Genomic DNA, 106,465 nt, shown 5'->3' with positions numbered 1-106,465 from the left:
TGGTAGGTACAAGCTGGAGGTGTGGTTTGTGGAGGGGATACTGTTGGAGACAGGGCCAAGAGCCTTATGTGATGAGGGGACCTCATCCCATCGAATGCTGCTCTGCTGCTGGTGGGAGATGAGAAGGAAGGAAGTGAGGATATCGTTCTCTAGATGTTCACGGTGTCCTGGAGACCAACTATCCGGTATTCAGGAATTTTACAAGTTGTTAAACCATTGGTAGCATGAAATTGACCACAGTGGGAGTATTTACATCATGGAAATTGGCAAATGCTACAAATCAGAACTCATTATTTTTGGAGAGCTAGTTTAACAGTGGAGCCTGGCAGCGTACGGGTTAAGAGCTTGGCTGCTAACCAAAAGGTTGGCAGTCTGAATTCACCAGCTGCTCCTTGGAAACTCTATGGGGCAATTCTACTCTGTCTTATAGGGTCACTATGAGTTGGAATTGACTTGATGGCAATGGGTTTCTTTTTTTTTTTTTTTTTGCCATTGCCTACACCCCACATATATAAAAGCCATAAACCAAACCTGCTGCTATTGAGTCAGTTCCAACTCATGGTGACCTCGTGTGGTACGGAGTGGAACTGCTCCCTAGGGTTTTCTTTGCTGTAATCTTTATGGGAGCAGATTGCCAGGCCTTTCTTCCACGGAGCTGCTGGGTGAGTTTGATTAGCAGCCTTTATATCAGCAGTTGATCACAAACCACTTGTGCCATACATTCCTGTAATCCACTCCCCTCTTCATCAGTCTAATGGCTAAGATGTGTACGCTCACATGTACTTGTTTCTCCCCTGTAACCTGGCAAGGTGAATTTATTGTTTTCATATTACCTGGGGAAACTGAGACTGCTCAGAGAGGTAAGTGACTTGTCCAAGGTCATGCGGCTGGTGCAGGATGAGGTCTGGAATGTAACTTATGGTCTTCTAGTGTTATATCCTTCCTTCTCCCATAGCACCAGGCTGTTTTGTGCCCCAGGAGCTGAAAACTGGGGCAGCAGCTAAAGGCCATCTCTGCAAAGTCCTCCCAGGGCCTTACTGCCCCTGGTCTTAGCCCCATCTCCTGGCTGCTGAATTACTGAATTCTATCAGTGTTGCCTGAGCCTTGCGAGGTGTGAGGATGGAAATGCTGGTGGTCTCTGCTTCTGCCCTCAGTGAGCCACCTCAGGGCACAGACAAAGGTGGACTCTCTGATGGACAGATGCATTATACTTGAGCCCTGAGCTCTGGGGTGTGCTTTGTTGTTGGGGACTCCACCGGGCAGGGAGAAGGCCGTGGGCCTGTCCCCTATAGTGTTTCTATTTGTGCAGATGGCTTTTCCCTCCAGCCCCCACGAGATAAAAACCAGTTGCTGTCAGAGTAGAACTGTGCTCCATAGGGTTTTCAATGGCTGTGATCTTTCGGAAGTAGTTAGCCAGGCCTTTCTTCTGAGGCATCTCTGGGTGGACTTGAACCTCCAACTTCACAGTTAGCAGCCTAGTGTGTTAATGGTTTGTACCACCCAGGGACTCCTTCTAGAATATAAAGGAGCATTTAAATACCTTTGAAAAAAGTTGCTGTAGAGTTGTTTCTGACTCATAGTGACCCCATGTGTATCAGAGTAGAACTGCACTCCATTGGGTTTTCAATGGTTATCTTTCGAAAGTAGATTGCCAGGCCTTTCCTTTCCTATCCTGCCCCATCCTAGCCTATCCATCTAATTTTTTTTAAAGTTGCTGACTGTAACCCACTAAATTGACTTTAGGACCCAAAAGTGGGTCTGACCCCTCAGTTCTGGAAACTCCGCTCTTGGTGGTACACCCCTGAAAGCCATAGTCATTGGTAATAGATGCCTTGTGCCTGTCTGCCACGATTGGCAGAGGTCAGCATGGTGCCACATTTGGGGAACCTGGGTGCCCCACAGCCAGATGGGGGCAGGTAAGGACAAAGCAATTAGGAGCTTCTGAGAACCTGGTTACCCAGAACCCTGACCCCACAGAGAGGAATACAGGACCAAATTGTATGGTCTTTTGTCCTGGAAATGGCCCCATGTTTGGGGGCTGGGTAGTCCAGAAGACCTCACATGGGCAACATGCCAGAATGTGTGTGGCATTAGTTCGGGCAGGGCTGGGAAGGTAGGCGGGAGAGATTAAGTCCATTCGGGGAAGGAGAAGATCCCAGTTTTGGAAAGGCTCTTCTCCCTCTGTAAGCAATGTCAAGTTCTAGGCTCTGGCTTGCTGCTGAGTGAATTGCCCACCCGTCCCGGTCTGCACTGAGGGATCTTTCCACTTTTGTGCCGGCCCAGGGTCTGCTGCTCTAGAAGGCCTTTCTTTGGGGTAAACAGGAGCGCTCGGATTGTCTTTGATACTAACTTTTTTAGACCTCTGTTGTCTGCAATGTTTGAGAATGGCATTAGCGGCACGACTTTTTAAAAACGTCCTGCTGGTACTGGACACTTTCTGTCTTTGTGGAATCAGCGTTTTGTATTAACACAGTATTTGATAAACGTTTGTATCAAGAAGAATCATCTTTCCAGTAAATATTATTCTTTTCAGTGGAGCAAAAAGGACTCAAATGAATAAAAATTCAAGATGCCTCACTCTGACCTGACTGTCTTTTTAAAAATAACATTTGTCAATGGTTTTTACAAAAGGAGGCGCTGCTAATTGGAAAACGTAGAATATTTAGAAAAGGATAAAGAAAATGTAAGACCCTGTATTAGTTGTCTGTTGTGATGATCTTTTCAGTTGCCTTAAATACGTGCGAAAGTTGGATAATGAAAAAAGAAGACAGAAGAATTGGTGCATTTGGACTCTGGTGGCTGGTGAAGAATATTGAATATACCATGGACTGCCAAAAGAATGAACAAATTAGTCTTAGAAAAATTACAACCAGGATGTTCCTCAGAAGTAAGGATGGGGAGGCTTCACTTTGCTTACTTTGGACGCATCATCAGGAAAGACCGATTGCTAGAAAGGGATATCATGTTTGCCCGGTCCCGTGCCATGTTCGTGCTTGTTGGTGCGTTTAAGCCCATCGTTGTGGCTATCGTGTCGATCCATCTCACTGAGGGGTCCCCTCCCTTCTGTTGTTGCCAAACATGATATCCCCACATACAACAGAGTGAAATGCTCCTCAGTCTCACACTATCTTCATAAGCGCCAGCAAGCTTGGGTCCGTTGTTGTCTTCCAACCTAGGCGGCTCATCTTCCTGCACTATATAGAACATTATTCTGTGGTGATCCATAAGGCTTTCATTGGCCAATTTTCAGAAGTAGATCACCAGGCTTTTCTTCCTAGAATGTCTTTGTCTGGAAGCTCTGCTGAAACCTGTCCACCATGGGTGACCCTGCTAGATTTTGAGATACTGGCGGCATAGCTTCCAGCATCATAGCAACACGCAAGCCACTACTGTTTGACAAACTAATGATCCCTACGTTTATGACTCCCAGGTAAACATTGTTCACTTAAAGATCTTGGCTGAGCTACAAATCCATAGAGCCATCTTCCTACTGGATATCTATATCAGAATATCCATAAACAAATAGAATACTATCAAAATAGGATCTTTTTCTATCCTAAATTTACTTCTGCTCTACGGCCCCTCCATCTGCTCACTTGCAAAGTCAGAGCTCTGGGCACCATCTCTGATTCCTCCCTTTTCATCACCTCCTTCCCAGTAGCTCTGCTTCTTTAACATCACTCCCCATTCGTCCATTTCTCTCCATCACCACTACACCTTAGTCCAGACTGCTGTTATCGTTTTCCAGGTCCCCTGAAATGGCCTCCTGTCCTCCTTGCCCCCATCTTCAGGGTTGGCTCTCTCCAATCTTTCTGAGGAGCCCTGGTGGTACAGTCGTTAAGAGTCTGGCCGCTAACCAAAAGGTCAGCAGTTTGAATCCACTAGCTGCTCCTTGGAAGCCCTATGGTGTAGTTTTACTCTGTCCTATAGGGTCCCTGTGAGTTGGAATCGGTATGACGGCAATGGGTTTGGGTTATTTGGTTTAATCTCTCTGAAGCCCAAATCCAATTATGTCATTCTCCTGCTTAAAACCCTTGCAGACCTCCCTGTTACCCTCCAGGTAAAGTCTAAACCCCTCTGTGTATTACAGTCAGGTCACTTTGATTGCAAGTGATGGAAATCCAGCAGCTTAAGAAGCAAAGTGGGTTAATGGGCTTATGAAGCCCAGAAGGGCAGGGAAAGAGAGGGGCATGAGGCAAGGGGAACCAGGAACTTGAACGCTGCCAGGTCTTGCTTGCTGTTTCCTGGCTTCATTTTTCTCTGAGTGTCAGCTTCATTCTCTCAGACCAGCTTCTCCACTTAGCAGGGGATATGGCCACCACAGCTGGGGAGCACATGTTTGCTGATCCCTGACTTCTTCCTCCCTTTCTCCAAGCTGAAAAATTCCAGGGACATATTCTGATTGGCCTGCCTGAGTCCCATGACTATTTCTGAGCCAATCACTGTGGCTGAGGGGATTGGCCTAGATCAATGTTTTTAAAGAGGCGGCAGGTCCTGTTTGGAATACATGGCTAGAGATGGAAAGTAGCAGAGGGAAGTAGCACAGACCTGGCTACTGGGGAATTTTGAACAGACAGTCGCTCCAATTGCTCTCCACCAAAACGTGGCATACAAGACTATAGTAGAGCCTGGCTACCTGCTCACCAAATTTATTTCCTGTTCCCCCTGGCACCTTGCAATACTCCATTTTCCATACCTTCTTACAGGTGGGTGTAGTCCAGCCATGTTATGTGACCTGTTAAAGCCTCCCCACCTCTCCCTCTATCTTTCTCCACCCACTAGCTGAATGTAGAGGATTTTGAGTTCCTAGAGAAGGGATTGTCGTTGTGTGCTGTTGAGTCAATTCTGACTCATAGCCATTCCATGTGACAGAGCAGAACTGCCCCATAGGGTTTCCTAGGCTGAAATCTTTATGAGAGTAGATCACCAGTCTTTTCTCCCACAGAGTTGCTGGTGGGTTCAAACCACCAACCTTTCGGTTACCGGCCGAGTGCTTAACCATTGTGCCACCAGGGCTATGAGTTGGAATCAACTCGACAGCATACAACAACAGAGAAAGGAAGAGTCACGAGATGGAAGGAGCCTGGAGTTCTCCTTGCCTCATGCCCCTCCCACTAATCAAGAACATGAATTTCGAAATTCATCACAAGAGTGGAGAATCAACTCTTACACTACTAAGCTATGGATACTGTGGGATTTATCTGTGTGTCACTAGCATTACCTCAACTGATACAATGGCTTCCTGTGATCCGTCCCTTGTCTGGAGTTGGAATTCTGGCTTTGCCACTTCCTAGTACTTAAGCAAGTAACTTCATTGCTCTAATTCCAACATCTCTAAAATGGACAGACACAATAATGTTAACCATACAGAGTGGTGGTAAAATGTTTAGTTCTCTGGCAGAAACTTTAGTTCTAAAGAATTATTAGCTCTATGTGGTTGACTGTATTATTTGTTCACATTTCTTCCTTCCTCCCCATTCTTGAGGTCCCTGGGTGGTGCACTGAGTTCATGTGCTCAACTACTAACCTAAAGCTTAGCGGTTTGAACCCACCTGGCAACACTGCGGAAGAAAGGCCTGGCTATCTGCCGCCATAAGGATTATTGTTTTAGTTGCCGTCGAGTCAATTCCAACTCGATGGCAACCCCATATGGGCAGAGTAGAACTGCTCCACGGGGTTTTCAAGGCTGTGACCTTTCGGAAGCAGATCACCAGGTCTGTCTTCTGAGGCAACTCTGGGCGGGCTCAAATCACCAACCTTTCGGTTAGTAGTCGAGTGCTTAACTGTTTGCATCATTCAGGCACTGTCTGTACAGATTACAGCCAAGAAAACCCTATGGAGCTCAGTTCTACTCTGTAACACATGGGGTTGCCGTGAGTTGGAACCGACTTGATGGCAATGGTCTTTTTTTTTTTTTCACCGCATCCTTGACATGGATGCTCACCCCCATGGGAAGCATATACCACCCTGTCCCACTGATGTTGGGCTTAATCACGTGATTTGCTTTGGCCAAAAACTTGGATGTGACATCAGCAGATGCTTTAAACGTGCTAGTGTGCTTTGGCTTAGTGTTTTGCACTTTGGCCATCTCTCATGAGAAGAACACGCCTTTCCCAGAATGAGGAGACACATGGAGCAGATATGAACCCAGCCTGCAGCCTGGAGCAAAAGCCAACCAACTCACTGCAAGCCCAACATGGCCACAGACAACCTGCAAACCCACAAGCAAGAGAAATAAACTCTTCTCATCACAACCCTCTGAGTGTTGGGTATGTTTGTTACATAGCATTAGTTCAGCACTAGCTGACTCATATACAGTTGTTGCATATACAGGTATCATAATTATCTGTTGACTCATTCAACAGTGTAAGTTCCTTGAGGGTGCCTTGTTCATCTCTGTAGCCCCAACATCCCACACATTACCACTGCCAAGAAGCACTAAATTATTGAATGAAAGTTGCTCAGTATACAATGTGGGGAAAAAAATAACAACTGCTGACAAATTTTTGGCTGACAAGTTTACAAGGAATAACTAAACCCAAAGCAATATTTATAGGTGTGGTGCTGAGTTCATAAAGCTAGAAGTAGAAATACCATACGATCCAGCAATCCCACTCCTACGAATATATCCCAGAGAAATAAGAACATCACACAAATAGACACATGCACACCCATGTTCACTGCAGCATTATTTACAATAGCAAAAAGATAGAAACAACCTAAATGTCCATCAACAGATTAATGGATAAATTATGGTACACACACACCATGGAATACTATGCAACGATAAAGAACAATGATGAGTCTGCAAAACGCTTCACAACATGGATGAATCTGGAGGGCATTATGCCGAGTGAAATAAGTCAATCACAAAGGAAAAATATTGTATGAGACCGCTATTAAAAAAGCTCAGGAAAAGGTTTACACATGGAAAAAAGCAATCTTAGATGGTTACTAGGGTGGGAGGGATGGGGAGGAGAAATCACTAAATAGACAGTAGACAAGTGTTAACTTTAGTGAAGGGAAAGACAACCCCAAAGTCACAAAACAACTTGTGTATAAATTTTTGAATGAGAAATTAATATGCACCGCAAACTTTCACCTAACACAATTTAAAAAAAAAAGAAGCTAGGCCTGTGTCTAGTGCTATCATAACAAAAATGCCACAAGTGGGTGGCTTTAACAAACACATTTATTTTCTCCAAGTTTAGCAGGCTAGAAGTCAGGATTCAGGGTGCCAACTCTAGCAGAAGGCTTTCTCTCTCTATCAGTTCTGGAGGAAGGCCCTTGTCTCCGAGCTTCTGTTCTTGGGTGATCTTCATATGACTTGGCATGTGTCTTCCCCCTTCTCTGCTCTGCTAGCTTCTTTAATCTCTTTTATATCTCAAAAGAGATTGATAAAAAATACAGCCTACCTACACTAATCCTGCCTCATTAACATAAAGACAACCCATTCCCAAATGGGATTATAACCACAGGCATAGAGGTTAGGATTTACAACACATAACAACCTGACAGTGTTGCCCCTGTTTTTTCTTCTATGAATTTTATGCTTTGAATTTGCACCGTTAGGTCCTTAATCCATTTTGAATTTTTTTTGTGTATGGTGTGAGGCTTGGATCCTACTTCATTTTTCCACATGTGGAAATCAAATTTTCCCAGCACCATTTATTGAAGAGACTCTTCTTTCCCCACTGAATGGACTTAGCATCCTTGTCAAAAACCAGTTGACCACAGATGTGTGAGTTTATTTCTGGACTATCAATTCTATCCCATTGGTCTGTGTGTCTGTTGTTATACCGGTACCAGGCTGTTTTGATTACTGTAGCTGTATAGTATGTTTTAAAATCAGGAAATGTGAGTCCTCCTCCTTCGTTCTTCTCTTTGAACATTGCTTTAGCTCTTTGAGGCCTCTTGACATCCCGTATAAAGTTGAGGATTGGTTTTTCTATTTCTGTAAAGAAGGCTTTTGGAATTTCGATTGGGATTGAGTTGAATCTATAGATCGCTTTGGGTAGTATTGATGTTTTAACAGTATTAAGTCTTCTAATTCATGAACAGCTCCATAGGGTTTTCATGGCTGTGACCTTTGGAAACAGATCACCAGGCCTTTCTTCCAAGGCACCTACGGGTGCATTTGAACCTCCAACCTTTTGGTTAGCAGTTGAGCGGTTAACTGTCTGTGCCACACAGGGACTCCTCTTTTCACCTTAACCAGATGCTTTTTCTTTGGGCTCAACTTGTCCTTTCCGTGATTAAGTCCCGGGACTCTTTCGCCCTCTGGCGGCCAAGCAGAGCAGCTCAGCACTCCATATTTGTCCTGGTGACTTTTCAAAGGTATTCAACTAAACAGCTCAAAAAACTTTTTGATTGCCTGTCCATGTGCCAGGTGCTGGGATACAAAGATGAATAAAATCTGTACTTGCCCTGCAAAAGCTTCCAGGTAAGGTGGGAGTGAGTGGAAATCTATTCATCCCTTTGTTTATTCATTTAACAAATACAGTAAAACCTATGAGACAACCGGAACCCGTGTAAGTTGGAAACCTGTCAGAGAAGGAAAACTCATATACTTTCCACTAATACAGCACACTAGAAAAGAAGTAGGAATGCACCCTGTCAAAGGTGGAAAACCTGGGACACCTGGAAAAACAAGGCAGTCAAGTTCCGGCTCTCACAGGTTTCACTGTATTTCCTGAGCACCTACTAGGTGCCGAGCACGGCAGTACAGAAGAGAGATGAGGCCCCTGCTTTTATGGAACACAAGCTCTGCTGTGTGTTAAACCCCTAAACAAAGACATTTAAATAGGGGATAAAGGGCTATGAATTAAATGAAACCGGTAATGAGAAAAAGAATGACCGGGGAATGACAGCCAAGAAAATGGTCGGGAGACAATAGCGGAGCTGAGTTTCAGTGACGTGAAGGGACCAGAATGCAAGCTTGATAGGAAGAGCATTTTCAGTACAGGAAACAGCAAGGGCAACGATTCTGGAGGAGGGAATGAGCTTAGCGTGTTGGAAACCTAAGTTGGATGGGGCTGGAACTCCGCCACAGAGGGAGAGAGTAATAGGAGAGCGTATTTGGAGTGACCAGCAGGGGCCAGTTTGAATAGGGTTTTGTAAGCCTCGCTTTATTCTAAATGCAAAAGGAATGTCATTAGAGGATGTCAGACTGAGGAGTGAAAACATCTGGTTTATGTTTAAAGAACACGACCGATTGCCGTCAAGTCGACTCTGACTCATGGGACTCCATGCGTGGCAGAGTAGAACTATGCTCCGTGGGGTTCTCAACGGTTGATTTTTCAGAAGTAGATCACCCTGCTTTTCTTCTGAGGCACCTCTGAATGGACTCAAACCTCCAACCTTTCAGTTAGCAGCCAAGTACATTAACTCTATGGGCCACCCAGGGACTCCATTAAAGAAAGGAGTTGAACTGGTGTATCTTTTGCTGTGTCTATTATTAACAACAACAAAATAAATAAATTTGTAAATAAATAAATGAAAAGAGTTTGAGTTAATGTGGATTTGGTTCAGAGAAAGGCAAGAATAAGAGAGGAGCATGTAGGCTGGACTAAGATGTATTAGTTATCTATTGCTGCATATCAAATTACCCCAACACTTAGTAGCTGAAATAAAAAATAGAGGGAGACTCACACGGTTTCCGTGGATCAGGCATGCAGGAGCAGCTTCACTGAGTGGTTCTGGCTCAGGGTCCCTCACGAGGTTGAGTCTGGATGTTGGTCATCTGAAGGCTTCTGGGACTGGAGGATCCATGTCCAAGATGGGTCACTCCCATGGATGGTGAATTGGTGCTGGCTGTTGGCAGGGGGCCTCAGTTCCTCACCACGTGGACTGCTCCACAGGGCTGCTTGAATGTCCTCACAAGATGGCTGCTGGTTTCCCTCAGAGCCAGTGATGCAAGAGAGAGCAAGGACAGAAGCCACAAAGCCTTTTATTATCTAGCTTCAGAAGTCTCATTTTTGCAGTATCTTATTGGTATGCATGTCAGCCCTATTCTGTATGAGAGGAGACTACACAGGGTGTGAAAACCAGGAGGTGAGAATCCCTAGAGGCCATCTTGGAGGTAACACTGATCAGAGTCTTAAAGAACGAGTAGAAATTAGATACCTGGGAAAGGTGTTTCAAAGCAAAGGGAATAGCCTGAGAAAAGGAATAGAGGTAGAGTTGGTATTATCAGAGCCTGAGGAGCAGGGGTCAGCAGACTTTTTCTGTAAAGGGCCAGGTACTAAATATTTTAGGCTTTTTCTGCTGTTGCACGAAAGTAGGCATAGACAATACGTTAACGAATGGGTGTAGCTGTGATGTTCCAATAAAACTTTATTTACAAAAGTAGAGAGCAGCCCAGATTTGGCCTACAGGCTGTTGCTTGCCAACCCCTGCAGAAGAGGGATGTGGGGAGAGGTAGGAGATAAGCCTGGGTCATGGTGAGGAATACCTTAGGAGGACAACCCATGCCTAAACCCGGGCTCTCCTTCCAGCCCTGAGAGTTGCCTCTTCAAGGTTGTCCTTGTTCATTTGAACATGAACTGAACTATTCAAGCATGTCCACAGAGGTCCCTCCACAGGAGGCTGGGGACGGTGGTGTGTCTGCGGGGAGGCCTGTAAAGGTTCATGAAGATACTTAATCACACAGTCTGGGCTCAATTCTTGGCTCTTCCTCTAAGCTGTCTGACCTCTCTGAGTCTCCGAAAAGCAGAGCTTTGAACCAGTTCATTCCAGTTGGAACCCCTGCTGAGAATTTGCATTTCTAACCAAGCTCCCAATGCTGCTGGTTAGGGACCAGTTCTGAGAACTATTAGAAGAGCAGTAGTTCTCAAAATTTGTTATATGTAAGAATTACCTGGAAAAAAACAATTACCTCAGGATCTTGTTAAAATGTAAATTCTGATTCAGTATATCTGGTGTGGAAATGCAAATTCTCAGAAGGGATTTGAACCAGAACAAACTGGTTTGAAGCCTGTTGAAAAGTGGGAATTAACAACATCAGCCTCAGAAGAGTTGGAGAGTTGATATGAGCATTAAATGAGATGACTTAGGTAAAGCCCCTACTATAAGGCCTGGCATATAGTAAACCAAACCAACCCATTGCCATGGAGTCGATTCTGACTCATGGCAACCCTACAGGACAGAGTAGAACTGCCCCCATAGGGTTCCCAAGGAGCAGCTGGTGGGTTCGAACTGCTGACCTTTTGGTTAGCAGCCAAATGCTTAACCACTGCGCTGCCAGAGCCCCAATAAATGTCTGTTGCCTGCCCCTTCCCATATAATGAATATGGTGTCATTACGATAAAACTGTATACCTCAACAGCTGTTAGCAAAAAGAATCACTCCCAAGGCCAGAATTCTACGCCTTACTAGCTGGCCACTTGAATCTCCAAGTCTAGACTGTGAGTGGTGCAAAAGAATGTCTTTGTCAACATCGGGTAAGTCAGAACAACTTGACCAAGGCAAAGTCATAGAAGCTTCATAGACACATCCAGACTCCCTGAGGGATTGAATTACTGGGCTAAGGGCTGGGGAACATAGTCTTGGGGGACGTCTAGCTCAGTTGGTATAACATAGTTTATAAAGAAAATGCGCTACGTCCTACTTTGGTGAGTAGCGTTTGGGATCTTAAAAGCTTGTGAGCGGCCATCTCAGACACTCCACTGGTCCCATCCCATCTGGAGCAAGGGAGAATGAAGAAAACCAAAGACAAAAGGGAAAGATTAGTCCAAAGGACTAACGGACCACAACTACCACAGCCTCCTACAGACTGAATCCAGCACAACTAGATGGTGCCTGTCTACCACTACCGACTGCTCCGACACGGGTCACAACAGAGGGTCCCAGACAGAGCTGGAGAAAAATGTAGAACAAAATTCAAACTCACAAAAAAAGATGAGACTTACTGATCTAACAGAGACTGGAGAAACCCCAAGAGTATGACCACCGGATACCCTTTTGACTCAGTACTGAAATCACTCCTGAGGTTTATCGTTCAGCCAAAGATTAGACAGGCTCATAAAACAAAACAAGACTGAACGGACACACAAGCCCAGGGACAAGAAGAAAAAGGCAAGAGGGGATAGGAAAGCTGGATAAATGGAAATGAGGAGCCCAAGGTCGAAAAGGGGAGAGTGTTGACATGTCACGGTGTTGGCAACTCATGTCACAAAACAATATGTGTATTGTTTAATGAGAAACTAATTTGCTCTGTAAACCATCTAAAGCACACACACACACAAAAAGATGTGTCTTTGAGAAGTACTTATAGCATTTCAACCTTTTAAGCAGAAGAGTGTCATGATCTGATCTGTCTTTTAAACTCTGGCTGCTGGACGCGGGGCAGATTGTGGAAGAGTCTGGAACCCACCACCCATGTTCCTTTTCAAGGTGTCGTATGCGTGGACATCTAAGATCCCTTCCCCTGAGCGCTCACTTTAGTCTGCTCCACCCCTTCTTGGCCCTGTCATTGGGCAGCTGGAAAGTTGGTGCAGGCATAGCCTGTCTCTGCAAAGCGCCAAGCCGGGCAGGTGGCACCTGGGCATAGTGCTGACCCCGCCTCTCCGCATTGTCCCCACCTCTGCAGGCTCCGCCCCATCTGTTGAGCTCCAGCAGGAGGCGCCAGCGCACAGCCGCCTCTTCTCCCCTCCAGGTCCTGCCCCCACCCCCGCCTGAGACCCCGTCCCATCCTTTGGCAGGAGGCACTGGGCACAGCCGGCTTCTTATCACCACAGGCCCCACCCTCCTCACAGTCCCCGCCCTGTCGGTTGGGCGCCAGCAGGAGGCGCTCTGCACCGCCTACCTCTTCTCCCAAGCCCCACCCTTATCCGTAGGCCTTGCCCCATAAGCCCCGCCCCATCTGTCCGGCGCCAGCAGGAGGTGCTGTGCACAGCCCGCCTCTTCTCCCCTCAAAGCCCCGCCCTTCCCACAGGCCCTGCCCCCTCCTCACCACGCCCCTTTCATTGGGCACCGGCAGGAGGTGCAGAGCAAAGCCCGCCTCCTCTTCTCCTTGCAGGCCCCGCCCCACTCCTCAGGCCTCGCCCCGTTTCTTGGGCACCGGCAGGGGGTGTTGCACACGGCCCCCCTCTTGTCTTTCCTCAGGCCCCGCCCCACGGGCCCTGCCCTGTCCAGTGGACGCCACTTCTCTTCTCCCTTCTAAGCCCCGCCCCATTTATTGGGCGCCGGCAGGAGGCGCTGCGCACAGCACGCCTCTTCTCCCCTCAAAGCTCCGCCTCCCCACAGGCCCCGCCCCCACCCCGCCCCGTCCGTTGGACGCCGGTAGGCGGAGCAGCGCACAGCCCGCCTCTTCTCCTTGCAGGCCCCCCCCACCCTGCAGGCCCCGCCCTGTCCGTTGGATGCCTGCAGGAGGCGCTGCGCACAGCCCGCGTTTTCTCTCCTCTAGGCCTGTTAGCCTGTTCCACAGACTCCAACCCATCAACTGAGCATCGGCAGGAGGTGCCAGCTCACAGTCCGCCTCTTCTCTCCTCCAGGCCCCGCCCCGTCTACTGGACGCCGGCAGGAGGCGCTGTGCATAGCCCGCTTCTCCCCGCAGGCTCCGCTCCCGTAGGGCCCGACTGCTGCAGGCTCCGCCCTCCCGCAGGCCCTGCCCAGTCCGCCGGGCGCCGGCAGGAGGCGCCGCGCGAGGTCCGGGCCAACTGCGCTGAGGAGCCGCGCGGGAACCGGGCGGCGGCGGTGGGGCCGGAGGTGAGAGCGGGGCGGCGCGAGGAGGGCCAGGCACCTCGGGGCGCGGACAGTGGGGAGTACCTGGCGGCCGGCGGGCTCCGGGTCGCGGAGGGGGGCTGCAGAGGGTTGCGGCGGCCGGGCGGGGGCGCGAGGCGCGCGCTCGGGACACTTCCAGCGGCATTTTAGCGGCCGCGAATTGGGGTGCAGAGCCGGGCTTTTGGTTGCCATGGAAACCAGCCGGGGCCGCGGGACAGACTAGGAGCGAGAGGCAGCGGGCGCGGCCCTGGCGGCGGCACCCGATGGCCGCGAGGGTGGGCTGCGGCCACAGCTCCCTGCGACCCTTGGAGCCTGGTCGTCGGTCATGGCCTCCCCTCCCCAGCCCCAGGTGACTTCCCGGGCCTCAGTTTCCCTGGCTGTCCCGTCGGAGGGGGCGGTCTAGCCGCATGGGCCACGGGCGGGGTCTGCACACTTTTTCCCCAGACTCGTGGTACGCCCCCCGCCCACAGTCTGCTCTGGTTTCTCTGTTCCCCACTTCTGCCAGTAGAAAGCATTGTTTCCCAGCTATTTCTGTACCGCCCTCAGCCCCCCAAACACGGTGCATCCAAGGAGATGGATGCTCGCCTGGAGCTTCGGGGATCCCTCCTCCCCGTATCTAAGCCCCTCGGAAGAAAGTGGCTTCTTTCCCATGAAGAAGCTGCTGGCGGGGCGCGCGGGGGGAGGGGGGCTGCAGACCTGCCTGCCAAACCTCTGTCACCCGTCAAGTGTTTGATTAATCTGAATTGCTGAGAAGAATGTTCCAAGTCGCCGGAGCTTACAGGTGTCCCCAGCTATCACAGGCCACCTCTTGTGCGTTCCAGAGGAGCAGAACCTCCTTGGGAGGGAAGCCAGCTTCTAATACCATGAGGGGAGGGGGCAGTCCTCTCTCAAGAGGCTGGCTTATCAGAATTAAAGGCGATTACCCACTCAGTGGCTCTGCGGAAGAAAGACCTGGCCATCTGCTCCGGTAAAGAAAGATTACAGCCTATGAAGGCCCATGGGGCAGTTCTGCACTGTCACCTGTGGTCACCACGAGTCAGTATCGACTCGACTGGTGCCTAACAACAAGGACAGCAAATTATTTGTGTATTTAAAAGCAGCCCTTGGGCTGGAGCTGCAAAGATCAGATGCATAGAAGGTAGGAATAACTGTTCTGTGAGCTGTCTCATGGGAGTCCCGGTGCTTCGTGTCCCTGACCGGTGGAAATTATAATGGCTTTCACATTGCAGTGTTGGAACTATTGTGTCCCTCCACCCATTCTGTCAACCCTGCACTGACCTCTCTCCCTGCACCCGCTGGTGTGACTTGAGCTTGTTTTGCATCAGAAATTGGACTCTTAAGAGAAAAACATTCACTCAGAGCAGCAGCAGCCCGTGTCACACACCCTGATTCTCTGGGCCCCAAGTATTTGTGTGAGAGCAGAGAAGGAGAAGGCAGGTCATGCTTCCAAAAAACAGATCTGGTTACCCAGCCGCTCAGGAGGATTCTCCTGCCCTGCTCTTACCCTTTTAAAAAGTGGATCCATGATATTTTGACACATAGATTGCACCACATGACAGAGAAGTGCTCTATAGTGTTTTCTTGTCTGTAATCCTTATGGAAGCAGATTGCCGGGTCTTTCTTTCATGGTGCCCCTGGGTGGGTTTGACCTGCCAACCTTTAGGTTAGTCAAGTGCAAACCGTTTGCCACACCCAGGGACCAAGGATGCACCAGGCATTCTGTAATTATGAAGGAAGGAGGGTGAGGACAAGTGGCTGCTCTCAGTAGTGACCCTCCTAAATGGCTGCAGTGAGACATGAACTCGAGGAGAAAAAAGCTTTCTGAAAAGTCCAGAATAGAAAAGGGTTTGTGTTGGCAGGGGCTCCTTGGGCTTAAGAAGGAGTTCCTGGGAAGGAGTGAATCCCACTCTACCTTTTTACATGTTCTCCCCTCTCTATGATTTTGCTCACTTGGCTTTAGTCGTGGAACCCAGCACAGGAGACTACTGGGTGGGAGGGGCCTGGTAGAGGAGGCCAGTGCACCCAGGAAGTGGAAGCTCCAGGGCCTTTGCACAGCCTCTTCCAGGGCCTTGGAAGAGGACCTAGCAGTTTTGTATTTGTAGCTTCTATTTCTTTCTGTTAAAGCAGAATTGTGTAAGTCCTAGGTGGCATAGTTAAGTGCTTGGCTACTAATCAAAAGGCTGGAAGTGCAAGTCCACCTGTAGATGCCTCAGAAGAAAGGCCTGGCAGTTTACTTTCAAAAAATTAGCCATGGAAAACCCAATGGAGCACAGTTCTATTCTGACACACATGGGTCTCTGTGAGTTGGAGTTGTATAAGCTTCAAACTGTACAAAACCTGGATCCACCTCTTGGTACAAGATACTGGTTCACCTCACCTTTGTGTGTGTGGTTTTTTTAAGTTCTTGTGCGATGGGGCTTTTCCCCACTGACAGTTTCCTCGGTTTTCAGCAGCATATTTAAATTTACACTCAGACATTTTCTCTAAAGATGGAGGCTGTATCGCTGACCACTTTGGGTTTGGATCCAAAGCCTGGCTCTGACAGACGTGCACATTACGGGTGTGTGAAAACCATGGCCAGCTAAAGGGGGGGGCTTAGGAAGGGCCAGCTCCTCTGAGCATGTCTCGGGGCCACGAGGTTTCTAAGCAAGGAGTGTTGTGAGAGGCACGTGTTGGAAATTTTGGAAGCAGGACCACATGACTTCCAGGGATGGTCAGTAAGTGGCTTGAGAGGCTGCTTGCAGGGGTTTTGTCCTCTGACACCAAGTGCTCCTTTGCTAACTGACCACTGGGCCCAGCCTAGCATTGGTGATGTGGAGCTCTGGGGTGGTACACTGATGCAAAGCCACCTGCTTGTCATGTGAGCACCATGTGGTGAAGCTGTGGGGTGGCACACTGAGGCAAAGCTGCATGTATGTCACGTGAGCATCATATGGTGAAGCTGTGGCGTGGCACATCGAGACAGAGTCTCATGTTTGTCATCTCAATGCCATATGGAGAAGCTGTGGGGTGGCACACCGAGCCAAAGCCACGTGTTTGTCATGTGGTGAAGCTGTGGGGTGGCAAGCTTAGGCAGAGCCATGTGTTGGTCATGTGAGCACCATGTGGAGATGCTCTCGTAAGGTAACTTCAGGTCTATGACAGGTTTGTGAAGGGAGCTAGAGCCAGTGATCAGGCTTCTCAGCATTGGACAGGGACACTTGTTACACATTCCTTAGGAGAGGAGAAACAAGGCCTTTGACTTTACTCCTGTATAGTTTTTACTCACTGACTCCAGAGAAAACCTCATACGTTCATTCTGCTTAGGGCCAGTACTGGAATATCCGTGACTCTAAACTGTTTTCAAGCAAGTCCAAGTCTTCAGAAAGCTGGTACCTTGTGAAGGCTTTGCACTTGTAAACCGTAGCAGTGGGTTATAGGAACAGGAGGCGTGTTCACCTCTCCCCACACCCTTCCCCCATAGGGCAGACGGTAGTGTTCAGAACCGTGGGCCCTGGTACATGCCTGATGAGTTCAAGGTCCTCTGAGCGTGTATGGTGCTGGTATACTGAGACTGGTTCTCGTGGGAGTGAGTGGCGATCTGCATCTCAGCCTTGGGAGTGGGGGCCTGGATGATTGGAGCCTAGGTGGAGAGCTAGGAAGAAAAACACTCACAGCGCCAGCTTTGTGACAGTTTCCCTGTTAGTCCCCTAAAGGTTGGTGTGGCTCCCCTTCTTCTGGGGGTTCTCTCATTACTCTCTCCTTCCCTGGCAGTCACCTCCAGGTGACTTGTCCCTGTCCTTTGCCCATGGAACTATGAGTGAGTCAGGCCTGAGAAATATTAATTTGCTTCAACTGAGTTTAGTGCTGACACCACTCGCAGTGGCAGGTGCCCCGTGCTGTTTTCACTGGGACCTGGGCACTGTTTCCAGAATCTCCTAGAAAGTAGACTGTTCTCTGTCTGCTTTTGTCTGCGATGTGGTCCTCAGGAGATGTGTGCAGTTTCTCAGTATTCCGTAGGTTTGTTGAAAGGCTGTAGGCTTTGTAAGGTGGGGAGCCATCTTCCTTTTCTGTGCCCTCAATTCCCGCAGATTTGTGAGGGAGATTAAGATGTTTCTAGAACTGTGAGCTTATTGGAGCTCTAAGTGCATGGAAGTTGTGATTCTCTGTCACACCAGAGCTCCCCGGGGCTGTTTTCTAATTTCCCCCAGCAAGTTTGCCTCTCTTTGGCCGGAGAGGCCTCCGCGTCAGGCCCGATGGTGGGTGGAGTGCACGCATTCCAGGCGTGCTTCCGGCTCTGGGAGGCCCTTTGTGTCTACTGTGGTCATCCGACATTCTCGTGCTGCCGTCCCAGACAAGCGTCCCCTTCCAGCCAGGGTGGATGTCTTTGTCTTGGTCATCAAGGAGTAGCATTTTGGGATTTGTATCTCCTATGTCTGGTTGCTCATTGCTTAGTGGATGGACTGCCCCTCTGAGGTGTTGCCTGTTTTCTGAGCTCCACTTAAGCTTGTGATAAACATCCACATTCTAGAACGTGGTGTTGAGGCTGGCCCGGAGAAGTTGCATCTGCAGTGAGGGAGAGGACATTACTCCAAGTAGTTCATAACTTTTCTTTGGGTGCGATACCCCCTTTCCATGCTGGGAGGTGAGCTCTCTTCACCTTAAACGGAGCCAGCCTGTGGAAGTTTGGGTGCCTACTATATGTAGCACATTGTGCTGAGCACTTGGTAGGAACCCAAGCTCCACAGCAGAGTGAGTCCTACCTTCGATGACTTCAGATGCTTCTTAGTAATGAATTTCCTTGCAGGGCATTTCTGCCCATTGAAACCTGCCCATCTCCTGCCGTCCTTGCAGGCTTGGATCACATCCTCCACCTGGGTGGTGTGGTCTGCTGTGATTTGGCCCAGGGTGGCATACTGCGGGTCCTTTTGGGGCCCTGGGCCCTAAACGACAGATGGAGTCCACCAGGACCCACTGGGGCCTCATTTGATTTGTGATGCATTATGGCGACTGATACTCACCCTGCTTCCTTTTCCTCCTAGCCTAGGACGTGGCCTCTCCCACCCTTCGGCTGAAGCCCTCGGCCTTGCCCATGAAGACGTCCGCACCATGTTCTATGGGACGCACTTCATCATGTCTCCGCCCACCAAAAGCAAGCTGAAGCGGCAGAGCCAGCTGCTGTCCAGCATGCTTTCACGGACACTGAGCTACAAGTACCGAGACCTGGAACCCCCCCTGTCCAGCCCAGGCGCCAACGATGACCCTGCTGAGCTGTCCACCCAGCTCTCTGCCCCGGGCGTCCTGAAGGTGTTTGGGGACAGTGTCTGCACGGGCACCCACTACAAGAGCGTCTTAGCCACAGCCTCCTCCAGTGCCCGGGAGCTGGTGAAGGAGGCACTGGAGCGCTATGCCTTGAGCCCTGAGTGTGCCAGCCAGTACGTGCTGTGTGACACGGTGGGGCGGGCTGGCGGCACCGGACAGCGGTGGCAGGCTGAGTGTTTCCGGGTCTTTGGGGACAATGAGAAGCCCCTCCTGATCCAGGAGCTCTGGAAACCCCGAGAAGGTCTGTCCCGGAGGTTTGAGCTCAGGAAGAGGTCAGACGTGGAAGAGCTGGCTGCCAGGGATGTGGACACCATCACCGCAGGTGAGGGGTTCGGGGTGGGTGCAGGGATGTGGACACCATCACGGCAAGTAAGGGGCATGGGGTGGGTGCAGGGATGTGGACACCGTCACGGCAGGTAGTGGGAGGGCGCAGTGTGGGTGCAGGATGTAGACACTGTCACGGCAGGTGGTGGGGGTGTGGTGTGGGTGCAGAGTGTGGACACCGTCATGGCAGGTGGGGGGCATGGGGTGGGTGCAGGATGTGCACACCATCACAGCAGGTCGGGGGGCGTGGTGTGGTTGCAGGGTCGTGGACATCATCACAGCAGGTGAGGGTCTGTGGGGGGGCACTGTGGGGCTAATTGGGGGCACAAGTACATGCAAGGGAAATGTATGGAGAGGTGTTTGCTCTGGAGGAGGGGGACCAGAGCCTTTGTTCTATCATCTGAAATCCACTGTTTTCACCCTTGCTGTCTTGGAAATTGCAGGTGCATACCTGCAGCTCGTCCCTGCTCCAGAATGCTTGCAGGTCTGTCTTGGTGGCTACTACTATATTCTTACCAGGTGCTTCCGGTTGGGGATTCTAACTTCCAGTCTTTCAACTGGCAGCCAAGGGTGTTAACCTTTTGCATCACTCAGGGACTTCATTATATCCTTTTGCTCAATCAGGTCATTGTCCAGCTCTTTGGCAGTCCTCTCGTTATGTGTGGAAATGTGGGCACACGAGGTTTCATGTAAGGTGACAGACTCCTGACAGAGCTTCCCTCCCTAGCTGAGACAGCATGGGGGTTTACGGGCAGTGAGGTGAAAAGGCAGTGAAGGAAGCCTGCGGGGGCCGGAACATACACGGCTGTGCAGGGTGGCTTTGCCATGGTCTGCAGAGGAGACTGGGTGCTTTTGGGTGTGCATGAGGGAGGAAAGCCCAGCCTAGGAGAAGTAAGTGTCCCATCTGAGGACACAGCTGTAGGTAGCAGGTCTGAGTTCCTGCCCCTCCAGTTCGAGAATGCTGTGGTTGGCCGCCCCGCTATTTTGTGTGGGTCATTATGGAATCGGTGGAAGAATTATTTTACTGTGTATGCACCGTGACAAATCATTTTGTTGAGTTCCAAAAGATTCTTAAATGTATTTCAGATCGTATTTGACTTCTTCTCAGTTTTCTGCAAAACATGGTTGCTTTACCCAAGAAAACGAACTTGGCCAGTGTTGTCCAGAAGCAACGGGGATGTTCACTGGCCTAATGTGACTGATTGCTTGAGTTGATGAGGCTTCAGGGCTGCAGGGGCCTGCGTCCTCCCTGACCTGTGTGTGTGAACCTGTGAGGTGCTGTAGGTGCGCCTTTTCTCTAGTTTCGTGTCTAGTGCGGTGCCCTCCTGGTACCTTCTGTGAGTGAAGACAAGTGGTATGCAGAGTGGCCGGCCTGATGGGCCAGAGCTGCCTACCTCTGTGACTGGGACCATGGTGTTGCACAGCTCCGGGGGCGCCAGCCTGGGAGTCAAGCAGCATAGTGGTCCCTGTATTACTGTAGGCAAATTATGTCACCTCTTCTGGTCTCAGTTTTCTTATCTGGAGAATGGGGATAATAATGCCTCCCTCACAGAGCCATGTAAGGATTAAATGAAGTTTTGTGTGTGTGTGTGTGTGTGCGCGCGTGTGCGTGTGTGAGAGAGAGAGAGAAAGAGAGAGAAGCATTTAGCCCACTGCTGGGCATACAGGAAGTACTCAGTAAGTTATAGCTATTTATCATTATCATCACCGTTATTACTACGAACATTCTCTTGCACATGGTAGTTTGTTAGTTTGTCCTGCGCACGCACACACAGGCAGTTATGTCAAGGACAGGGTGAGGTGGGCAGTGGGAACAGTCCCCTGGTGGGGAGGAGTCTTTTGTCATTGCCATTATTTAAAGTCACTGGCACGAGCTGATGATAAGCAGACCAACTTGTAGTTGATTTTATTATTGTTTTGGAAGTCTCCTCAGACAAGCACCCCTAACTGCCTCTACCTGGCTGGACTGTGCCCTTCCCCACATGCCCCTGAGCTCAGGGGTTTGCTTCTTCTGCCTATCCCTGCCTGGCCATGATCCTAAGCACTTTTGTTCCTGCTGCACCTCATTCTACAAGAACTCAGAGAGGCCGAGAAAACCTACTAAGGGAAGCATCAGGTGGTTGAATGAAGCCGGTCTTCTTCACGAAGACAAAGCCTCTCTGATGTAAGACGAAGACTGTGGCCTTTCTTCTGCCCAGTTTTTCTTTGCTGCATGGATGGCAAAGGCCCCACCTGTCGGGGCGAGGGGGCTGAGGGGGCTGTCTCTATGGTCTGCAGCCTGGACATAAATCCGCCTCACCTGTCCTGAGGTTGGGGTGCTCTGTTGTCAGGGGAAGCTCTCCGTACCTGGTTGAGGTGGGCCCTGGCAAGCAGGTGCTGTTCCTGCTGTGGGTGATGGCTGGTGTAGGACAGTGGGCAGATATCACGTGGCAGGAAGCTGGACTTGGCTTTGTGTTCCCTGGCCCCTTTTAGAGCTGTACCTGTAGGTTAACTGATGCAAGAGAAGTGCTCCATCGCTACTCTTCCTCTGAAAGGAAGAGTCCACTAACCTGACCAGTCTACTGATATACTTCCTGGCCAGAAGAGGGCTGTGTTACTGCCCAGGGCAGGCACCTGAGCCCCAGGGAGCTGGCCTGCCGTGTTGGCCTTGTCCTCTGGGTATGGTTTAGGGCCCTCCTGTACTCCCACAGCCATAGAGTGACCTCCACTGATGGTAAACCAGCACAAACAGGCTTGTGGAGGGCTGCTGGGTGATTGAGAGCAGACAGGCGGCCCCAGCGTGTGCACGGTGCACATTACAAAGTGCTCTCTGGGCCTCAGCATTGAGTTGGGGCTGTGATAGGCCCTGGAGACACAAAATGGATGAGCTGGACCCTGCTTACAGGCTGGGTTAGCTGAGGAAGATGCTGGAAACATACTCCTTACGCCCCTCAGAGTCTGCTCAGAACTGAGACCCAGCAGGCAGAGGCCCAGTCTGACTTGGAATCCAGAGACTGGGTGAGAGGCTGCATTTGGTTTTTCTGATGATACGCATTCCTTTAATACCCCACTTGTAAGGTTATCTCATGCCTCCTCAGAACGACAGACCTGGAAGGGAGCTGAGTGAGAATTAAGTCCGGCCTCACCAGAACTGTCTCTGAGACCTCAGTGTTCCTCCCTCTTCCCCACCTCTGGTGGGGACACTGAAGGCAGACTGAAGGAGTCTCCAGTCTTCTCTCCGTGTTGTGGGCTGACGAGTCAGAGGGAGTGCTTATGGAGAGGGTTGTAGCTGTGGGCATCGAACTGGAGTGATGGGAAGGCCCTTGATCTTGTGACTCTCCCTGGAGGGAAGCCGTTCTTTACAGCCTTTTTCACATGTGTGCTCACTTCTGGGCCTCACTCACTACAGTAGTGAGGATTCCTCACCTCCCAGTTAACTGACTCTGGGTGTTCACAGGAGCTGCTTGCTGCAGGCCTGTGAGCCCCTGACTGAGCAGCCCAGCACAGGGTGCTGTGGGTCACGCACTGTGGCCTTGGGGCAGCGCTCGCTTCTGTGCATTCCCACTGGAGAGGTGTGGAGCGTGTGCAGGTGGAACGGTCCACCCCCAGTCTACCCCAGCAGGTGGAAATGCTGCAGGGCTATTTTATTGCTTCTGAAACAAGAGAAACTGAAAAGCAGGGAGGAAGATTCCTCTGCATGTGTAGGCACATTCACAAAGGTCCCAAAGGTCACTGCCCAGTGTGAGATGCACCCAAGAACAGATGGACATTTCGTGGAGACACAGTGACCGTGAGGGCGCACAGAGTCCCCTTTGTGACAGAGACATCTGTTAACCATGAGCTTGTTCAAAATTTAGCAAATAATTTAACCTTTGCTCTTTGAGAAATAATTCTAAAGCTTTAGAATTTGCTGAGTACTCAAGATGCTTTTATTATTTTAAAACCTCTAGACTACACCTGAAGATTTATGTAAATGATGGGGGCTGGCCAGGTCGCAGAGCCCATCTAGTAAACCTGATCTCAGGGGGACATGATTTCAGTCAATCATATTAAGACTGTTGCCATTGAGTTGACTTGGACTCACGGCGACCCCACGTGTGCAGAGTAGAACTGGGATTGATAGGGTTTTCAAGGCTGTGATCTTTCAGAAACAGATTAGCCCTGTTTTCCCAGGCGCCTCTGGGTGGGTTTGAACCGCCAACCTTTCAGCTAGTAGTCGAGTGCTTAACCGTTTGCGCCACCCAGGGACTCAATGTTAAGGCTAGCTAATGGTTCATTTTCTACTCGATTTTCTCTTTTCCCCTTAAAATCTCACTGTAACTGCCCCACATCGGGCCCTCCTTGTTTTTTTCTGAAACAGTGAAGTGTCCCTTTGTGCATACAGGTTAACTACTTGAATAAACCCTATATCCTTTAAATTTTTTGTGCTTTGATTATTTTAACACTTCCATTCTTTTCTAGGAGGACAGAAAGTGAGGTTGTCCTTGTGCCCCCAGTGGGAGAAGGGTCTGACCACTTCTAGAAAAGTGGAGGAGCTGGCAATGGATTGTGGTAGGGGCAGGGTGGACAGGGCAGAGTCAGCAAATTAATTCTGGCTTTCCTGGTGCCCAGGTCATCCAACACGCCAGCAATAATTGTCACCATCATTCCCACTGGTTTTACGTTAAGTTGGGCTAACTGATTGGACTGGTTTCAAGTCAAGCACTCAGTCTAAGCCCTGCAGTTCTCTACAGTGAGTCCTGATGCTCCCAGCACACAGTGGGCGTCCTTCCTGTGGCCGACCTGCCCCACAGGCTCTGGCAGGAGAGAGCGGCCAGATGTTTCCCCGCGGGATTTAAATGGAACCCGCCCACCTCTGCTCACTGGGGCCTTTGTTGTGTGCCCTGAGCAGTGAGCTCAGGCAACATGGATCAGTGTTTTCCAGAAAAACTGCTGTTTCCTAGCTGCCGGTCCACCTTCCCACCCCTACTCTCAATTCCCAGAGCATCCAAGTCTCCTGCATCTCTCCTGGGAGAGGGCAGCTGGGGTAGGGGGCTGGCTTTCCCATGTTTCCCCTGAGGCTGGAGCTGAGGACTCCTGCCCTGCTGAGAGAGCTCTGAGCCTGTCACTAAGATAAAGACAGTCATCACTTAAGCTCATTTTGGGGGGTGGGGAGACAAGGCCATGTGGTTTATGTCAGCAGCTTGGGAAAGACTAGAGGAAGAGAGAGATAGAAGGGTTTATTTGTGTTCGCAGGAGGAGTGAGTGTTAAATCAGCACAGCCTAGGGAGGCCTTTCTTTCCTTTCTTCCTTCCTTTACTTGTGGTGGAAAAGTTTATGTAGAGTGGGTTTCTCAACTCGGCCCTACTGACATTTTGAGCCAAATGATTCTCTGCTGTGGGGGCTGTCCTGTGCACTGTGGCGTGTTTAGCAACATCCTTGGCCTCTACCCACTAGATGCTCAGTGTGACAATCACAGATGTTTGCAGACATTGCCAGCTGTCTCCTGGGGGCCGAATTATCCTGTCTGGGGAACCTGCTTAGACCCACTATGTGACTCAGTGTCACTGAGCTCAGTTTGGGTGCTGGCAGCACCTGGCACACTAAAGTTGGGGCCAAGTGGCTAGGTGCCCTCTTGTGGCCATCAGGCCTGACTGGATGTGTTCCAGCTGTTCCTCTTGGTCCCTAGACTGAGGTTCCATGTGATGCCTTGGAAGCCACAGTGTCTTGAGGAGGGTAACACAAAGAGCTTCTTTTTGTGGCTGTGGCTTTTTTGGTCTTCAAGTTCAGCTGAAGATTTTTTAAAGGCAAAAAGAAAGGGCAGATGAACAACAGTTAGCCTGACTGCAGACTTCTCAACTGGAACAAAAGAAACCAGAAAACAGCAGAATAGTATCTTCAAAGCGTGGAGAGAAAATAAATGTCAACCAAAAATTGTGTTGTTAGTTGCCACTGAGTCAATTCCAACTATCATCCAGGAATGAGGGCAAAAGAAAACAAAACTGGAGATATTTTCTGCAAATAGACGCTTGCTATAAAATATATTCTGAAGGATGTACTTTAGGAGAGGGGTCTCTGAAGATCTCAGAAAGGAAGTAGGTCTGAAACCTAAGGAGAAATGGTGAGCAAAGAAATATGCGTAAATATGTAAAACAGGATGTGTAAAAACAGGAAGAGTAACCTCGAACTTGGCAGGTTCAAAATCAAGGCAGACCCCTCCCTACTCACCATTCCGAGAACCCTTCAAGGGCAGTGCCAGGGGAGCGGGTGGCGGGGAAATAGCCCGCCCTCCGGAAGCCTTAAAACTACGACTCCCGTGAGGCCGTGCGCCCAGGCGGCCGGTGCGCAGGCGTGCGCGACCCGTTCTAGAACGCGGCCGCGGCGGGGCCGGGGCGCCATGTTGGGACGAAGGGGAAGGAGGCTACGCGCTTGAAGCGACGGGAGCGGTGCGGGAGCAGTCAGACTGGCCAAGAGCAGGCCGCCCGTCCCGCCTCGGCGGATCATGACCCGGGCGGCCACCGCGGGGGGCGCGGTGGCGGGGGCAGCGCCCCGGCGGGTCCGGCGCCAGTGATGATGCCGTTTGCAGTCAGCACTCAGGGCCCACCACAGACATCGTCGCCCCAGAAGCACTATGGCCTCTCTTCCCCGATCAGTTTAGCAGCCCCCAAGGAGACTGACTGCATACTTACCCAGAAATTAATTGAAACCCTGAAGCCCTTCGGGGTTTTTGAAGAGGAAGAGGAACTGCAGCGCAGGATTTTAATTTTGGAAAAATTAAATAACCTGGTAAAGGAGTGGATACGGGAAATCAGCGAGAGCAAGAACCTTCCACAGCCTGTTATTGAAAGTGTTGGAGGAAAGATTTTCACATTTGGATCATACAGATTAGGAGTCCATACAAAAGGGGCCGATATTGATGCGTTGTGTGTTGCACCAAGACATGTTGACCGAAGTGACTTTTTCACCTCATTCTATGATAAATTGAAACTACATGAAGAAGTAAAAGATTTAAGGGCTGTTGAAGAGGCATTTGTACCAGTTATCAAACTATGTTTTGATGGGATAGAGATTGATATTTTGTTTGCAAGATTAGCACTGCAGACTATTCCAGAAGATTTGGACCTGAGAGATGACAGTCTGCTTAAAAATTTAGATATTAGATGCATAAGAAGTCTTAACGGTTGCCGGGTAACCGATGAAATTTTACACTTAGTACCAAACATTGACAACTTCAGGTTAACTCTGAGAGCTATCAAATTGTGGGCCAAATGCCACAATATCTATTCCAATATATTAGGTTTCCTTGGAGGTGTTTCTTGGGCTATGTTAGTTGCAAGAACTTGCCAGCTTTATCCAAATGCAGTAGCATCAACTCTTGTCCGTAAATTTTTCTTGGTATTTTCTGAATGGGAATGGCCAAATCCAGTGCTATTGAAAGAGCCTGAAGAACGGAATCTTAATTTGCCTGTATGGGACCCAAGGGTCAACCCCAGTGATAGGTACCATCTTATGCCTATAATTACACCAGCATATCCACAGCAGAACTCCACTTACAACGTGTCTGTTTCAACACGGATGGTCATGATTGAGGAGTTTAAACAAGGGCTTGCTATCACACATGAAATTTTGCTGAGTAAGGCAGAGTGGTCCAAGCTTTTTGAAGCTCCGAACTTCTTTCAAAAGTACAAGCATTATATTGTACTTCTAGCAAGTGCGCCAACAGAAAAACAACATCTAGAATGGGTGGGCTTGGTGGAATCAAAAATCCGAATTCTGGTTGGAAGCTTGGAGAAGAATGAATTCATTACCCTGGCACATGTGAACCCCCAGTCATTTCCATCACCCAAGGAAAATCCTGACAAGGATGAATTTCGTACAATGTGGGTGATCGGGTTAGTGTTGAAAAAACCAGAAAATTCTGAAACTCTCAGTATTGATCTCACCTATGATATTCAGTCTTTCACTGATACAGTTTATAGGCAAGCGATAAACAGCAAGATGTTTGAGATGGATATGAAAATTGATGCAGTGCACTTAAGGAGAAGGGAACTTTATCAGCTCCTACCTAATCATGTGCTTCAGAAAAAGAAAACACGTTCAGCAGAAGGCATCAAATTGACAGCCCTGAATGACAGCAGCCTTGAATTGTCTGTGGACAGTGATGACAGCTTGTCTGTGTCTTCATCTACCAGCAGTGTGAAGACCAGTCGATTGACAGGCAGCTCTCAGGGCAGGGGCAGTCCTGGCCCAGTTGTAATGGCAGCATCTGTGACCAACATTCAGGCTACTGAGGTTTCCATGCCACAAGGCAATTCCAGTGAAAGCTCGGGGAGTTTTTTAAGTGAAAGCATTCTTCAAAATACTGCACAACCAGCCATCTCTCCGCCACCAAGGGCCACAGTTGCCAGAGTTGTTTCTTCAACACGTCTGATAACCCATCCCCCGAGACCTTCAGGAAACGCAGCGACAAAAATACCTAATCCTATCATAGGAGTCTAGAGAATCTTCTCCCCTCGAAAAGAAGAAAAGACCAAGAAAACCAAAACAGAAGAACAGCTTAACAAAAGGACAGGTGCAGCCCAATTAGAAACTACCGACAGTGGCTTGGCTGTTGGCATCTCAGAAAGCATCCGGTATAGACCTTCCTGATATCCCTGCTCTCCCTGCTAATCCTGTCTCTGTTATCAAGAATTCAATAAAGCTGAAATAGAACTGATAACAACCTCAAGGTCCATAACTAACATCTGCCAACTCATTCTGTTGTCTTCAAATGCTAAGAAAGTAGGGTGGAGGGTGTCAGACTAGGCATGACTCAAAATGGGTTCAGGTTCATTTGGTAACTTCCTTTTTGGGCTAGTCTTGATCTGAAGTCCAGGTTGGTATGTGCAGCTATGATTACTGTTATTAATGTGTCCGATTATTAACGTGTCAACAGGAGGTTCCTTAACTATTTGAAAGGACTACTGCCCTTACAAGAGAAGAGAGAAAACCCCTCCAGCTATATTTGTACACATGACTGACATCTGGACTGGATTTATCTTTGATGCATTGTTTGGAAAATTCGCAATACAGGCTTGTATAAGAATTCCTTATATCGATGATGCACTTCTATGTACGTTTTTTATTAGAAAGTAGAACTAGTTTTGGATTTTTCAGCTTGATGAACTTTATTTTTTTTTTCCTGAAGACTTTTCTTCACTATTAACCTTCAAATTGGATACCATTGTGCAGTGGTGTGTTATACTTCAGAGAAAGCGTAAAAGAACACCTAGTTCAGTCCCAGTGAGGTGGCTTAACCTTGAAATGTCAGCTCCTAGTGTATTTATTTGACATGGAAAGAATAATTAGGGGTTGGTTTCAATGGGACATGATTAAGACATGATACATTGGCTTCATTTATAGAATTGTTTCTGAGGTATACAATCAGGGATCAAACAGTGAATGTTTCTTTGAGCTAACAGAACTCTAAGTTCTCTTGTCCTTCATTCATCTTAAATCATTCATCTTAAAACAAAAAAGCTTTTTGCCTCCCCTTTCTCTCCTTGCCTGTATGCAAAAGGTATGCCTGTGTATTGTTTCATAAAAAGGAAAAACGAGAATGCTAGTATTTTCCTAACTGATTTGAAACCAACAATCGTGTGGCCACGTGGCACACAGCGGTACATTTTGACTGCATGGCTAATACTTTCCTAAACCTTTACTAAAAGTGATGCCCATGAAACATGTTGTGCATCTTGAGTGGCCATTTTTATCTCTGCATATAGAAGTTTTGTACCCTCCACAGAACTGCTTGTAATAAAGTTAATTTCCAATTTTAAACATGTAGGCAAAAAGGTAATCTAAGAATTTTAAACCAATTTTTATTTTTACATGGCTTACCGTAATTAGTCAATTTTATGTGTAGAATCATATAAAAAAAATTTTCTGGCAAGCGCTTGTCGCGTGTTAGCTTTCTACGCCATTGTTTTAGCCTATCAGAAGGTTAGAAATTAGCTTTTTAAAAATGAAAGATCGTAAGTAGGCAGCAGAACGTCCATCTTTAGGAAATGTAGGTGAATGCAGATGACTGAAAACTTCATTTTTCTTAATGTGTACCCAGCTGTCTTCACACAGTTTTCTAACTAACCTGGTTCTAACCCCCTGTCCTCCACTGTGTTTCTTTCTGCCGCTCGTGTGTCTTTCATAGTAAACTGCAGTTACTTAAACTCTTCCCCTGTCCTTCTAGATGAATTTCCCAAAGTTGGAAAATCGCCTTTTTCCTTTTAGGTTCCGCAGTAATTGAGGCTTGCTTTCTACCATTACTTTCTGATGTCTAGTATATGCTACTTCCATTCCCTTCATCTCTGCCCTGTGCGGTGCCTCTGCCCTTCTGCCTCGATAAGATCAGGTGAAGTGTGCAAAGTATCTGTGCATTTTGAGTAGTAGCTGTGGTGTCAGATTGAAATTGCCATGCACAAATCTAGCTTTGTCATTTGGTTTCACATGGAGGGGAGGGGGGATTTAGTTTATAAACTTTTCATGTAACTGAACCTGTTTTTCCAAGCTGGAAACTCGGAACTTTTTAATTCTATTTTTCATTACCTAAGTATTGGGCTTTCTTTCTTTTGATGTACGTAGTGTCTCATGACTGGAGTTTGCTTTGTTTTATAGTATTTGTACTCAGTTGTGTTTTTCAGGTACTATTTTGAAAACAGGTGGCGTATTTCTCCTTCAAAAACACAATAAAAATAAACACCGCACAAACAAAGCAGAACTAAAATACTGGACAAGAACAAATCAGGAGGGTGGGCGATAGAGTTTACACATCCGTAAAAAAAAAAAAAGAAAATTTACATTGTTCAGGAGGAGGGTGGAGACGCTGGTGTGCTTTTTGATTTTCTGAAGTCGAGAATGCATGCTGTAATATTAAAAGAAAACACTGAAAGGACTATGACTTCAATAAAAGTAAAAAATGGAATTAATAAATCTTAACCCAAAAGAAGGCAAGAAAGAAGCGGGGGGTGCATAGAAAGAATAGGATAGAAAATACAATCTAAGGCAGTAGAAATGAAACCAAATATATTCGTCACCACAGTAAATGAACCAAACTTCCTGATTAAAAGACAGATTGTCCAACTCCATGGAAAAACAATGTTCAGCTGTATGCTGTTTTATTTACGAGACACACCCAAAATGAAAGGACAGAAAAGTAAAAGCATGGAAAAAGATATGCTAATGAAAAGAAAGCCAGTATAGTAACATCATTTACACAGATTTCAAGGTTAAAACAATGACCAGGGATGAAAAGTGCTACTGCATTCATGATAGAAGAAAGAATGCACCAGAAAAATAGGACAATTTAAAGCTTGTTTACACTCAATAAATTACCTTCAATGTAAAATAACAAAGGACAAATGTACAGAAATGCCAAATTGATCATTATTATAGGAGATTTTAAAACAGCTCTTTAATTGGTATCAAGGAGACAAAACATAGGGAAACAGAATTTTTTAAAATTATTTATTGTGCTGTAAGTGAAAGCTTACAAATCGAGTCGGTTTCTCATACAAAAAGTTATACACACCTTGCTGTGTACTTCTAGCTGCTGTCCACATAATGAGACAGCACACTCCTCCTCTTCACCTTTATTCCCCCAGTCCATTCCACCAGCTCCTGCCTTCTCATCTTGCCTCCAGAGAGGAGCTGCCCACATAGTCTCATGTGTCTACTTGAGCCAAGAGGCTCACTCCTCACCAGTATCATTATCTATCTTGTAGTCCGGTCCAGTCCAGTCCAGTCCAGTCCAGTTTCTGCCTGGAGAGTTGGCTTCGGGAATGGTTCCAATCTTGGGCTAACAAAGGGTCAGGCAACCATGTCCTCCAGGGTCCCTCTAGTCTTAGTCAGACCATTAAGCCTGGTCTTTTTACGAGAATCTGAGGTCTGCATCCCACTGTTCCCCTGCCCCATCAGGGATTCTCTGTTGTTTTCCCTGTCAGGGCAGTGATTGGTGGTAGCCAGGCACCATCTATCTAGTTCTTCTGATCTCAGGCTGATGGAGTATCTGGTTTATGTGGCTCTTTCAGGGAAATAATTTTTGAACACCATAACCAAGTGCAGGGGTTGGCAAACTTTTTCTGTAAAGGGCCAAGTAGTGAATATTTTCAGTGTTGCAAGGGCACATTGTCTGTGTTGCAGAGACTCAGCTTTGCCTTTGTAGGTTGAAAGCAGCCACAGACAATATGTAAACATTTCTCCCTCCCTAGCCATGGTTTGGCGTCCCTGATCTAGTGGGCGTTATTATAGAACCCTCCACCCAACAATTGTTAGAAATTAATAAGAAATAGCATAGGGAAGAATTTCCCAACTAGGCACAAAACAGTTTATAAAGGAAGAGATTGACACAATTAAGAGATTGTATTTGTCAAATGACAACATAAAGTGAAAAATGGCCCACAAGCTGGGAGAAGAGATTTGTAATACATAAAATTGACAGAGGATTACTATCCAAAGTATATTAAGACTGGAAAAAAAAAATCTGTTAAAAAGTATTAAAAAAAATTTTTTTTTAAGCGACCCAATAAAAGATGAGCCAAAAAAAATTGCAGACATTTCACAGAGGAGGATTTAGAAATGGCCTTATTACACAGAAAGATGCTCAATCTCATTAGTCATAAGATAAATACAAATTAAGACCACAGAGAGAGAGAGATTTTTTTTTTTTACAAAAATTTAAAAGTCCAACAATACTTAGGTTTGGTGAGAAGGAGCAGTGAGAACTCTACCATTGAGACTGCAAATTGTTTTGACCGCTTGGGTAAATAGTGTGGTGTTATCTAGTAAAGTTGGAAGGAACCTTGTGGCGCAATGGTTAAGTGCTTGGCTGCTTACCGAAAGGTCTGTGGTTCAGATCCACCAGCTAACTGCATGGGAGAAAAGACCTGTTGATTACACAGCCTAGGAAACCCTATGGAGCAGTTCTACTCTGTCCTGTAGGGTTGCTATGAGTCGGAATTGACTCAACAGCATACAACAACAAGTAAAGTTGGCATGCCCATACTGTATGATCAAGTTCCCTCATTGGTATGTTCCCTAGAGCAGGGCTTCTCTGCCATCATGCTGTGTGGCACTGATGTGCTTCAACTTACTGACCCCCCTTAGCCCTCAGGGTGGCCACAGTTTCTGGGCTCGTAGCCTTGTCCAGAATGCCGAACTCGTTGTTGGGAGAATTCAGTTCCTTGCTGGCTGTCAACTGGGGGCTGTTCTCAGCAACTAGAGGTTGCTTTCATATCCTTTCCACGGGACTTCCTGCATCTTGAGCCAGCAATGGTATGTCAAATCCCCTTGTGCTTTGAACATTTGACTTCCTGTCTGCTTTTAAAGGGCTCATGGGATTAGGTTAGGCCCACTTGGATAATTTCCATTTTGATTACCCTCAACTTAATTACATTTACAAAATTAATTATTAATTTTGTAACTTAATTACATTTAGTAAACTTAATTACATTTACAAAAATCTCTTTGCCATATAGTAAGACATAATCATGGGAGTGATATCTCATTCATCATGTTCACAGGTTCCACCCACACTCAAGAAGAAGAGCTTATACGAGAGAGTGTCATTGGGAGTTGTCCTGGAATTCTGTCTACCACAGTCTTCTGGGCTCCAACAATCTACATCTGCCCCACATGCAAAATACATTTACCTCATCCCACAGTTCCCCAAGGTCTCATCCTGTTACAGTCTTCACTCAAATTCAAAATCTCATCATCTTACGTGTGGATGAGGCATCAGTGAATAATCTATTAAATACAACTCTTGGGGCACAATTTCTCTCCTTTTCTGGACTTATGAAACTAAAGAGAAAAGCGTGTGCTCCCAGCACTCCCAGCATACAGTGGTGAGACAGGAGTAGGGTGGCAGTTATAGGCATTCTGTTCAAAAAGGGGAAAAAATGCAGGATAAAAAGGAGTTACTAGTCCTAAGCAGTTTTGAAACCTAGCATTCTATATGCATTCTGCCACCACATAGCAAGGATTTCAAGGTCTAGGAGTAATCTGTCAGCTCTGCCCTCTGGGCTCTTGATTCTGTTCTCTGGGGCTCTTGATTCCGCCCTCTGAGTCATCCTTCCGCGCTCGTGAAAGGTATCATGTGTTTGCAGTTGAGTAGTTTTATCAGTCTGCTGCCCATAGTAGCCTCCTTTCACTTTGTACTCTGTCTTTCCGTCTAAGCTGGCAGTGTTTCTACTGATGTAATTTTCTCAAGAACCTTGTGGGTCTTGCATGACTTCACAGAAGTTCATTCCACCAGATAAAAGCTACATTACAGATCTTTCAGAGATAATGCCTTCTATGTTTGGCTTTTGCTGAGATGGCTGAAGAACAGTATTCTTAACCTTTCTAGAGGTCCTCTGATTTGATCAAGAAAATCTAGGAGAGACACTGTAATCTTTTGTGTGGCTGAGGACTTGACCTTTTGATCTTCCCAAGATTTCCACAAAGGCAGTCACACACTCAGCCTTCCTCCAGGCCACACTTTCAGCAGCCGTCTCTGACTTTCAGCATCTTTTGTCATCTGGAGAGGCTGAGAATTTTCAGTCATCCAGCCCTGTTCGTTTTTGTTTAACAGTTCTCCCTTCAATTTATTTCTCTACTCTTGCATCTTACTGTAAACAGCAAGAAGAAACCAGAAAGCACCTTCATCATTTTTCTTGGAAATCTCTTTAGTTTTATATTTAGTTTAATTCCTTATAAGTTCTGCTTTCTACATAGCTACAGAACACGTTTTCTATATGCATTCTGCCAACATCACTTAATAAGGATCCTCCTTTGTCCAGTTTCCAACATGTTCCTTACTTCCTTGTGAGCCTTCACTGGCAGCATGGTTAAAATCTAGATTTGTACTAACAGTCTGTTCATATCAAATTAGGCTTTCACTAAGATGATTTAAAATTTCTTTTTAACGCTCCTCACTTCCTTCTGAGCCCTCACCGGCAGCATCTTTACCGTTCACATTTCTAACTAACACTAACACTCTGTTCAAGGCAGTCTAGTCTTTTTCTACCATGCTCCTTTTTTTTTTTTTACCACTACTCACTGTCCGAGTCTAAAACAAATTCCACAGTTTATGTGTTTGTTACAGCAGCACCCCATTTCCAGGTTGTAAAGCCTGTATTAGTGTATACTACAGTGAAACAAATTACCACAAATTTAGCAGCTTAAAACAATACCCTTTTGTTATCTCACAGTTTCCACGGGTCTGATAGATTCTTTGCACAGGTCTCACATGGCTACAGTCAAGATGTCAACCAGGGCTACAGCCCTTTCAAGTGCTTGGGTGGTTGATGGCAAAATTCAGTTTCTTGGAGTTGTACGAATGAAGTTTCCATTTTTTGGTTTTTTTGCTTTGTTTCGTTTTTGCTGACTCCTGACCAGGGACGACTCTCAGCTCCTAGAGCTTGCTCTCAGGTCTTTGTCCTGTGGTCCTGTGGTCCCCTCCCAACTCAGCAAAGGAGAACTTCCTTCACATCAAACCCTCTCAAACTTCTAATCACTCTTTCTTGTCTGTGACCAGCTGGAGGAAATTTTCTTCTTCTGAGGACCTTGTGTGACTATGTTAGGCTCACCTGGATAATCTCCCTGTCTTAAGGGCAACTGACTGATAACCTTAATTACATCTGCAAAGTTTATTTTTTCATGTGACACAATCATGAGAGTGGTACCATGGGGCAGAGATCATAGTGGCCCTCTTAGAATTCTGCCTACCACAGTGGCCTTCTGTATTTTTCCTGTGTTTATATAATACTCACAGAACTCCTTAAACATATACACAGACATATGTACAGATTTGTGGGGTTTTTTTTGTCAAAGTTTATGTTTAAAAAAATGGAATCACATACTTAGTTTTTGGTAATTTGCTTTTCTTGCCAGTCCCTCTTCAGAAGTTTCTCTATGCCATTGACTGTAGTTCTCATTCATACTTTTTAGTAGTTATATAATATTCCATGGTGTGGATTAGGCAGTGCATGTTTTGAAAGCACTAGGAAACCTTGGTGGCATAGTAGTTAAGAGCTATGGCTGCTAATCAAAAGGTTGACAGTTTGAAACCACCAGGTGCTCCTTGGAAACCCTATGGTGGAGCTCTACTCTGTCCTTCAGGGTAGCTATGAGTCGAAATCAACTTGACAGCATTGGGTTTGGTTTTAGGAACTATTTTGCAATACACATTCCTGTATAACTGTATTTTACCAAATAAAAGATGTCATTGATCATAAGGTTAGTAATATTTACTTACCACTAATATGAAACAACAACAACAAAACACTATGTTTTTAATGACAGGGTGCTTTCTTTTTACCTTAGATTTCTATTTTTGTACTTACTGAAAGACCTCTAATAAATTTAAAGATACATTTAGACATGGATTTTAGCTGGTATTAGTTTTGTGCATATATATAAAGAAAAATATGAGTAAAGTAAATCCAGAGTCTAACTCTTCATGTTATCGCACTTTTCAGCTCTGAGCCGCCAGCGTCCATATTTTCCACACAGTGGCATCTTCTGTGCTCTCAAAAGTATTGCAGATGCAGCATTTCTTTTTTTTTTTCTTTCATTTTTTTAAATTGTACTTTAGATCAAGGTTTACAGAGCAAATTAGTTTCTCATTAAACAATTAATACACATATTGTTTTGTGACATTGGTTGTCAACCACATGATATGTCAACAGTCTCCCCTTCTCAGTTTTGGGTTCCTCATTACCTGCTTTCCTGTCCCCTCCTGCCTTCTCATCCTTGCCCCTGGGCTGCCGTGTCCATTTAATCTCATTTTATTTTATGGGCCTGTCTAATATTTGGCTGAAGGGTGAACCTCATGAGTGACTTCATTAATGAGCTATAATGGTCTCTGGGGGCCATACTCTACAGTCTCTATCAGACCAGTAAGTCTGGTCTTTTTCTGTGATTTAGAATTTTGTTCTACATTTTTCTCCAGCTCTGTCCAGGACTCTCTATTATGATCCCTGTCAGAGCAGTCGGTGGTGGTAGCTGGGCACTGTCTAGTTGTGCTGGACTCAGTCTGGTGGAGGCTTGTGGTAGTTGTGGCCCCTTAGTCCTTTGGACTAATCTTTCCCTTGTGTCTTTGGTTTTCTTCATTCTCCCTTGCTGCAGACAGGGTGGGACCAGTGAAGTATCTTAGATGGCTACTCACAAGCTTTTAAGACCCCAGGTGCTACTCACCAAAGTAGAGTGTAAAACATTAACATTTTCTTTATAAACTATGTTATGCCCATTAAGCTGGATGTCCTCCAAGACCATGGTCCCTAGCCCTCAGCCTAGTAATTTGGTACCTCAGGGAGTTTGGATGTACCTATGAAGCTTCTATGGCCTTGTGTTGGTGAAGTTGTGGTGGCATCCCCAGTGTTGTGTACTGTCTTATCCATCACCAAAGTTACTGCTTACCTATTGTCTAGTTAGTGTTTTTCCCTCCCCACCCCTCCTCTCCCTGGTAACCATCAAAGATTGTTTCTTTTTGTGTGTAAACCTTTTCATGAGTTTTTATAATAGTGGACTCATACAGTATTTGTCCTTTTGTGATTGACTTACTTCACTCAGCATGAGGCCCTCCAGATTCATCCATGTTGTGTGAGGTGTTTTGCAGATTGATCATTGTTCTTTATCATTGCATAGTGTTCCATTGTATATATGTACCATAGTTTGTTTATCCATTCATTTTTTGTTGGGCACTTAGGTGGTTTCCATCTTTTTGCTACTGTGGATAATGTTGCAGTGAACATGGGTGTGTATGTGTCTATTTGTGTGATGGCTCTTATTTCTGTAGGGTATATTCCTAGGAGTGGGATAGCTCAATCGTATGGTATTTCTATTTCTAGCTTTTTAAGGAAGCGCCATATCATTTTCCAAAATGGTTGTACAATTTTACATTCCCACCAGTAGTCCATAAGAGTTCCTTCCAGTCTCCCCACAGCCTCTTCAACATTTGTTATTTTCTTTTTTTTTTTGATTAGTGCCAGTAATGTTGGGGTGAGATGGTATCTCATTGTAGTTTTGATTTGCATTTCTCTAATGGCAAGTGATTGCGAGCATTTCCTCGTGTCTTTTAGCTGCCTGAATGTTTTCTTTGGTGAAGTGTCTGTTTGTATCCTTTGCCCATTTTTTTAATTGGATTATTTGTCTTTTTGGTTGTAGAGGTGTTGGATTTTCCTGTAGATTTTAGAGATTAGACCTTTGTTGGATTTGTCACAGCCAAAAATTTTTTCCCAGTCCGTAGATTCTGTTTTCACTCTTTTGGTGAAGTCTTTTGATGAGCATAAGTGTTTAATTGTTAGAAGATCCCAGTTATCTAACTTCTCTTCTGGTGTTTTTGTATTGTTAAATATGGTTTGTATCCTACTTATGCCGTGTATTAAGGCTTTAGCGTTGACCTATTTTTTCTTTTATAATCTTTATAGCTTGTGGTTTTATATTAAGGTCTTTGATTCATTTTGAGTTAGCTTTTGGGTATGGTGTGAGGTATGAGTCCTGTTTTATTGTTTTACAGATGGACATCCTGTTTTGCCAGCACTGTTTGTTAAAAAGACTCCCTTTTCCCCATTTAATGGACTTTGGACCTTTGTCAAAGATCAGGTGACTGTAGATGGATGGATTTATATCTGAGTTCTCGATTCTGCTCCAATGGTCATGTATCTGTCACTGTATGAGTACTGTGCTCTTTCAGTGACCTTAGCTGTACAGTGGGTTCTGAGGTTAGGTAATGCAGGTCCTCCTACTTTATTCTTCTTCTTCAGTAGTGCTTTAACTTATTCGAGGCCTCTTCCCCTTCCATATAAAGTTGGTGATTAGTTTTTCCATCTCTTTAAAGAATGCTGTTGGTATTTGGGTCGGGATTGCATTGTATTTGTAGATTGCTTTGGGTAGAATTGACATTTTCACAATGTTGAGTCCACCTATCCATGAGCATGGTATGTTTTTCCATTTATGTAGTTCTCTTTTGGAATCTTGCTGTAGTGTTTTGTGGTTTTCTTTGTGTAGGTCTTTTATGTCCCTGGTTAGATTTACTCCTGAGTATTTTATTTTTTGGGGGGGGAAGGGGGCTATTATAAATGGTATTGGTTTCCTGATTTTCTTTTTGTAGTTCTCTTTATTGTTGTATAGAAATTGAACTGATTTTCGTATGTGTATTTTGTATCCTGCTCCTCTGCTGAATCTATTATTAGTTCCAGTAGTTTTCTTGTGGAGTCCTTTGAGTTCTTTATGTATCGTATCATATCATTCACAAATAGTGATAGTTTTACTTCTTTCTTACCAATTTGGATGCCCTTTATTTCTTTTTCTTGCCTTACTGCTCTAGCTAGGACTTCAAGCACAGTGTTAAATAGGAGTGGTGGTAAAGGGCATCCTTGTCTTTTTCCTCTTCTCAGGCTCTTTCTATTCAGATGATGTTGGTTGTTGGTTTTGTATAGATGCCCTTTGTTATGTTGAGGAATTTCCCTTCTATACCTATTTTATTGAGAGTTTTCAGGAGGAATGGGTGTTGGACACTATTGAATGCCTCTTCTGCATTGATTGAGGTGATCATATGATTTTTTTCTCTGTTTTATTTATGTGGTGGATTATGTTGATTTTTTTTTTAATATTTAACCATCCTTGCATAGCTAGTGTGAATGCCACTTGTCGTGGTGTATTTTTTTTTTTTCGATGATGCCGAATTCTATTGGCTAGAATTTTATTGAGAATTTTTGCATGTATATTCATGGGAGATATTTGTCTGTAATTTTCTTTTTTTGTGGTGTCTTTACCTGGCTTGGTATCAGGGTTATGCTGGCTTAAGAGAATGAATTTGGAAGTATCCCTTCCTTATCTATGTTCTGAACTAGTTTTAGTAGTACTGGTGCAAGCTCTCTGAATGTTTGGTAGAAGTCTCCAAAGAAGCCACCTGGGCCAGGGCTTTTTTTGTTGATGTTGTTCGGAGTTTTTTAAATTACCTTTTCAATCTCTTCTCTGCTCAGATTTTTGACCTCAGTTTGTGTTAGTTTAGGTGGTTAGTGTGTTTCTAGAAATTTGTCCATTTCCTCTAGGTTTTTAAATTTGTTGAAGTATAGTTTTTTGTAGTACTCTGTTTTGATCCTTTTTATGTCATTTGGGTCTGTTGTAATATCCCCCATTTCATTTTCTTATTTGGGTTATTTGCATCCTCTCCTGTTTTTCTTTTGTCAGTTTGGCCAGTGGGTTGTTGATTTTGTTGATCCTTTCAAAGAACCAACTTTTGGTTTTGTTGATTCTTTCTATTGTTTTTCTGTTCTCTATTTCATTTATTTCTGCTCTGATCTTTACTATTTCTTTTATTCTGATGGCTGTGGGCTTCTCTTGCTATTTTCCTTCTATTCACATTGTATAGCTAATGTTTTGATTTTTGTCCCTTCTTTTTTGATGTGTGCATTTATTGCTGTAATTTGACCTCTGAGCACTGTCTTTGCTGTGTTCCACAGGTTTCGGTTTGATGTGTTTTCATTCTTGGAATTTTTGGAGTTCATCTTTGATTTCTTCTATACCTAGTGGTTTTTAAACAAGGTATTATTCAGTTTCATGTATTTGATTTTTCCCTTGGTTGTCCTGTTATTAATTTCTAGTTTTATGGCATTGTGATCAGGGAAGATGCTCAGGGTTTTGGATTTTGTTGAGGGTTGCTTTGTAGCCTAAGATGTGGTCTATTCTGGAGAAAGTTCCATATGCATTGGAAAAGAATGTGTACTTTGCTGTTGTTGGGTGGAGCGTTCTGTGTGTGTCTATGAAGTCAAGCTGGTTGATTGTAGCCTTTAGATCTTCTGTATTTTTGTTGAGTTTCTTTCTAGATGTTCTGTCCTTTACTGAGAGTGGTGTGTTGCAGTCTCCTACTATTACTGTCAATTTCTCTTTTCCGTGCTGTTAGAGTTTGTTTATGTATTTTGAAGCCATGTTATTGGGTGTGTAGATATTTATTATTGTTATGTCTTGTCCCTTTAATCTTTATATGATGTCCTTCCTTGTCTTTTAGGGTGATTTTGTTTTAAAGTCTATCTGAGATTAGTATTGCCACTTGGTTGGAAAGCGGCGAAGGCTGGGTAGAGGGAAGAAGGATGGGGGTGGGAAAGTGTGTATCCCTGGTTACTGGGTCCTCTATCTCCTGTTGGGAGCTCCTTGATGTTGCCTTCTTGTACTTCCTGTCCACAGTCTTTGGTGGCTGAGGTCCAAGATGGCAAATCCAGCGGCAGTGAGCTGGTGTTTCTCCAGCTGAGCGACACTGTGGCTTGTTGGAAAGTGGTGGAGGCCTTGTACAAAGAAGAAGGGTGGTGATTGGGAAAGTGTATATCCCTGGTTACCGGGTGCTTTGTTTCCTGTTGGGAGCTTAGCGAAGTTGCCTTCGCATACTCCCTTTCTGTGTTCCTTGGTGGCTGTAGTCCAAGATGGTGAATCCGTGCCACATTAGCTGCAAGGGGACCTCCACTCCATAGCTCTCCGTGTTCTCTGTCAGTTTCTTCTTCCATTCGGTGCTTGATTGAGTTCTTTGTTCCTTCATTCAATACTCAGGTTCTGGGATTGATGTTTTTATCTGTTTTACTTAGTTTTTTCGGGTCTTTGCTGCAGAGGGATGGCATGGTGCTTCTGTCCAGAACGCCATGTTGGCTCCTCCTCTGATGCAGCATTCCTTAAAAGAGTGCTTCACATTGTCCCTGGGATTTCCTTCCAAGCCTTGGCACTCATTCTGCAGGTTTACAGATAACAACCAGAATGCATATTCATTCCTTAAATGGTCCTTACTTGACAGAAAGGCTGCAGTTGTAGAACTTTGGCTCACAGGAACAACACCAAGGGTCTCACATCACAGCTGCTGCTTGGCTGACATTCTACATGAATGTAGACTGCTTCCCAGTTTCAAAGACGTTAAAAAGTGCGTCTGGGAATTGATGACATCTACATCATGCGTGCGTGTTCATTCACTCATTCATTCGGTGAATTGGAAAGTATTTACATTTAAAAACTTTTACTTATTTTTGCCAAATTTATATATGTATACGGTTAAAGCAATACATTCTCATTGCTAATTAAAAACAAAAACTAACAGAAAACCATAGCAGTTCCCTGCACCGGCCTTCTCTTCTCTCCAGTTTTCCTTGCCTCAGAGGCAACTACTCCCAACTGCAAACTATTTCATTTTGGTATTTAATTCCATATTTTTAAATAACAAATTTATTCTACTACATCCTGATTTCTTAAATTTAAGGCATTATGTAATGACTGCTCACCATGGAGGATGACAGTTTAACTCTTTTCACTCTGCCTCCTTCAAAATCTCCAGTTCCCATCCCCCATTCTCCCACTATAAAAACCAGAAACCCATTGCCACCAAGTTGACTCGGACTCAGGGCAACCCCGTGTGAGAGAGCAGAACTGCTCCATAGGGTTTTCTTGGCTGTAATCTTTATGGAAGCAGATTGCCAGGCCTTTCTTCTGTGGCACCCCTGGGTGGGTTTGAGCCACCAATCTTTAGGTTAGTAGCTGAGAGCAAACCACTTGTGCCACCCAGGGACCTTCCTCCCGATATAGTCCTATCATAATTTTGGTTAGATTAATAATCAATATTTACATTTTTATGACAGCGTTCAACTTTTCACAACTGAGGATTCATATCAATGAACATCACTTTCCTTTCTTGTTCTACTTTCAATCACTGTTGGTTTTGTTTGTTCACTCTGCTTCTTGGTTCTTTTAAGTAAATGAGTATTCCGAAACTCTGTCAGTTAACTCTTTTCAAGACGTTCAGATATATTGGACATTTTAACAATTTCAGCTTCTTAGAGCCTTCTGCCTCACTTAAGCCTGGGTAACTGTTCCCAAAGCCTACTGTTCAGAGGATCCCTCTGTTCTGTTCTTCTTCGCCTTTTTCTTGTTTCAACTTCTTCTTTGTGCTAGAATTACTCCCTCGTTTCAGTAGCACATCTCAGGTAGCTTTCTGCAAAAGCGTAGGTGAGAGGTAAAATTGTTTCAAACGTTATAAGTCTAAAAAGATCTTTATTCTACATTCATGCTTGATTACAAGTTTAGCTGAGTATAGAGTTCTGGAATAAAAATAAATTTCTTTCCTAGAATTTTGAAACCATTGGTTTATTTTCTTCCAATTTCCAACGGCTCTGTGAGTAGTTGGAACACATTCTAATTATTGATACTTTGTCCTTAACCTGTCCTTTTTCCTCCCTCTAGAAATGTATAAAATCTCTTTACCCTTCCCAACACCTAGTTATGTTCTGAAAATTCACAATATTTATCTTGGTGGGATATGTTTTCATCCTCTGTGTTAGGCTTTTGTTAGGCCCTTTAGTTAAAAACTTACGTCCTTCGGTTCTAAGAAATTGGTTATATTCCCTCCATGATTTCTTTTGATACTGTATCATTCAGGTTCAGGATCTCCCAGACTGACATATTATTTTTGTATCTTTTCTTTCCTAGTCTCTCTCCTTTGTCTTTTTGCTCTAATTTCCAGGCAGTTTCCTCATCTTCCAGCCCTTAGATTGAGTTTATAACTTGTGCTATTGTCATTTTATTTTCCAAGAGCTTTTTTTTTTCCCTTGTTGTTTTTCTGAATGTTTCTTTTTAACATCTTGTTCTTGTCTAATGTATACAATATCTTTTTTTTTTTTTAATCTCTCAAAGAATATTCGTGACAGTGGTATTTTTCACTTTGAAATTTTGATCTTCCCAACTAGTCTGTTTCCTCTAAGCTGCTTTTTTTATTTGTGAATTTTGTTTCCTTGGCTTCGTGTTGGAGACTTTCTCCAGATGTCTGGTGATCTTTGGTGACAAAAATGCTGATTAGAAGTTCTAAAGGTGAGTGGGGCTTATCAACGGCGGGCCTCTCTGTAGGTGGCATGGTGGGGCTGTTTTGATGGTGGACCACTGATGTCGCTACCTTTAGGTTGTTTTTCTGTGGATTTCACAGAGAGGATTCTTCCAGCATCCTGTTTGGCTGCCAGCAAACAGCTGAATGGAAGAAGAGGGCTAGGAAGTTTACGTCATCCAGTTTGTAACCTTTTATTTAATACCCTTGTTTTCATACGTACTCCACTCTTACCTGAGCCTGGTGTGATGTCCTCCAGTCCAGAACCCCTTGTTTTACCCTCTCCAGCCTTCACAGCTTGACTGAGTGGAGAAGCGGAGAGCTCCTGGTGGTTCAACCATGGCCTCTTGAACAGGTTTTAAACAGGCTTTCAGTTTTTCATTCCCACTTCCAGGCATACCTGGTGCCACCTATTTCTTATGCCTCTGGAGCTTCTGAGTCCCTGGGTGGCACAGATGGCTAAGTGCTCAGCTACTTACTGAAAGGTTGGGTGTTTGAATCCATCCAAAGGCACCTTGGAAGAATGGCCTGGAGATCTACTTCCAAAAGGTCATAGTAATTGAAACCCTATGGAGCACAGTTCTACTCTGACACATGTGGGGTCGTCATGCATGGCAATTAACTCCATGGCAACTGGTTTGATTTTTTTTTTTTTTTGAGTTTCTTTCATGCAAATCAGATTGCTCTACAGCTCTCCCAATGCGAACTTTCTCAGCGCTGCTAAGCCAGATGCTGCTCTTCCTTATGCTTTCCAAATTCCAAAAAGTCACCGTCATTTCCTCTCCCATTTGCCTTGTCCCTGGGGGGTATGACTTTAAAACAATTTATCTACTGTGTTTTTTTAAAAACGGTTTTATTTAGGTATAATTTACATACTGTAAAATTGACCTGTTTTAAGCATACAATTCAATAATTTAAAAAAATTTTATTGTGCTTTAGATGAAAGTTTACAGTGCAAATTAGTTTCTCATTCAAAAATTTATACACAAATTGTTTTGTGACATTGGTTGCAATCCTGGCAATGTGTCAGCACTCTCCCCCTTTCCACCCTGGGTTACCTGTGTCCATTCGTCCAGTTTTTCTGTCCCTTCCTGCCTTCTCATCTTTGCCTTTGGGCAGGTATTGCTCATTTGGTCTTGTATACTTGATCTAAGAAGCACAATCCTCATGTATGTTATTGTTTGATTTATAGGCCTGTCTAAACTTTGGCTAAAAGGTAGACTTCAGAAGTGGCTTCAGTCCTGAGTTACCAGGGTGTCTGGGGGCCATAGTCTCAGGGGTTCCTCCAGTCTTTGTCAGACTAGTGAGTCTGGTCTCTTTTTGTGAATTTTGTTCTACATTTTTCTTCTGTCTGTCAGGGACCCTCTGTTGTGATCCCTATCAGAGCAGTCGGTGATGGTAGACGGGTACCATCTAGTTCTTCTGGGCTCAGGCTGGGGGAGGCTGTGGTTCATGTGGTCCATTAGTCCTTTGGACTAATATTTTCCTTGTGTCTTTGGTTTTCTTCATTCTCCTTTGCCCTGGATGGGATGGAACTAATAGATGTGTCTTAGATGGCTGCTCACAAGCTTTTAAAACCCCAGATGGTACTCACCAAAGTAGGATGTAGAACATTTTCTTTATGAACTATGTTATGTCAGTTGACCTAGATGTCCTCTGAGACCATGGTCCCCAGCCCTCAGCCCGAGTACCTCAGACCCTCAAGGTATTTAGATGTGTCTAGGAAGCATCTGTGTCTTTGCCTTGGTCAAGTCGTGCTGACTTCCCCAATATTGTGTGTTGTCTTTCCCTTCACCAGAGTTAATAGTTGTCTACTGTCTTGTTAGTGATTTCTCTTCCCCACCCCTCCCTGTCCTTGTGACCATTTTTTCTGTGTATAAACCTTCTCTTGGGTTTTTATAGTAGTGGTTTCATACAATATTTGGCCTTTTGTGATTGACTTATTTCATTCAGCATAATGCTGTCCAGATTCATCCACATTGTGAGATGTTTCACGGATTCATTGTTGTTCTTTATTGTTGAATAGTATTCCATTGTATTTATATACCATAATTTGTTTATCCATTTGTGTGTTGATGGGTGCTTAGGTTGTTTCTGTCTTTTTGCTACTGTGAATAATGGGCATGCGTATGGGTATGCATATGTCTATTCGTGTGACGGCTCTTATCTCTCTGGGATATATTCCTAGGAGTGGGATTGCTGGATTATATGATATTTCTATTTCTAGCTTTTTAAGGATGCCTCATATTGTTTTCCATAGTGGTTGTACTACCAGCAGTGCGTAAGAGTTCCAGTCTCCTCGCAGCCTCTCCAACATTTGTTATTTTCTGTTTTTTTGATTCGTGCCAGTAGTGTTGGGATGAGATGATATCTCATTGTAGTTTTGATTTGCATTTCTCTAATGGCTAGTGATCTCGAGCATTTCCTCATGTGTCTGTTAGATGCCTGAATGTCTTCTTTGGAGAAGTGTTTATTCATGTTCTTTGCCCATTTTTTAAATTGGATTATTTGTCTTTTTCTTGTTGAGGTTTTGAGGTATTCTATAGGCTTTAGAGATTAGACTCTTGTCAGATGTGTTGTAGCCACAATTTTTTTTTGCCAGTCTGTTAGTTCTCTTTTTACTCTTTTGAAGAAGTCTTTTGATGAGCATAAGTGTTTGTTAGAATATCCCATTTGTCTAGTTTACCTTCTGGTGTTTGTGCATCATTCAGTTATGGTTGGAAGGCACTCGAAATACGTATGGGGAAGAGCTGCCTCCTCAAAGTAGAGTGAACTTTAATGATGTGGATAGAGCCAAGCTTTGGAAACCTTCATTTGCTGATGTGACACAACTCAAAATAAGAACAGCTGCAAACATCCATTAATATCCAGAATGTGAAATGTATGAAGTATGAATCTAGGAAAATTGGAAGTTGTCAAAAATGAAATGGAACTCATAAAGAACAATATTCTAGGCATAAGTGCGCTGAAATGGACTGGCATTGGTCATTTTGAATCACATAATCATATAGTTTATTGTGCAAGAAATGACAAATTGAAGAGTAATGGTGTCACATTCATCATCAAAAAAAAAAAAAATTTTCAAGGTCTATCCTGAAGTAAAATGCTGTCAGTGATAAGATAATATCCATGCATCTACAAGGGTGACCAGTTAATACAACTATTAATTCAAATTTTCGCACCAACCACTATTACCAAAGATGAGGAAATTGAAGATTTTTACCATCTTCTGCAGTCCTAACTTGATCAAACATGCAACTGAGATGCATTGATAAGTATTGGTGATTGGAACGTGAAAGCTGGATGTAAAGAAGAAGGATCGGTAGTTGGAAAATACAGCCTTGGTCATAGAAACAACGCTGAAGATTGCTTGATAGAATTTTGCAAGACCAATGACTTGTATGTTGCAAATACCTTTTTAAACAACATGAGAGCAGTGACTATACACATGGACCTCACCAAATGGAAAGCACAGGAGTCAAGTAGATTATATCTGTGGAAAGAATGGATGGAAAAGCTCCATGTCATCAGTCAGAACAAGGCCCGGGGCCGACTGTGGAACAGACCATCAATTGCTCATATGCAAGCTCAAGCTGAAGCTGAAGAAAATTAAAACAAGTGCGTGAAAGCAAAAATATGACCCTTGAGTATATCCCACCTGAATTTGAAGATCATTTTAAGAATAGATTTGGTGCATTGAACACTAATGCCCGAAGACCAGAATTGTGGGATGACATCAAGAATATCATACATGAAGAAAACAAAAGGTCAGTAAAAAGACAGAAAAGAAAAAGAAGACAAAAATGGATGTCAGAAGAGACTCTGAAACTTGCTTTTAAAAGCAGAGAATCTAAAGCAAAAATGAAGAAATGATAAGTAAAAGAGCTGAATAGAAGATTTCAAAGGGTGGCTCGAGAAGACAAAGTAAAGTACTGTAATGAAACGTGCAAAGACCTGAAGTTAGAAGACCAAAAGGGAGAAAATGCTTGGCATTTCCTGAGTTGAAAGAACTGAACAAAAGATTCAAGCCTCGAGTTGCAATTTTGAAGCATTCTGTGGGCAAAATATTGAATGACACAGGAAGCATCAAAAGAAGATGGAATGGATACACAGAGTCACTGTACCAAAAGGAATTAGTTGACATTCGGCCATTTCAGGAGGTAACATATGATCATGAACCAATGGTATTTAAGGAAGAAGTCCAAGCTGCACTGAAGGCATTGGCAAAAAACAAGGCTTCAGGAATTGATGGAATACCAATTGAAATGTTTCAACAAAGGAATGCAGCGCTGGAGGTGCTTACTCGTCTATGCCAAGAAATTTGAAAGACAGCTTACTTGGCCAACCAACTGGAAGAGATCCATATTTGTGTCCATTCCAAAGAAAAGTGATCCAACTGAATGCGGAAATTATTGAACGATATTATTAATATCACACACAAGTAAAATTTTGCTGAAGAAAATTAAAAAACAGTTGCAGCAGTACACAGGGAACTGCCAGAAATTCAGGCTGGATTCAGAAAAGGATGTGGAATGAGGGATATCATTGGTGGTGTCAGATGGATCTTGGCTGAGAGCAGAGAATACCAGAAAGATGTTTACCTGTGTTTTATTGACTATGAAAAAGCATTCGATTGTGTGGGTCATGACAAATTATGGATAACATTGCGAAGAATGAGAATTCCAGAACACTTAATTGTGCTCATGCAGAACCTGTACATAGATCAAGAGGCAGTCTTTCGAACAGAACAAGGGGATACTGTGTGGTTTAAAATCAGGAAAAGTGTGTGTCACGATTGTATCCATTTACCATACTTATTCAGTCTGTGTGCAGAGCAAATAATCTGGGAAGCTGGACTATATGAAGAAGAATGGGGCATCAGGATTGGAGGAAGACTCATTAACAACTTGCGTTATGCAGATGATACAACCTTACTCGCTGAAAATTAAGAGGACTTGAAGCATTTACTGGTGGATTACACCTCAACATAAAGAAAACAAAAACCCTCAGCATTAGACCAATAAGCGACGTCATGATAAAACCAGAAAACCAAACCCAGTGCCGTTGAGTCGATTCCGACTCATAGTGACCCTATAGGACAGGGTAGAACTGCCCCACAGAGTTTCCAAGGAGCACCTGGCAGATTCGAACTGCTGACCTTTTGGTTAGCAGTGGTAGTACTTAACCACTACACCACAAGGGTTTCCAACATCATGATAAATGGAGAAAATACTGAAGTTGTCAAGGATTTCATTTTACTTGGATCCACAATCAACGCTCACGGAAGTAGCAGTCAAGAAATGAAACAACGGCTGAGGGCTATGGGTATCATGGTCTTGGGGAACATCTAGCTCAATTGACATAACATTATTTTTAAAGACAATGTTCTACATTCTACTTTGGTAAGTAGCATCTGGGTTCTTAAAAGCTTGTGAGTGGCTATCTAAAATACTCCACTGGTCTCACTCCATCGGGAGCAAGGGAAAATGAAGAAAACCAAAGACACGAGGGAAAGATTAGTCCAAAGGACTAATGTACCACAGCTACCACAGCCTCTACCAGACTTGAGTCCAGCACAGCTAGATGGTGCCCAGCTACCACCACTGACTGCTTTGACAGGGATCACAATACAGAGTCCTGTACAGAGCTGGAGAAAAATGTATAACAAAATTCTAACTCACACACACACACAAAAAAACCAGACTTTCTGGCCTGACAGACTGGAGAAATCCCAAGAGCATGGCCCCCGGACACCCTTTTAGCTCAGTGGTGAAGTCACTTCTGAGGTTCACCGTTCATCCAAAGATTAGACAGGCGCATAAAAGAAAAAAAAAGAAAGAAATGAAAGGACGTATTGCATTGGGCACATCTCCTGCAAAAGACTTTAAAGTGTTGAAAACCACAGATGTCACTTTGAGAACTGAGGTGCATCTGACCCAAGCCATGATGTTTTCAGTCACTACATATGCATGTGAAAGTCGGACAGTGAATGAGAAGACTGAAGAAGAATTGACACATTTGAATTACAGTGTTGGCGAAGAATATTGAATATACCATGGACATCAGAAGAATGAACAAGTCTGTCTTGGAAGAAGTACAGCCAGAGTGCTCCTTGGAAGTGAGGATGGTGAGACTTTGTCTCACATACTTTGGACATGTTACTAGGAGAGACCGATCCCTGGAGAAGGACATCATGCTTGGTAAGATAGAGGGTCAGCAAAAAAGAGGAAGACTCTCAATGAGATGGATTGACATAGTGGCTGCAACAATGTGCTCAAACATAACAATGATTGTGAGACTGGCGCAGGACCGGGCAGTTTTTTGTTATGTTGTATGTATAGTCTCTGAGTGGGAACCAACTCGACGACAGATAACAACAATAACGTCTGCATTTATTGAGATGTTCATGTGGTTTTTGTCCCTTACTCTATTACTGTATTACATTAATTGGTTTTCAGAAGTTACCCCAACCTTGCATTCTTAAGATAAATCTCACTTGGTCTTGATATATATTCCTTTTTTATAGGCTGCTGGATTTAATTTGCTAAAAATCACTCACTGACCACTAAGCTATGCTAATCTAAGTGCAACCCCTAGAAAGCAAAGCTTAAAAATTAAAACAATAATTAAAAAAAGTTGAGTAGAGAGGTGAACACATATGCAGACATGCACACACACAACTAGATAAAGATTCTGAGGTTATAAATTTGTTCTTCTTAGGTGCTGTCAAGTTGGTTCTGACTTAGAGCGACCGTATGTACAACAGAACAAAATGCTGCCCGAGGACCGAGGTTATAAATATGGATGTTTAAAGGACTAATATATAAAATCCATAACAAAGGTTGAAGACAATGGGCATATAAAATATATGCAGAGATATTTGTGTTCTGTTGGTGTAGACTTTCAAACGTGAAGACACGATCCCGTCCTCAGGCACTCACTGAGGAGTAAGAAGGAGTAAGGAGATAATTTCAGAACAGTGGGATGAGGATGCAGCAAAGGGAAGGAAGCGAATAATTCCCTAGGTGTCAAGGGAAGCCTTCCCCCATTGCTGAGAGCTGAGATACTTAATGAGAATAGAAGATTGTTAAGCTCTGGGACAGAAGACCTGGTTCTCTGACTAGATCCAAAGAAAGAATATCGAGTGCTGTTGAAGTTAAACACGGATCCTGCCACAGGGTGGTTGACATCTGTGAAGTGCTTAACACAGTGTCTGAGCCTGAATTAGCACAGTATATGGTAGTCGGCATTGTCATTTCTCATTCTCATCTCAAGGGAAGGGTTTAACATCATTTCAGGGTACTCAGCTATGGCCTTTGTTTCAGCTCAAGAAATTCTCGCTTATGCCACTGCACTTTTTTGGCATGGTCTTAGGAGGCTCTTGTTTCCATTTGTGACTAACAAATGGCTTAAGCATTTTATCTACTCAGTTATCTATTATCTTAATTAGGTTGTTACTTGCTTCTCAGAGAGGGGCTGTTATTCCCTGTTTAAGATTCTAATTAGTATGAGAAGATCCAAGTTTTACCATGTGTCATGGATTGAATTGTGTCCCCCCCAAAATATCTGTCAGCTTGGCCAGGTCATGATTTCCAGTATTGTGTGATTGTCTACCATTTTGTCATCTGATGTGATTTCTCTATGTGTTGTAAATCCTATCACTATGATGTAATGAGTTGGATTAAAAAAAAAAAATGAGTTGGATTAGTGGCAGTTATATTGATGAGATCTATAAGATTAGAGAGTGTCTTAAGCCAGTCTCTTTTGAGATTTAAAAAAGAAGTGAGCAGAGAGACACGGGGGACCTCATACCATCAAGAAAGCAGTTCCAGGAGCAGAGCATGTCCTTTGGACCTGAGGTTCCTGCGCTGAGATGCTCCCAGACCAAGGGAAGACTGATGACAAGGACCTTCCTCCAGTGCTGACACAGAGAGAAAGCCTTCTGGAGCCGGGGCTCTGAGTTTGGACTTCTAGCCTACTGGACTGTGAGAGAATAAACTTTTCTTTGTTAAAACCATCCACTTGTGGTATTTCTGTTATAGCAGTACTAGATAACCAAGATACCATGGAAATAATACTCTTCAGTGCTTTAAAAAAATAATTTCTCCCTGCTTTTGAAAATAAGACATTGGTGAAAATTTGGAAAATAAGGGAAAGTATAAAGAAGAGAGTAAAATCACCTGTAATGTCACCTCCTAGAGAGACCTGCTTTTGGCATCTTGATACTTTTCCTTCCAACCTTAGTCTTATCATTCATTTTTTTATGGTATTTAAATCAAGCTAGGTACATAGTTGTATGCTCCCCTCTTTTTTTTTTTTTTTTTACTTAGTATATTCACTTCCTCATCTTGAACATTGTTTTTAATGCTAGTGAATGAGTACCTATGCATTTTTCTATTGGAATTTTAGAATGTGTCCCATTTTTCTCTATTTACAGATAAATGCTTATGTAAACATCTTTGTACAGAAGTGTTTGACTCCTTTCTGATTATTTCTGTAGGGAAAGCCACTTAAGAGTGGAATTCCTTCGTGGAAGGATGGTGTGGTGCTAAAGGATGGAGACATCTTGAAATCTCTTAATACTGTTGTTGCTGTTGGGTGCCATTGAGTCAATTTTGACTCATAGCGACCCCATGTGACACAGTAGAACTGCCCCATAGGGTTTTCTAGGCTATAATCTCAACGGGAGGAAACTGCTAGATCTTTCTCTCGTGGAGCCACTAGAAATTTCTTGATAAATGCTTGCAGAAATTGTTGGGGCAGGGGTGGCAATAAGAGCCAGTTTTTATTTCCACCAGTAGTTTATGAGAATGTCCATCTCTCCTGTCCTCACTAACATTTGACTGTATTATTTAAGTGGCTTTATTAATTTGATGGGGGAAAATCGTGCCTCATTGTTTTAGTTTGCATTTTCTTTACCATAAGCGAGGTTGCACAGTTTGTAGAACGTTTATCAGCCATTTATACTTCTCATTCTGTGATTTTCTCTCCTTCCTTTCTTCTTTATGTTGACATACTTCACACATACCAAAAGTATAGCAGAATAATGCAATGAACTGCTGTGTGCCCATGGCCCAGCTTAAAAAATAAAATATCACAGATGTAGTACCCCCACTGTTGCCCCAGAACAATGTTATACTGGGGTGCCCTCCAGAGTAAGTGAAGAGAAGGCTTGGAGCGCTCAGGAAATTTGCGTTTTGTTGGAGAATCCAAAGTCCCTAGGTCCCAGGTGGGCAGTCGGCTATTTGGTCCAGCACAGGCAGAGAGAGAACTCAGTGGTGGGAAATAAGGAGACTCTGCTGTAAAGAAATGGGTGGGGGCTGGACATTGAAGCTGCGAGGGGCTGCTGCGGGGCAGGCTGTGCATGCATGTTTGTACGGCGTCCACCCTCGACTGGGGGAAACTGCGGGGACCCGGGCACTCTGTGGGCAGCTGCCAGACCCACTGCCTCATCTTGGTAGCACCTGTCCGTGTCTACAGGTAACCATTCAGCAAGTCCTCGCCCTCTTCCTCGGCCTCCCAGCTCCCGGTGTGCGGTTTAGGAGCCGTTAACAGATTGTTCTCAGTTTACTCGGTAGAGGTAGTGAAAATACAAGCTATGTTCTCTCTGCCCTAGAAAGATAACACAAAGTGGCCAGGGAGGCTGAGGACCAGTGAGCGTGAGCGCACGTGTGCGTCGTGTGTGTGTGTGTGTGTGTGTGTGTGTGTGTGTGTAATGGTGAAACAAACTGCATGCAGAAAAGAGCACAAATCCTAATGGTGCCGTTTAATACATAATTACAAAGTGAGTACTACCCGACTTGGGTTTTGCTTCTAGGGCAGGTAGAATCCAGCTTGCTCCTCTGCTTGGGTCAGGAAATGGCATTATCAACACCCTGTGTCTGCCCTGCGCTCAGCCCTCCCTACCCTGCCCTTAGAAATAAGCACTGCCTTGATTTTGCAATGATTATTTTCTCTGTAGTGTTATCACATCCTGTATATGTTTTAAAAGTAAAAAGTTTTGTTTTGCCTGTTTTTGAGCATTATGTGAATGGATTTGTTTTCTTTTGTGTCTTGCTATCATTCAACATAAGGTTGGTGAGATTCGTCCATAGCGTTGCTCAAAAGTTTATTTCATTCCTTTTCTTTGCTAGATTGTATTGTGTTGTGTGAATATGCCAGTACTTACCCATTCTGTCCCACATGTTGCCATGATGCTGGAAGCTGTGCCACTGTGATTTCAAATACCAGCAGAGTCACCCATGGTGGACAGGTTTCAGCAGAGCTCCCAGAGTAAGACAGACTAAGAAGAAAGGCCTGGAGATCCACTCGTAAAGATCAACCAGTGAAAACCTATGGATCACAGCAGAACATTTTCTGACGCACTTGATTTGCATAGGGCACTGGGAGGGGGTCAGTCACTGGAGGAGGACATCATTTTTGGTGAAGGAGAGGGCCAGCAAGGGCAAAGGAAACCCTTGGTAAGATCAATCGGCACAGCAGCCACGAGCTGGCCATGTCGTAGATAGGTGCTCGCCAAATTCTCCTTAGGTAGTTCCCTTTTGTACATATTCAGTCTATTTTATTTCTAGAATTGCCTGATTAACTTAGAGCTCCATGTTCTTTCTAACCTAGAAAAAGGTATACCAGTTAAAAGAAAATGTGTTTAAGGTACATCTAACCTCTGTATTTTGCAGCAGCTCCTGCCGAATTTATTGTAGCAGCGTATACCTAACTGCTACGAGGGATAACTTCACTCTCATTTTCCCTAATTTTAATGATGTTCCCTAAAGCAGGGTCAGGAGAAGGTCAGCGAAAAAGAGGAAGACCCTCAATGAGATGGACTGACACAGCGGCTGCAGAAAGGGGCTCAAGCATAACAACAATTGTGAGGATGGTGCAGGACTGGGCAGTGTTTCGTCCTGTTGTACACAGGGTCGCTATGAGTCCAGACCAACTCAACGGCACCTAACAACAACAACAACAAAGCAGGAACATCTTGTTGCCCCACCAACTGTCCATAATCACCTCATCTCTGAGACCATGTCTAACCCTGGCAGTGAGTGTAAGCAACAGAAACTGTCCAAGTTGTATCTGTTGTTTCAAACCTTCATATTTTAGGAAAAGAAGAGATAATAGGATGAGGAGGTAAAGCGTACAGGCTGAATTTATAGAGGAGCTTCATGGTGTTCAGGAGAAGAGCTTGTTTTTCTTTCCAGTACTTTCTGAAGCCAGACTAGAGCCTGGATGGGAGCTCTGGCTGTTTTCACAATCAGTGTTGCCATCCCTGTATATACAGAGTCCTTTCCTCTCTGCCTGTGGAGGGTATGTTTCAACCCAAATTCTTTTTTTTTTTTTAATTGTTCTTTAGATGAAGGTTTACAGAGCAAATTAGTTTTTCATTAAACAATTAATACACATACTGTTTTGTGACATTGGTTGCAAACACCACGACGTATCAACACTCTCCCCTTCTCGACCTTGGGTTCCCTGTTACCAGCTTCCCTGTCCCCTCTTGCCTTCTTGTCCTTGCCCCTGGGCTGGTATGCCCATTTAGTCTCTTTTTGTTTTATGGGCCTGTCTAATCTTTGGCTGAAGGGTAAACCTCAGGAGTGACTTCAGTACTGTTAAAAGGGTGTCTGCGGGCCATACTCTCAGGATTTTTCCAGTCTCTGTCAGACCAGTAAGTCTTTTTTTTGTGTGTGTGAGTTAGAATTTTGTTTTACATTTTTCTCCAGCTTTGTTTGGGACCCTCTGTTGTGATCCCTGTCAGAGCAATTGGTGGAGGTACCATCTAGTTGTGCTGGACTCAGTGTGGTGAAGGCTGTGGTAGTTGTGGTCCATTAGTCCTTTGGACTAACCTTTCCCTTGTGTCTTTGGTTTTCTTCATTCTCCCTTGCTTCAGGTGGGCTGGGACCGGTGGAATATCTTAGATGGCCGTTCACAAGCTTTTAAGACCCCAGATGCTACTCACCAAAGTAGGATGTAGAACGTTTTGAACCCAAATACTTGTGGGGGTGGGGGAGAGCTGTGTATAAAAGAACCATCTTGGCCCACAGGTGTCATCCCTTCCTCCTCGTCCTGTCCTGATGGCTGCTTCGCCCAGAGTGTCCCCTGATCCAGAGAAAAGAAGGGACCATGAGTCTCCCCCACGGAGCAGTGGGCTCAGGGTTCTGAGCAGGCCAGAGACCAGCCGGAAGTAGCTTCCAGGGAACATGAAGCCCAGAGTTCCTCTCTTTAGGTGCACCTCTGAGAATGGTCACAGCTCTACTCTGTGAGTCTGGGGCTTCCTTTCCCATTTCCTGGGTTGAAGATACAACATCACAAAGTCAGGGCCTCTTCATTCAGTGTGAAAAATTTAAAGTGCCAGCAAGTGGTGTTTTAGGTCCTCTCCCAGTTGTCCTATCTCCTTGAAATGTTTTACATCCTTAGAATTAATTTGCTGTGAAACAGTGGATTCTCTATGACCTTTTTATCACTAAATTTTGCCATTGATGAACTTTTCCAGATTGGTGTGTGGGCACTCCTGGAATCACCTCGTTCCTGGCAAAGACTGCATCTCTCTAAGACCCCCGAACAAGTGAGCCCCTTCCCCTGCAAGCATTTCCCCCCTTCACCTTGTAAAGCAACAGGTCTAGTGGGACACAGGGCCTAGAGCCTTAGGGATGCCTGAGCTCTGACCCCACTGCATGACCCTTTTGAATATTTCTTGGTTTAACTGTGGGAGTGACTCTCCCCCACGTGTCCCACCTGCAGCATTCCCCACCCAAGAGCTTTCTGTTCAGAGTAAAGACAGCCCCGCTATCTTAGGCTGGGTTCTCTAGGGATGTAAAACATGTAAAGTGTGTGTGTGTGTGTGTGTGTGTGTATATATATATATAATATGTATATATGTGTATATATATAGGGAGAGAGGCGGGGGGGATTTATATCAAGGAAATGTCTTATGCGGTTGTAGAGTCTGGAATGTCCCAAGTCCGTGGGTCAGGACAGAGGCTTCTCCTAATTCATGTAGCTGCAGGGGCTGGTGAGCCCAAGATTGGCAGGTCAGGAGCAGGGCTCTTGCTCACAGGTTGCAAAGATTGATGAATCCCAAGATTGGCAGGTAAGACCGCAGGTAAGCTGCTAGCTCATGTCCCAAGAACAGGAGGTCAGATGAACAGGAGCCAGCTGCAGGATCCAGCACAAGTAAAAAGCCCCCAAGTTTTGCAGAGTGTCTGCTTATATTTGATGCAGGCAACACCCAAGGAAACTCCCTCTCAACCGATTGGCTACTCACAGCAGATCCCATCATGGGGTGATCATGAATGGAATCTCAACAGGGAAGTCATCACAACGTTATATGACTGCCAAAACACTGCCCAGCCAAGTTGACACACAATCTTTTTTTTTTTTTTACTATAACATTTATTACACTCTTAGTTTATATATATATATATTTTTTAATTTTATTGTGCTTTAAGTGAAAGCTTACAAATCAAGTCAGTCTCTCATATAAAACCTTATATACACCTTGCTATATACTCCTAGTTGCTCTCCCCCCTAATGTTTCCGTGTCCATTCAGCCAGCTTCTGTCCCCCTCAGCCTTCACATCTCCCCTCCAGACAGGAGCTGCCCAGATAGTCTCATGTGTCTACTTGATCCAAGAAGCCCATTCCTCACCAGTATCATTTTCTGTCTTGTAGTAGTCCAGTTCAAGTCCTGTCTGAAGAGTTGGCTTCAAGAATGGTTCCTATCTTGGGCTAACAGAAGGTTTAGGACCATGACCTCTGGGGTCCCTGTGGTCTCAGACCATTAAGTCTGGTCTTTTTACTAGCATTTGGGGCCCGCATCGCACTGCTCTCCTGCTTCTTCAGGGATTCTCTCTTGTGCTCCCTGTCATGGCAGTCATCAGTTGTAGCTAGTTCTTCTGGTCTCAGGCTGATGTAGTCTTTGATTTATGTGGCCCATTCTGTCTCCTGGGCTCATACTTGCCTTGTGTCTTTGGTGTTCTTCATTCTCCTTTGCTCCAGGTGGGTTGAGACTAATTGTTGTATCTTAGATGGCTGCTTGCTAGCGTTTAAGACCCCAAAATGGGATGCAGAATGTTTTCTTAATAGTTTTTATTATGCCAATTGACCTAGATGTCCCCTGAAACCATGGTCCCAAACCCCAGGCCCTGCTACCCTGGCCTTGGAAGTGTTCAGTTTATTTAGGAAATGTCTTTTGGTTTAGTCTAGTTGTGCTGACCTCTCGTGTATTGTGTGTTGTTTTTCCATTCACCTAAAATCATTCTTGTCTACTATCTAATTAGTGAGTTCCCCTCTCCCTCCCTCTCTCCCTCCCCCCTCTCATAACCATCAAAGAATATTTTTTTCTCTGTTTAAACTATTTCTTGAGTTCTTACGATAGTGGTCTCATACAATATTTGTCCTTTTGCAGCTAATTTCACTCAGCATAATGCCTTCCAAGTTCCTCCATGTTATGAAATGTTTCACAGATTCATCATTATTCTTTATCGACGTGTAGTATTCCATTGTGTGAGTATACCATAATTTATTTATCCATTCATCCATTGATGGGCATCTCGGTTCCTTCCATCTTTTTGCTACTGCCAGCAGTGCTGCAGTGAACATGGGTGTACATATATCTGTTCGTATAAAGGGTCTTACTTCTCTAGGATATATTCCAAGGAGTGGAATTGCTGGATTTTATGGTAGTTCTATTTTTAGCTTTTTAAGGAAGCACCAAATTGATTTCCAAAGTGGTTGTACCATTTTACGTTCCCACCAGTGGTGTGTAAGTGTTCCAGTCTCACCACAACCTCTCCAGCATTTATTATTCTGTGTTTTTTGGATTAATGCCAGCCTTGTTGGAGTGAGATGGAATCTCATTGTAGTTTTGATTTGCATTTCTCTAGTGGCTAATGATGGTGAGCATTTCCTCATGTATCTGTTGGCTACCTGAATGTCTTCTTTAGTGAAGTGCCTGTTCATATCCTTTGCCCCTTTTTTTAAAAATAATTTTTATTGTGCTTTAAGTGAAAGTTTACAAATCAAGTCAGTCTCTCACACAAAAACCCATATCCACCTTGCTACACACTCCCAATTACTCTCCCCCTAATGAGACCGCCCGCTCTCTCCCTCCACTCTCTCTTTTTGTGTCCAGCTCACCAGCTTCTAAACCCCTCTACCCTCTCATCTCCCCTCCAGGCAGGAGATGCCAACATAGTCTCAAGTGTCCACCTGATCCAAGAAACTCACTCCTCACCAGCATCCCTATCCAACCCCTTGTCCAGTCCAATCCATGTCTGAAGAGTTGGCTTCGGGAATGGTTCTTGTCCTGGGCCAACAGAAGGTCTGGGGGCCATGACCACTGGGGTCCTTCTAGTCTCAGTCAGACCATTAAGTCTGGTCTTACGAGAATTTGGGGTCTGCTTATCCCACTGCTCTCCTGCTCCCTCAGGGGTTCTCTGTTGTGTTCCCTGTCAGGGCAGTCATTAGTTGTAACCGGGCACCATCTACTTCTTCTGGTCTCAGGATGATGTAGTCGCTGGTTCATGTGGCCCTTTCTGTCTCTTGGGCTCGTAATCGCCTTGTGTCCTTGGTGTTCTTCATTCTCTTTTGATCCAGGTGGGATGAGACCAATTGATGCATCTTAGATGGCTGCTTGCTCGTGTTTAAGACCCCAGACGTCACTCTTCAAAGTGGGACGCAGAATGTTTTCTTAATAGATTTTATTATGCCAATTGACTTAGATGTCCCCTGAAACCATGGTCCCCAGACCCCTGCCCCTGCTACGCTGGCCTTCAAAGCATTCAGTTTATTCAGGAAACTTCTTTGCTTTTGGTTTAGTCCAATTGTGCTGACCTCCCTTGTGTTGCGTGCCCATTTTTTAATTGAGTTGTCTTTTTGTTGTTGAGTTTTTGCAGTAACGTGTAGATCTTAGAGATCAGCTGACGATCGGAGATGTCATAGCTAAAAACTTTTTCCCAATCTGTAGGTAATCTTTTTACTCTTTTGGTGAAGTCTTTGGATGAGCATAGGTGTTTGACTTTTAGGAGCTCCCAGTTATCTAATTTCTCTCTTGCTGTCTTTGCAGCTCTAGCAATGTTTTGTATACTGTTTATGCCATGCATTAGGGCTATTAGCATTGTTCCTATTTTTTCTTCCATGAACTTTATCGTTTTAGATTTTACATTTAGGTCTTTGATCCATTTTGAGTTGGTTTTTGTGCATGGTGTGAGGTATGCGCCTTGTTTCATTTTTTTGCAGATGGATATCCAGTTATGCCAGCACTATTTGTTAAAGAGACTGTTTCTCCCCTATTTAACAGACTTTGGGCCTTTGTCAAATACCAGTTGCTCGTATGTGGATGCATTTATGTCTGGATTGTCAATTCCGTTCCATCGGTCTAGGTATCTGTTGTTGTACCAGTACCGGGCGGTTTTGACCACCATGGTGGTATAATATGTTCTAAAGTCAGATAGTGTGAGGCCTCCCACTTTGTTCTTCTTTTTCAGTAATGCTTTGCTTATCTGGGGCCTCTTTCCCTTCCATATGAAGTTCGTGATTTGTTTCTCCATCTAATTAAAAAATGTCACTGGTATTTGGATCAGGATTGCATTGTATCTATAGATAGCATTGGGCAGAACAGACATTTTTACAGTGTTCAGTCGTCTATCCATAAGCAAGGTATGTTTTTCCACTTAGGAAGGTCTTTTGGTTTCTTGCAATAGTGTCTTGTAGTTTTCTTTGTATAGGTCTTTTACGTCTCTGGTTGGATTTATTCCTAAGTACTTTATCTTCTTAGGGGCTATTGTAAATGGTATTGATTTGGTGATTTCCTCTTCGTCGCTGTCTTTGTTGGTGTAGAGGAATCCAGCTGATTTATGTATGTTTATTTTGTATCCTGAAACTCTGCTGAACTCTTCTGTTAGTTTCGGTAGTTTTCTTAAGGATTCTTTAGGTTTTTCTGTGTATAAGATCATGTCATCTGCAAACAGAGATACTTTTACTTCTTTTTTGCCCTTTATTTCTTTTTCTAGCCTAATTGCTGTGGCTAGGACCTCAAGAACAATGTTGAATAAGAGTGGTGATGAAGGGCATCCTTGTCTGGTTCCTTATCTCAAGGGGAATGCTTTCAGGCTCTCTCCATTTAGGATGAGATTGGCTGTTGGCTTTGTATAAATGCCCTTTATTATGTTGAGGAATTTTCCTTCTATTCCTATTTTGCTGGGATTTTTTTTTTTTTATCATGAATGGGTGTTGAACTTTGTGAAATGCCTTTTCTGCATCAATTGATAAAAGCATGTGATTCCTTTGTTTTATTTATATGATGGATTATATTAATTGTTTTTCTCATGTTGAACCATGCCTGCATACCTGGTATGAATCCCACTTGGTTGTGGTGAATTATTTTTTTGATATGTTGTTGAATTCTATTGGCTAGAATTTTGTTGAGGATTTTTGTGTCTTTAAGTTCATGAGGAATATTGGCCTGTAAGTTTCTTTTTTTGTGACATACAGTCTTAACCATCACACCGGTCCTGGTTTTGGACAGCCTCCGTGCGTGGGTGAGGAAGAGGCCAGGATGAAAAATCAGAGGCAGCACGGAGTGACTGTAGCTGCCTCTACTAGAACTCTAAACCGCAGGGCCCCTCAGAGCTCTGCTGCCCTCGAGGCAGCCCTGCTGACCCACCTGTGCCCAGGTGTGGGGCAGGGGCCATCTCTAGTGCCTCAGCCACGACTCTGGCCCCACTCCCCACCACCTGCTCGGGTTCCGAGGAAACCACAGCCACTCTAAGTTCTCACCCCACCACCTCCCAGACCATCACTCAGCGCTACAAAGTCATGGACAAATGAGAGGCCTTTGGAAAGTTTATGATTTTTGTTTTAGGAAGAAATTTCAAAAATAAAGAAGAGTATGAAGAAGAATGTAACTGACACTTGGGTGCCTACCTCCCAGAGTTAACAGGGGAAAACATTTCCTCTCTTTTACTTAGAGTTTTCTCAATAAACTAAGTAAAACATTGCATAAAGTTGAAGTCCGTTTTGGCTACCATCCCATGCTATTCCCCTCCACCTCGTAAGTGACAGCTTTTTAAAAAAGAACTTTGGTTATTTGGTGTTTTGTGCCAACTCACGGTGACCCCATGTGACAGAGTAGAGCTGCCCCCATAGGGTTTCCAAGCTGTAATCTTTAGGGAAGCAGATCACCAGTTCTTTCTCCTGAGGAGCAGCTGGTGGATTCGATCCGCTGATCTTTTGGTTAGCAACCAGGGCTCCTTAAAAAGAGCTTTGCATGCACACATATACAAGCCAGGAGCAACAGTGGCGCTTTACTTGCTTTAAAAAAAACGTAACAACTGGGATCATACCATATACATTATTCTTGCTTTCTCCTTTCACCACCATGTGTATACATGGCTCTTGGTTTTCTCTGGCTGTCTCCATCTAGGTGGGGAAGGTGCCTGCTCTGGCTCTGGGAGCAGGCCAGCTGGGTGGTTTTTTGTGATTTGCTAGTGCGAGTGGCAGTTTCGTGGCTGTCCTGTGTCACTCCAAGTGTACACACACATGCAAGGGTCCTGCTGGGGAGCTGGGGAGGGCGTGTGCTCCGGCAAGGTAGGATGGAGCCGGCAGTCTCAGTGGTGGTAGTGGGGACAGCGGCTGGTCCCTCTCAGCCCTGCCTGCAGTTGGGACGGTCGCCAACCCTAGAACCTATCCAGCTGGACTCTGGGGAGCCCGCGGCTCCAAGTGGGCAGCATTATATGGGGCTGTCCCGGAAGGGGGCGCTGAAGCCCCCAGGAGTGGGCCCAGGCCTCTTCAGGGACCTTTGGCAGCCCAAGATCCTAAGAGGAAGGCGACCTGCGCTCTGCCCCCGGGCCTTGCTTCTGGAAGGTGACGTTGCTGCGCCGGCTCCGCACCCCTGCCCCGGGTTAGAACACACCTGGACTGGAGTTTGGTTTTTGGTGTTTCACCTTCAGTGCAGCCCCACGCGGTGAGTGGCAGCGGGAAGTACCTGTGGTTGTGCGGATGCCGCCGTGGGGCTGGCGTCCTGAGCAGAGGAGGAGCCAGGGCCGCCGGGGGCCCGGCAGGCTTCCCTCGCCCCCACCTTTCCCCGCCTCCCCACCTGCCCTCGCCCGCCGTCCCCCGCCTGCCTCCACCTGCGGGCTCCCCATCCCCTACCCCCCCCCTTTCCCCGCCTCCCCACCTGCCCTCGCCTGCCGGTCCCCCGCCGGCCTCCACCTGCCGGCTCCCCCTCCCCTCCCCCCCTCCCCCCTGTCCCCGCCCTCTCCGCTCGCTCACACCCGCGGGCTGCGGCCGGTTCTGCGGTCCTAGGCCTGGGCTCTGTGGCGCCCCCTCTCCCCCGCCGTCCCCCGTCTCCAACCCCCAGCCGGGAAAGGACGCCCCGCCCAGCTCCTGGCAGCCAGGCCTCGGTCGGTGGTACCGGGAATGGCCTGGCCGGAGGAGGCCGGGCCTCCGCTGGGGATGAGTCCCAGCCCTGCAAAGGCTGTGGCGGAGAAAACGCAACAGGGGCTGCGGAGGAAGGTTTAGCACCGCGTTCAGCATCTCAGGCCTAGTTTAAAAAACTGCTTTTTTTGTGAGATTCTAAGTCTTTTATGGGCAGCATGGCATTTCTCGGGCGTGTTTGCACGTGTATTACGTGTGCATGTGTGTGTGCGTGCATGTGTGTACGCCTACGCATGTTTGCTTGTGCGCTTTGACCTGGGATGTCAGAGAGGAAGCATGGGAAGGAGGGCGGCTGACCCCTTCTGTGCCCACTTCCTCCGTGGGGGATGGGGGACGACAGTGAGAGGTTCTGCCTGTCACAGCCCAGGTGCCAGGGCTTCCCACCTGTGATCTCATCTAATCACAGCCCCCCCCTCCCCCCACCCCAAGAGGTTTCACTTGATGCCCAGGTAGGATGGGAGGATGGGACAGGTGGATTCCAGGGGATTTCAGACTGCTGCAGCGCCATGCAGGGGCCCAGAGCAGGCCGGGCTCGGTTAGTGCTGTGGTGGGAAAGGTGTGCTTGGGCTTGATGTCCTGAAGGCAGATCAAGGCCATGTGTCGTCGGTTCTAGTGGCTGAGGGGTAGCGTGAGCCCTCTCTGAACCCTTCAGTGACTGCCCCTGGACACACTTTAAAGGGGGCCACAGAATACCAAGGACCACCCAGTCCTGGAATGGAGGGGGTCAATGAACAGAGTTCCTTGGTCTCCTGGGGACGCCTTGAGGGACAGCGAGCTGGTGGCAGGATGAGGAGGAAGAAGCTGGTTTGCCGAGATTGAAGCCCAGAATGTAGTGGGACCTGCCCATTGGGCCTGCATAGTCTCCACTCAGTGCCCTGCTCTATCCTCTTCCAGGGATCAATGCCCAGGCGCGGAGGCTCCAGCGGACCCGGGCCAAGGGCACAGCCACAGGTACCCAACGGCCCTCACCACCCCACCTGCGCCGCAGCGTCAGTGAGACCAGCCTGAGTGCAGCTGGCCCGCCTTCCGACGCCGGCAGACCACACTACGCCACCCTGCCAGCTGGCCCGGGCCCTGAGGAGCCAGCCTGGGATGCGGGGGGCCCAGCTGAGGAGGGTGCCATGCGCCACTCACTCTACCAGTCGCCTCACCTGCTCCTTCTGCAGGGCTACAGCCAGCAGCACGTGAGTGAGGTCTCCCATGCCTGGACCCTGGGGGGCTGAGTTGGAGGGAGCGGGGCCTACCTGGACCCAGGTTGGGGGTACTGAGGAGGAGAACAGGACCTCCCTGGACCCTGGGGGAAGGGAGGACTGGGGGGAAGAGTAGAACCTGCTCCGCCCAGGACCCTGGGGAGCTGAGACGGGGTGTGGATGTGGGAGAGTGGAACCTGCCCAGGGCCCCAGGGGGCGAGTGGGGAGGAGTGGAACCTGCCTGGGACTCTGGGGGGCCGAGTGGGGAGGAGTGGAACCTGCCCAGGGCCCTGGGCGCTGTGGGGGTAGAGGCGGGATGTGCTCTCAGAGTGCAGGGCCTTGGGTTAGTCACCCAGCTGCTGACCCTTCTCGATCAGATGAGGCCATAGGAATGGGCTGGGGAACTGCACTGTGTCAAGATGGTCCTCGACTCTGTAGGAGGGCAAGGTGTCCCCTTTCCTTGCCTTCCAGAGCCATCTCTATCCAGGCTGGGACACATACATCGAGTGCTGGGATAAGTGGGGGAAGTTGGCGGCGCATGGCCTGGGGCCTGGGAAGCTGGTTTCTGTTCCAGTGGTTCTTCCCTGCCCTCTTGCATCCCAAAGCTGGGCTTGTCCTTTGTCTCAAGCGTGCCCTAGGGCTCCTCTGGGAACCACCTCCCTGCAATGGTGGGGTGGGCACCCTGTGCGGGGCAGGCTCGGGGATTGGGTGGCCGAGGGCTCTCAGGTGGGAGTGCCCAGGCATCAAAAGCCTGGGACAACTATCCTGGCCACGTGGGTCAGTGACCAGACATGGGCCACCCTCTATCCTGTCCCCCTCTGTCCATGGCCCAAGGCACTGGTCTTGAGTTGCGTGTTTCCTTCCAGGACAGCCTGGTGTATGTACTGAACCGGGACCTGCACACGGTGGGCCAGCGCACACCTGCCAGCAAACCCAGCATCAGCCTGGCAGCTCCCGACATCCTGCCTCTGCACTGCACCATCCGCCGGCACTGGCGTCACCCAGCTGGGGGCACACTGGTGCTGGAGCCCATCGCAGGTGCGCCTGTGGCCGTCAACTTTGCCGAGGCGGGGAGCAGCCCTGTGGAGCTGCGCCATGGCGACCTGCTCTCCCTGGGCCTCTACTACTTGCTGCTGTTCAAGGACCCGCTGCAGGCCCAGCCGCTGCCCACCCAGGCCCTGGCCCGCCTTGGGGCTGCACCACGGAGCTGCCGCCTGTGTGGGACGGCACTTGGGGCTACCGGTGCCGCCTGCCCCCCACAGCCCAGCCCTGAGCCCGTCCGGCGGCGGCTGCACCTGGCCTTTGAACCCTCGCAGGAAGACGCGCTGCTGCAGCGGATCCTGACGCTTGTGGAGCCCTCGGGTGATGACCACAAGCTGACACCCACTTTCCTGCTGTGCCTTTGTATCCAGCATGCTGCCACCCACTTCGAGCCCGGCACCTTTGGCCAGCTCCTGCTGAAGATGGCTGGGGCCATCCGCGACATGGTCTGGGTCAGTCATGGGGGCCCTATGTCCAGCATTGCAAGGGGTGACAAGCCAGGGCCCACACTGGTGACCCACCCTGGTGAGGGAAGCAACATCTCCCCAACTTCCTGCCTCCTCTAAGGTTGTTGAGGAACTGAGAGGCAGAGCCAGGAGCCAGGCCCTCAGCGTCTGTACTGCTCCGTCCCGCCTGGGAGACGGGAGGCTGGAGATCAAGAGCCCAGGTGTCTCCTGCAGCACTGCACCCTGGGTCAGCAGTGACTTCATGCGTTCTGGTGTCCACTGGGAGGCCCCGATCTTCTTCCCTGGTTCTCGGGCTGAAATGCGGGGGCGCTGCACTGCCAGGCTCGGGTGGCCTTTGGGTGCTGTCCACAGGCCCTGCCGTCCCTGCAGCCATCCTCTCAGACCCCCAGGAGCCCTGGAACCTGCCCCTGGGCTGCTGCTGGTGCTTTCTGTGGAGCAGAGCTGAGCTCTGTGCTCTCCCATTCCAGAGCCTCTTGTTAGTATGTTGGCAGGGCTGGGCCCAGTCGGCTTTCACATGGAACTGTTCCTGGAGAACGGGGCTTCCTCAGCCTCAGCACCGGGGCGTGTAGCCGCCTGCCCTTCCCCCTGCCCATCCGCCCCACATACGCTGTGAGGGGAAGGACAGGGTGGGCCTCCCCATGTTACAGACATGCTAACTGGGGCTCACAGGGGTGACTGCCTGTTACCCATTGCCATCAAGTCGATCCTGACTTATAGCGACCCTATAGGACAGAGCAGAACTGCCCCATAGGGTTTCCAAGGAAGGAGCCGTGGTGGTGCAGTGGTTAAGAGCTGGGCTATAACCAAAAGGTTGGCAGTTTGAATCCACCAGTCGCTACTTGGAAACCCTTTGGGGCAGTTCTACTCTGTCATATAGGGCCACTGTGAGTCCGAATTGACTCAGTGGCAAGTTTGGTTTTTCAGTAATCTTTATGGAGGCAGACTGCTAGCTACATCTTTCTCCTATGGAGTGGCTGGTGGGTTTGAACTGCCAGCCTTTGGGTTAGCAGCCAAGTGCTTATCCACTGTGCTATCAGGGCTCCTTCCCACAGAGGAGGTGAAGGACCTAGTAAAGACACGAGTGTGGGCCCTGCTGTGCTCCCTCCACGCGCTGGCGTTAGTATACCTTAGCTCTGGTCTGTGCACCCCCGTGCCCACTGTGCCCCCATGCCTGCTGTGCCCCCATAACCACTGTGCCCCCCATGCATGCTGTGCCCCCATGCCTGTTGTTTCCCCACACCCACCGTGACCCCATGCCTTCTGTGCTCCACATGCCAGCTGTGCCCCCATTCCTGCTGGGCCCCCATGCCCGCTGGGCCCCTGCCCTGGTGATAGTACACCTCCACTCTGGTCTGTGCCCCCCACGCTCCCTGTAAGCTTCATTTGTTGCCCGGGCTGTAACGCCTGGTCGTCTCCACTCCCCTGTCCTCGCATTTCTCATAGACATGCAGGCAGGTGTGCGCATCTTAGAACAGTTTACAGACTCGGCGCAGGCTCTGTTCAGCCAGGCAGCAGTGTGCTGCTGGAGAGCAGCTTTTTAATTAAGTGACAGCACTGAGAATGCTGGCCAAACCTGAATCCCTGTGGGCGTTGAAATATGTGTGTGAATACTCAAGCATAGTTATCTACTGATTATTACTGGGGCTGACAGCCCAGAATGACTCTGTTAGGCCTGACAATGAGAATGTGAGCAGGACCTTCCTTCTAGTACTTGCGAACTGTTTGGCCTACGTTTGCTATTTCGAATGACCAGTTGTCATGTAGATAGAAGGTTGTGGAATATTCTGCTGTAGGAAGTGTGCCGGTCATACTTAGTGATGGAATGGAAGATCTCCAGCTCCGACGGAAACATGTTCTTTCCAACGTGGCTGGAATAGACAACATTTTCAGAGGGCCAGGAGCAGCAGAGCCATGTTTCTTGTAGCTGGTGTTTTTGGTGGGGCCCCACTGAACATATCCCTGGGTTGTCCTGTTTTTCTCATGCTTGCTTTTTCCCTCTTTTTAATTGTAGGAGAAGACCAGAGAACTCGCAGAGAAGCAGGCGCAACTGTAAGTAGGCTCGGCAAGCGCTCCAGTAGGGTATGCCCTCGCCAGCGGCTAAGCCAGAGGGCTGCCTCCTGGACACCCGGTCTCAGCTCTGTGCCTGGGCCAGACTGCCCTTCAGTCTCTAGTAGCCGTTCCCACTGCTTTCCTCACCACTTGGAAGCGCGGTGCTGGGGAAATTCCTCCAGAGCGTCAGTCAGACCCAGCAGTGGACTAGCCCTTGTTCAGCCCTCTCCCCTTTTTTCTCCTAATTCCTGCATGAAAACTAACCTGATTCTGTAGGAAAGTGCGCAGCGCAGCTCCAGGTTTGAGCGAGGTCGGCACACTTCCACTCCACAAAGTGTGTGTTCATAGATGACACTGTTTTGACCCTTATGCCCTGCTGGTGGGGCTTTGGAAAATTGCCTGACTATCGGAGTCATGAAATTGCAGTTGGGCCTATTCTATGGCCCACGGTCCCCTCTTAAGTGTGATCCAGAGGACATCTTCCTGCTGTGGGCAGGAGACATGTTTGTGAGAGCCAGCCCTGGAAGTGCAGGAGAAAGGCAGTCTATACAGGGGGCCCTGAGCAGTGGGATGAGTGAGCAGTGGTTGCGTGCTTTCAAAATGACATTAAGCAAAAGCCCCCCAAGACACACTGTATACGATTTTATAGATACGCTCTTGTATAAAGTTCAGAACCAAGCCTGGGCTCAAGATGGAGACAGATGCGGTGACGCTTAAAGGCAAGCAGGGGATGGTGAGCCCAGCATTGAAGCTGGCCGCCATGTTGCCAGTGAGGGCAGGGCGCGCTCCTGGGTGGGTGCAGGGCCTCACGGTGTGCGCCGTGTCCTGCTTCCTGGGTCACGTTGTGGCACCGAGGTGTTTGCTATAACTGTGTGTTGCTCACATCTATAGTCTGTTCTTTGTATGTATGAAATAATCCGTTTAATAAACATGCCATTGCCACTTGTGCACACCGTCTTCTCCCCATAGTCCTGGAGAGGAAGTGGGGCGACATCACCTCCCTGTTCACAGAGAAGAGCCCCCCTCACGGCACTTCCTGCACTGACTCCCCAGCTCTGCCTCTGTGGGGCTCGGTGGGAAGTCAGAGTAAGATCCTGAATGATGTCCCTGAGGGGCTGGATGACCAGGCCATAGGCGGCTGTCCTGGTGTCTAAACGGCAAACCACCTGACATGTGGGGGAACATGGCCGCAGCCTGAACACCTCGGTGGTGGCCTCAGTGTTCTAGGAGTTAGGTGTTCAGGGTGTTAGCTAGGTGGGAAGAGGGCCCATAGGTGGGGCCAGGGGCTTCACTCTGGCTGCCTTTCTTTCCTGCTCCACTCCGGGTTGAGGCGGGTGTGGGGGTTGGAGCTGGGATTGTACGAGACCCTGGCTGCTGTCCTCCTCCGTGCTCAGGTGCAGGTAGTGCGTGGCTGCGGGTTGGCTGCAGGGCCTTGAGTACAGCTTCTGATGCACGGATATGAGACAGACCCTGCCTCCCAGCAGGGAAGAGGAAGGACCCCTAGCAGCTGCTTGCTCAGCCTGTGTTTCCCAGATATTTGATTGAGGGCATAAAAGCAGTCCTCTTTCCATCCCCAGTGAGTCACTGCAAAAACGCGGAAAAGTACAGACTGTATCAGTCACCCATGAACCCACATCCCGTTGAACGTAGTGTTAACGTTTTGTTGGGTTTGCTCCGCAGTTTTGTGTGTGTGATTCTTTTTGAATTGGGAGTGACCGTTGGGATTTACTAATAGTTTTCTCTGTGTCTGTAATCATTGAATGGTTTTTCTCCTTTGGTTTATAATGTGGGGTTCTATATTAGTAGGATTTCTGATATTGAGTCATTCCTGAATTCTGGAGATTAATCCCTGCATAACTATTTACCTTTTAACACTGCAAGATAGGGTTTGTTAATGCTTTGCTTAGGGTTCTCCCATCCGCATTCATAGGCGATCTTGGTCTGTGAGTTTCGTTTTTTGTGTCGTCCTGGTCTGATTTCAGTAAGAAAGTTGCACAGAAATGAATCAGGCCACCTTCTGTGGTTTTCTGTTCTCTGGATCAATTTATACGAACTAAGGCCTTTTTGGACCTTGAAGCTTTGTTAGAAGTGGCTGGTAAAGCTGTCTGGGCTCGTGCCCTCTGGGAGTGAGCCTGGTTTGTTGGTGCCATCTCTTTATGGATTACAGGTTCATTCTGTTTTCCAGTTTTCTTGTGTTAATTGTGATAATTTTTACTTTTCTAGAAAATTATTCATTGCGTGTGTTCTCAAAATTATTGGCATAATGTTGTTCATTATATTCTCTTTTTTTTTAATCTCTAATATATCTATAGCTGTAGCTGCATCCTTTTTTTTTATTTCTATGTGTTTTAACATTTTAACTGATATATAGTTGCTGTTGTCTCATGCCAGGGAGTAGATTCCGACTCATGGTGACCCCATGTGTAACACAGTAGAATTGCTTCGTAGGGTTTTCTTGACTGTAATCTTTATGGAAGGAGTACCCGGGAGTTGCAAACAATTAAGTGCTCTACTACTAGCCAAAAGGTTGGCGATTCAAACCCAACCAGAAGCATCGCAGAAGACAGGCCTGGTGATCTGCTTTCAAAAGGTGACAACAGTTCTACTCTGTACACATGGGGTTGCCATGAGTTGGCATCTACTCGACAGCGCCTGACAACAACAACAGCAATCTTTATGGAAGCAGATCCACAGACCTTTCTTCCATGCTGCTGCTGGATAGCTTTGAACCACCAACCTTCGGGTTACCAGCCAAGCGCAAACTGTTTGCACCACTTAGGGATCTTTGTATCATCTTTTACATTCCTATCGTGTTTATATCTTTTCTGTCTTTTTCCCTCTTTGTTTTATCTTCCCAGGGATTTACCTATTTTGTTAGCTCCTTTGAAGAACCAATTTCGTTGTTTCTGGTACTTCTCCTTTGATTTCTCTCTTCCATTAAACTCAGTTATTTCCGTGTTAATGTATACTTTCTATTGTAAATTTCTTCTTTGATTCATGAGTTATTTTTAAAGTTTTTTTTTTAGTTTCTAAATGCATTTGCTTTTCTGCTGTATTTTGTTACTTTTGATTTTATTGCATTATGATTAGAAATCATGATTAGAAATAAGGAGCCCTGGTGGCGCAAAGGTTAAGTGCTCGGCACTAACGGAAAGATTGGCAGTTGGAAACCACCCACTGGCTCCATGGGAAAAAGACTTGTTGATTTGCTCTGGTAAACATTACAGCCTAGAAAATCCTATGGGGCGGATCAACTGTCATGTGGGGTTGCTGAGAGTTGAAATCCGCTCAATGGCACCCTACAACATTGTGATTAGAAATATGGTTTGTGAGAATTCAGTTTTGGTGGCTTGTGGGTAATTGTGTAAACATTCCATGTGTACTTAAGAGAATATTTAGTATCTATATTTTGCATTAAAAATAGAAAGGTGATCCAACGGAATGCAGAAATTATCAAACGATACCATTAATACTGCGTTCAAATAAAATTATGCTGAAGTACATCAACTGGGAACTGCCAGAAATTCAAGCTGGATTTAGAAGAGGATGTGGAATGAGGGATATCATTGCTGATGTCAGAGGGATCTTGGCTGAAACCAGAGAATACCGGAAAGATGTTTACCTGTGTTCTATTGACTATGCAAAGGCATTCGACCATGTGGATCATAACAAATTATGGATAACATTGCAAAGAATGGAAATTCCAGAACACTTAATTGTGCTCATGAGGAACCTGTTCTTACACCAAGAGGCAGTCATTCAAACAGAACAAGGGAATATGACGTGGCTTTAAGTCAGGAAATGTGTGCATCGGGGTTGTATCCTTTCACCGTAGTTATTCAGTCTGTATGCTGAGCAAATAATCCAAGAAGCTGGACTATATGAAGAAGAACGTGGCATTAGGATTGGAGGAAGACTCATTAACAACCTGCGTCATGCAGATGACACAACCTTGCTTGCTGAAAGTGAAGAGGACTTGAAGCACTTACTAATGAAGATCAAAGACCGCAGCCTTCGGTATGGAGTACACCTCAACATAAAGAAAACAAAAGCCCTCACAAATGGACCAATAAATAGCATTATGATAAATGAAGAAAATATTGAAATTGTCATTTTACTTGTATCCACAATCAAGACCCATGGAAGCAGCAATCAAGAAATCAAATGATGTATTGCATTGGGCATATCGGCTGCAAGAGACCTCTTTAAAGTGTTGAAAAGCAAAGATAAGACTTGGGGGCTAAGACATGCCTCTCCCAAACCATGATATTTTCAGTCAGCTCATACGCATGCGAAATCTAGACAATGAGTAAGAAAGATTGAAGAAGAATTAATGCCTCTGAATTATGGTGTTGGCAAAGAATACTGACTATACCATGGACTGCCAGAAGAACAAACAAATCCATCTTGGAAGAAATATAGCTAGAATGTTTACTAGAAGCGAGGATGGCAAGACTTCATCTCACATACTTTGGACATGTTATCAGCATGGACCAGTCCCTGGAGAAGGACATCATGCTTGGTCAAGTAGAGGGTCAGTGAAAAAGAGGAGACCCTTAACGAGATGGATTGACACAGTGGGTGCAATGATGGGCTCAAACATAGCTACAACTTTGGATGGCGCAGGACTGGGCAGTGTTTTGTTCTGTTGTATATAGGGTCGCTATGAGTCGGAGCTGACTTGTTAGCACCTAACAACAACAACAACAATATTTTGCATAGAGTTTAATGTATATCGGTCCTCGTAGCAGGCTAGTTAAGTGCTTGGCTGCTAACCAAAAGGTCAGTGGATCAAACTCACCAGCTGCTCCAAGGGAGAAAGATAATAGCAGTCAACTTTTGTAAAAATTTACAACCTTGGAAACCCTATGGAGCAGTTCTCCTCGGCTCTGCAGGGTCGCTGTGAGTCGGAATCGACTTGATGGCAGTGGGTTTGGGTTTTTTGTTTTGTTTTGCTTTTCAATATACATCTGTTAGATCAAGTTTATTGTTTACTTGTTTGTTTATTTAGCTCTACCACATCCTAATTATTTTTTTGTCAGTTTAAGCTGATACTGAGCAAAACGTGTTACATTTCCTGCTACAACTGTGGATTTGTAAGTTTCTTTTTAAAAATTCATCAGTTTTGTTTTATTTGTGTTGATACTTTGTGGTTTGCTTCAAGGTTATGTATTAAGCTGTTCCTTTTAAAGTGATGTCCTTTTTCCTAATTTTATTATCCTAAAATCTTTTTTTTTTCTCCTGATGATAATATTATATCACTTTTCTTTTGTTTAGTGTTTGCCTGGCAGTTTTTTTTCATGCCTTTACTTTCAACCTCCCCGAGTCCTTTTGTTTTATTTAATTTTTTTGAAAGATATTTTTTATTGAACCTACGTATCTTTGTCTTTTAATGGACATGTTTAATCCATTTACATTTATTACAATTACAGATGTATTTGGACATATTTTTACCACTCTTTTGTGTTTTCTGCTTACTGTGCCTGTTATTTTCCTTTTTTATACTTTTCTTACCTTCAGCGGATCATCATGGGTGTAGCACAGGACCAGGCAATGCTTGTTCCATTGTGCTTGGCGTCACCGTGAGTGGGTGCTGACTCAGTGGCAGCTAACAACACCCTTCAGTTGGAATTTTTTTTTTAATTTCACCTTTTGTCTCTATTGGTTTCAAAGTTATACTTGTTCTTAAAGTATTAATATCTCTTGTCTTTTTGTAGAACACCAGATCTTACGATGTTTTGACTCTATCCCGACTGCCTAGCTTTCATCTTATTATTATGTAGTATTTTAGCTTCATGTTATTTTTATTCACTTTATTTCCCACATCATTCTTTGTTTTTATTCATGCTAATAAGCTGTGTTTATTTTGATGCACCCATGTGCTTATGCTACCAGTATTTTTTTTTTTTTTTTTTCGTTATCATTGTCCCTTGCATTCTCCTTGTTCCTTTTAGAATCTGTGTCCTTTATTCTGGAATGTATCTCTGAAGAGTTGTTCTTGTGAGACTCTGTGGGTAGTTAACCCTCTTGGACCTCGTGTCACAAAATGTTTTGATTTTGCCCTCACTCTTGAATCATAGTTGTCTTAGGCTGGTTCTCTAGAGAAGCAAAACTAGTAAAGCATATATATACATAAAAAACCAGACCTAAAAACCAAACCCTTGCCGTCGAGTTGATTCTGACTTATAGCAACCCTGTGGGACAGAGTGGAACTGCCTCATAGGGTTTCCAAGGACCAGCTGGCGGATTCAGAATGCTGACTTTTAGTTAGCAGCTGAACTCTATGCCTCCCAAAAAACCCATTGCCGTCAGAGCTTCTATATATATACATAGAGATTTATATCAAGGAAACACATGGCCATTTCCTGTTTGAATTCTGCTCTTCCGTCCTCCTAGAACTCCTAGTAGCCATAATTCCAACCTTTTCATTATATCCTCCATGTCTCTTAACTGCTCTTGCATGACTTTATCTCTGTCTCTCATTCTCAGAGATTTCTACTGTCTTACAGTCACAAGGAGCTCTATCGGCACAGTGGTTAAAGCATTTGGCTGCTAACTAAAAGGTCAGCAATTTGAACCCACCAGCCGCTCTGTGGGAGAAAGATGTGGCAGTCTGCTTCTGTAAAGATTTACAGCCTTGGAAACCCTATGGGGCAGTTCTACTCTGTCCTATAGAGTCGCTATGAGTCGAAATGGACTCGATGGCAGTGGGTTTGGGGTTTTGGTTTCAGTCACTAATTCTCTCCTCAGCTCTGGGCCCTTCCAGGCTCAGAAAGAAGGAAAGCTCCTCTTTACCAAGTTCCTGACTGGGTCCAACAGTCTCACCTGTGTTAGCCTGTTAAGTCCTCACAGCATCCATGTGTGATCAGCAGTTTATGTAGGTGCACATACAGGTCTACGTTCCTCATCCCAGACCTTTGGGACCAGAAGTGGTTTGCAATTCAGACTCTTTGGGATCTTAGAACAGTCAAATGGTGTGTGTACGTACCGACATGGACATCTGTATGTCTGCTTCTACATTGACATCGACATGATTATCCACTGTGTGTTATACAGTACCGCCCGTGGGCTGGGAGGGGCGACACCCCGCCCAGGTAGCAGTCTTCTCTACAGGATGGTGTGTGGTTACATACACCAGGGAGGACACCTAGAGCTCAGGCCAGGCTTTGCCACCAAATAAAAGTGCTCCCCACAGGTGGGGATGCGGCTCAGCACAGGGCTGGATGCTTGCCCAGGGCAGGGCATTTGCTCTGGCGTTCCTTCTGTCCCACTGGCCCCAGTGTGTGTCCACAATCCATGCCTCTCCCACATGCTTTCCTGCTCCTAGATGGACGTGCTGTTTTTGATTGGCTTTCCTCACTTAAGAGCTTGTAGACTAGGTCTTAGGTGGGTTGGCCGAGACCTCTCGTTGAGGCTTGAGCTCTGTGGTGGTAGGGAGCTCTTTGTTTGGTCACTCTTCCTCTCCTGGTGGGCCCTGAAGGCTGCTCAGTCTTTCACCCCCCCTTGCCCTCATCTGTGACACAGCAGCACCTGTGTGTCTGCCTGTGTGCGCATCGAGCACCCGTGCACTCGAAGGGGGCTCTGGTGGGCGTGTCTGCACCCTCTCTGTGGCTGTGGTCAGTGGTTGGTCAGCCTCCCCACCAGCTGTGTGTGAAGGTGCTGTCACCTCTGCTCCCGCTGACCCAGTGCCACCAGCCTTGGCAGGCTTTTTCCTCTGCCAGAGTGTCAGACCTCAGGGGAAGCAGGGCCCAGCCCATGTTGCAGGCCACACGCACTGGGCATCCTCCCCTGCCTACTCTCTGCCCAGCTGGGGCCTGCTGCCCAGATGACTCGGGGTCTCCTTTCTCACGGGGACTCCACCCGCAGCTCTGCCAGGACTGCTACAGAAGATGGGCTAGCTCCATCCTTTTCTGCTGGCCTTCTGTCCCCTTGGCTGCAAGTCCTGCAGGGCTGGGCAGCCTCCTGTGCCCTTGCGGTGCCCTCCCCCCAGTATGGGCACAGTGCCGGGTGGGGGCTGCACTCGCCTCTGGCCTCACTTGGGTTTGCCACCGAAGCTCAAGTTGGCGGTTTGTTTTTTGGTAGAGGCCTGTCTGCCCCTTTGAGTTCTGGGTGAAATTGAGAAGGGCAATGAATGTTGAAAAGAAGATGGAATTAAGCCCTGAAGAGCCAAATTAATCCACTTTTAATGATCTAAGACTGTTTATGCCTGTATGCCTGTGCGCGTAACTCGACCCAGTTTCAAGAATGAAGGAAAAGGATCAGGAGTTTCGGTGCTGCGAGATAAGCGAGCGGACCAGCCAGCAGACACACCAAGCAGAGGGAGCAGGAGAGACAGGAGAGCCGGCCAGGTGTCCCTCCCCAAGAAGGACCGAGGGAGGTCAGCGTTGTATGCAGACAAAGTGAAGTGACGTCAGTGGGACAGCGCACCTGCAGCCTTCCCACAGTCTGTATGGCTTCCCTGTTGATGAGGACAAGTGTTGTCCTCCCTGACTCGTCCTCACAAGCTCAGCTCCTGATGGGACCCCAGTGATATCCCCTGGGAACGTGGCGCTGGGGCAGCCTGCAGTGTGGACCCCAGCATCTGGGAACACGGTGGTCACTCTCGGTGACCTTCCTCCACCGGCACTCCTGAGTCTCTGGGCACCAGGAAGTCTGCTTGTCTTCTTGGGAACTCGGTCAAATTCCTCAGCCTGTGTGGGCCTTCTGCCAGCAGTGGGGTGTTGCCTGGCCGGCTGGCTAGGTCCTGACCCTCAGATGTCCCCAGGGGCCTGACGGGCTTGCATGACCCTCTGGGCCAGGTCACAGGCACTGTTGAATATTCTTCTCTGGCCTCTTCCCTCAGGGCAGGCCGGGATGAGGTCTGGGTTGTTGGGTTTGTTTGCACAGGGATCTCTGTGCTTACCACTTGGGCACATGTGTCAGGATGCTCAGAGGTGGCCCCGAACTGTGATGAGAGCGTGGAGGGGTGGAACCACATTGCCACCATCAGACTGAGCCCGTGGCAGGCTCATACTGGTGTGCTGCCTGACCGTGCGACCTGAGATGGGGACCTTCAGCACAGCCTGCCCTCATCTGCCCCTTAGACTTCTCCAGGGGCCAGTAAGGGAGGGCCCCTGTCACGCGGGGGGTAATTTCCACAAATTGTCCCATCCTTGGGCTGCTGTGGGTAAGGCCAGAGGAGCAGTTATCTGAGCTGGTAGGACAGACCCCTGCTTGCCTGCCCCCGCCATGTGCAACATGGGGGACCCATAGGCCCTCCCAGGGCCTGTGTGGGGTAGAGCTGCTGGACAGGGAGGACCAAGCTCGGCACCTGGCTTGTGGCAGTGCCTCATGTGGTGGCACCCTCTGGCTCATCACTGAGTAAACTCGTGTCCGGGGCTGGAACTCAGTGGCGCTCAAGGGCTTCTGATGAGGGCCTTGCCCACCCTCCATTGCTTCCCCCCTGCCCCCCTAGTCTCCAAGAGGTCTTCATGAACTGGGTCCCTTTGGGCTTCCTCTGTGAGTCCCCCTCGACCTTCACGTCACGTGCTCTGCCTGCTAACCAAAGCAGTTGCCATTGAGTCAACCCAGACTCATGGCGACCCTATGTGTGTCAGCGTAGACCTGTGCGCCATAGTTTTTAATGACAGATTTTTTGGAAGGAGATTGCCAGGCCTTTCTTCCAAGGCACCCCTGGGTGGACTCGAACCTCCAGCCTTTCAGTCAGCAGCTGAACACATTCACTGTTGGCTCCATCCAGGACCTTCCTCTGATGATTACCTCTGGGTTTATTGACCTCAGACATTATCCTCTGACTTCCTGCTCTAGTAAAGTGGCGTTTAGCTTAGTTATAGTACTGCTTATTTCCTGTTAACTAGCTTTTTAACTTAACAACACCCTGGAGCCTGTGTTTCTTAAACAACACTCTCTAGCTCCCATTTCTTGCTCTAGCAACTGTGGGGATGCCCCCCGCACACTCACTTACACACACACTCTGTGTTAACACCCACAGCCCCTTTATTATCCAATTTTAAAAGTGGAGATATGAAAATAGCTTATTTGCCAGCATTCTTTCCAGTAGCTGTGGCAGGTGGTGGTCCTTCCTGCTCAGGTTTGTAGTGGCCTGCCTTTGGCTGGTCACCACATACATACGTTGTTGTTGTTGGGGTGTCATCGAGCTGATTCTGACTCCTAGCCATCCCACGTGGTGGAGTAGAGCTGCCCCATTGGGTTCTCCAGGCTGTAATCTTTACAGGCGCAGATCAACAGGCCTTTTTTTCATGGTGCTGCTGACAGGTTTGAACTGCCTGCCAGTCTTTCAGTGAGCAGCCAAGCGCTTAGCCACTGTGCTACCAGGGCTCCTATCTGTAACACATCCATTTATAGATATGATAATATGTGTATACTTAAACTTGGCAGCCTGGCCCTGCAGGTTGGCAGTGGTGCCCATGGGGCAGATGCCTGGGGGCAGGCGGCATGGTGAGTGCAGTATACAGCCCTAACGCCTGGTCTCCGCACCCCTGCAGCCAGGAGCCGGCCTCCCTGTCCAACCTCAGCGTCACCGACCTGGTCCCAGACTTGCAGCACATCCTGTTCTGGATGGCCAACGCCGTGGAGCTGCTGTACTTCCTGCAGCAGCAGTGCCCGCTCTACGTGCAGAGCATGGAGGAGGCCCTGGACGTCGCAGGTGAGGCTGGCCGCCCTGAGTGCCGCCGGCCCTGGGCGTCACAGGTGAGGCTGGCCCCCCTGAGCGCCGCCGGCCCTGGGCGTCACAGGTGAGGCTGGCCCCCCTGAGCGCCGCCGGCCCTGGGCGCCACAGGTGAGACCGGCTGCCTGAGCGCTGCGCTGGCCCCAGGAGGCCGGGTGGGGCCCTCTGTCAGCCAGGGCAGCACTGGCTGCTAGAGCGGGGTGCACTGTGTGGGGGCTCCTCAGAGGAGTGGCACTGTGTCTGCGCCCTGTGTGTGCTGTTTGTCTGGGAGCCGCCTCCAAGGTCAGCGTGGTGGGGTTGGCCGACCTGTTGCTCACAGGGATGCCTGGGAGGGGCCTAGGTCACTCAGACCACTCTTGTACGGGAAGACCCTGCTCAGGAGGGGAGACCCAGGCCCCATCACCAACTGAGAAAATGTGTATCTAAGGATTTAGAGTACAAAGAGCTTGACGGGGCAGTCTGGGAGGGCTTCACAGAGGTAGTGGCTGGCCTATGGGCTGGGACCGAGGCAGGCAGGGTCCCTGTGGTGTGGAGGCTGAGGTGGGTGGGGTCCCTGTGGCATGGGGGCTGATGTGGGCAGCGTCTCCATGGTTGAGGGCTGGTTGCTGGGATGGCAGGAGCAAAGTGGAAGCTGCCAAGACACCACGAAGAGACAGGAGGTGACAGGTGGGTCCTAGGGGGCTGGGCAGGACCGACCCTAGTTTCACCCCACACCTTTGCTCTACTGCAGCCAAAGCCATCCTGTCTCATCTGGGGAGCCTTTGGCCGTCCAGTATGCTGTGCTGGTGCTGTGGGGGTTCTTGGGGGTGGCTTGGTGGGGACTAGGGAGGGGGCCTGGGACAGGCACAGGCAGTATCTGTGGGGTGCTCTTGGGCCCCATCTGTAGACTGTGCAGAGCCTCTGGTGTCCTGTGTGTCACCTGGGTGAACCCCAAGATGGCAATGGTGTGCGAGGTCCTGGCCAGGTGGTGCCTCAGCTTTGGTCTGGGTGCAGGCCTTGCTGGGATCCCGATGCCTGGCAGGTGGATTTCCTGAGACAAGAGGGCACCTGGGGCAGGGAGTAAAGGCGCCAAGGCATCTGCTCTCTGCAGGCCGAAGCCACTGCGTGCAAGACACAGGGCCCTCAGGACAGGCTCTTGTCCTCAGGGGGCCCACGTCCTCACACCCGCAGGGTGGAGCCAAGCCTGTGGGGGCTCCTAACATTCTTTCCTTGAGGGAAGATGGGGGTGAGCGGGACCTTGCAGCCTTCCTCCTCCGGGCCTCTCCTCAGGATGCCTTAGGGTGTCCATGTGGACTTGTGGACAGGAGGAGGCAGCACTGGGCCCAGGGCAGACCCTCCGTGTCCTAGTGGCGGTCACCCTCCACCGTGGGCGCTGCGGGGAGGGGAGGGCGAGCCAGCGCTTCATTCAGGACAGGCGCTCCATCCACGCTCTGTGGCCTGCGTCTGAGGGGTCTGCTGTTGGCTCTTCCCTTCCCTTCCCTGGGGCCTTCGGGGACCTGCGCTCTTCTCCGGAACCTTGGCACCTCGGCGGGTCGTCCTATGTCCTCTAGCCACCCTGGCATCATGGAGGCTCAGCGGGCTCGACTCTGAGAGACCCTTCCATAGCTGGGTGGGGCCGGCCAGCACCCAGAATCCGCCTCTGCAGCTCACCTGAGGGGAGGAGGGCACCCCCACAACTGCGGGTCAGAGGGACTCGCTGCTCTGCCGGAGCCGTCATCTTCACGCCCTTCAGACACCTGTGTCCAGAGGCCTGTCCAGGCTCTAGGCCCGGCAGCCGTCGGCCATGTTTACGCGGCCCTGGGACAGTCTGTTCTCCGTGGAAACTTTGCTTCAGGGTGACGAGGGGGTGATGAGGGCCTGCCAATGCGGAGTGGCGGCCTCCCCGGCGGTCCTCTGGTCTCGGGGGAGTTACATTTGGCCTGTGGCCTGAACGTTGTTCAGCCCCAGAACGTGGGAGGGCATCTGGCTTTCTGTTCTCCCCAAAGGCCTTGGGAGGCTCCGAGGAGGCACGACAGGAGGAGCACCCCCACTGTAGGCTGGAGAGCGGAGGGAGCGCAGCGTCCTCCTGGCCCCGACCTCCTGCAAGAAACGCTGTGGGGAGACAGACTCTAAATGCAGAGCCATGGCCTGAGCGCCGCTTCACCCAGGAGACCGTGCACCATCAAATACGGGGCTCAGCAGGCTGTCTCTCTCCTGCGAGGACATTATCTCCATTGTGGACTCTGAGTGTCTCCGGGAGCTGGAGCTCGTGGGGGAGGGTCTCCCAGCGCCCACGGGGTGGCCTCAGTCCCTAGCCTGGAAGCAAGTGCTGGAGGCGTGGAGCAGCCATAGGCCCATGTCCTCCTAAATAAAGGACAGTCAGAAACCCCCAGGAGAGTTTGCCCCGCAGCCAGATGGAGATGCTGTCTGCACGTGGCTTTTAAAGTGAAGTTGTCGCAAGGGAGATGATAGAGATACTTCTGACGGTGGTTCCTTCTGTCGATGGTTCCTTCTGTCGACTCCTCCCTTCCCTCCTCCTGTTCCTGCTGCTCCCTGCCCCCCACCTGGGCTCTGACCACACACCCACAGGGGTTTGTCCAATTTCTTAGACCTTGCAGCGTAGAAGCCTATAGGTCGCTGTACCCACCACCTGTGACAGGCCCAGCTTTATGAGAGGCGCCAGGGCTTAGAGGTGTTTCCTGGCCCAGGCCTCTAGGTTGAGAACATTGGTCTGCACTTGTCTGGGCAGTAATCCGTGGGCCTGGAGGGTTCTGGAAGAAAGGATTGGTGGAGTTGGCTGGGGAGCAGTGCCAGCCAGTTGAGAGCCTAGTGCCCTTGAGACCCTGGCTTACCTTGGCTGCCTGCACACTGCTCCCATATGCCCAGTGAGACTGCGGAGGACACGTGGCAGCTTGACTCCCACTGAGACCCAGACTGGTCCTTCAGCCCAGGCACTGGGAGACCTGGGGGTGGGCTGGAGGGCCATGGCCTGTGACCCTGGAGGGCAGGGATGGTGAGGGGCCCAACAGGCCCTGGCGTCCTGCTGCAGTGAACACTGGGGCGCCCTTGCACCAGGCTCTGTGGGCCTTCACTGAGTGAAGGTGACGGCACCGTGTCTGGCTGCCTGCCTGCTCTTCTTTTCCTGGAGTCACACCTCTGGCCGTCCACTGCTGCGGGAGGCCCCACCCTGACCGGCGCCTCCCTCAGGCCTGGTAGGGAAATCAGTGTAAGGCCACAGCCAGATGTGAGGGGGAGAGAAGGCGAGGCCTTCTCAGTAGAGAACAACAGCCCGCAGTGCAATGACTGCTGTCCACTGGGAAGCTGAATGCCATGCTGGCTTGCCTCTTGCTCCTCCTAATGGGCAAACTAGGGAGAAACACAGGCCGCCATCCCCGGTGCTGCGGGACCCCCTCACCGAGAACCCCGGGGAGGGCGCCACCTGTTGGGCCTCAGGTACTGGGAGCCTGCTGTCAAATGTGACTTCCTGAGGATGGGGATCAGCCCGGCTGCCCCACTGCTGGCCTGCGGCCCTGCCACAGCAGTGATGCCCTTTGTTCCTCCTTTCTGCCCCTGCCCAGCTAGGGGAGGCCCACAGCCCCAGGCCTGCTGGTCTTGGCAGCCAGCTTTGGGTGGGGCTGTTGGACTTTGGTGCCCGGTGCCTTCTCTGCCCTGTGCTGTCTCCTCTGCCCTGAGCCATCCCTGCACGGTGCCCTCCCTGCTTTGTGAGCAGCTGCAGCATCTTCCCTGCGGCCCCTGGGGTGCTGGGGGGCATGTAGCTGGTTTGGGTGTTGTTCTTAGAGAAATGTGATTGGGGTTGACGGTCTCCTCAGGCCCCTATGTGGTGTGCCTGTGCAGAGCGTACAGGGTTGGATGTGACTATGGGGTTGGGATAGAGGCCACGCTCACTGGGCGGTTGGTTCTAATAGAAATGTGTGTGGTGACAATGGTCAGAGAGCTCCTCACGCAGGTGTCCTCGGGCTTGTGTGGAAACCTGAGGTCATGCAGCGTCTGGAGCCCCCAACTGATCTGCGTGTGGTGTGGCCGCAGGGGTGGGCTCTGTTCTGCTCTGCCTTCCGGGACTAGCTCACCCCATTTTCCAAACCCAAATGGGTGTGTTGGGCGCAGCACCTACGAGGTGACGAGGCTGTTCTGGGGCCGTCGTGGTCACTGGGCACCCTGGGGTCACTTGATGCCCTGGGGTCATTCGGCATCGAGGGGTCACTGTGTGTTGCTGTCTCCTGCAGGCTCCAAGGAGTCCCTGCTTTCGTGTGCCCTGACAGCCAGCGAGGAGGCTATGGCGGTGCTGGAGGAGGTGATTCTGTATGCCTTCCAGCAGTGCGTGTACTACATCTCCAAAGTACGCCGCTGTGCACACCCCCACTGTGCGCCTCCCTGCTGTGCACCTACCCACTGCAGGCGTCCGGGCTGCGCCCTTCCCCGCTCGCGCCTCCCCGCTGCATGCGTCCCCACTGTGCATGTCCAGGGACAGGCTCGGCAGGGGGGCAGGGGTGCATGGGGCAGGGATGCGGGGCAGTGCCCTTGCCTGTCTGGCCCTGGAGTGACGAGAAGCTGGTTTGTGGCCCTGTCCTCAGTGCCTGTACACATGCCTGCCGGCCCTCCTGGAGTGCCCCCCATTCCCAGTGGAGCGCCGGGGGAGCTGGAGCCCTGGTCCGCGTCTCCCCGAGGAGCTGCGCCGTGTCGTGTCCATCTACCAGGTCACCCTGGATCTCCTGCGGCAGTTCCAGGTGCACCCCGAGATCGCCGCCCAGATGCTTGCCTACCTCCTCTTCTTCTCCAGCACGCTGCTCTTCAACCAACTTCTGGATAAGGGTGAGAGTGGCTGGAGCGTGTGCGTATGTGTGGGGACATTGGTGCCTCAGGGCCGGCCCACCCCCACTTGATAAAGAGGGACAGGCTTGGAGAGGTGCCTGGTTGTTGCAGGGTTACCGTGAGCCCAAGTCGGCTGGGCCCTGACCCTTGACCCCACCTTGTCCCCTCACTGCATCCCTGACCTTTGACCCCACCCTACCTGTTCCTGCCCAGCAAGTCCTGGCCTTGGGGAGTGCCCAGCTGAGCAAGGGACAGAAGAGGACTGTGTACAGACACGGGGCCGCGGGGGTGCAGCGGGGAGAATGTTCGGGTAGAGGAAGGGAGGCCCGTGCTCCCAGGAGAAGGACGGTGGACATGTCCCCCAGAATGCTTGGGCCGGGGAGGGAGCCCCATGCTCCCTGGAGAAGGCCAGTGGACATGTCTCCCAGAATGCTTGGGCCGGGGAGGGGAGGCCTGTGCTCCCTGGAGAAGGGCGGTGGACATGTCCCCCAGGTCCTTCGTTGAGCTGCTTCCACTGGCCCAAGGCCGTGCAGGCCTTCGCACGCCTGCAGCAGCTCCTGGAGTGGGTGAGGGGTGCTGGCCTCGGGGCCGCGGGCGAACAGTTCTTCCGGAAGCTTTCCTGCACACTCAACCTGCTGGCCACGCCCAGCGCCCAGCTTGTCCAGGTAGGAGATAGCAGGGAGTGATGGGGGGAGTCATGCCAGGTAGGAAGGGCGGTGGGGGGGGGTGGTCATCCAGGTAGAAGGGGCAGGGAATGGGGATGGAGGGGCCTGGTCATTGGAGCTGGGGTGGGGTTAGCTGACTTCAGGGCCAGGAAATCGTCGGTTCCTGGAATGACTTGCAAAGTGGCTTCCATGGTGACCCCTACCTGCAGTGGCCAGAAAAATGGCCCCAGAGAGGGACCTGTGAATATGGGACCTCATGGGGCACAGGGAACCCTGTGGATATGATTAAGGTTGGGGACCTTGTGATGGGGAGATGATCCTGGATGGTTGAGGTGGCCCACCCTAATCACGTGAGTCCTTAAAGGGGCCACCTGGAGCTCTGACCATGCTCTTTCTTGTCTCCCAGATGACCTGGGCCACACTGAGGGCCACCTTTCCTGCTCTGCGCCCTGCGCAGCTCCACCGGCTGCTGACCCAGTACCAGCTGGCCTCAGCTATGGGCCCCACGAGCGCCTGGGAGCCGGGCGCCCCGGATGGCCCTGATGCCTGCAAGTCTGGTGAGCCTACATCAGGCGGGGTAGAGCTTGGGGAGTGAGCCACCAAGCCAGCCCTCCACCCACCCCTGGAAGTGGGGGTGAAGGAGCCCCTCCTGTAGGATGTCCCCAGGAGTTGTAGAGCAGTAGGCCTGGCCCACTGGGCCATCCTCCTCCTGGAGCCCATCCTCCCTGTCGGTGGGGACCAGACGACTCCGTGTCCTGAGGGTATACTCACCTGTGGCCAAGTTCCAAAGTCCAGGCTCAGGTCAGAGGTCTCCACACTGGGCCGGCACACACATGTGCCTGTGTACATACATATACATGTGTATAAATTAGACATGTGTTCTACTTCACTAGCATTATGTGCCTTGTAACACGTAAACAAGAAATAGAAATAAGGGCTAGAGGAAGATACAGATACTAATAGGACTTCTAGTACCTTCAACCCACGCCCTGGTTCCTAGGGCCCAGTGGATTTCTCACACACAGATTGTCCATGAATGGGTGTTCCACTCAACACCTTGGAAGATCCATCCCAGGGCTGCTACCTGGCCAGCTCAAGGCTGGAGCCAGCAGCGGTGGTCAGGACGACTGTCCCTAGCCTGGAAGGGTTCATGTTCAGTGGGCAGAGAGCAAACGCAGACAGGCAGTGACAGTCCCGGTGACAAGCTCTGTGGGGCGGGTGGCACAGGGCTGTGGGCAGACGGGCAGCTCCCACCCCAGCTCAGTCAGGTGTAGATCTTGGACAGGAGCATCCTTGTCAGAGGGGCAGGGTTTGAGAGGGTGGGGAGGTGATGTCCTGGGTGGTTGTCAGGGCTCAAGTGGTGCAAGCCTGGCATGGGCTGGTCACCGGCCTGGATCCATCCTCCTGTGGCACCTTGAGAGTCAGAGAGCCTGAAGCTGGGCTGCTCACCTTGCCCATTCCCTGCCACAGCACCCCAGGGTCTTGGTGTAGGAGTGGGGTGCAGGGACCCAGGCAAGGGAGGGTAGCCCCCACCCAGGTCAGCACAGCTCCTGCTCCCCGACAGAGGATGTCCTGGAGTCCTACGAGAACCCCCCACCCATCGTTCTGCCCAGTGACGGCTTCCAGGTGGACCTGGAGGTGGACCGGCTGGATGACGGCATCTACCAGCACCTTCTCTACGTCCGCCACTTCCTGTGGGGCCTGCAGAGCAGAGCTGGCCCCAACAGTGGGCCCCTGCCCCCAGAGTGTCTGGAGGTATGGGGGAGGGAGCAATGGGCAGGAAGCCTTGGTGGCCCGCTCGGCTCTGGGGAGAGGTCCCTGGGGAGTGGGTCCTTCGAATCCAAGCTGTGGGTCAGGACTGATATGAGTGGATGTGGCTGCATTTCTCAAGAGAGGTCTGGAGACCTTGTATCTGCAAAAGGCAGACCCCCCACTCACAAGGGCATTAAGTGAAAACAAGAGGGGTGTCTGTGCTGACCCCTTAACAAGCCAGGAGAGCAAGGCAGGGCAGAGTCGGGGGAGGCACCTCGAGGCCAGTCTCCCTCTGGTCTGTGCTTCTCAGCCCTACCCTCCTCCTTCTGAGCCCACTGTCCTGGGGCTAGAACTGTGCCCCAGCTGCCAGGCCTTCACCCCTGCTGCTCAGAGGTGGACCAGAGAGGAGGAAGGGCCTACCCATGGCAGCTTCATTATTTAGAAAGGAGAAATGGCTGAAGTCCCAGGAAAAATTCTAATTGGGTGGCGTGGGTCAGGCGTTAGCTCCTTGGACCAATCAGCTGCCAGAGGAGGTGGGCGGTTCCCTGTTACAAAGGTGAACAGCTGTCTTCTGTCCTTACCCGTCGGAGACCCAGAGCTGAGCTGTCTGCTGATGCAGAGTAGGGGCAGTTTGCATAGCCAGGTGGCTGCAGGGAGCTGGCAGATGGATTTGAGACCTGTGATGGCCGCGGGCCTGCGGGGCCCTCACCCTTTGGCACTGTGCAGAGGCTCGCAGGTCTCCAGTTATTTGTCTTTGGGCCTCAGCCCCTTGCTGCTGGTGAGGTCGCTGGGCCCCGACTGCCCAGTGTCCTGGTCACTGTCCAGCAGCTCCTCCCTTCTGGCCGTGTGGGCTGGTGGCCACGGTGCCTTCTCTGTGGGTCTGTCCGCTAGTCCATCCATCCAGCAGGTGCCTGTCACTTGGGCATTGTGCTTCAGCCTGTTGCTCTTTCTCCCCCAGGGCCCATACCATACCATCCCTGAAGGCCCTCCAGAGGGTCAGCACAGTCCCCCAGCCTCCAGGGACTCCGGGGCCCTCCTGGACTCTAGACTGTGTGGCGGTAGGAGCAGGGGTATCCGGGAGGCTCGGAGTGCCCTGGGCAGGCAGCCCAGCCGTGGGGGCCCACCACCTGCAGATGCCTCGTGCCTGCTGACGCCGCCCAGCACCCCACTCAGCCTCGAGCCCCCCACCCAGGACTGGCCTGAGTCTGGTGGGCCCTGTGGGAAGGCACCCCTGGAGGGGAAGAGGACTGGCCTCCATGGACCCCAAGGCGTGGCCCTGGAAGGTGAGGCTGCCTGCGGGCACACCGCACCCCAACCCTGAATGTGGTCGTGTGCCCCAGGCCCATGGAGGCCCTCAGACACCTCTGTGGCTTTTGGGTCCCCCACCCCCAGTCAATTCAGCAGAGATGCGTGCCCCCAGCCAGCCTTGGTTTCAGTGCTGGCCACTACAGGTGCTCAGGGTCTAGACAGAAAGGGGTGGCAGCTGAGCCTGGGGCAGTGAGAGTCTGTGGCCTTCCCAGAAGTCTCTCCCCACAGGGGAAGTACAGGAACCTCGAGTGCTGGCGGTCAGGTGGCTGGGTGGACTGGGGCAGGGCTGCACTGGATCAGATTGGGGGGTGAGGGTAGCGTGGATGGGGGGAAGAGGAGGGGCTCTTGGGCAAGCCTATGCAGACCCCGACTGCCTAGCCTTCCCCTGTGGCTGCCGTGTCCTGCTCCCTGACATGGGGACAGGCTGGTCCCCACCAAGGCCCGCATGGCTTCCATGCCCCCACTGCCTTACTCTCGCTGCACAGGAGACCTCGAGGCTCCCGCGGACGCGCCCTCCAGCCGCAGCTCCAGCCCTGATGCCCCTTGTTCCTCCCTGTGCCCCTCAGTGGTGGTTGTGGAGCTGGAGAGGGGCCCCTCCGGGTTGGGCATGGGCCTGGTGGATGGCATGGTGAGTGCCCGTCTGGGAAAGAGGGGCCCTGGTCACAGAAGCTGAGCTCACAGCTCTGAGTTCATGGGCAAGACTGGGGGGAGAGAATGAGGGGTGTGCTAGAAAGGACCTGGGAGTGTCTCTGCAGGACCGGAGTTGTTGGGAAACACCCTCCTGCAGCTGCTTCTATCTGCCCCTGCTCTCATGGGCTTGGGCCCTGTCTGCTGTTGGGCCTCAGGAACCACCAGCACTTTGCAGAGACATTGGGAATCAATGAGGGCTGAGGGGGCTGGGTCCTCACAGGGATCTGCGTGTCCTTCGGCCATCTGCAGCCAGGGCCTCTGCTGTCCCCAGCATACACCTCTGGGCACTCCCGGTCTCTACATCCAGACTCTGCTCCCAGGCAGCCCCGCGGCCTGCGACGGGCGGCTCTCCCTGGGGGACCGCATCCTGGATGTGGATGGCACCAGCCTGGTGGGCATCAGCTACCTGAGGTACCTGCCAATGCTCCCTGACCCCCACACCTGGTGATTATGGTGGGTCCAGGTACAATCCTCAGGCTGGGTACTGCCCCACACATCTTCATCCCCACGCACCTTGGAGCAGGCCAGCCCGAGTACAGATGAGTCCAACCCCGGTGCCCACACCCCCACCCTTGGCTCCCTGCAGTGTCCTCTGCCGACACCCTGCTCTTGGTGTGCTGGGCCAGCCAAGAGCGGCTCTGCCTTGTTCCCTCAAACCCCTTCACAGCATGGGGTGTTGGTTTGCTGGATTTAAGCCCATTCACTAGAGACTGGCAGACACGTTGACACAACTGTAGGAGGGACACATGGACACCTGTCCCACCCAAGCTCTGGGCCTGCTGAGCTGCACCCATGTGTGGCAGCTGCTCCGTCGGGGGCTAGGGGGGCAGAGACAGGGTTCAGGTGCCTCAGTGGCGCGTCCCAGCCATCCTCCTCGCCTGTGTGTTTCAGAGCCGTGGACCTGATCCGGCATGGGGGCAAGAAGATGCGGTTTCTGGTTGCCAAGTCTGACGTGGAGACGGCGAGGAAGGTCCACTTCCGCGCGCTCCCCTCCTAGTGTGGCACCGGGTCCTGTCCAGCGGTCTGCCCTGCTGGTCCGTAAGCCGCTGGTTCCTAATTGATCAGGTCAAGTTCTTGTGTAGGTGCGATCACCTTGGAGGGGCTGCGTTTTTCCTCCGGTCGCAAACGTGCACCTTAGCGTGTTTTATTTATACGACAGACACCACTGAGCTGTGAGGTTTGTTAGAGCCTTTATGTTTACAGAGTTTATGGAGTGCAGATTCAATAAACTATCTTTCCTATTCTCAGAGTGTGGTGCTTGCAGGTGGTATGGGCGGTGGCCAACCACACCTGTGAGAGGGCTGCAGGGCGACACCCAGGGGGGCGCAAGGCTGACTTTCACAGGCAGTTACTTTGATTCTAACTCTGCCCCTCCGCCGTTCACTTGCTGTACCCAACTGGGTCCTCAGAACCTCCCAGGGAGGGAGTGGGCAGGCAGTGAATTCCCCAGCCCGAGAGGCAGCAGGTCACTTGGCAGTGCCTGGACACCCTCAGCCTCCTTTAGGGTGTTGGCGGAGCAAACTGTGAGGTAGGGTGACCACAGCAGGGACAGCTGTGCTGGGGCCCTAGGAGCCAGAGCGCATGGTCCATGGAGCCATGGGACCCTTTGGTAGCTCGGCCACTCATTGTCCCCACGCAGAGCTGGATGCAGGCTGCTGGTTTAGGAGCCAGACCCTCCTGCTTGCTCCCTGACCTGCGGGAAATGGTGGGTGGGGCCACTCAGGGTGGCAAGTCCATGTCTTACCTACTCAGGAATCTCCCCCCCTTCACAGAGCGCCAGAGTGAACCAGAATTTGCTCTAAACACGGCTTCTGGTGGCAGGTGACAGGTCCTGGGTGGGGGGAGCCACCCCGTCCCTGCTCCCGTGCTGCTCAGAAGCTGCAGGGCCTTGCCTTGAACCTCCAGGTAAGCGTGGCCCAGCGCCCCTACAGTCCCAAGTTATTGGCAAGAAACAAAGGTGGACTGGACTAGGATGCTGTGAGCAGTCAGCATGTCTGCCTGGTGGGCTCTCACCTGTGCCCATGCCTCCCACCCAGAGTGCTGCCCTGGGTTCAGGGCTGTGGCCTGGCCCCTCTGGCTCCCTGGCTGGGGAAGGGACAGCCAAGTTGCTGACACACACTTATGGGAGCTTTATATCCAATGTGTCCTCTCCTGCCCAGAAACAAGGACACACCAAGAGCCCATCCCGTCCGGTACAAGGGCTGAGGCCTGTCAGCGTAGTTTCACCTTTCTGATTGCACTGCTCAGCACAAATCCCAGAAAAAAGGTCTAGAAGGAGACCCCTCCAGAGGAGGTAACCATGTCTTGGCCAGCATTGTGGGCCCAGCCTACTCCCAAGTTTCCCCTGACTGCTGACTGGCCCGCCAAGCTCCTATTTGCAGCCTGGCCCTCACGCCGGCAGGAGGCCGGCCTCCCTGTCCACCAGCCGGCTGACTGTGTGCAGGGCGAGGGGCAGGGCAGTGTTGGCATCACGGTGGAAACGTGGGGTAGAGGCCTCCATGCCTGGTGTGAACACGAACTGGGCCACGCTGGGCATCTTGAGCAGGTTGGTCAGCTCTGTGGCCCTCATGCGGATGGCATCTGTGTCCTCGTCCCGGGGCACAGAGCCCATGGCTGGACCCTGGGGCAGGGCCCTCAGCTTGGACAGGAGCAGAGAGACCCTGTGGGCCACAGCCAGTCAGGAGATGCCCCGATGTGGAGAGGACACCCCCCAGAGCTCCCAGCTAGTTGTCTCTATGCTCGACAAGGTGGGCTTGGGTGGTGCCCCTCACCCGAGGCCTGTGTCCAGCCACAGCCCCCCTGCTGGACCCGCTGATGTCAGGCCCCTCAGACAGCAACAGCCTCTGAAGCCATCATTCCCTCCCCCTGCCCCGCTTCCTCCCAGCTACCTGGGGATCAAGTCTTGGCTACGAGATGCCAGTTTGGTCAGTGTGGTCATGAGGACGGTGACGACTTGCGGTGGATACGGGGGAAGGGTGGCAGAGCGGCGGGACTGGGTGACCTCAAAGAGAAGAGCCTCCAGGGCCTCAAAGAACCTGTTGACCTGCTCCACGGTGCAGCGCCTGTCATATGACACTGCCAGGTACTCGCCGATTGCCCACACCTAGATGGGGACAGAGCCTCAGCCGTGTCCTGCTCAGCTGGAAGGGCTGGGACAGGGACCAGGCAGCATCTTACCACGGCTGTGAACATGCTCTCCCGGCTGCGGATGCCACTCACAGTCCCCACGAACTCCAGCAGGTCTCTGGCCAGCTCCACCACCAGGGCTGGGCGCAGCCTGCACAGCGCCAGGAGCTGCGAGCTCATCACCCTGCAGAGTCGGCACGGGCTCAGCACGCCCACAGCGAGCTTGTCACCCTGCTGAGAGCCGGCGTGGGCTCAGCACACCCACAGACGGCACAGTAAGCTTGTCACCCTGCTGGGAGCCAGCACGGGCTCAGTGTGCCCACGGTGAGCTTGTCAACCAGCAGAGAGCCGGCGTGGGCTCAGCACGCCCAGACAGCACAGCGAGCTCGTCACTCTGCTGGCAGTCAGATACTAAATGGAAAACGTGTCTCTCCAGCTGGAACTACAAGACAGTCTGGACCCTGATCAGCCATCTCGTTGGGAGCCTCAAGGGATGTGGGGGCTGGCTCCAGCCATACTTGGTCCCGGGCTCAAGAATGACAGAGACAAGCTAAGTGTATCAGGCCTTCAACAAACAAACGGCCTCTAGTATAGGACGTCCTGGAAGGTTCTGTGGAGAAAGAGCCTGAGCTTAGCGCTGAAGGGGGGTAGGCTTGAGAGAGAAGAGGATGGCAGAACATTCTGGAATGGGAATGGAGAAGGTCCTGCAGTGACCCAGGAGGCAGCCTGGGGATGACGGTGGGGGTGGCACAATCTGGAGTCTCAAGGGCAGCCTGGAGGGGGAAGCAGACTTTATGGGGTGACACTGGGGGTTCCACCCGGGAGACGGGCTGCAGAGACCCGTGGAGGAAGCTGGAAGCCTGTGTATGGTGGGGTGCCTGTTGAGGTGTCCACGCGTGCGTAGGGGGAGGCGTATATGGATGGGACGGGCGCCGAGCGCAGACAGGACCCACCTGTGCACCTGGGCCTCGTACTGCGGCACCTGGAACAGGGAGTTGCTCCTCTCCAGAAGCACCAGTGCTAACTGGGCGCTTAGGTCCCCGCTGGCCACCTGCAGACGGAGGGCGGGAGCCTGTCAGAGCCCCTGGCCCACCACGCTCAGCTGTGCAGATCCATCTGCAAGAAGGGAGAAGCTGGGGGCTGGCTGGGAGATAAGGTGGTCTCAGCAGATGGGCGTGGTACTTGCTCTTCCAAGGGGCCCTACTTCTGCCCTACTGTGAGGGTTGAGGTGGTGGGAGCCCGGTTGCCTGCCCAAGCCCGAGCACTGGGGTATGCATACTCCAAGGTGACTCCTGTGCAGCTTAGATAAGGGCCACCACTTTGGCCACAAATGGAGTGGGCAGTGGGTACCAGGAGGCCCAGGGGGATGACCCTGCTCAAGGGAGGGGCGGGGTGGCAGGAAAGGAGGACCTGGCATGGGCTGGGGGTCTGTAGCCCCTTCTGTGGTGAATCTCGTCTGATCCTCAGAGCAGGCGGGGGCCAGGATTGTGGCAGGTGTTCCCTACTCGAGAGGGAGGATGCTAGAGCCTGGCAGAGGGTCAAGCACAGCCATGTCCCTCCCCTGGCTGGCCCCTCCACCTCAGGTGTGTGCTGGTGCATGGCGGTGGCAGGGGCCGCAGGGCCTGGTGCGGGCTTACCTGGGTCACTGCGGCAAAGAACACCTGAAGAAGGGTAGGCACGGCCTGAGCGCACTGGACCACACGGGCACAGCTAGCCATGGGCTGCAGCAGGTGGTGAAGTGGAGCCAGCCTGGGGGATGCACCACAGCCACTGAGCACCTGCCCACCCGCCTGGCGCCCACACCTCACCCTGAGACTGGCGCTGCAGGAGGAAGGGGAGGGACAGGGCCGTGGCAAGAACTGTGTCCTGAGACCCCCTTTGCGTGTTCCCAGTGTGCATCCGCCTGGCACCTTCTGGTCCTAAGAGCCTGCTCACACCCTGCTCTCTCTTCCCTGGGTGACCCCGCTCCTGGGAGACCACATGCCCTGCTCTCAACTGAGGGGGGGTCAGGGACACGGGATGCATCTGGGACAGTGGAGTTGGCAGCAGGGCCAGGGCTTGGGAGGGACTCCACACCCACACTCTGGGGATGCAGGTGGTGGGCTCACTGTGAGGGTCTGGGCTCAAGGGTCTGTGTCCCTGCCCTTCCCCAGGAATGTGCCTGTCCCAGCAACCCTGTCTGTCTACGGCCCCTCCTGGGTCTGCGAGGAAGAGACAGAAGGGGCAGAGCACAGGCGGCCCGGCAAACAAACACAGTCACGTGGTGCTGAGGATGATGATGGTGACGAAAGCCGCCTCCCCGACTCAGAATGCATGAGGGACACAAGCCTGCTGCCCCCTAGCAGGCACAACCGCACACACACACTCACACTCACGCAAATACACAGACTCACACCCAGAGATATACACTCACCCAGAGACACACACAGAGGCTCACCCACAGACACACACTCAGGGACACAGGCTCACACACACACAGACACAAAGACTCATACCCACAGACACACAGAGGCTCACACACACATGCTCAGCCACCCACTCACACACCGCCACACTCAGGGATGCGCGCGTGCGCACACACACACACACCTAGGGCTCACGTCCCCTGGCCCACTGCCCCGCACCTCTTTGTGGCGCCCCCCGCCTTGCTGCGCAGCAGGTACTGGAAAAGACCCTGGAACTCAGGGTCCCGGAAGCCCTCCAGGCAGCTGGTGGGCCGGAGGGAGACATCCCAGAGCGGTCGCTCTGATGCCGTTGGCGATGACCTGCTAGAGAAGAAGTGGTTTAGAAGACAGGTTGGTACGGAGGCTCTAGGCTTGGGTTCAGTCCCCGCCCTACTGCCCACTCTGCAAGAGGGACTGAAGCAGTGAAGATGACCGACGGCTGCACGGTGGGGTATGGGGGGGCACCCTGAGCCCACCAGGAGAGTGTGGGGCTGGAGGCTACAGAAGGCCCTACTCCCGGGCACGACAACACACGCCTTCAGTGGGCGACATGGCCATAGTGCTGCCACCTCCATCAAAAGAGGGGCTGGGACAGGGTGCCAGATGCTCAGGAGACCTGCCATGCTGGGGGCCAGGAGCCATGGGGGCGGTGGGGGGCAGCCCTGGCTCACCTGAGCTGCAGACCCAGAGCGGCAGTCAGACATGGTAGGTCCAGCAGGGTGTGGAGCATCTCCACGGCGGTGCTGGCGTCAACCAGCGCTGGGAGCAACACCACGAACTCTGAGGTGAGGGCCGGGCTGTGCCAGGCCAGGAGCTGTGGGGCAAAAGCACCAGAGGCAGGAGGTGTCAGGTCTGTGCCCAGAGGCCCCAGGGTGGGTGCGAGGGCAACTGCTGACCACAGTCCCATCATCACTGACCCAGAATGTGCTATGACCCCATGTATGTCAGAGTAGAACTGTGCTCCAGAGGGTTTTCAGTGGCTGGTTTTTTGGAACTAGATCACCAGGCCTTTCTTCCAAGTTGCCTCTGGGTGGACTCGAACTATCAACCTTTCAGTTAGTGACTCAGTGTGTTCCCCACCCAGGGACCCCTCACTGTGACCCAGGAAGCTAGAAGCACTTCCTCAAGTTTGTTTTCTCCCAACATTCTTTCTGCTTTTGCATCAACGACAAAGCCAATTGTATCAGCAGCCACCCCTTGCCACTTGTCATCATTGTTTGTCCCCTGTTAAAAAGACGGAGTCCCGTATTAGATTTAAGAAGGCAGCGCAGCGATGGGCTGGTCACAAGACACGTCGCAAGCCTCTGGTTCTGAGGCCGGGCACACTGGGCAGTGCTTTGGCCGGAGGAAGCCTTACTGCTCGTGTGACTCTGAGGACTGTCAGGTGAAGATCCGTCCCCCACGGGAACCAGCGAGGCCTTCAATGGCTGTGCTGGTTGTACGTGACAAGCTGGCTCCACGGCTCCCCTTGCCTGGCCTTCTACCCCAGGCACAGCCAGAACTCACTGGGGCTCCCACCCAGGCAGCTTCACACACCTTGAAGAGGTTCGGGAAGCTGAGCTTGAAGGTGCCCTGGTCTGGGTTGAAGAGGTGAAGGCTGTCCCTGCAGAACTGGGCAAACTCGAAGGCCAGCATGGGGTTGGGGAAGAGATCAGCCAGGACGCTGGTGAACAGGTGCTGGCAGACGGCCTCCGAGTCCACCGCAGCCGCCTCTCCTGTATGGACAGACCCGTCAGGGCGTGAGGCCCTGTGAGCGCTGTAAAGACACCACTCTGGGGGCAAGTGGAGCCATGGCGCCTCTGCAGGTCTTCATGGTGCTGGAGGCCCTGTGAGGGGTCCCAGCAAGGAACACTGGGGAGGCCATGTCAAAGCTGCCCCCTCCCAGGGGTCTGCCACAGAATAGTCTCCCCGAGTGGCACGAGTTATGTGCCACACACTCTGGAGGGCGCTGGTTCCTTAGCCTTTGGGCATCACGGGCCAGGGACATGCTGACAGCCAAGAAACCTGACATAATCAAAGCTGATGATGTTTTATTCGCTGAGTAACCCATCAAACCAAACCCACTGCCGTCAAGTTGATTCCGACTCTTGGCGACCCTATAGAACACAGTAGAACTGCCCCACAGAGTTTCCAAGGAGCACCTGGTGGATTCGAACTGCTGACCTTTTGGTTAGCAGCTATAGCACTTAACCACTATGCCACCAGGGTTTCCGTTTTGCTGACTAAATCCATGTAAAGACCGCTACCATCTAGCACCCACGTGAATCCAAGAAAGAATATTCTAGACATAAGGGACAGCAACAGTGGAAGACCCAACCCTTAAATGCAGGTGACTTCCTGAACAGCCCCATGCTGTGTCCCCTTTGCCCAGCCTGGGGCCCACACTCCAGTGCCCAGTGCTGAGGCAGGCTCACCGTGGCTCAGCAGGAAGCGGGCGATGGGCAGCAAGGTGCGGGCTTGGGCCGGGTCCCCGCACAGACGCCCAAGCAGGGCCTTGAGGCAGGACAGGGCACGGTACAGGAAGGATGGCTCCTGCCTGCACAACACGTCCAGCAACAGCACGGCCTCCACCAGGCACTGGGGGAGACATCACGCTCGGGGTGGGTGGGGACACGGGGCTAGGGGCAGGGATAAGAGGGGCTCGGGGTGGGTGGGGACACAGGGCTGCAGCAGGGACATGGGGACTTAGGACAGGGTACAGAGGGCTCAGGGCAGGGGCATGGGGACTCAGGGCAGGGTGCAGAGGGCTTAGGGCAGGGACACAGGGCTCTGGGTGGGGACATGGGGGCTCAGGGCAGGGTGTAGAGGGCTTAGGGCAGGGGCACGGGGCTCTGGGAGGGGACATGAGGCTTGGGGCAGGTAGAGGGCAGGGACACAGGACTTGAAGCTGGGTGCAGAGTGGGGATGTGGGGCTTAGGGTGAAGAGCGAGGCCTGGGGCAGGGATAAGAGGGGCTTGCTCAGGGTGGGCAGGGGCACTCACAGCCTTTTGCAGGTCTGAGTCCCCTTTCCGCAGGGCTCCTAGGGGAAGGGAGGGAGGGAGGAGGTGGGTAAGAAGGCAGCCGTGTCCTGAAACTCCAGGTCAGGGGCAGGAAGGACAGGGCAGGTTCGTGACAGAGCAAGCTCCTGCTGGACAACACTTCCCGGGGGGACAGAATGGCCCCAAGGCCCTGGGACACCACCCTCCCTGAGACCAACCCATGGACACAGCCCCTCTAGGAAGAAGTGGCTGCCAGGGAGCCCGCCCCCTCGGGGCAGCTGGAGAGACAGGAGACAAGCAGTCCCCCAGGTGGGCCCGTGGAGGAGGACCCCCACAGGGGTGCCGGCTCAGGCAGGGCCACCCCAGCGCCAACCCCCACTCACGCCGAGTGCTCTGCTCCAGGAGGCGCTGGCAGTACTCGAAGGCCCCGGCCCGCAGCTGCTGCTGGGGGGGAAGCAGGTGGCTGGCGGTGGCGCTGGTGGCCGAGAGCACAGACAGGGTAGAGCCTTCCGGCTCTGACCTGTCATCTGTGGAAACAGAGCCCCTCAGCTGGATGCAGAGGATGGGGGGCGGGGTGTGGCCACCTGCTGCTGGGCAGGGGCACTTGGCTCTCTAACAAAGGGCAGAGAAAGGGTGGGCACACGGGGGCCCAGGTTCTGCATGCCCAAGTGTCGACTTGCTGGTGTGTCACTGTCCCTAGGATCCACTGTGGCTGCAGCTCAGACCCCACCAATCCCAGAGCATCTGAGCTGCTAGTTGGCCAGTAAAGGGGCTCAGTGAGGCTCTTAAACAGGTGTATCAACTTCTGCTTAAAAGACAGTCACTTCCTGCGGCCAGAGGGGCCAGTGTGTCTCCAGAAGAGCCTGGTGCTGGCCAGGACTCCAGCAGGAGGCAGTACGCTGGCCAGGGTTCTTGGCCAGCTCCATGAAGGATGCCTCTGCTGCCCTGGCTGGTGGGTATGGAGGACTTATGTCAACCAACGGTGTGCCTGCGCTGACCTGTGCCCAACTCATGCCTGACCCCAGGAATACCCAGGCCCACCTGTGGGGTACCCGTCTCCAGCCTGCAGTGTACCTGCATCGCTAGCATCTCTGCTGGCAGGGCCACTGAACAGCAGCCAGGTGCGCAGCATGGAGAAGGCGTGCACGTTCAGCCGCTGGTCCTCTGTGAAGTGCTGGCCCGTGGAGAGCACTGTGAAGAAGTCGGTGGCCACCGCTCCGTCTACCTCGGTGACAGGCCCGGGCTGAGGGGCAAGGGGAGATGGGGTTGGGGCTGCAGGGGGCTGGGCCAGATCGGGGTGCAGAGGGGGTCGGAGCAACACGCCCTGCACAGGGCTCCGCAGCCCCAATGCCTGCCCGGCACTGGGAGAATTGAGACTGCCCATGTCCACAGGCTGGGGCATCAGCAGTCACAGGCCCAGAGTGTCACTGGCTTGTAGGAGGTGCAGTGTGACCCCATTTGGCCCAAAGCAGCCAGGAAGACCGGAAAGGAGGGGCCCCCTGGAGCCCAAGGCCAGCAGATGGACAGAAGGAATCGGTGCAACTCTAAAGGGCCAGGTGCCACGGGGGCATGGGGTTCCCTGAGGAGAGAGGGAGGCTCGGGACCTCAGTTACCTGGTGCCCTGGAATAGCTCGTACCTGCCTTGTTCGAGGAGCAGAGAAGAAGCCCCTGGAGGGCTGTGCCACCCCCTGCTGGACGCTGGCGTAGCGCAGCCAGTCCACCAGCCTCCTGTGCAGCATGTCGGCCTGGGCTGAGGGAGGTGGAGGGGATGACACAGAGGGGGTGATGTGGGGATGGGGTGACAGGGAGCAGGTGATGTGGGGGAGGGGTGACACAGGGAGGGAGTGATGTGGGAGAGGGGTGACACAAGGAGGGGGTGACGGGGAGGAGTGACAGGGAGGGGGTGATGTGGGCAGGGTGACAGAGGGGATGATTTGGGGAAAGGTGACTCGGGAGAGGTAACATCAAGGGGTGACATGAGGAGGGGTGACACGGAGGGGTGACATGGGGGAAGGGTGATGTGGGGACGGGGTGATGGGGAGAAGTGATGCAGAGGGAGGCGTGACGTGGAGGAGTGGTGACATTGGGGGGAGGGGGTGACATGGGGAATGGGGAAAGGGTGGCGTAGGGGACGGATGATGTGGGCAAGTTAAAGCAACGCTGAGCGACATCTAGGCCAAATGCCGTGTGGCCAAACCTTCTGAAATCCCACTGTGTCTGGGGGTGGGAACAGATGGTGGTGGTGCAGTGTGGTGACCGTCCTTGTTGCCCCTGCACTGTGCACTCAGAAATGGGTCAGATAGGAAATTCTGTGGTGTATACATGTCACCACCTGACAACTAAAACAAGCACGCAGTTGCTCCTGAGGGGCCTCGTGCTGTCCCAGTGACACCAACGCAGGAGCTGCCTGTGAGGTGGATGTCACCAGCAGGGACCCCACCAGCCAGGCCCACGCTGCCCCCTCCCTGTCCCGCTTGGGTGTTCCTCTCCGCTCTGAGCGGGTTAGCTGTAAAGGGAGCAGAGCAGGGGTGAGTCCCCTCAGATTCCTGGGCGGTGACCACGTACCTTCGGGCAGGGTGCCCGGTGCAAGGCTGACCACTTTCGACACCACGGGGAGGAGGGCCCGCGGACCGGGTCCCTCGGTCTGCCGAGCCTCCAGGAGGTGCAGGGCTCGCTGCCCCACGCTGCGGACCTCGTCTTGCCTGTCGCCCTTTAATGCAGACATGGGGCACGGTGATGCGCCCTGCCCACGGGCTGGGTGAACCTGCCTCTGCTCATAGCCCTGCGAGGAACCTCCAGTTCTCAAGGCCCTCGATGGGGCAGGGGGCTCACGCACTCAGGAAGGCAGGCAGTGAGGGCCACCATGTGCCATGGGGCAAAGCCCTGGTGCATGGTTAAGGAGGCAGCTCCATCCGCACCCCTGGGGGTCAGGGGCAGGAGGGGCCCCAGTGGGAACACGATTGGCCTGACAATGAAAACTGCGAGAGTCTTCCCTCCTCCTCCCAGGCTCTGCTGCTCCATGGTGCCTGCTCGGACAAGAGCGGACAGCTCCTCCTTGTCACCAGACATGTGCCTTCCCCACCAGGCAGTCCCACGCGACCTAATGTCAGCGATCACACGGGTGCCGCCAGTGCCAGCCAGCTCGCAGGATTGAGGTTTTATGTATCAGGTTTGTCCTTTCAAGTTGAGTGGTGGTGCAAACGGTTTGCGCTCAGCTGCTAACCTAAAGGTTAGCGGTCTGAACCCACCCAGCAGAACTGCAGAAGAAAGGCCTGGCAACCTGCTGTGTTAAGATTACTACCAAGAAAACCCTATGGGGGAGTTCTCTAACACAAGGGGTCACCATGAGGTGGAACTGACTGGAAGGTAACTAACAACAACATAGTGGTTTGTTCTTAAAGCTGAGCAGGTAAACTGAAATCACCTGGCAGGGCAGAAGGTCAGCCTTCTAAACCGCTGTAGGTGACTCTACAAAGCCACTCACTTAAGGTCTCTCTAGCAGCACTGAGGAGCCTTGACAGAGGAGCTCGGCCCCTGAGGGGGCCTGGCCACTGTCACCTTCATCCCAGCAGATGCCTGGCAACTGGGGTAGGTATGCTGGCGGACCAGGACTCGGTGCAGGAAACAGGTATGGATTCAAGGGAACGGATCAGGGAGACACCTGAGGGTCCTGAGCTCAAACCTGAAGCACCAGCACAAATTCAGAACGTACCACACCTTAACATATGTACGTACGTACTTATACACACGCATACACACACACGCATACACATACGTACACACATGTACGTACCTATACGTACACATACACACACGTATACGCTCCTAACTTAGTCCAGAAGGAGCCCTGGTGGTGTAACAGTTAAGGGCTTGGCTGCTAACTGAAAGGCTGGTGGTTTGAACTCACCAGTGGCTCCACAGGAGAACACCTGGTGATCTACTTAAAGATTACAGCCTAGAAAACACTATGGGGCCATTCTATTCTGTCACACAGGGTCACTATGAGTCAGAACTGACTTCACGGCACCCAACAACAACAAGCTTGAACCACTGAACAGGCCCGAGAAACAATGGCAAACCATTTAGCCACAAGTAGCACTGGAGCTGAGATCATGGCTCTGAAATACTGCTTCCCACTCAAGAAATGAGGATCTTGAAAAAAAGGGCTGCTTCCAGATTGGGGCAGGAAGGAAACAGAACCGCCTGACTGTCCTGTCACACAGTCAGGAGCAAGCTCATGACACGGGTCCTCACAGGGGCTGGAGGGCCCCACCGGCAGGGGCGGGAGGAGGTAAGCCTGGGTAAGGCACCAGCTGCAGAAGGTGACAACCGCATGGCCCCAAGGGCCACTCTGAGGGGGAGGAATGGGGTTACCTGGGCCAGAAGCACAGAGGCCGCCAGGCTCAGTGTACGGCTCTTCTGAATGTGGTCACAGGACAGGTTGAGGCCCTCAGATGGGGCCATCTCCCGCAAGATGGCGGCACAGAGGAGCTGGAGCTGCTCAGGGCACGCGGGTGAGCAGATGGTGGCCTGCAACAGGTCCACGCAGGGCTTCTCTAGCCTGGAACGAGAGCGCATGGGTGGGTGCACTCACGCCCCCGTGAGGGCACCGGACACCCACGGCACCCACACACTGCAGAGAAGCCACTAGGTCCCTCCGGCAGGATGGTGGAGCATCCCATGTTCTCGGGGACCCAGCAGCCCTGGTTTGGGAGGGGGCAGTGGTGGTTCAGTGGTAGGATTCTCTTCCATGCAGAAGACCCGGTTTGATTCCCAGCCAATACACCTCGTGCTCAGCCACCATCCGTCAGCAGAGACTTTCATGTTGCTATGATGCTGACCAGGTTTCAGTGCAGCCTCATACTATTGAGGAACTAAGAAGAAAGGCCCGCGATCTACTGCTGAAAACCAGCCAGTGAAAACCCTACGGGTCACAATGGTCCAATCCCTAACCAATCATGGGGATCGGGCAGTATTTTGTTCCATTGTGCACTGGGTCACCATGAGTCAGGGGTAACTCCACGGCCATTGAACAAGACTCATGCCAAAGGAACACCTGCAGCCCCCAGAGCTGCAGGGTGCTGACCATGGCTGCTGTGTCAGGAGCACAGCCCTGGTATGCCCTGCAACACCACAGGGCCCTCAACTCACTTCCTGCCATATTTTGTGGCTGAGACGATGAGAAAAAGCCTCCGGAGGGCATCGACAGCCTCGGCCCCAGGATCCTTCTGCAGCAGCTTCACCACCCGGGAACAGAACCTGCTCAGCTCCTCGTCCTGAATCTCCCTAAACAAAAAAGAGGACAGACATCAGCACCCTAGAGTGCATCCAGGGCTCCAAAATGCTGCTCCAAGTGATGGCCGAGTGGCTCTCTGACGGGGGACAATCTGTACTTAACATAAACTCTGGTGCTGGGGTAGGAGAGCGCTTCCACCCACAACCCTCGTGCGATGCACCTGCTGACTGGCTATCCCAATGTGTCCTTCTCCTGGGGATTAAACAGGCACTCCCAGCAGACAGGGCTAGTGGGGGACATCATCACTTCCAAACTCACTGATACAGCTGGATGTGTTCAGATTTGTCATTCCATGAGCAGAGCTAAAACAAAGTGTTTTTTAAGAGTCTCATTCAAAAATAAGGGAAATTTGGTCTAAAATATGTTGCTTTGTAAGAGATTCCTTCAGTGTGCCTTTAACTTCTGGGAAAAAGGTTAAATCTTACGTTTTAAAGAGCAAATATGGCACTTTGTAGTTAGTGGGAGTCCAGAGCCAGCCAAAGACCAGGAGGTGGTGGGTAATTTCTCAACTCATCCAATGTATCAGCGATCTCTATAAATTACAAAACCTCCCGTGGTGTCAAAAAGCCCTCGGTGGGTTATCAAACTCAACCAGTGGATTTCGGCTCATGGTGACCCCATGTGTGTCAGAGTAGAACTGTGTTCCATTGGGTTCTTAACGCTATGACTTTCAAAAGCAGTTCGCCGGGCCCTTCTTCCGAGGCACCTATAAGCGGACTTGACCTCCCCTATTAATCTTAGCTTGCCTTCATTCCCACAAACCGCTCCAGCCTTTCTGTGATTTCATGCTCTTGACCCTGAAGCAACTGACAGCTCTGCCCACCCTGCTTCCTGCCAGACAGGGGGCTCTCGCCGCCACGTAAGTCTTTGATCAAGGAGTTAAGCGGATCCCGCCCCACTTCATCCTTTAAAACGCTGCGCAGGTGTCGCCTCTTCGGGGCCCCCCCCCTTGGCCCTCCCCGGTCCGCCTCACCTCAGGCCTGGCCCGCACCTTGCTTCCCCGTCCCCCCCAAGCCTGCAGAGCGGTGCCAGTCCGGCTCCCTCAGGCCCCAGCGCCCGCGGGCCGCTCTCTGAGGCCCCACCCCAGGCGCTGCAAGGGAAAGGGGCGGGAGAAACCCCGGGCCGGGGCACCTGGCCTGGCGGAGCAGACTCTCCGCCGCCGGCGTGAACATGCCGCCTACGCCGCCGCGGCCGGCGGAGACCAGCCACCTCGCGCCGCCCGCCCGCACCTCCCGGAACCGGGCCGCCGCTCGCGGGCTTCCGGGGTGGGGCCACGTGACGCGTCACGTGAGCGCGGCGGCTCCGCGGGGCGGGGCGGGGCGGGGCGGGGCGGACGCGCCGCCGACCAATGAATGAGGGAGGCCTGGCGTGGAGCATTTCGGGCCGGGGGCCGGCCGCCCCCTCTGGCCGCAGACCGGCGGGAGGCTCGGCTGGTGCTATTGCTGGGGTCGGGTCTGCTGCGGAGCCCTCACCCCGCTGCCCCGGCGCAGCGGAGCCACAGAACCCCAGCACCCCGAGAAGACCCCGGCACTGCGGCCCGGCAGCACGGAGCCCCGGGACCTGGGAGCTCGGGAGCCCTTACACTGGGCACCAGCACCCCGAGACCCCAGAACCCGCGCCTCGCGACAGGGAACTTGTAAACTTCTGCCGATCCGCAGTCCCCGGTTGTAATCGGGCGCTCAGGGGCTTCGGTGTCTTTGGCTCCGGGTGGAGAAGGCAGTCCCCGCCTCAGGGCCCTTGCCTCTTCTGGGTTCGATGTCGTCTCTGCAGACCCACGCGCAGTCCCTCCCGCAGTCCCTCCCTGTGCTAGGACTGCGGGAACGTGCCCCATGAACTTGGCGACTTGCAGGTCCACCCGTGCTCAGCAAGGCTTGCAAGTCCCATTCATGCGCACCTACCATGGGCAGAACCTGCTTCTTTTAAACGTCTCAGATTCAGTCCCCACGAACCATAGGAGAGCGGCACCTCTTTTAGAGATGAAGCCACAGGCTCAGCGTCTCTTCATTCTCAAAGATTACCAAGTGTCCAGGATGGGCTCGGCCTAGCGGTCAGTGCTTCTGTCCTCCAGACTGCATGGCGAGACGGAGATGCTCAGGACGGTTCCACTCCAGCCGAGGAAGGCCGGTGCAGCCCACAGTGCAGGAGAGGGAAGGCTTTGGGAAGGGAAGGGCAAGGGGTTTGAACACCCTCTACTCCTGCTGGGCTCCTCCTTGGCTCCAGTATGGCTGCTAACCAAAAGGTCGGCAGTTCGAATCTACCAGGTGCTCTTTGGAATCTGTGGGGCAGTTCTACTCTGTCCTGTAGGGTCACTATAAGTCGGAATTGACTTGATGGCAATGGGTTAGAGCAAGGGTGGAAGGCACAGGGGCCGCTGCTCTGGGAGGCCTGGACAGGCCCAGCCTCATGCTGCCTAAGCACAGGGGCTTGGTGCGGCCAGTGGTCCGGGAGACAGGAAGATTGCCCAGCTAGGCAAAGGCCCTGAGAGTAGAGAACCAGGCAGATTTGTTCACTCTCTTAGTTATTGAGTGCTGCTATGACAGAAACAACACAAGTGGGTGGCTTTAACAAACAAATTTATTTTCTCGGTTTGGAGGCTAGAAGTCCGGAATCCAGCTCTAGGGGAAGGGTTTCTCTGTTGGCTCCGGGGGTAGGTCCTTGTCTCTTCAGCTTCTGCTTCCTGGTTCCTTGGCGGATCTCCATGTGGTGTGGCATCTATCTTCCCCAGCTCTGCTTGCGTCTCTGTCCAGTCAGCTGGGTTTATATCTCAAAGGTGATTGGCTTAGGACACACCCTACACTGCTGTGGCCTCGTTAGCATAACTAAGACAAACCCATTGCCAAGTCTGTACCGACTCTCAGCAGCCCTATAGGGCAGAGTAGAACTGCCCTATAGGGTTTCCAAGGAGTGGCTGATGGATTCAAACTGCTGACCTTCTGGTTAGCAGCTGAATGCTTAACTACCGCAGCATCAGGGCTCCTAAACAACCCATTCCCAAATGAGGTTATAACCCCAGGCATGTTGTTAGGTGCCCTCCAGTCGGTTCTGACTCATAGCGACCCTATGCACAACAGAATGAAACACTGCCCAGTCCTGCGCCATCCTTACAATTGTTATGCTTGAGCTCATTGTTGCAGCCGCTGTGTCAGTCCACCTCTTTGAGGGTCTTCCTCTTTTCCGCTGACCGTGTACTCTGCCAAGCATGATGTCCTTCTCCAGGGACTGATCCCTCCTGACAACATGTCCAAAGTATGTAAGACGCAGTCTCACCATCCTTGCCTCTAAGGAGCACTCTGGCCGCACTTCTTCCAAGACAGATTTGTTTGTTCTTTTGGCAGTCCATGGTATATTCAGTATTCTTCGCCAACACCACAATTCAAAGGCGTCAATTCTTCGGTCTTCCTTATTCATCGTCCAGCTTTCACACGCATATGATGAGATTGAAAATACCACGGTTTGGGCATAGGGGTTAGGATTTCAACACGTATTTTTGAGGGACACTGTTCAATCCATAACAGTCACCATTCATGGGGTGGGATTTGTAGGACTTGATGATTGACAGGTGGGGGGAGGGGAGGGAGAAATCAAGGGTGACCAGCAGGTTTCCGGTTCAGGCTGTGGGTGGTGCACTCACTTGGCGTCAGGGGAGAGGACTGGAAAGTTTGGGGAGTAATTCATTCAGGAACAAGAAATGATGGCGTCCCTTCTCTGCTATGCACAGTGTTAGGACTACCTGGGGGATAGTGTGAGGGAGAGGCCGAGTCTGTGCTATCACAGAATGACAGCAATCTGCGCACACATACAGACACGCACACACGCTAAGGCAGGAGACAGCTGAGGGGGAGAAGGATGGTGGGTGTTCCTTGGAGGCTGGTGGAGAGCGGCCTCAGAGGGAAACGCGGTAAGGTGCCTGAATGGGGGGTGGGGAGGGCAGGCCTGCTGGCCACTGCGCAAAGTACTGTACCTAGCGACCTCCTCTCACCTTTGGGATGACTCAGCAGATGCTTCTACGACCACCACTGTAAGGATGAAATGAAAAGACTGGTTAGGGTGCCCAAGGTCTCACGCCTGTGAGCGGCACAGGGACTTGAAACCTGCAGTCTGCCTTCCTGTGAATGCTGACAGCTGCTCTGCTCGCTGCCTGTGGAGGGACAGCTAGAAAGATGGACAGAGATGGAGAAGAACACAGTGCTTCGGAAGCCCAAGAGCAGCAGTTGAATCTCGGTGCCTCTGGGGGAGGTGAGCACCGAGGAACTGAGAACGGGGACCACTGGCAGGGGGCCGCTGCCTCGCCAGTCAGAGCCCAGGAGTCTGGACTTGGTAGCTAGGTCCTGGAGAATCAAAAAGGCAAAACGAGGACACAAGGTGCTGACCACTCTGGTAGTGGGGAACAAGCAGATAAGGGTAGAATTAAAACGGAGAAGCTAAGAGGAGGGGTCCCCGGAGCTGAAACTTGGACCTCTGAGGGCCACAGCGTGGCTGCCCCTGCCAGTGCCAGACACATGGTGACTGCCACCAGCTGCTGCTGCCAGGCATAGACGTGTCCTCCTGCCTCCCATCCCCCTTGGCCACCCTGCTGGCAGGGCCTGATGGAGGAGCTGTCAGAGCAGAAATTCGGACTGCAGAGTCCCAGCCCAAAGTCAGAGGATGGGAACACGGGTGTGAAGCCATCAGACAGCAGCTTCACCATGGATACACACGTTTGTGGTGGGAGCGTGCTGGTTTACCTGAGCCATGGCATACAGACCAAATTCAACGGTAACTACATTTGTTCTTGCTGCTGTTAGCTGCTGTTGAGTCGGCTCCAGCTCCTGGCAACCTTACGTATAACAGAACAAAATGTCGCCTGGTCCTGCGCCATCTTACATTTGTTGTGTGCCACTGAGTCAATTCTGACCCGTAGTGACTCCATGTAACAAAGCAGAACTGCCCCATAGGGCTTCCTAGGCTGTGACCTTTATGGGAGCCGATCGCCAGGTCTTTCTCCGGCAGAGCCGCTAGGCAGCTTCAAACTGCCAGCCTTTTTGTTCAGCAGCCGAGAGCTTAACCATTGCACCACCAAGGCTCCTTATTTTACACTTAAACCCACAAAATTTGAGAGCTGCATAGGACTTCAAATATTATTTAGTTTCGTAACTTAAAAATGTTCATGAAAATAAAACATACACAGTAAAGTGCACAAACCTTAAATGAATTACCTTCTACATTTCTGAATCAGTGGTGCTCCGCTGAATGCTTTAGCTCCCGCCATGGCTGATCCACTGACGGCAGAACCGAGGAGCGCGGCGGGACCCCACTGTATAGCCTGTCTCCCACACAGCTGTGAAGGACCCCGACGGCACCCAGAGTCATCAAATAATTAGGTGA

At 50.1% G+C, this 106,465-nt stretch overlaps 3 protein-coding genes across 12 annotated transcripts; 2 read left to right on the top strand and 1 right to left on the bottom strand.

The window, feature by feature from the left end:
• The first annotated feature begins 13,599 nt into the window (after positions 1–13,599).
• RADIL (Rap associating with DIL domain) lies at positions 13,600–88,267 on the top strand. Of its 4 annotated transcripts, none has more exons than XM_049903280.1 (15): positions 13,600–13,707; positions 18,744–19,345; positions 63,494–63,783; positions 64,656–65,282; positions 67,309–67,346; positions 77,852–78,012; positions 82,257–82,369; positions 82,605–82,842; positions 83,335–83,507; positions 83,914–84,064; positions 85,072–85,262; positions 86,218–86,542; positions 87,053–87,195; positions 87,578–87,668; positions 88,149–88,236. In XM_049903280.1, the coding sequence occupies exons 2-14, from the start codon at positions 18,811–18,813 to the stop codon at positions 87,665–87,667; spliced, it is 3,075 nt and encodes a 1,024-aa protein (XP_049759237.1). In that variant the 5' UTR covers positions 13,600–13,707; positions 18,744–18,810; the 3' UTR covers position 87,668; positions 88,149–88,236. The 4 variants fall into 4 exon arrangements, with proteins under 4 accessions (XP_049759237.1, XP_049759238.1, XP_049759235.1 ...); XM_049903281.1 differs by having other exon boundaries at positions 13,610–13,707; positions 87,478–87,668; positions 88,149–88,267; XM_049903278.1 differs by having other exon boundaries at positions 13,611–13,707; positions 87,529–87,668; positions 88,149–88,267.
• On the top strand, positions 25,473–28,437 carry PAPOLB (poly(A) polymerase beta). The gene is given in 2 exon segments (XM_049903290.1): positions 25,473–27,750; positions 27,752–28,437. Coding segments are annotated over 2 exon segments (1,920 nt in total). The 5' UTR covers positions 25,473–25,875; the 3' UTR covers positions 27,797–28,437.
• Positions 88,268–88,424: 157 nt separating the features above from the next.
• AP5Z1 (adaptor related protein complex 5 subunit zeta 1) lies at positions 88,425–102,359 on the bottom strand. 7 transcript variants are annotated; one of them, XM_049903282.1, is made up of 17 exons: positions 102,233–102,359; positions 100,957–101,091; positions 100,180–100,366; positions 98,371–98,515; positions 97,443–97,555; positions 96,880–97,048; positions 96,189–96,332; positions 95,809–95,846; positions 95,242–95,404; positions 94,364–94,542; positions 93,499–93,641; positions 93,008–93,151; positions 92,021–92,132; positions 91,337–91,434; positions 90,435–90,567; positions 90,146–90,360; positions 88,425–89,917 (listed from the first exon to the last, which is right to left on the bottom strand). In XM_049903282.1, exons 1-17 carry the CDS (start codon positions 102,271–102,273, stop codon positions 89,647–89,649), a joined length of 2,430 nt encoding a protein of 809 aa, XP_049759239.1. In that variant the 5' UTR covers positions 102,274–102,359; the 3' UTR covers positions 88,425–89,646. The 7 variants fall into 7 exon arrangements, with proteins under 7 accessions (XP_049759239.1, XP_049759245.1, XP_049759240.1 ...); XM_049903288.1 differs by having other exon boundaries at positions 102,331–102,351; XM_049903283.1 differs by having other exon boundaries at positions 88,426–89,917; positions 93,008–93,148.
• Positions 102,360–106,465: the final 4,106 nt, after the last annotated feature.

The sequence above is a fragment of the Elephas maximus genome, chromosome 12 (genome assembly GCF_024166365.1).
Source record: "Elephas maximus indicus isolate mEleMax1 chromosome 12, mEleMax1 primary haplotype, whole genome shotgun sequence".
Classification (NCBI taxonomy): domain Eukaryota; kingdom Metazoa; phylum Chordata; class Mammalia; order Proboscidea; family Elephantidae; genus Elephas; species Elephas maximus.
The sequence above is the reverse complement of the archived record's forward strand: the minus strand, read 5'-3'. Positions and strand labels throughout refer to the sequence as shown.

Coding starts and splice junctions, on each gene's coding strand:
- RADIL (XM_049903281.1), top strand. CDS start 18,811: ATGTTCTATGGGACGCACTTCATCATGTCTCCGCCCACCAAAAGCAAG. Junction 82,843..83,334: donor CAACCAACTTCTGGATAAGG/GTGAGAGTGGCT, acceptor CATGTCCCCCAG/GTCCTTCGTTGAGCTGCTTC. Junction 87,196..87,477: donor TGGGCCTGGTGGATGGCATG/GTGAGTGCCCGT, acceptor GGGTCCTCACAG/GGATCTGCGTGTCCTTCGGC.
- AP5Z1 (XM_049903282.1), bottom strand. CDS start 102,273: ATGTTCACGCCGGCGGCGGAGAGTCTGCTCCGCCAGGCCAG. Junction 96,333..96,879: donor CAGAGATGCTAGCGATGCAG/GTACACTGCAGG, acceptor CTGTTTCCACAG/ATGACAGGTCAGAGCCGGAA. Junction 91,435..92,020: donor TCTTTGCCGCAGTGACCCAG/GTAAGCCCGCAC, acceptor CTCCGTCTGCAG/GTGGCCAGCGGGGACCTAAG.